Raw genomic sequence first — 144,179 nt, 5'->3', positions numbered from 1 at the left:
ATTACAAGGTAATTATCTTAGAAAAGTAATTGAAAAAGCAACTTCAATAATGCATTGCCAGACTTGTATCTATGTCTTAGTGACAGGCATCACATTACAGTAGAAAGAAAAATAGACAGAGAAAAATAAACCTACAAATGAATTGTGTGGTTCTTTAAGAATAACCTTGAGATAGATATTGCTTTACTTATAAGTTGTCTTATCTGCATCTCCTTTACTTTGTCTTACAAATTAGCATGAGAATACCTACCTGCTTCCTGGGTTGAAACTTTTGATTTTCCAAAAGTAAATTTTCTTCAACCAATTTCTGCCATGAAATCAACCCTTATAGCAGTCTGAACAATTTTTTAAAATGGCAAAGTTGGATATTTTAATTACTTCAAAATACAAAATCTCTAGAAAATGTGTGTTCATTTCAACACCTGGTATATTCAGGATGCTAATATAAACTAAACAATCAGAGTCGGCAGCAAGGAAAATAATTATGCTATGGTAGGTACCTTGTTTTCTTATTTCCCTTCATTTTTAAAGTAGGAATGAACCACTCAGTGTTCTGGAAAAGGGACTAAAAGCAATAATATCATGTTAACAGTATCATTCCAAATATATTTTGACTGCTTTTAAGGAAAATTAATCCCACTTACGATTTAACACTACAAACACAAATACCATGAAGAAAAATACTTCATCAGAATATCCACTAAAAGTAATATTAATTGTTCAGTATGATCATTATTTCACTGGATAGAAATGATAACTGCCTACAGTGGTGCCATTCTTCTACCACATAAAGCACCTGTACAGTGCTTAGTACATTGCGTCACTGAATGAGTAAGTGTTCTTCCTTCACATACTGGTGCATCTGTAGTACTTCCAGTGGCCACTATTCTTCCTTTGCCATCTTTTAGTGCATACAATACAGATGGTCATGATCAGGGTAGAAAAACTGCAAAATAAAGTGTGGTAGCTATCCATGGTATCTAGCTGGATAGGAGGATCTAGGTAAGCAGACTTCTAGACTTGTGGAGGGTTGTTTGGACAACTGAAAATGGAAGATGAAAGAGAAAGAAGTAAAGGAAGAGAAACCATAAGACCACATCAAGGATGAATATTTCTCCAAAGAAGGTCAAGGGCTAGGAGGAGGACATATTTTTCAGAGTCACATTTCCTGGTCTCCTAATATAGTAAATAAGCCACAACACTGATATTCTGAAGCATCTACCATATGCTGACATCTTCTGAACAAAACAGCCAAAATAGGTGTCCTCTGAACTAATCTCAATGTTTTGTGTTACATGACACTACCATCTAGCCACACAGATGAAGTTATGTACATGACCCAAAGGAAGCTGTACTTGAGCAGAGACCAGCAGACTTACAGTAACATGGCAAGAGAGCTTGGTGCATCAGGGATGTTTTGTTTTGGATGATAGTCCCATCTTAGGTATCTTCATGGTTCACACTTGAGATAAAGCTATTATCTGAGGATTGACACTCTGAACACGACGGAAAGGGTTGAGAGAGATAATAGAGTAGGGACAGAAGTTGAAAGACAAATGAAGAGAAAGCTGTAAATAGAATCCTCAAGGCAATGGCAAGCCAGGAAGCTGAGAGCTGAGAGTATTTAACAGCAATAGAAACAGACAGAAACATAGTAGAAAGAAGTAAACACTGAAGGCAGAAGCTGAATCAAGAGAATTATTTACTACTACAACTGCTTTTAGTGCACTCAATGTTTATAGTATCCTAAGTAACTTAAACTGTGAGGACAAATTGCCCAAGTACTAAAATGGATTCTTGTGCTTCCTTACTTTCTGACATGTCTTTTAATAGCCATACTGCCCAGGGAAAGCTGAGATTGCTGCTATTCCTTGCAACATGATGTTATAAACAAACCCATCAAGGCATAGGAGAGTACCCACCCAGTCACTGTTCGTAACCTCCTTACCACTGTACTAGTGATTTCTATCACAGAAGGAAGAACACCACAATTCAAGTCAAGAGACCTAAGAGGTGTATCAATTACACTGTCTTTGGCAGCAGAAAGAAGCTCATGTTGAGTGAGCCATCAAAAGCCTGTATTTCAGAAGCCATTATCACACCATACTTGAAGGCAAGGAGGAGATTACTGGGTATCTTTTCTGACATTCTGAAGCATACAGGGATACCTCCTATTTCATTTCTACCACTAACAAAGTTTCTGACAATAAATCACCTCTTCCTTGTTATTGGTTGGCATTCTCAAATTATAGCATCGTAATTTCCAATGATCCATCCACTTTTCCCACATTATTAATTTATGGCATTTAAAGTTAAGAGGCCACTAATTTATTAATTAAATATCAATTGAGTGCCTACTATACACTAGTCACCATGCTAAGTGCTAGAGAAAGAGTGGTAAATAATGTGCACTTTTTTATCCTTATAATCCATTGGTTCTTGTCTCAATCTGCATCTAAAAGGGCCCGTATCTTCCCTGTCCTTGCTAGTCAATATAGGAGAGGCTTATTCACCATGGTATCCCCAGAATCTGATGTGTGCTTGATATTTATTAATTATTAAAAGAATGAGAAATGTAAAGGAATAAGAAGGCGAACAGAGAGTATGAGACCAAGAGACTTATCTGTTACTATAAAGTAATACAGCTAGTTTTATTGAGTTCATGTTGCTGGTAAACTATTCCTGAAATCAATTTAACATAAGTTTAAGAAATGTATGAAGTATGGCAGTATCTGTCATTTTAAATGTTTATCTTAGTCCAGTGAAATTACTCAAGGAAAATACATACTTGAATGTAGACATAATGGCACATTTGTTACCCAAAAAGTATTAGTACATTATTGTACTCAAATCTTAAGGTTGCATATAAAAACAGAAAAATAGTACTCTACTAACAATTCCAATCAACCACTAAATGACATCATGCAGAACTTGTGCCTGAGATGGAAAAGCTTTCTTTTTTCCTATGGATTTGGGATCAAGCTCATCCCTGTGTACCTTTATGTATGGCCACACCAAAGCATTCAGGCTTTCTCATAATTAGAAACAGGAACATGGTAATGGATTAAATGATGAAATTTTCAGTGCAAATTAAGGGGTTTTTGTCTTTTTAATTTAATTTTATATTTTGATGCATTGTTTGTATAAGGGGGTTTCATTGTGATAATTCCATAGATGCATGCCATGTGTCTGAAAAAGTTCACCACCTGCTTTATAATCCCTTACTCCTCTCCCTTCCTTTCTCTTTTTTCAAAATGTTTGGTAGATTTCATTATACTATTTTTCATATATATATATATGTGTACTTTGATCCTCCTCACCCCACAGTACCCTTTCCTTCCCTGCTCCCCCTTCCGTTGATTCTCCCCACACACACAGTCCCCCTTTTAAAATCATGTCCCATTGTTATTGTCATTATTATACTAGATCTAGATTCCACAAATAAGTGAAAACATATGCTATTTGACTTTTTGAGCTTGGATTATCTTGCTCAACATTATGATCTCAAGTTCCACCATTTTCCTGCCAATGACATAATTTCATTTTTTATGGCTAAATAATTCCATTTTATATAGATATTTCTAAATTCTTTATCCATCCATTGGGCACTTTGGCTGATTCAACAGCTTGGCTATAGTGAATACAATAAACATAGCTCCAAAAAGCACGGGCGTGCAAGTATCTCTCTACTATGTTGATTTACATTCCTTTGAATGTATGCACAAAAGTGGTATGGCAGTGTCATAATGTAGCACTAATTTCCATGGTGGTTGCACTAGTTTACATTCTTACTAACAGTTTATGAGTGTTCCTTATTCCTCACAGCCTCACCACCATTTGTAGTTGCTTGTTTTCTTACCCCATTTTTATTGGGGTAAGATAGAACCTCAGAGTAATTTTGATTTGCATTTCCTTTATAGCCAAAGATGCTGACTAGTTCTTCACGTATTTATTTTTATTTCTTCTTCTGACAACTGTTCAATTTGCCCACTTATTAATTGGAAACTGTTCATTTGCTGTTTAGTTTTTGAGCTCTTTGCATATTCTGCATATTAATCCTTTATCTGTTGAACAGCAAGCAAAAATTTTCTCCCATTCTGCAGATTGTCTCAATTCTGGTAATTGTTTCCTTTGATATGAAGAAACTTTTGAATTTGGTGCAATCTCAATTATCTATTTCTATTCTTATTTCCTAAACATTTGAAGCCCTATTCAAAAAAATAATTGCCTATGCCAATATCTTCCAGTGTTTTCCCACAACACTTTCAAAGTTGCAGATCTTATATTAAGATCTGTGATCCATTTGGAGTTGATTTTTGTGTGGGGTGAGATAGGAGTCTAGTTTCAGTGTTTTGCATGTAAATAACCAGTTTTCCCACCACCATTTGTTGCTGTCTTTCCTCCAATATATGTATTTGGCTCCTTTGTCAAAAATCAGATGCCTGCAGCTGTGTAGGTTTATTTCTGGGTCTTCTATTCTGTTCTATTGGTCTTGTGTCTGTTTTTGTGTCATTATCATGATGTTTGTCCTACTGTAGCTCTGTAGTATGATTTGAGTCTGGTATAGTGATACCTCTAGCATTGTTCTTTCTGCTCAGCATTGCTTTTGCTGTTTGGGGTCTTTTCTGCTTCCATATAAATTTTAGTATTGATTTTTCTATTTCTGCAAAGAATGGCCTTGGAACTTTGATAGCCATTGCATTGAATTTGTAGATTGATTTCAGCTGTACAACCATTTTTATAATACTGATTCTATCAATCCATGAACATAGGAGGTCTTTCCATCTTTTAGTGTTTTCTTCAACTTCTTTCTTGAAGGTTTTATAGTTTTCACTGTAGAGGTCTTTCACCTCCATCATTAAATTCATACCTAAGTATTTTTGAGGTTATTGTGAATGGAATTATTTTCCTGCTTTCTCTTTCTACTGGTTTTTATATGTTGATTTCATATCTTGCTACTTTGCCAAAAAGTGTTTATTAGATCTTGGAGTTTTTTAGTGTAAATCTTTGGGGTCTTTTAAGTATAGGATCACATCATCTGCAAATAGGGATAATTTGACTTCTTTTTTCCCTATTTGAATCACTTTTATTTCTTCTTCCTATCTTACTGCTCTAGATAGGAATTCAAAACTATATATTGAACAAGAGTGGAGAGAGTGAACACCCTTGTCTCATTCCTAACTTTAGAGGAAATGGTTTGAGGTTTTCCCCATTTAGTATGATGTTGTATATAGGATTATAATAGATAGCCTTTATTATATTTAGGTTCATTCTTTCTACTCCAAGTTTCTTCAGAATTTTTATCATGAAAAAACATTGAATTTTGTCAAAGGCTTTTTCTGCATCTATTGAGATGATCATGAGGTTTTAGCCCTTGGTTCTTTTTATATGCTGTATTACATTTATTGATTTACATATGTTGAACCATCCCTACATCCCTGGAATGAAATCACCTCAATCACATTGTACAATCTTTTTAATGTATTGTTGAATTTGGTTTGCAAGTACTTTATTGAGAATTTTTGTGTGTTTATCAAAGAGATTACTCTATAATTCTCTCTCTTTTTAATTGTGTCCTTATCCAGTTTTGGTATGAGTGTAATACTGGCTATATAAAATGAATATGGTAGTATTCCTTTCCATTCCATTTCATGGAATAATTTGAGAAGCATTGACGTTAGTTCTTTTTAAAAAGTCTGGTAGAGTTTAGCAGGTAAATTCATCAAGTCCTGGACTCTTATTTTTTGAGAGACTCTTTACTACTACTTTAATCTCATTACTTGTTATAGATCTGTTTAAGTGGTTCATATCCTCTTGGTTCAGTTATGGTAGGTCAAATGGACCTAGATATTTATCTATTCCTTCTAGATATTCCAGTTTATTAGGATATACATTTTTAAAGTATTCCCTGATGAATCTCTGGATTTCATCAGTATTTGTTGTGCTATTTCCCTTTTCATCTTTAATTGTATAAATTTAGGTCTTTTCCCTCCTTGTTTTGGTCAGTTTAGATAAGGATTTATCAATTTTATTTATCGTTTCAAAGAACTAACTTTTCATTTCATTGATAATTTGTATTGTCTGTTTGGCCTCCATTTCATTGATTTCTGCCCTAATCTCTAGTATTTCTTTCCATCTGCTAATTTTAGGTTTGACTTGTTCTTGTTTTTCTAGGAGCTTGAGGTGCATGATTAGGCTATTTATTTTAGATGTCTCTGTCTTTCTTTTCTTTCTTTTTTTTTTTTTTATGAAGGCCCTCATAGCTATAAATTTTCCTCTTAGTTCTGCCTTTGCTGTATCGGAAAGGTTCAAGTAAGTTGTGTTTTCATTTTAATTATATTCTAATAACTTTTTGATTTCCCCTCTTATTTCTTTAATGGCCCACTACTCATTAAACAATGTGTCATTGAATGTCCATGTATTTTAATGTTTTCTGTAGTGTCTTTTGGTTTTGAATTTTAATTCTATTCCATTATGGTCTGATTGAATATGTGGAGTCATTTCAATTTTCTTTTTTTTATTACTGTTGTGCTGGGTGGGGATACATTGTATATTTATAAAAGTTCTTACAATATATCAAATATATCATGTTTGAATTCACCCCCCTCCACCATTCTCCTTTAATCCCCTCCTCCCCATTTCTGGAATAGTTTCAACAGGTATTATTTTTTTCATTTACATACATGTGTACACAGTATCATTCAACTTTCTTATATTTGCTAAGACTTACTTTATGTCCTAAAATATGATCTATTGTAGAATAAGTTCCATGGTCTGCTGAGAAGAATGTGTGTGGTGCAGTTGATGGATGAAATGTTCTGTAGATATCTGTTAAGTCCATTTGGTTTATAGCATTGATTAATTCTGAAGTTTCTGTTGATTTTTGATATGGATGACCTGTCTATTGGTCATGGTGGGGTATTGAAATCTCCCACTATTATTATGTTGAAGTCTATTATTGTTGTAAATTTAGTAGTGTTTGTTTAGTGAAATAGGGCGTGCCATGTTTACTTTTAGAGTTTCTATATAAAATCTGCCATTATTCTGGTGGATTTGCCTTTATATATGACTTATTGCTTCTTTTTTTTGCAGCTTTCAATATTCTTTCTTTGTTGTATATATTTAGTGTTTTAATTACAATGTGTTTAGAGGTGTTTCTTTTCTAATATTGCCTGTTTAGTGTGTGAAAACCCCCCATACCTAGATAATCCTCTTGTTCACAAGATTGGGGAAATTTTCTACTAATGTTTTGATAAATATGTTTTCTATGCCTTTAGCTTTTATCTCTTCTCCTTTTATACTCATGATTCATAAATTTAGTCTTTTGATGGAGTTCCAGAGGTCTTGCATGTTCAATTTGCATTTTCTCAGTATTTTTTTCTTCATCCATATCAAACTACCTCTCAAGGCCATCTTCTAGCCAGACTCTGTGGCAGGGTGTACCATGACTTCCTAAGTCATGAATGTTCCTTGTTTTCAGGCCCCCTGAGTATCTCAGTCTCAAACAAGAAGCCCTCTCTCAAGATGACACTTTGCTATCATCCTCTGAGGTAAGGAGAGTGACTGAATGTCTTTATTCACCAAGGGTAGCCTTCTACACCAAAGCAGTCACTGTCTTACAAACACATACACTGGGATTAAAGCCTGCAGGATGTGTAGATTTATATCGCAGCTAGAATTGGTGGTGTATTGCCTAGACCATCTATTTTACTCTATTTGTGATAGAGTCTTCAGCTTCCCTTTCCCCTTCTGAGAAGTCAGGAACAAGCTTAAAACTCTTCAGTACCTTCTTTCTGCTGACTTAGTCTCCCTGTGATTATCTGCCTTCCTGCTATCTCTCTCTCAGTTGCCAATGCTCTTCCTCTTTCTCTGCTCAGACTCTAGTTTCTCCTGTTTGGCTAGACTCCTCTCATTTTGGTGTCAAAATAGTGGATGTCTGTAATCTGCCATCTTTCCCCACATCTCCACAAATATAAGTTTGTTCATAAAGTCTCCCCTTGTATAACATCAGGACATGAATGAAATGGCTGTTACTGATGAGTTGGCAGCTTAATTTAGCTCTTCTATTTGAAATCATCAGATTAGGCAAAAAAAATTCAATACATCAATTTGCATTAACAAAAAAAGCAGACATCTCTATGATCATTTCACAAGAAATCATCATATGACCCAAAACACTGGTTAAAATGTATATAAAAATCTCCCCCCAGGCAGAACATCTGAATTAACCCATTCTAATGAAAATATTACTTCCAATATAATTTGTTTTATCATAAAAATAAGCTATGGAAACTATGAAGAGTAAACTAAAAACTGTAATTCTATTACTACACACAATTTCTATATTATTCTGATTAATCAATTTACACATAGTTTTTAAATCTTTAAAACATACAGGTTTATAATTTTATTTAATGAAGTGTGATATCTGTGGTAATTTTCCAAAGGAAATAGAAACAGAACTTTGGTTAGGAAAAGCTCATTGTTTGATTAGGAAAGTCATATTTAAATCAAATTACTTTGATTCACAGCACCATTTCAGGAATAAAATTCATAATAAGCCCAAGAGTTACTTTATTATGTTTTGCTATTATTGTTGCTGTTTTATTTGTGATTAATACATAATAATTACACATATTTGTGGTATACACTATAATATTTCAATATATGTACACAATGTGCAATGATCAAATCAGGGTAATTAGTGTATCCATCACTTCAAATGTTTATCATTTCTTTATGTTGGACACAAAGTCCTCCCCTATGGCTATTTTGAAATGCAAAACCAAATGGCAAATCAGAGCCCCCACATTTTGGTGGAGCAAGAAATTATCCTAAGAAAGTGTTATAACCTGACCTTTCCCCTTTTCTGGAAATATCTTCCCAAAACAACTGCTTGGTTTTCTCATGTTTCACCTTTACACTGAGGTCTTATACACTGTCCCATTCAATTTTTCAGCTTATCCCATGCCTGACACCCCTCACTTTGCATTTCTTTCCTTGCTTTACTTTTTCTTCTTACCACATATAACTATGTAAATATAACTTGTGTGTGTGTGTGTTTAACTTATTTATTGCCTGTATATCCTACCAGAATGTAAGTTTGGGGGTTGTGGTTAAAATAAAAAGAAGTAGTTACCTAGCAAGTAGTGAGATACTCCCTAAACCTATAGGGTCCAGGCTCATCCAAACTTCTCCCAGAATAATGGCAACTCTTTAAAGACTGTAGCAAAGGAAGTCATTCTTGCCCCACCCATTCAAACAAGCACTAAGACTCCCTATTGGCCATTCCATACTAACTATTGGTTTCCAGGTAGCATTTTTTCAGTCTGCAAATTACTCTGTAACCTATAGACTATGTGCTTTACATGGTTGTCAATTATAGAAAGACTCTGATTTGCCACTTGTCCAAAGGTGGAGTAAGCATCCAGGCCAACAGGTTTGTATTCTCTGACAAATACTAATTAAGTTGGGTCAGGAAGCTTCTCCAGATATGAGAGAACCCAACCACCTCCCAAACACATCTTGACAATTATATAGTTGAAGCTTAGTCATGAACAAAAACTAATAATAGCATATATACGTATATGAATTCTTTGTTAAAATGGTTGTCAACACATTAAAAAGAATATACATTAGAAAAATGCCAAGTATCAATCACACACTGGAATTGATGCAAATGTTATGTGTCTAGAGAAGAGTACAGAAATCAATGGATTGTAAGTATTCTATGCTCCTCCATTGTTCACAAAAATCCTTGTGATCAAATAGATTTAGCCAATTATGGGTAGGGTTTTCTCCCCTGAAAAAATACCACTTCTAATTTGTATTGTGCTTATCTGATAAATATGTGGGTGTAATAATCTATAAAAATGTTTAAACTGTTGATTGTGTTTCCCACCAACCACAGAACTTCCACCTCTAATTATCTCAAGGTAATCAAGTGTGAATGAAATCACTAGATTAAATGATCGGGAGAATATATATTTAACTGTGAAGTAAATTTAGCAATGCAAAATCAAATCCCACATAATTAATCTAAGAGTAGAAAATGGAATCATATACCTTGCCCAAGATCACAGAAAAGACCCTGACAAGGCAAAACATATCTAGAAGAAGGAACACAAAAGTTCCAGTTACCTGGGCCAACCATACATTCATAGTCTTTATTCTTACTATAAAAGTTTATGTTTTATGTTCCCAGGCAGTGAGATAAGTCCTAACCTAGAACTGATTCTCTAATGAGTAGCATTGCACAGGTACCTTGCTTCAAACCTATATCTTGTCTCAAAAAAGTGCCATAATTGTCTGCTTAAAGGCACTGAAATAAAATGAAAACACAAATATATTCCAAGTCATGTAGTTGCAAAGGGATGAAATGAAACCACTGCTGCACTAGTATATGGATTAATGTTGCCTTTGCTGTCAAGTCCAAAAAACATTATATCAAATTTGTAGCTAAGGCTGATTCATGTTACAATGTTTACTCTCAGATTTTTGTCTCCAGGAAGCCTGTTCCACAGTTTATGAACCTGGATAGACAAGAGTTATGCATAACCTCAGAAAAGCTAAGGGGTATCACATTCACTGGTATGGATCAGTGATCAAATAGTTAATTATTTTCCTCACAGCAAAGGGGGAAGATTTTTCTATTTGAAGATTTTTATCCTATATACAGTAAATCTAGGGAATGTGCAGTATTGTCCATCACTTAGTTAAAAAAAAAAATTCCAATGAGCCTCTTAAAAGACATTGCAAAAGTTTATTACATTATTTTTAATATTTCCAAAATTCTGTAATGAACAGATACAGTTAAGAATAAATTCAAAATCCAGGGAGTATGGATCATTAAGTGCACATATATAATACCCAGACATCCCTCAAATCATTGGGATTAAAGAGAAAAGGCTATGATTTCTATAGAAAAATGTAAAAATCAAAACACTATCATTTATCTGAAATATAGACTACCAGAATCATAGGCTTCAGGGGTTCTAAGGCAGCATTAATCAGCTGGGGAGACTAAAACCAACTGACCTACCTGTCAGGACCAAAGCAGAAGGTACTGCCAAGGCTTATGGGGGAAAAGGCAGGAGGAAGATATTCTGGGTCTGCTGCATGCCTTAGTAATTGCACTGTCACCCTGCTGGGTTGCAATTGCAGGATGGAACTCAGGGAGACATGAAAGATGTTTGTTGCTCACTCAGGTTCTATGAAGTAGCCAAATAGCTTTCTTTTGAGCCCTATGTCTGGCTCCATACTACCAAGGAATGCCATGCTTTATATCAGTATCTGTGGGTTAAACCTCCTGTGAAAAGAATCCCAGTTTGTAGCTCACAAAGGCTGAACAGACCTGTAAGAAACTCAGGACCCAGCTATAAGCCTAAAAAAAGGTAAAAAATTTAAATATATACAGATAAGCCAGGCCTGGTAGCATATGTCTGCAATCCCAGCACTCTAGAGGTGGAGGCAAGAGGATCATGAGTTCAAGGCCCACCTGGACTATACAGCAAGACCCTGTTTAAATTAATAAATTATATATATAATGTATATATATAAAATATATGTATATATATAATAATTATGTATATGTATGTGTGTGTGTTGCACACACATATATATGCATACATACATGTATTCCTGTGGCTTCTGGCAATTACAGTGCACATAATCCTGTAGCCAAGAGATTTTGCTACCTTCCCACTAGGAGGAGCTATAAGAACACAAGGATCAGGCTTTAAAAATGATAACTCTCTGACTGTCAGACTACAGTTTATGAGAAGTGTATCTTCCAATTTGCTTCAAGTAAACACTGTTCAGCATTATTTTGGAGCTCCACAAACCCATTCCAATTAATTTCAACCAATACCACTTAAGCACCTACTATAAGCAAACCTCATGGCCAGATGCCATGAGGGACACAAAGATAAGTGACACAACCCCTGCTGTTAAGTGGCTCACAAACTAGTGGTAGGACATGGGGGAAGGAAAGACAGGTGAATAAAACATGTTCAGAGTTACCTATATTAGAGCATAGTATTATAAACTACAAAAAACAAATGTGAAAATAAAGTGGTATTATATTGATAGGGAGGATCCATCATACTTGAGTTGTAAAAGAAGCAGGAATTAGGAAATATTCTTGTGGACAGCCTCAGCACTGTGACTGATAGGAAGCATACTGTGCTTACTGCAGTGATCTCAGGAACAGAAATCACTCAGCAGTTTAGGGCCTACTTTGGCTGGGTGGTTTTAAATGCCCAAAACAGGAACAAATGGCTGCCAACTATAGAAAGCTTCCATATGCCAACCACCCAGCTCCGGTGAAGCTAGCCTCCACTGGGAAGCCTATTGTTCCACAATGGAAGAAGGAAAACTATGATTTACATGATAGTTAATCTTATGTATCTACTTGGAGGGTGTTTTTGAGAGGTTTTATGGAGGGTCTCGCAGGGTATCACAGCTATTTGTGTACCCTTGACCAAAGAATGATCTTCCTCTGTCAGGGAAGGTCATGCTATTCAAGGACGGACACACAGGGAGTGATGAGAGAGAAAGGGGGCATGCTAGCTAGCTAGATCAACCAAATCATCCCTGAAGATCAATAGAGTGACAAGTGTTGCAGTCAAATTGCCCTCACAGCCTGCAGAGGGATTTTAGATCAGATTAACATTTAAATCTGCAAGCTATGAGTAATGCAGATTGCCCTCCATACTGTGAGTGGGCCTTACCAGTCAGTTAAAGGCTTCAAAAGAACAAAAACATTGGCCTGCTGGAGCACTTCAGTCAACAGCCTTCAGACTTCATCTGCATCATCAGCTCTCCTGGGTCTCCAGACTTCTGGCCTTCTGACTAGAGCTGAAATATGAGGTCTCCTAGGTCTCAAGCCAGCTGGTTCACACTCCAAATTTTGGAATCACCACCCTCTACAATCATGTAATCCAATTTCTTATAACAAATATCTTTCTACATACATTCACATCCTATTGTTTCTACTTCTGTGACTAATATGATTCTTTGGTGTGTAGCACATAGTTCAGATTTGTGTATAAAAGTTCATATAATAAAATTTACTGACTGCACAGTTTCTTATCATACGTATCTCTTACTAGGACACCAGCTAAACAAAAATATTTCTTTAATTAAGCACACTCATTCTTCCAACTCAGTCAAGTTCATTCCCAAGGATATCAGAGAGGCCAGCAGGTGCAAGCACTTTCACCTACAGTGAGTATTGGGAATCAGACAAACTTGCATTCACATTATAATTCAACTCTGTGTTAGCTGTGTGTATTTAGGCAGGTGTCACTGAGGTTAAATTTCCACATCAGTAATATGAGACTATTAACACCTACACTGCATAAATAAGATATTCTCTATGACGTATTTGGCATTTGGACAAAATTCTCTAAGTTTTAAAATTGCATATACCCCTACATTCTACAATTTACATCCTTTTTATTGAAACAAGCTCTTGCTAAACACTCCAGATATGCCTCAAGCTTGTGATCCTCTCTCTCATCCTCTTGAGTGCTGAAATTACAAGCGTGCACCACAACACCTGGCTATTTACACTTTATTTTATTGCTTCAGCACATTCCTATTTAGTATCCATCTAACTTTTAATGGTTATAATCCAGGGAAAAATAGTTATAAAACTCCCACTATCCCCAAATGTTAATGAAGTTTCCTAATGGTCTTTTTAATCTTTATTTTCCAAGGGTAGAAGAGTGCATCTTGAGCCAAAGTCAACTTAACTACATTGCCCCTCTGTCCTTTTTACTGCCCAGATATTCATCTCCTCCTTTCTATATAACCAAAAGAACACCCCCCAGAAGGTAATATCAGAGATCGTCTCACCTATTTCTCTTGCAATTCTTCAAGAAAGGTGGATAACCAACAACAGGTATTGGCGAGGATGCGGGGAAAAAGGAACCCTCTTACACTGTTGGTGGGAATGTAGACTAGTACAACCACTCTGGAAAAAAATTTGGAGGCTACTTAAAAAGCTGGACATCGATCTACCATTTGATCCAGCAATACCACTCTTGGAGATATACCTAAAAGACTGTTACTCCAGAGGCAACTGCACATCCATGTTTATTGTGGCACTATTCACAATAGCCAAGTTATGGAAACAGCCAAGATGCCCCAGCACTGACAAATGGATTAAGAAAATGTGGTATCTATACACAATGGAATTTTATGCAGCCATGAAGAAGAACAAAATGTTATCATTCGCTGGTAAATGGTAAACATCATTCTGAGTGAGGTTAGCCTGGCTCAAAAAACCAAAAATCGTATGTTCTCCCTCATATGTGGACATTAGATCAAGGGCAAACACAACAAGGGGATTGGACTATGAGCACATGATAAAAGCGAGAGCACACAAAGGAGGGGTGAGGATAGGTAAGACACCTAAAAAACTAGCTAGCATTTGTTGCCCTTAACGCAGAGAAACTAAAGCAGATACCTTAAAGCAACTGAGGCCAATAGGAAAAGGGGAACAGATACTAGAGAAAAGGTGAGATCAAAAAGAATTAACCTAGAAGGTAACACCCACGCACAGGAAATCAATGTGAGTCAATGCCCTGTATAGCTATCCTTATCTCAACCAGCAAAAACCCTTGTTCCTTCCTATTATTGCTTATACTCTCTCTACAACAAAATTAGAAATAAGGGCAAAATAGTTTCTGCTGGGTATTGAGGGGGGGAGAGGGAGGGGGCGGAGTGGGTGGTAAGGGAGGGGGTGGGGGCAGGGGGGAGAAATGAACCAAGCCTTGTATGCACATATGAATAATAAAAGAAAAATGAAAAAAAAAAAAAAAGAAAGGTGGATACCACATATCAGCATATAGATCCTCTTTTTTTGAGACAGAATCTCACTATGTAGCCCAGGCAGGCCTGGAGCTCATGATTCCCCCTGCCTCAGCACTCTGAGTGCTGAGATTACAGAAATGTATCACCATGCCTGGTTTCCTGGATCCTCTATAATAATGAAAATATTTCCTTATGGGAAAGGCCTGCATTTCCTCTTGTTTTGTTCTAAACACACAAAACAAATAGATAAAATAAGTAAATTCGCTAAAGTTAGGTATTTTGAAATTTGCATTCATTTTGTGGACACATAAGAGAATATACATTTTTTTCATGTAGAAAAGAAAACATGGAAGATCTGTAGGTAGTAATGGTGATTGTGGTTATGCCTCTAGAGTCACATAGCCATGTATTCCACTGCCATATTTAAGTTATCATTGACTTCTTCCTACTTTTAAAAAACACTTTATTGAGGTATGGTTGACATATTTAATGTCTACATCTCAATGAGTTTGGAGATATGTATATAACCATGAAACCATCACCATCATCAAAGCTATAAATGTATCCAACATCTCCTAAAGTTTCTTCCTATCTCTTTTATTATTATTGTTATTGTGGGAGGTTTTGTTTGGGGGGATTCTTTGTAGTAAGAGCACTTAACACAAGATCTACATTCTTAGCAAATTTTAAATATACCATATAGTGTTGACAACTACACAGTAGAGCTCCAGAACTTACTTATCTTGCATAACTGAAACTTAACACCTTTTAACCATCCATTAGAGGGTAAGGGTCTGTTCCTTTCATCAGGTACCTAACTCTGTGCTCTGCTTTCTTAGATAATGTTTTTCAATGTATGAAATATAGGTATATACATTAGATTAACCCAGGCTCCGGGGTTCCAACTCGGATCAACTGAAACAGAATCTTAAGGGGTAAGCATGGAGAGCCCACATTTAACAAACTACTCACATGCTTCTAGTGTGCCATAAAGTTAGATAATCACTACTTGAGACCAGAGATGGATTGATCATGAAGCTAACAAAGCTTTAGGGCCCCTAACTTGCCCAGATCCCTTTCCAAGACCCTTTACTTAATTTTTTATTGGTAATTTTTTTCTTTTTCTAAAGAGCTCGCCTCTTAATTGTGTAAGTTTCAGGACTCACAATACCTGGATTTACTCCTAGTCTGACCTGACTTGCAAGGAAAGCCAAACTCAAATCTGCTAAATTATTGCATGACAATGAACCTTATTCTGTCCCTTCTTAGGGTATTTATATTTTAAAAGACAAAAGTCTTTAAGATCTAAAGGAATAAATTCTCCAGTAGAGGAAATGCTGCTACTATGCCAAGCAATGAAGGAGCATAGGCCCTAACTAGCACACTTTACATCAAAGTGTGTTGGCAGCATATCTTTTGCCTTCTTGTGAGGCTAGCCATGGATAGATTCATAGATCCAGAACTTGCATAAGGAAGTTCATTAGCACTGATCAACTTGTACCTGCTAACTCTTTTTCCATCCTGGGAAATACTAAGGAAGCAATGTGAAGACAGGTTTAATGAAAGGATATTCTCAACTGATAAGTTTGCCTGCAGCCAACTATGACTTCCTTAGAAAAGACAAGTGGAAGCCATGTCCAGCAGTATAAATTAACTGGATGAGAGAGTGACCCATGCTCTGAACAGATGTCTCTGCCTACTAAGGCACACTGACATTAATTCAGACAACTGAAACATACCACCTCATAAGATAAACTCTTAATTAAGAGGAATTTTGTCCTTGAAAGGTGAATAGAGGGCCGTTAAGAAGACTGTGACATTTATAAATCCTAGGAAAAAGTGCCTCCAGGCCCATTGGTATGAGTAATGTAAATAGGACTTTTAAACAGTGCAGTTTAATATAAACATAGGATTTTCTTTGTATTGGAAAAATACCATCACTGAGAGAGAACTGAGTACTAAAGAACATTTTAGAATTGAAAATAACATCTTGTGATACTTCAAGGAAAGGAATTAATTTGAATTCAAAAAGTAAATTGTAAGGAAACTCACTGTTTTTAGTTAGACTTTGTTCAAAATTAGATTTCAATTCTTATTCACACTGAAAGAGAGCATGCCAAGGTGACCAGGGTGGCCAAAGGATGTCCTTTGTACTCTGACAACCATCCTTGCATGCTAATATTTGAGGCTTTCTAAAAAACTACAAATTAACCATCTCCATTTTAGTATGTCTTCTTGATGTGCCTTATCACCTCACAGACCTTAACAAATTTAACTACATTGCTTTTGCTCTGCTTATTATAAAGTGTATCACTTTTCCATAGTCAAAAATAACATGACTATACAGTTAACACAACATATGTATTAAATTTTATTTATTTTAAGGCAGCAATCTCCAAACTGTTCTCCATGGAACACTAGTGTCTGTCAATATTACTAGAAAACAGCATACACTTACAAACATTCAGAGTCAGTGATCATTGCAGTTTGGCTACAGGTTAATTTGTTGAAATGTAATGTTCTCTTTGAAATATCAGAAGGGTGGATACAATCTAACTATGGTATGTAGAGGTGGGGCCTCAGAGAGGTGATTAGGATTAATTAAGGTCATCAGACTGGATCCTATGTAATTGACTATTGGTGGCTTTATAAGAGGGGGAGGGGAGAGAGAGAGAGAGAAAGACCAGAGGAGACACAGGCATGTGATCCCTGTCTCTTGCCATGTGATGCCCTGTGTCACCTAGTAATTCCGCCATCAAGAAGGCTATCACCAGATTTGATTCCTTGAACTCATAGAACTGGGAGCTAAATAAATCTCTTTTCTTTGTAAAGTTACTGGCTTCTGATTTTATTATAATAAAGAAAAACAGACTAATACAATTATCAAATAAATTTGAGAAAGAGGACATAATCTAAAAGAGTGACGTTTTGCATTAGCATATGAAATACTACAATAATCATTCAGTAAAGAAATCTACTAAGCTTCACTTAACATGGGCCTTTTTGCTTTCAAGTCCAATTTAGACTCATTTTTCTAAGTTTGTCCCTTGGTATTTGGATGGTTTGGTATTCATCCCTTGCCACAACATATCACAGCTGTGGGAGAAAGATGTTCCTAACTCCTCCTCCTGTCCTATGGAGCTCACCTGAGCCTTCCTCAGCTTCTACACCAGGGGAAAAGGATCATAGTAGTGATCACTCATTTACATAGAGTCCTCCCATGCCTAGCTTCACATATTCACATGACAACTGGATACAGTTGTTTGAACAGCCTGTAGACAGAAAACAGATTGTTTCTCTGTAGGAAGGAAAACCCATAGGAGAGAGTTTAAGAAAAGGGAAGCCATTTAATTTGTATTAGAAAAACTACATAAAAAATTTATGTTTGAGAATTATGGATAGATTAGGCAATGGATTTTATAGTCCAATACATCCGTTATCTTGCTTCCTCTGACAAAACCAAACTAACATTATGTCTTTTGGTTATTAAAGAAAAAAAGGTGGGGGAACCAAACTAACCTTCTAGTTTCTAAACAGAACTGTGAAGTATACTTTAGAAGAAAAACTGGATAGCATTGCATGGTAAGCCAGTTAGCCCATTACCATTTATTACAAACAAACGGCCAAATCTGAATCAATTTCAAAAGTAGATGAAAGATAACAGCATTATACTTGCTCCTATTGTTACTTAGTAATTTTCAAAATTCAGTTCTTGAATATTTGGCTCAACATTTGTTTTTAACCTTCGGATTTTGTACAGGTTGAGTCTCCCTTATCTGAAATGCTGGGGACCAGAAGTGCTTTAGATCACAGATTTCTTAAATTGTGGAATATTTGCATATATAATGAGATATCTTGATGATTAGATGCAAGTCTAAACACAAAAGTCATTTGTTTCATATTCACTTTATACATACAACCTGAAGGTAATGTTATACAATATTCTTAATTCTGTGCATGAAAAAATGTGGAATTTTCCATTTGCATTATGTTTTTGCACAAAAGGTTTCAGACTTTGGAGCATTTTGGATTTTGAATTTTCAGATTAGGGATGTTCAACCAGTCTCTGTGTGTGCTTTTCTAAATGTTTTAACTCCAACTTATCCTTTATGTAATTTTACTTGGCTTTCCAACCCTGCTCTTTTCAACTTATTTTCTCTAGTCCAGGAAATGCCTCACTTCAACTCAAAAGACACAATACCCAGCCCTCACCATTTCCCATTAATCAGTGGCCATCTGGACCAGCCTTCCCATCTCCACCTTCCACAGCAAACTTCAAGGCAAAAACAGGAGAAGGGTGGCCAAAATTTTTATACCACGCTACCATCTTGGTAATAGCCCACCTAAAAATGCAGTCAGATTTGGAGAAGGGAGTCCTTTGAACCACTTTAGGAATAAGTCAACAAAAGTAATATAGTGACAAATGAGTGTTATCGAACTCTGATCTAAGAGATCCCTGTTTGAGTACCATAGATGGTAATCAGTTCAAGGAGTTAATGAGTTCTTACAAAGAGCTTGCTAACCTATTTATAAACTAATCTGCTAATTGAATAATATGTGCTATCATTTTTAATATATGCAGAAGCTTTTATGGTTGTCAGCTTTTTATTTTTCTTATATTTTCCTCTTTTGTTTGTGGTGCTAGAAATCAAACCCAGGTCCTCCTACATGCTGAGCAAGCATTTTACCTCTGAGCTATACCACTAGGCCCTTTTTTTTTTAAACCTTTTTTCTTTAAAGTATTATTTTTACTGTTTTTTTATTTATTCATATGTACATACGTTTGTGTCATTTCTCTCCCCTACCCCCATCCCCTCTCTTTCCTCCCACCCCCTCCCTCTCCCACCCAACCCCCTCGCTTCCAGGCAGAAACTGTTTTGCCCTTATCTCTAATTTTGTTGAAGAGAGAGTATAAACAATAATAAGAAGGGCTAAGCATATTTGCTAGTTGAGATAAGGATAGCTACACAAGGAGATTCCTCGCATTGCTTTCATGTACACATGTATTACATTCTAAGTTGATTCTTCTCGAACTGATGTTTTCTCTGGTTCCTGGTCCCCTTCTCCTATTGGCCTCTGTCACTTTAAAGTTTCTGCATTAGTTCCTTTGCACTGAGAACATCAAATGCTATCATGTTTTTTGGGTTTCTTACCTATCCTCATACCTCCCTTGTGTGCTCTCGCCTTATCTTGTGACCAAAGTCCAATCCCCTTGCTGTATTTGCCCTAGATCTAAAGTCCGCATATGAGGGAGAACATATGATTTTTGGTCTACTGAGCCTGGCTAACCTAGCTCAGGATGATGTTCTCCAATTCCATCCATTTACCTGCAAATGATAAGATTTCATTCTTCTTTATGGCTGAGTAAAATTCCATTGTGTATAAATACCACATTTTCTTGATCCATTCATCAATAGTGGGGCATCTTGATTGTATCCATAACTTGGCTATTGTGAATAGTGCTGCAAAAAACATGGGTGTGCAGTTACCTTTGGAGTAACCTGTGTCACATTCCTTTGGGTATATCCCCAGGAGTGGGATTGCTGGATCATATAGCAGATCTATGTTTAGATTTTTAAGAAGCCTCCAAATTTTTTTCCAGAGTGATTGTACTAGTTTGCATTCCCACCAGCAGTGTATAAGGGTTCCTTTTTCCCACATCCTCGCCAACACCTGTTGGTGGTGGTATTTCTGATGATGGCTATTCTAACAGGAGTGAGGTGGAATCTTAGTGTGGTTTTGATTTACATTTCCTTTATTAGGCCCTTTTTTGAACCTACTTTTTGCTACTGGGAATCAAACCCAGGACCTCACACATGCTAGGCAAGTGTTCTGCACTGAGCTATATCCCCAGCCCTCCTTTTATGGTTACTAATGAAAGGCAAATTTGCAATACTGAATTAAGAGATGCTATATGACATTATAACAGAATGCCAGAAAAGAATAGCTGTTTTCTTAGTGTCAAGGATAGAGGGGGAGTAGTTCTATGAAGTAATTTGATAGATAAAAGAAATCTACATCCTTGAAAATGTTAGGAGCAACTACTTTAATTCACTGAGATAATAAGAAAAGTCAACTATTTAACAATACATTATCTGATAGATTTATAGATAATATGTTATGCAAACTGTGCTAAGATGCACTTCAGTCTTAGTACAAGGGAAAAGATAAGAAGTGAAATATAATTTTGTTTTAAAGAAATTGAAGACATAGAGCTTCTACACAATGTATGGTAAAAAATAGTTGAAAGTCTTCTACAGTTGCATAATCAAAAATTATTTCAAGAAACAAATATATTCAAGTTACTATGACAACCAAAATACTAAGATTGCAATTTAGGCAACCAAAATCAATAGATTTTCTAATTAATACTTTCCAAATATTATTTATCCCTATAAATGTCATTCATATCAAATTACTCAATTTCTGTTCATTTTTTGAGGACTCTATTTTTCTAACAATCTTTTCTGATTATTTCCAAACACTTTCTCATTAATCTAGTCTCTTGTGATTTCTTATACATTTCTTTTTTGGCATGAAACCAACTACAATTGCAGTAACAGACTTTTATATAGAAAGTATTTAACGCCTGATTCTAGATTTCCATTTCAAACTCTGTTCTTTCTTTTATTAGCCTGGCACTCCCTTAACGAAAAACTAAAAGGAAAAGAAAATACCTTGATTCTACAAGGTGAATAAACAAGAAAAACAAAAAATAAAAAATAGAAGTGATAAAAATGCATAAGAATAGGGAAACTGTCAGAAGAATAAATTACAGTAAATGAAAGATCTTTTAACTTTACAAAGTGCACACACACATATTCAATTTAATATGATAAGGGAAGAGATACCAAAAACTGAAAGGACTTTGCATATGAATAAGGATTTTTTTTAAAGACTGCATATAAAGTGTATATATACATTGTGAATACTGTTGTAATTCATACTATGGATGACGGTTAAGCAGTGGAAAAGAATTTCTAAAACATACACTCATTTTACTTAAAAACAAAGTCTAAACATATTTCATCATTATGAACTTCAGACTCACATGAAAATCCTAGCTCATATAAAAGTACTCCTCTAGACGGCAGTCCAGTTATTTTTCTCCTAGCTGTGTGTTTCCTTCCTGCTGAACCTTTTATTGTTAAAGAGAATTAGGGCCAAAAAATAGTTCATGAAGGAAGGAAGCCAACTGGTTTTGTAAGCTACACGGTTAAAATGGTTCTATGAAACATTCTCCCTGGAAGCTTTGTAAGCAACACTTTTCTCCAAAATTTTATGACAGCTGGTACAGCATGAAACCATATGCCATTTTATATCTCCTAAATAAAAATGACTAATTTGACTTATTAGCACTGATTCTCTGGAGACAGAGCTAAGAGAGTTTCTGCAGATTTATCTGGTTCTTATTATATTTTAACAATGCCTGCTTTTACACCAGAAACAATTATGCTAGCCATCTGTTTGCAAATATTTGTGAAGAAAATTACAAACTTTACCTTTATGTACTTTAGATATCTTTCAAAAACAAAGTATTTGGGGTGACTCACATCACAAAACTCATCAGTTATATGACATTACCTATGAGAGAAAGAAGATGATATCCCCAGACTGGATTTGAATAGAACCACTAAATATTAGTGTTAGAATGACTCCCAGAGACTTCTACTGTCCAGCACTCTCATTTTAGGGCTAAAGTCAAAAGGCCCAAAGAAGACAAACAACTTGACCATGGCTACAAAGCTATTTCCTAACAGAGACAAAACTAGAAGCCAAATTTTCTGACAATGTGCCTTGTATTATTTGTATTAACCTCTTCCCCCTACCAACAGTCCCTTTTATCTAGAGTGACTGACCTACAGAGCTATAGCTAATGATGCCCAAAAGTTTAAATTAGAACTGAAAGTTCATTAAGAAACTAAAGAGTCTATCTCATATATCACCTGCATAGCAAGAAAGGGATCTATCTGGAGAGACTGCTCTCAAGATATTCTGAGCATAAAATGGGCTACAAAATACATCTAGTCTATCATGAGAATCTGTTGTTAATTCTGTTTAGCCAAAGACCACCAAGAACATACCTGCAGCCCAACAACTTGGGCCTATTACTTGTTGCATTGAGGGACAAGATACATCAAGGGAACCATGTACATCTCAGAAATAGGGTGTTATAAAGAACCCTACTAAAAGATTTGAGATTAGGCTGTAATTTAGGGGAAGATTTAAGGAAACAAAGGTTCCCTCAAGATTCAAGATTCTACTTCTTATTCAAGTAGAGACAAAAGCCAGGTATAATGATGCATACCTATAATATCAGCACTCAGGAGACTGAGGCAGAAAGATTGAAAGTTTGAGGCCAGCCTAAGCTACATAGTGAGTCAAGACCAGTCTAGAATACATAGTGAGATCTTGTCTCAAAAAAAAAAAGTGGGGCTAATTCTATGATTAGGTATCTCAATGAAACATATCTATGAGGAGGACAGATGGGGTTAAAGCTATAATTGGTAAACAAGCAATTAATTTCAGTTGAGAGAAGGGGAAGTATTTGGAGCGCTGTGGATTGCATAGTGGTCTTGCTTTTGTCTCACTCTATCATGGCCTCAGAATGACTTTGCATAGTGTTGATGTTCTGTGATATTCTCCAACAGGAGAACAAGGCTTATTTGTACATGACAGTCCAGCATGTAGTAACACAAATAAGACCTAATTATGTGTAAGATAAGTTCCTGGATAGCAAGAGTTACTCTTTAAAATTTCTCAGTGTAGATGCAAATGAAGAGCTGTATGATTCTTAGGTGTCAATCTTGCCTCACTCTCAAATGGAATACGTAAGTCATTATGAAGAAAACTTGGAAATCTTCTTTTATGAAATCAAACAACCAGATCAAACTAGCATAAAGCAGAATTTACTATCCACTCATGCCATACTAACTTTAAACTAGAAAGCAAGGTGAATTTGACATCTGAAAAAATTAGATTTAAATCCTGGCACTACTTTTTCATAGCTATGGGATTTGATAGATTTGTGACTTTGACATTCTCAAAACCAGCAAGGATTGAATAAGATAATGTAATTAGTCTTAACAGATACACAATTGGGCCATTAAAAATGTTGTCTTTTATGAATATAGAATTTTTAAACCTGTTGAAATCACCATAAAATTGGGACTAAGGTAGAAAAGAGAAAAATAAGAGGGGATGAGCCAATTCAGTTATTATACATATACACATGGAAATGTCACAATGAAACTCCCTGTATAGCTATCTTAAGCAAAAATGTCTTTTTTTCAAAAATGGAGAATAGGAAATTAAAATGGTTCCTGTCTGGGGTTTGGTACCAGTGGGAGAAGGGCGGATATAAGGAAAGGGTGCAGGAACATGAACATGGAAATATTATGTACTCGTGTAAAATGGAAAAGTGAGACATGTTGAAACTATTCCAGGAATGGGGAGAAGGGAAACAAAGAAGAATGATGGAGGGGGTGAATTCAACTATGATATATTGTAAGAAATTTTGTAAAAGTCACAACAATAATATAATATAAAAGGAAAAAAATTAAAATATTGTCTTTTTCTCAGCTTTTAGTCCTAAGAAATATTTCACTTTACAAGCTTTCCTGGCTGTAACCTAAAAGTATTTACCAAGACAAGTACTTCCTATGCTCCAATCACATATGTCACATCTTGACTTATAAACAGAGTAGTTAGATTAACCTTTTAAGCCATAGTAAAATTTTACCTTTGCTTCAGGTTCACACTGAAAGAATCTTGACTGTCAAAATTAAAAGAACGAGTGGTAGGGAAAAGTTTATCAGGTGAGGTGAATGGCATGAACAAAGGTAAAATTAGAATTAGCAATTATGTGTGGGAAAGTCAAAGAATAAAATGTTTAAACTTATTTAGCTTATTCTAAAGTACTGATTCTAGGAATAAAATGGGTTTTAATAGAATTGTTGTAAATTTTTTTTTGGCGGTACTGGGGCTTGAACTCAGGGCCTCACACTTGCTAGACTTTACTAGGCAAGCATTTTATCACTTCAACCACTCCACCAGCCCTGAGTTTTAATAACATTGATAGATGAAACAGTTGAAACTTATCATTAAAGTCAAGGCTTCAAAATGCCTATGACCTACAAAGCTGTTCTTCCCTAGATATAAATTCATTCTCTAACCTGATAGAATTAGCAATAAAAAAAAGAAGAAATAATCATGGAAGTGGATAACACAGAGCACAGAGTATGTTTCAAGTTCTAAGAATTTTAAAACCTCTTCCACAGAAGTTAAGGAAAAAAACTCCAGCCAAAAAGCAGGAAGGAAATGACATTTCTAACCACAATTACTTAAAACAAGTAGTCACTAACTACTTTAATTGTCTTGGATCATTTGGATACCATGAGGCTCCATGGAAATTTTAAGGTTTCATAAGTATCCTCTAACATTTTCACTTAGTGGAGTCTTATTTACCTTCTTAAAAAGATTGCATTTTCTAATAACTACTATTGGAGAGTCTTCTCTGGTGCTTAACTATTTGTAACCTCAAACTTCAATTGTCCAGCCACACATTCAAGAGGGGCATCCAGACACATAACCCAAATTGTCAGTCTTCAGCAGGAAATTCTATTAACATTACCAGTTCAAATTCCTGAGACACACACATCAATATAACAAGAAAGGCACAGACCTGGAACAGAGTTTGAGAGAAATTCTATTAAATGAGGGCATTGGAGTTGGAGTTGCTCTGCAAGGACCATCCTGGCTCTCACCCTATTTGACTTAATAACTACTTCAATGGGATATAAAGTAAGAGAAGAAACTAATGTCAAGAGCCTCATTAGCTCAGTTGGCTAGAAACAAGTGCTAACCACTATAGAGCACAAGATCACAGATGTGATTGTCTCCTAGGTTAGCTGGTAGCTACATACCTTCCTTATAACTCTACCTAGCACCGTCACAAATCCTTTCTATTGGTCATGGGAAAATATCATGGATGAGTCAGTCTAATAAATCCTCATTGTAAGGAATATGGTAGAAACCTTATTATCCGCTCATTATGTGGCAGTTTACTGAAGTCCTGTTCTTCAGATGAAATAAATAAAATACAAACACAGTAGTTGCCTGACTCATCTCTATGCTGGTATCATGTTGAATGCACTTTTATGGTCATTGATGCCTGGCCAGTTCTGCTCCCACCAATTGAGTCATGTTTACCAAGAGCCAGTTGTGATTATTCATGAAGTTTGTTGATGCTAACTGTACTTTTGATACATAAAATAGCAAATAGGGGGAGAAAAAGGACAGATTTATTTCCACAAAAACTACATGGCAAACCAAGCTCTTGCCTATAATCCTTGCTACTTGGAGGCTGAGATCAGGAAGATGGCAGTTCAAGGCCAGTCTGGGCAAAGAGTTTGTGAGATTCCATCTGAACCAATAGCCGGGTGTGGTGGCCCACACTTGTCATCTTAAGCTATGTGGGAGGCTGAGGTCAGGAGGATCACAGTTCCAAGCCATCCTGGGCAAAAAAGTTTTCTAAACAGAAAAAGGCTGGGCATCATGGTGTGCACCTGTCATTCTAGCAACAGTATTGGAAGTCTAAAATTAGGAGGACAGCATTCCAGGCCCACCTATGCAAAAAGTGAGACCCTATCTGCAAAATAACAGAGTGAAAAGGGCAGAAAGCATAGTTCAATAAGTAGAGCACTTGCTTAGTAAGCGTGAAGCCCTGAGTGCAAACCCCAGTACTGCCAAAAAGCAAAAACAAAATTTAACAACAAAAACTACATTACAACTCAGCAAAGCCAAGTTATAAGAAAGAGAGGGGGAGGGGTGTGAAATTAAATGTAACTGAAACAACTATAAAGGTTTGGTTAGGAGAGGAAGTCATAAACATCCAAAAGGATTATATGTACAAATTTTATAACACGTCCTGTTAAATTGGTGCTGTACTTCAAAGAAACAAAACTGGAAATCATAAAGGAAGCACTGTATGTGGATGTGAGGACAATCTGGCTGCTTCATCTGTCACCCCACTGATCTCCAGAATTAATTCAGTTGATCTGGCTGGCTAAGCAAGTGTTACCTTCCTCTAACATGCTCCATGTGTGTTCTGAAGCTGTACACTTGGTTGAAAGAAGACAACCATCCCCAATAAAGGAGGATCATTCTTCAGTCAAGGGTATATGAGTAGCTGTGCTCCCCTGCTAGAACCTCCACACAAGCTCTCAAGGTACTCTGCTTCAAAGAAACAAAACTAGAAATCATAAAGAATGCACTGTGTTGTGAATTTGGAGAGAAAAACAAGATGCATCACTTACTAAATGTGTTTTACTTTTTATTACCATAAATTAATTGTATGAAGGAATTTATTATATTCACATACCTGCGTATCAGATACTTTTATCAAATTTACCACATCTATACTACTCTTTCTTAACCATCTTCCCCCTTTTAATAGTTTTTAATGGGTTTCATTTTTTACAAATATATATATACATATATATGCATGCATACATACATATGGGAAAGGAAACGGTGATGGAGGGTGAATATGATGAAGTACTTTTTAATGTTTTGTCACATTTTATAAGGATCTGGGTTCTTGAGGTTAGTTAAATTTATTCTATCTGTATAGTGGAAATATTGTATAATCATATGCTAGTATACGTTTCCTTCTGACTCTAAATTCTGTGCATCATTAGTAGTTTAAAAGCAGCCATGATGAGTGTGCTAATCAGTTTTATACCACTGTGACAAAACAAAGGAAGAAAGGTTTATGTTAGCTCATGGTTTCAGAGGTTTCAGTCTGAGGCCAGCTGTTGCTTTGGGACTGAGGAAAGGCAGAAAATCATGGTGATATGGCAGAGAAGGCGTCTACCTCATGGAAGCCAAGAAGTAGAAAGAGAGACAGGAAGGGGCCAAGAACAAGATATACTCTTCAAAAGCATGCCCCCAGTGACCTAGTCCCTTCAACAGGTCCTGCCTTATACCCCATTCAATATGAACTCATCAATGGACTAACCCATTGATGAAGTTAACTTCCACATCATCCAATCACTTCTCAACAGCACCACCATCTGGGAACCAAGCCTTCAATACATGAGCCTTTGGGGGCGCTTCATATTCAAACCATACTAGTGAGAGTATTTATTACTATGGAATTTAAAACAACAATTTGGATCATTTTTTCCAGAGTTGGTTGCTAATCATTTATCAGCACACCACTAAACAAAAGTGAGATCACATAAGTAAGACCATACTAAAAGCAAAATCCTTAATCTTACAGTAAAAGTCTGGCCAATGCACACATGTATTCATGAGTTTTAAATTAAAATATGACAGCTAGGCTGGGCACCATTGCTCAGGTCTATAATCCCAGCTACTTAACAGATGGAGATGGGGAGGATCTTGGTTCAAAGCCAGTCCAGGTAAGACCCCATCCTAACCAATAAGCTGGGTGTGATGGTATGTGCCTGTCTTCACATCCCCTTTACATGGGAGATATAAATAGGAGGATTGCAGTCTAGGCTGGCCCAGGCAAAATACGAGACCCTCTCCAAGAAATAACTAAAGCAAAAAGTACTTACTATTAACAGGGTCTATCACTAGTTCATGGGTCTTAAATTGATTCAATGTTTCACTAAAATAATGCATATGCATTATTAATGTCTTAGAAAAAGAGATAAATAAAATATAAGAAAATTATCATCCACAATTATACAACACAAAGGAAACTATTTTAAATCTTTTGTTTATCCATGCAAATTTTTAAGCCATGTTTGCATAGACACATATTCACACACTTTTTTGAACCAAAATGGTATTATAAGGTGCATATTATTTTGCAACTTTTGTTCATAATAAATCTAAAAATATTTATGGATCATTTACCTTATTTTCTTATTTAAAACTCTATATTTTGTAATTTTTCTAAAAAGTAACAAGCATAAATTTGCTTATCTCCAAAGATAATTCCCAATGACCTATCTATGTGAATGTTAGCTGGCCCTGTGACTCTTTAACCAAAGAATGAAGCAGAATTGACATTAAGTGAGTTACAAACACTAGACTTAAGAAGGCCTAGAAGCTTCTACGTTTGTGCTTCAGGAAGCCCTGAGCCATCAGGTAAGAAATCAAGCTACCTCCATGGAGAAATTAAGTGGAGAGGTCATGTAGACAGAGACAAACCCTAGGATTACATGGAGCAAAGAAAGACCTAGCCTTTCCCAATGTCCTAGCTGAGCACATCTCCGTCATGCCCACCAAGGCATGGGAATGAAGCCATCTTGGACTCGCTTACCTACTCAAGTCCTTAGTGACTACAGCCCCAGCCAACATTAAATGGAGCAAAGGAACCATTTATTAGAGATCAAGTCATCCAAAGAGACAATAAATAATAATATTGCTGTAAAGACACTAACTTTTAACAGTATATTAATCAATAATAAATAAACAAATCAGAACATGTATAATAATGTATAACCAAATCAGAACATTCATATAATGTGGAAAAACAGTATTATTTTTAAAGACATTATACCACATGTACACATTTTTGCAATACATACACACATGCACATGTATAACTTATTTCCAATTTGAATAAATAACTGCTATTGTCCAGTAAATTCTTTATGAAATGCACTTATTTTAACAATTCATATTCAGCCTGAAAGAAAAATTGCTGATATTGTAGATTATTTATTGAATGAATGTAAATCTAAAAACCACACAGAATAATGTAGATATTTCTTCTCACATTAGGAAACTGAGGGGGGAGAAATGAACCAAGCCTTGTATGCACATATGAATAATTAAAAAAAAAAGGAAACTGAGGCTCACAGAGAGTAAGTAACTAGTCCAAGGTTACAAAGTCACATTAGTAGCTGGTAGCTGAGTTAGCACCTGAAACCAAGTCTCTGATTTCCAGGTCAATGCCCTCTTTAAAAAAATGCACTACCTTGTTTTAGACAACAGTGGAACTGAAAATACTTATCTACCAGAAGACAGATGCAGTCTCCACTTGACTAAAAACTACAAGAATCATAAATCTTACAGAATAACCTGGTCTTTAGGGAGTTCTAGCCTGATAGATTTGGGCAGGCCAGAGAAGTTCAGATATGTTGCAAGAGTCTATGGATAAACTCTGAAAATAATATAGCTTGGCGTCGAAGCCACATGGTAGAGAATCTAGTTACTTATCCACCCAGCACTATTCATTTAAATTTATGAGCCAGCCATTCCCATGTGAAAATAGCTGGAGATGGCATGAGGGAAACCAAAATTTGAGAGTGGTAAAAAACAAAAGATAAAAAAATTGAAATAACAAAAATATATATGATGAACTAATCTCTACTCCTTCCTCTCCTGTGAGCCGTGAAACACCAAAGAAACACTTTTAAGGAAAAGGAGTCTGATTCACTGGCAGGTAACCCAGGAACTGTAACATACCAAGACAGCTCTTTAGTCTTACAGCCTCTCCAGATGAACCCAGTAAGGCACTACAGAGCTGGAAGTTACCTAATTTCAACTTTCCCTCTGCTTTTCTTCCCATGGGTAACAACTAATGGTAATGTGTTAAATAAGCAATATCCTTTTATAGGACCCAACTAAAGAAAAAAGCCATTCCAATTTTATCAGTCATTCTGTAATGAAAAAAAAATAGTAATTTTGCCTGGCGAGTCTACGAAGATCAAAATAGGCACTAGTTGGTATAAATCTTTTCCCTTTGTTCTCAAAATGAGATTGTTACCATAAGCATTAACCTATATAACCACAGAAAGGGGCTCAGATCAGCTTTGCAAAGGCAGAACATTTATAGAATGTTTAGAACTGAAAAGAGCTCTGAAATCTGTCAAAGGTGAATACCTACATTGACATACATATGTACACGTTACTAATGTCAAGGTATTGACTCCATCGTGGGTATACTTCCTTGTGGTGGTAACTGCCTAGTGCTGGTTTCCAAGAGAAATTAGGGAAAATAGTACACTCCCTAAAATAGAGATATTCAAGTTAGTTGCCTTAATTTTCTCAGTGTGAGTCTATTAAATTACCCTACAAGACCAAATAAAACCATGCAACCGAAATCTTGTATCCTTATCAGTCAGCTGAAGGGGAAATTTTCAGCATTCTAAGCTTCTTTTGGCAGAGATATGCTAATAACACGGAAAGTGCAAACTGCAGTTTTCCTACCTTTCTTGACCTTTCTATATTTGCAGATTTGAATGGGTTCTCCAGCACAAGGTACTAGAGATGGTACTTATGTTTATCTGTCTTAAGTCAGATGTTTTCCAGACTTCCAGAGCAAAGCTCTTCATAATCTTACTGATTTGTGCACGGGTCACAGCTAACGGTAATGGTATTTCAAGAAAGCTACACCTGGTCTAAGAACACATTTGGGGAATAATGAGGTGACTTATACAGATACTTAAACTCAGAGACATCCTCCAGTTTTTTTCCAGGAAAGACAAACAATTACTTTGATGATGTGTGTTGCCCCTCACCTTCAGAAAAGTGTTCTGTGTATTTTCTTAACAGGTTGTTTATTTCATTTCAATAGAAATCCTTGTGTTTCTTATGTTTCTCTTAGAAAACAAGGTAAGTTATTTAAGAGCCTTCCAAATAACACTTGAAAAATCCACTGATAGTTTGTATATGTCAAATCCTCTCCTATACATAAAAACTAATACACAAAAAATAGGTTTTTCTTCAAGGAAGAAGCCACTTCCAACAACAAAAAGTAATCAAGATTCAAAATATGATGCATGGAATATACTTAAGTGAGATTACAAAAATTTTGAATTCATATGTTTTGTAAATACTGTAAGAGAAACAATTATGGAAAGTTGTACTGTCATACTCTCACCTTCTAGAGGGGCAACTGAAATCAATCAAAGACTTTGTACTCTCTATAGTATTTCTAGTTGACTCAGTTTCTCCTTTCAGAAGAAGAAATGATTCTTTTTAGCCTAGAGCAAGATTTTTTTAGAGTGACTTTTAAAATTTTTTTTTAATTTTTTATTCATTTATTCACATGTGTATACATTGTTTGGGCCATCTCCACCCTGCCCCCCCTCCCACCCTTCCCCCCTCCCCTCCTCAGTTTCAGGCAGGTCCCGTTCTGCCCTTGTGACTGATTTTGTTGAAGAAAAGACATAAGCATAATAAGAAAGACAAAACGTTTTTGCTAGTTGAATTAAGGATAGCTATACAGAAAGATTCCTACTATTGCTCTCATGTACCCATGTGTTATGACCCATGTTGATTCAACTCTAACTGATCTTTACATTGGTTCCTGATCCCCTGCTAGTGATAACCTCTCGTTTTAAGGTTTCTGTATTAGTTCCTCTGGAGTGGGGACATCAAATGCTTTCATGTTTTGGGTTTTCTGCCTATTCCTATATCTCCCTTATGTGCTGTCCCATTTTCTTGTGATCCAAGTCCAACAACATTGCTGCATTTGCCCTAGATCTAAAGTCTGCATATGAGGGAGAAAATATGACTTTTGGTCTACTGAGCCTGGCTGACCTTGCTCAGAATGATGTTCTCCAGTTCCATCCATTTATCTGGAAATGATAAGATTTCATTTTTCTTCATGGCTGAGTAAAATTCCATTGTGTACAAGTACTACATTTTCTTTATCCATTCATCAGTAGTGGGGCATCTTGGTTATTTCCATAATTTGGTTATTGTGAATAGTGCTGCAATAAACATGGGTGCCCAGGTGCCTCTGGACTAACCTGTGTTGCATTCCTTTGGGTATATCTCCAGGAGTGGGATTTCTGGATCATATGGCAGGTCTATGTTTAGATTTTTAAGAAGTCTCCAGACTTTTTTCCAGAGTGGTTACACCAGCTTGCATTCAGGGTTCCTTTTTTCCCACATCCTCTCCAGCACTTGTTGGTGGTGGTGTTTTGGATGATGGCTATTCTAACAGGGGTGAGGTGGAATCTTAGTGTGGTTTTGATTTGCATTTCCTTTATGGCCAGAGATGGTGAGAATTTTTTCATGTGCTTTTTGGACACTTGAATTTCTTCTTTTGGAAAAGTTCTGTTTAGTTCAGTTGCCCATTTCTTTATTGGTTCATTGATTTTAAGAGAGTTTAGTTTCTTAAGTTCCCTGTATATTCTGGTTATCAGTCCCCTGTCTGATGTATAGCTGGCAAATATTTTCTCCCTCTCTGTGGGTGGTCTTTTCAATTTAGAGACCATTTCTTTTGTTCTGCAGAAGCTTTTTAATTTTATGAAGTCTCATTTATTCATCCTTTCTCTTAGTTGCTGGGCTGCTGGGGTTCTATTGAGGAAGTCTTTGCCTATACCTATGTGTTCCAGAGTGTTTCCTGCTCCTTCCTCTAGTAACTTCAGAGTTTCAGGTCTGATATTCAGGTCCTTGATCCATTTTGAGTTGATACTAGTGCAGGGTGATAGACATGGATCTAGTTTCAGTTTCTTGCAGATGGGTAACCACTTTTCCCAGCAACATTTCTTGAAGAGTCTGCCTTTTCTCCATCATATATTTTTGGCACCTTTGTCAAAAATGAGGTAGGTGTAGTTGTGTGGATTAATATCTGGGTCCTCTATTCTGTTCCACTGGTCTTCATGTCTGTTTTTGTGCCAGTACCATGCTGTTTTTATTGCTATTGCTTTGTGATATATTTTGAAGTCAGGTATTGTGATACCTTTAGCATTGCTCTTTTTGCTGAGTATTGCCTTGGCTATTCATGGTCTCTTGTGTTTCCAAATGAACTTTAGGGTAGATTTTTCAATCTCTGTGATGAAAGTCACTGGGATTTTGATGGAAACTGCATTGAACATGTAGAACGCTTTCAGTAGTATACACATTTTTACTATGTTGATTCAACCAATCCATGAGCACAGGAGGTCTTTCCATCTTCTGTAGTCTTCCTCGATCTCTTTCTTCAGGAGTTTGTAATTCTCCTGTAGAGTTAATTCACACCTTTTCTTAAATTTACTTCAAGGTATTTGATTTTTTTTTAGGCTATTGTGAATGGAATTGTTTCCATGTGTTCCTTCTCAGTTTGTTCATTGTTGGTGTATAGAAAAGCTAATGATTTTTGTAGGTTGATTTTGTATCCTGCCACCTTACTGTAGCTGTTAATGGTGTCTAAGAGTTTTGGGTAGAGTATTTTGGGTCTTTAAGGTATAGGATCATATTGTCTGCAAATAAGGATATTTTGACAGTTTCTTTACCTATTTCTTCTTCTTGCTTAATTGCTGTGGCTAGAAATTCCAGTAATATATTGAATAGGAGTGGGGAGAGTGGGCATCCTTGTCTCATTCCTGATTTTAGGGGGAATGGTTTCAGTTTTTCACCGTTAAGTATGATGTTGGCTGTGGTTTGTCATATATAGCCTTTACAATGTTGAGGTACATTCCATCTATTCCCAGTTTTCTTAGAGTTTTTATCATGAAGTGGTGTTGGATCTTGTTGAAGGCTTTTTCTGCATCTATTGAGATGACCAACAGATGCTTCTATTGATGTGTTGTAGTACATTTATAGATTTATGTATGTTGAACCACCCTTACATCCCTGTGATGACGTCAACTTGGTCATGGTGAATGACCTTTCTGATGTGTTGTTGTATTTGGTTTGCCATTATTTTATTGAGGATTTTTGTAATGATGTTCATTAGGGAAATTGTCCTGTAGTTCTCCTATTTGGAGGTGTCTTTGGTTTTGGAATGAGAGTAATATTGGCTTCATAAAATGAGTTAGGCAGTGTTCCTTACCATCTATTTCATGAAACAGTTTAAGGAGGGTTGGTATTAGTTCTTCTTTAAATGTCTGATAGAATTCAGCAGTGAATCTGCCAGGTCTTGGACTTTTCTTTTTTGGGAGACTCTTGATTGCTGCTTCAATTTCTTTTTGTGTTATAGATTTATTCAGGTGATTAATATCCTCTTGGTTCAGTTTTGGGTGGTTGTAAGTTTCTAGAAATCTATTCAGTTCTTTGAGATTTTCAAATTTATTATAGTATAGGTTCTCAAAGTAGTCTCTGATGATTTCCTGGATTTCTGTTGTATTTGTTGTTATCTCTCCTTTTGAATTTCATTTTACTGATTTGGGTTGTTTCTGTCCTCATTTTGGTTAGGTTTGCTAGGGGTTTGTTTTTTGTTGGTGATTTCTAGTTTTAATGCATTGTGCTCAGACAGAATGCATGGAATTATTTCTAGTTTCTTGTATTTGCTGAGGCTTGCTTTGTGCCCTAAGATGTGATCAATTTTGGAGAAGGTTCCATGGGCTGCTGAGAAGAATGTATATTGTGCAGATGTCGGATGAAATATTCTATAGATATCAGCTAGGTCCATTTGATCTATGGTGTTATTTAGTTCTGGGATTTCTTTATAGATTTTTTGTTTGGATGACCTATCTATTGGTGATGGGGGGTATTAAAGTCTCCCACTACCACTGTGTTGGAGTTTGTATATGTTTTTAGGCCCTTCAAAGTATGATTGGTGAAATTGGGTGCATTGACATTGGGTGCATATAGGTTGATAATTGTTATTTCCTTTTGGTGTATTTCCCCTTTTATTAGTATGGAATGTCCTTCTTTATCTCATTTGATCAATGTAAGTTTGAAGTCTACTTTTTCAGAGATAAGTATTGCTACCCCTGCCTGTTTTCGGGGATCATTGGCTTGGTAAATCTTCTTCTAGCCTTTCACTCTCAGCCAGGGCTTATGTCTGTTGATGAGGTGGGAATCCTGTAGACAACAGATTGTTGGATCTTCCTTTTTAATCCAGTTTGCCAATCAGTGTCTCTTGTTGGGTGAATTTAGTACATTGACATTCAGTGATTTTGACATGCTGTGATTTTGATGGGTTTGCCTTTGTATGTTATTTGTTTTTTCTGTCTTCCAACCTTCAATATTCTTTCTCTAGTCTCTGTATTTGTTGTTTTAATAATATGTCATGGGGTAGTTCTATTTTGGTCAGGTCTGTTTGGTGTTCTGGAGGCTTCCTGTACCTGAGTGAGCATACTTTTCTCCAGATTTGGGAAATTTTCTGTTATTATTTCATTGAATATATTATGCATTCCTTTTGCTTGCAACTCTTCTCTTCCTTCAATGCCCATGATTCTCAGGTTCTTTTGATGGAGTGAGTTCTTGCATTTTCTTTTCACAGGTCTTGAGTTGTTTAACTAATAATTCTTCAATTTTTCCTTTAATTGCCATTTCATCTTCAAGTTCTGAGATTCTGTCTTCTGTTTGTTCTATTCTGCTGGAATGGCCTTCCATTTTGTTTTGTAGTTCTGTTTCATTCTTTTTTCTGAGCTTTTCCATATCTTGGGTTACTTCCTCTTTAATATTGTCAATTTTTGACCTCAATTCATTTATCTCTCTATTTGTGGTGGTCTCCATTTCAGTTTGGCATTTATTTAGGGCTTCTATGATTTCATTTATTTGTTTTTGTGTTTTCTCATATTCTTTATTTTTGTCCTCTTGTAATTTCTTGAGTGCCTCCTATACATTTTGGTTGACCATGTCTAGTAACATCTCTATGAAATTCTCATTAATTACTTATAGGATTTCTTCTTTCAGATTGTTCTTTTGGGCTTTATTGGGTTCCTTGGTATAGTTTATCTTTGTTTTGTTGGAGCCTGGGTCTGGGTATCCCTTTTCTTCATTTCACTCTAAATCTTGCAGTACTTTATTTTTTGGGTGGGAATAGTTTCCTTCCCTTTTTCTTCTTCCCATATTTCCACTAGGTAATGTTTATATCCCAAACTGTGTGTAATTTAGTATTAGCTCGGTAGCAATATCAATACTAACCAAACCAAGAGAGAAGGATAAAAAAGAGAGAGAGATGGAAAGATAAAAGGAATAGAGTAGAGAGGAAAAGAGAAAAACGAAATGGTAGAGATGGTGGATGATCAAACAGTAAACCAGGCAGCAAATCCCTTAAAGAAGGGAAAAAAGTAAAATTTAAAAATTTTTTTTAAAAAGTCACCAGTTCTGGAGCAGTAGAATTGCAGTCTTAGTTGTTCTGATGCTAGTTCTTTAACATCCAGACTTGTCTGCATGTGCCTCTTAGGTAAGTTTGGAGCCTTCCTGTGGCAAGTGGACGGTGGGTGGGGTCCCACAGACCTTTGGGTGCAGGACTTTAGCTGAGGTGAGGTAGCAGCCTTTGGAGTGTGGGCTTGGCATGCCTGATGGGTGCAGGCCAGTGGAATGGAGATCTTGCATGTCTATGGATCCCTGGCTTGACAGCCTTGGGGGTGCACAATTGAGCAGAACAGAGATCATGTGTGTGTGGGGTGGGGGGGGGTCCCTGGCTTCTCAGGCCTTATGAGCACAGCCTTGCAGAGTGAATATTGTGCAGGGCTGTGCAGGCTTTGGGGGCGTAGCCAGCAAAGCAGAGATTGTGCAGGGCTGGGGAATGCCACCCAGCAAGATGGAGCTCCTGCAGGGCTGTGCAGATCCTGCAGGTCTGAGGGGTGGGAGTTTGGGGTAGCACAGCCCTGGTGGGGCAAAAGAGCAGGGCCAGAGGATAGGAGATCTCATGGTGTATGGAGCAGCAGCTCTGTAGGCCTATGGGGAGGGGTTTGGCATGCAGCACCTGCTATTCTTTTAGTATATGGTGGGGTGGAGAGACCTCCCAGGAGCTAGGGGTTCAGAGTGCTGATGTTTCAGCTCTCCCTGGTGTTTTACCTCAGTCAAGCAAGTCTCCAGCTTCTCCTCAAAGTCCCTGGATCACGGAGGTCAGAAGGTCTGTGGCTGTGTTTCAGTCACCATCTGGGGTCTCTCTCCTAATATGTTTATTATTGAGTGGAAGAGAAAAATTGAGTGAAGTTACAACTTGTTGCCAGAGATATACCCCTTTTGCACATGAATGAATTCATTTATTAATTGATACAACCAATGCTTTTTAAGTTTCTAGAATGTTCTAGGCATTGTGCCAGGTGCTATAAAGGCAAAGATGATTAAAGTAAGGTCCCTGACCTTTGCAGATCACTTAGGTCTAGTGCTGAACGCAGGCATGTAAAAAAAAGAAAGTGAAATACAAAGGGATGAATGCTAATACAAGTAAATGTGAAGTGATGAGGCAATACTGGAAGGGAAATAACTTATCCTGGATGAGCAAAGGAAGACTTCACAGAATTAGGCTAGTTGAGCTAGGTGTTATAGGATTACTGGGAGTTTACTCAGACAGAGAGAGAGACTTTATAATTTATTCTCTAAAAAGTGGGAAGACATTGAAAATAGGGAAGCAGCATGACTAGATTTGTTTTTTAGAAAGTTAAACTTGAGGACTGAGGATGTAGAGCTCAGTTGTAGAACACTTAGCAAGCAAAAACAGAGAAAGGAAAAGCTTATTTTGACCATCATATGGAGGATGTCTCAGAGAGAAAAGAAACTAAAAGTTGGAATTTCAGTTAGGAGTTTATTATAAGAGTCAAGGAAGGCCAGAAGCAGTGGCTCACACCTTCAGTTCTAGCTACTTGGGAGATCAGAAAGATTGCACTTTAAGGTCAACCTAGACAAGAAGTTAACAAGACCCCTTCTCATCCAATAAGCTGGGTGTGGTGGCACATGCCTGTCATTCCTTTTTATCCCAGTTATAGGGGAAATAGAAGAATCTTAGTCCAGGCTGGCACAGGCATAAACTCAAGATACTATTTGAAAAATAACTAAAGTAAAAAGGGCTGGAAGCTGGCTCAAGTGGTGCCTGCCCAAGAAAACATGTGGCCCAGAGTTCAAGAATTAGTATTGAAAAAAAACAAAAAGAGGATTGACCAAATGGCTCAAAGGTCAAGTGGTAGAGTGCCTGCCTAATAAGCATGAAACCCTGAGTTCAAACCTGAGTACCACCAAAAAAAATTAATCTGCATTATCAAGATTGAAAATCACTCAATCACTGATATGTAGGCTGTACTTAAAAAAACTGGACTGGATGAGATCAACCAAGAAAAGTGAAAACAGAGTAGAACTTCAAGAAACAGTTGTGTGCAGAAGAAGAGTGGGGAAAGCTAAGAAAAAGGCATTAAGTAGACAGAAACTAAAAGAAATAGAAGTGGTACTACAGGCCTGTAATCCCTGCTGAGGCAGGAGGATTGTGAGCCCGAGGGCAGCATAGCAAGACCTTGTCAAGGGAGGAGAGGGAAGGGGAGGGGAAGGAAAGGAAGCAAAGAACAAGGAAGGAAAGAAGACAGGGAAGAAGGGAGGGGAAGGAAAGAGAAACAGAGAGAGAAAGAATGGAGGGAGGGAGGGAGGAAGGAAAGAAGGAAGGAGGGAGGGAAAGGAAGGAAGGAATGAAGAAGGAAGGAAAGAAAGGAAGGAAGGAAGGAAGGAAGGAAGGAAGGAAGATTTTGGAAAGAGATTTAAGAAGGAGGAAGTTGTTGACCATATTTCTTGCAAAAGAAAATTAGAATGAGCATGGAAAGAAAGCCACAGGATTTTGGCAAATGAAGAGTTATGAAGTGATCTTAGAGCAATCTCAATAGAGAGATAGAAGTAGAAGCCAAAAATCCATTAAGCTAGAAGACATAAAGAATATTCTCTATAAATCCTGAAAGGGGAATGAAAACATAAAATATTATGATACTGTCCACTTCCCACAGAAATAATTGCTCCTTCTGCCATAAGCCTCATGGAAGGTTACAAATATGTTCATGCAAGGGAGTGCTGGGAACTTGTTAGAAAGTTAGTGTCTCCCAGACTCACTGGCTTAGGTTCTATTTTATGATGCCTTGCTGCCTTCTGATACTGGTCAGCAACTCTGCAAACCCCATTTCCAGCTGACTAATTTACCACTGGTTGTCTGTCAGCAGATGAGGATAGGGGTCCCTAGAAAGCAAATACAAGGCTTCAGCAGGAAGAGACAAGAGTTACTCCTGACTTCTGCCTCTCTTACATGCCACCTCAGTAACTGTTGTTCATCAAACCCAAGACTTTGGTTCTGGTCAGCTGCTTTCTGTTCCATAACTTCCAATCCTAGCCTTGCTGTGTTCAAGAGATAGTAGCAGAATCCTGCCTGTGCCTGCCCCAAGAATCTGGATTCCATCTCTATAACTACCTCTGTACTGGTTTCCATCTTCAGATCTCCCCATTTTCTTCTTTTTGTTCACATATCCATAAGGGTAGTAGCTATTTTTTGAAATGGGCTATATAGTAGCAGGGAAGGAGTATATGTGGAGGGAAAAGCTCTAGCATTCTATTTTAGATGTTTGTTTATGACAGCTTTAAGATTAATATCATGCTTGCAAAATGCTCCTGGCACTTTTTATCCATCATTTATTCAACCTCAGTGTGTTTGTGTGTCCCATCAGACAGAACCTAAGTGTTATGAGTTGTTTCCCTATAGTGAGATATCATTGTACTAAACAAGTAGATTTGTGTTGATGTTTGTACTGATTTTAATCTGCTAGGTGACCTGAATAAGTCATTTCTTTCTTCTCTCAATGTTACTCTTCGTATTTTTTAAATGGGTCAGCCCATTATACTTTGATGGTCATTCTAAAAATCATTATTGCCAATTGTGGTGGGAGGTAGAGAAAAAGGGGTAAGAACCACAATTGGCAATCAAGGGGTGGGAGGGCTCAATCTTGTGTGGCTTAGTTCTAAGAGTTATGGTTAGTGTCTCATACAAATGGGGACATAGCTGAAATTTTTGGTCACTTTTTGCTTAAAAGGCAGGACAGTGCAGTAGTTAGGAACAATGACTTAGATTTCAAACAGACTTGCTTTATTTTTTTCAGACCTAGTTTTAATGCCTGTATCTACTACCTGTTAGTCTTGGTTGATAGGTAAATCATTTGAGCTTTCGGATTTTCACCTTCATCATTAATATTACTATACTTCTTTTGTAAAATAGAGATCTCAGATTGCTGGATATAATAATAATTTATATAATTTATAAAATAATTTAAAAGAAGACATACTACAGGTACTCAATGAGAATTTTATAGAGATGATACTGGATAGGGTCAACCAAAATGTACAGGAGATACTCAAGAAATTCCAAAACAACAAAAATAGAGAATTTCAAAAAGCAAAAGAAGAAATAAAGGAAACCATAGAAGCACTGTATAAACAACAAAGTGAAAGAGAGAACACGATGAATAAACAGATAAATAAACTCAGGACAAAAGTAGACAACATTAAAGAGGAAACCACCCAGGATATGGAAAACCTCAGAAAAAAGAACAAAACAGAACTGCAAAAGAAAACGGAAGGCCAATACAGCAGAATAGAACAAACAGAAGACAGAATCTCAGAACTCAAAGATGAAATGGTAATTAAAGGAAAAACTGAAGAACTATTAATTAAACAACTCAAGACCTGTGAAAAGAAAATGCAAGAACTCACCGACTCCATCAAAAGACCGAACTTGAGAATCATGGGCATCGAAGAAGGAGAAGAGGTGCAAGCAAAGGGAATGCACAATATATTTAACAAAATAATAACGGAAAATTTCCCAAATCTAGAGAAAGATATTCGCATACAGATGCAAGAGGCCTCCAGGACACCAAACAGACCAGATCAAAATAGAACTACCCCCATGACATATCATCATTAAAACAACAAGTTCAGAAACTAAAGAAAGAATATTCAAGGCTGTAAGAGAGAAAAAACAAGTAACATACAAAGGTAAACCCATCAAAATTACAGCAGACTTCTCAACAGAAACATTAAAAGCAAGAAGAGCGTGGTGTGAGATCTTCCGGGCACTGAATGAAAATAACTTCAACCCCAGGATACTCTACCCAGCAAAACTATCATTCAAAATAGATGGAGCAATAAAAGTCTTCCATGATAAGCAGAAACTAAAACAATATGTGACCACAAAGCCACCACTACAAAGGATTCTTCAAGGAATTCTGCACACAGAAAGTGAAACCCAACTTAACCATGAAAAGACAGGCAGCACCAAACCACAGGAAAAGAAAAAGCAAGACAGTAGAGAGTAACCTCAACTTAGGTACAAACAATCAAACCTTCAAACAACTAAGACAACTAAATGACAGGAATCACCACATACCTGTCAGTATTAACGCTTAATGTTAACGGACTTAATTCACCCATCAAAAGGCATCGCTTGATGAAATGGATTAAAAAGGAAGATCCAACAATTTGTTCCTTACAGGAGACGCATCTCACTGACAGAAATAAGCATAGGCTAAGGATGAAAGACTGGAAGAAGATTTACCAAGCCAATAGCCCCCGAAAACAGGCAGGAGTAGCAATACTGACAAAGTAGACTTCAAACCTACATTGATCAAATGAGATAAAGAAGGACATTCCATACTAATAAAAGGGGAAATAGACCAAAATGAAATAATAATTATCAACTTGTATGCACCCAATGTCAACACAACCAATTTCATCAAACATACCCTGAAAGACCTAAAAGCATATATAAATGCCAACACAGTGGTTGTGGGAGACTTTAACACCCCATTATCATCAATAGATAGGTCATCCAAACAAAATCAATAAAGAAATCCAAGATCTAAAATATGCAATAGATCAAATGGACCTAGTTGATGTCTACAGAACATTTCATCCAACTTCTACACAATATACATTCTTGTCAGCAGCCCATGGAACCTTCCTCAAAATAGATCATATCCTAGGGGACAAAGCAAGTCTCAGCAAATATAAGAAAATAGAAATTATACCGTGCATACTATCAGATCACAATGCAGTAAAACTAGAACTTAACAACAAAAGTAAAGACAAAAAACATGCAAACAGCTGAAAACTAAATAACTCATTACTTAATGAAGAATGGATCATCGATGAAATAAAAGAGGAAATTAAAAAGTTCCTGGAAGTCAATGAAAATGAAAACACAACCTACTGGAACATATGGGACACAGCTAAGGCAGTCCTGAGAGGAAAGTTTATAGGCATGAGTGCATACATTAAAAAGACTGAAAGATCCCAAATCAATGACCTAATGATACATCTCAAACTCCTAGAAAAACAAGAACAAGCAAATCCCAAAACAAATAGAAGGAGAGAAATAATAAAAATAAGAGCTGAAATCAATAAATTGAAACCAAAAAAACCATACAAAGAATTAATGAAACAAAAAGTTGGTTCTTTGAAAAAATAAACAAGATCAATAGACCCCTGGCACACCTGACTAAAATGAGTAGAGAAAAAACCCAAATTAGTAGAATCAGGAATGCAAAAGGGGAGATAACAACAAACACCATGGAACTCCAGGAAATCATCAGAGACTACTTTGAGAACCTATATTCAAATAAATTTGAAAATCTAAAAGAAATGGACAGATTTCTAGATATATATGACCATCCAAAACTGAACCAAGAGGAAATTAATCACATGAATAGATCTATAACACAAAATGAAATTGAAGCAGCAATCAAGAGTCTCCACAAAAAGAAAAGTCCAGGACCTGATGGATTCTCTGCTGAATTCTATCAGACCTTTAAAGAAGAACTGATACCAACCCTCCTTAAACACATTTTATGAAGCCAGTATTACACTTATCCCAAAACCAGGCAAAGACACCTCCAAAAAGGAGAACTATAAGCCAATCTCCTTAATGAACATTGATGCAAAAATCCTCCACAAAATAATGGCAAACTGAATTCAACAACACATCAAAAAGATTATTCACCACGACCAAGTAGGCTTCATCCCAGGGATGCAGGGGTGGTTCAACATACGAAAATCAATAAACGTAATAAACCACATTAACAGAAGCAAAGACTGAAACCACTTGATCATCTCAATAGATGCAGAAAAAGCCTTTGATCAGATCCAACACCATTTCATGATAAAAGCTCTAAGAAAACTAGAATAGAAGGAAAGTACCTCAACATTATAAAAACTATATATGACAAACGTACAGCCAGCATTATACTTAACGGAGAAAAACTGAAACCATTCCTTCTAAAATCAGGGACCAGACAAAGATGCCCACTATCTCCACTCCTATTCAACATAGTACTGGAATTCCTAGCCAGAGCAATTAGGCAAGAAGAAGGAATAAAAGGAATACAAATAGGTAAAGAAACTGTCAAAATATCCCTATTTGCAGACGACATGATCCTATACCTTAAAGACCCAAAACACTCTACTCAGAAGCTTCTAGACATCATCAATAGCTATAGCAAGGTAGCAGGATATAAAATCAACATAGAAAAATCATTCGCATTTCTATACACTAACAATGAGCAAACTGAAAAAGAATGGATGAAAACAATTCCATTTACAATAGCCTCTAAAAAAATCAAATAACTAGGTGTAAACCTAACAAAAGATGTAAAAGACCTCTACAAGGAAAACTATACACTTCTGAAGAAAGAGATTGAGGAAGACTATAGAAAGTGGAGAGATCTCCCATGCTCATGGATTGGTAGAATCAACATAGTAAAAATGTCGATACTCCCAAAAGTAATCTACATGTTTAATGCAATTCCCACCAAAATTCCAATGACATTCATTAAAGAGATTGAAAAATCTACCGTGAAACTTATATGGAAACACAGGAAGTCATGAATAGCCAAGGCAATACTCAGTCAAAAGAACAATATAGGAGGTATCATAATACCTGACTTCAAACTATATTACAAAGCAATAACAATAAAAACAGCATGGTACTGGCACAAAAACAGACATGAAGACCAGTGGAACAGAATAGAGGACCCAGATATGAAGCCACACAACTATGAGCAACTTATCTTTGACAAAGGAGCTAAAAATATACGATGGAGAAATAGCAGCCTCTTCAACAAAAACTGCTGGGAAAACTGGTTAGCAGTCTGCAAAAAACTGAAACTAGATCCATGTAAATCACCCTATACCAAGATTAACTCAAAATGGATCAAGGATCTCAATATCAGACCACAAACTCTAAAGTTGATACAGGAAAGAGTAGGAAATACTCTGGAGTTAGTAGGTATAGGTAAGAACTTTCTCAACAAAACCCCAGCAGCACAGCAACTAAGAGATAGCATAGATAAATGGACCTCATAAAACTAAAAAGCTTCTGTTCATCAAAAGAAATGGTCTCTAAACTGAAGAGAACACCCACAGAGTGGGAGAAAATATTTGCCAGGACTGATAACCAGAATATACAGGGAACTTAAAAAACTAAATTCTCCCAAAACTAATGAACCAATAAAGAAATGGGCAAGTGAACTAAATAGAACTTTCTCAAAAGAAGAAATTCAAATGGCCAAAAAACACATGAAAAAATGCTCGCCATCTCTAGCAACAAAGGAAATGCAAATTAAAACCACACTAAGATTCCACCTCACCCCTGTTAGAATAGCCATCATTAGTAACACAACCAACAAGTGTTGGCGAGGATGTGGGGAAAAGGGAACCCTCTTACGCTGTTGGTGGGAATGTAAACTAGTACAACCACTCTGGAAAAAAATTTGGAGGCTACTTAAAAAGCTAGACATTGATCTACCATTTGATCCAGCAATACCACTCTTGGGGATATACCCAAAAGACTGTGACACAGGTTACTCCAGAGACACCTGCACACCCATGTTTATTGTGGCACTATTCACAATAGCCAAGTTATGGAAACAGCCAAGATGCCCCACCACTGACAAATGGATTAAGAAAATGTGGTATCTATACACAATGGAATTTTATGCAGCCATGAAGAAGAACAAAATGATATCATTCGCTGGTAAATGGATGGAATTGGAGAACATCATTCTAAGTGAGATTAGCCTGGCCCAAAAGACCAAAAATCGTATGTTCTCCCTCATATGTGGACATTAGATCAAGGGTAAACACAACAAGGGGATTGGACTATGAGCACATGATAAAAGCAAGAGCACACAAGGGAGGGGTGAGGATAGGTAAGACACCTAAAAAATTAGCTAGCATTTGTTGCCCTCAACACAGAGAAACTAAAGCAGATACCTTAAAAGCAACTGAGGCCAATAGGAAAAGGGGAACAGGTACTAGAGAAAAGGTTAGTTCAAGAAGAATTAACCTAGAAGGTAACACCCACGCACAGGAAATCAATGTGAGTCAATGCCCTGTATAGCTATCCTTATCTCAACCAGCAAAACCCCTTGTTCCTTCCTATTATTGCTTATACTCTCTCTACAACAAAATTAGAAATAAGGGCAAAATAGTTTCTGCTGGGTATTGAGGGGGGGGAGAGGGAGGGGGCGGAGTGGGTGGTAAGGGAGGGGGTGGTGGCAGGGGGGAGAAATGAACCAAGCCTTGTATGCACATATGAATAATAAAAAAAAAGATAAAAGAAAAATAAAAAGCTACAACTCCATGTGGAAAGATATGTTTCAGTCCGTTGCCTGGGTTAAAAAAGGACATAGAAAAATGTTTTTATTTTTAGACATTCTATATTCTTCTACTAATGGCCAGAACCCTTCTGCTCATTGATAGATTCAGTTGAAAAGAATGAAATGTTCCTAGACTTCATCAAATTGCATATAATAAAAGCACATATTCTGGTGAATACTGAGTTGATCTACCTCTTTTCCTCACAGATGCATTAAGAAAAGAGCATCTTAAGGATTTTTTTGTGGGGGGGGGCGGTTTGAGGGAGCTAAGGTATACTTCACAGATGTCAAGTAAAAAAAACTTAGGATGAGAACATCTGGATCTGTACTGAAATAAACAACTATATTCATAGATACATGAGTGATATTTTTTTCTATTACAAGATTCATTTGCATAGAATACTGTGGCACACAAAACTATTTTACCCCCGAAGATACTGAATTTCTTAGCATTTCTAACCAGTTAGAATGGATAGAATAAATTAAGAGCAAGACCATCTTCTGACAATAGACAACTGTTTAAACTTCCTCTGTTCTAACTCTGCTGTGCTAGCTTATCTCTTGGCCTTAAAATATCATTTTGCAAGTACCATTTGCATACTTATGTCAGTCCCTTCCTACAAAACAGATGAAAATTAAACTTGCAATCCCTGAGTTCAAAAAGTTCAAAGTAGATTTCTAAGGTCAAGAGTACACAATAGTTCATTTCTTTAGGATAAGCATTTGGATTAACAGGTTCTTCACCCATCCCATTCCACCTTCATGTGCAAATCTCTCCCTATAACTGAGTTATCTGTAAACAATGCTGATGATTCCATGTCCTGAAGCTTCTAGGATAGAAATTAAGTTCTTTTGGCAATTACAGTTTTCAGGTAACACAAATTATCATTTAAATGTTGGGTTCATCAAACATAATATGATATATAAAGAAAGGAGTGGGAGGGAAAAGGTGGTAGAGACAAGTATTTGAACCACTTTAAAAAATATATCTCCTTTGAATGATTAATGCAATGTTCCAAGTTTGAAATTTGCCATTTCTTCAATGCTTTGCTCTAAAAACATGTTTACAACCTGTACTCAGAATGAAAAGGTAAATATGAGGAGTATGTGAGACAGCAACAAATCTTTATTTCAAAATTCTTGTGCAGGCTTTTAAGAACCAACCTGAAAGTTAAATGCTAGCTCTTGCATATTCTAAGTGGAATAATAAGTAGGTTTTCGTGTTCTTTGAAAAAGAAAAGAAAGGGGAAAAAAAATCTGTGGTTTTTAGTCATCAAAGAGGAATCCTGTGGTGAGATATTTAACTATAATGGTTTGGGCATGGGCTTATGCTTTTCCTGTTTCTATAATGGCTGACTGAGTAGTGTTTCTTTGTTTTCTAAAGAAAACACAATTATAGTAAAAAAAAAAATTTTCGTGGAAGACACTAATACCTCTCTCTCCATTCAAACACAATTGTCAAAATGTTCTCATGTACATGTCACATATATGCAAACCTCCTAATGTCCCTGTGTGAATCATACCATTTTACAGAACTGAGCTTCAGCAAGACTATGACTTTCTCAAGGTCATGCAGTATATCTATTTAGTGTTATTTGATTACAAGCAAATAAATGTAAGAAAAACAATCTTTTCTATCAAAGTATATGTCACCCTCTTAGATTACTTAAAACTCCTCAGGTCACCATCATAGGTGACTTGCATTGTTGAAAGGGTTCCTGTTTCTTTTTCCAGATTCTTGTACAGCCCCATTGCCTGAGAAAAGTGCCCACCAAATTATGTGCCCTAAGCCATCCCCCAAGCCTTTTAGTCAATGGAGAAAATAGACTGGGAACTTTTGAACTGGACAAATCTCAGGTAAGGGGCAGTTACAACTGTGTCAGGGATATAAGAAGAAGCCACTGTCAACCATTTTGTGCTCACGTGTCCGCTCAGCTAGAGTGAGTACATGCTTGCACCCTTTTGATCAAAAGAAATTGCCCTGTCAAGATTTTCTCTGTCTCTTGTGTGTCTGTTTTTGGCACTGGAGAGTCTTTAATAGCAATATAAACCCAACTCAAATTGGCTTAAGGAATAAACAAATTATGCATTTTCTCTGTAACTAAAACCATGATAGGGTGGGAATGGAGGAAAAAGAGGTGATGAACTGCCTGCACTCATGAAGAAATGCAGAGGTTGAATGATGTCATCCTGTCTCTCTTATCTCGGTCAGTCAGCAACGCTTTTCTCTGCATTGCCTATGTTCTCAAACAGATTGTAGAAAGATGACATCCAACAATGTCAGTCTTACTTCCCATCCTCTGAACAGATAGCATGCTTCATTCTCCTTGTCAACACTCATCAGCCTGGCTTTGGCCATAGAAATCAAATATGTTTGTCTTAGTCTGTTTTCTCCTATAACAGAATACCAAGACTGGATAATACTGGATAATGTGTAAACAGAAATTTCTTTCTTACAGTTCTAGAGCCTTGGAAGTTCAATATCAAGACACTAGCACCTGCAGAGGGCCTTTGTGTTGCAGACGGTATAAAATGGTAAGAGTGAGGAGTGAGTGTATACATGCCTCTTTCTCTTCTTATAAAACCACTAATCCTATCACGAGGACCCACCCTCATAATCTCATCTAACCCTAATTAACTCTCAAAGGCCTCATATCCTAGTACCATCAATAAGTGAATTTGGGGATTAATTTTCTAACACAGAAACTTTAAGAAACAAATTGAAACCATAGCAGTGCTGTTTGGCCAGGCCTAGTTGTGTGCTTTCCTTTGGATCTAAGGGTGGGGAGTTATTAGCACTACCTTAAGATCCATGAATTAATAACAGGAAAGAAATAATTTTCTAAAAGAAAAATCAGTCTGCAACTACTGGAAAAAAAGTGAATAGGTGTTGAACAAGCAAAAAAAAATGTTACACATAGCTACTAAGTAGGAGGGCAAGAATTCAAATCCATGTCTTCTGGGACTTCAAAGTGTTCCTTATCAGGGCTGGCAGAGTAGCTCAAGTGGTAAGAGTGCCTGCCTAGCAAATATGAGAACCTGAGTTCAGGCCCTAGTACCACCAAAAGAAAAAAGTGCAAAGTGTTCCCTATTTATATCAATAACTTCGCAAATATATAGCTTTTCTCAGTACTCCTATAACACACAAATGATTACAAAATGTATTACTACTGAACTAGAAAATCTCTACATTGAATATAAATAATGATAAGGATAATCTCTGACTGAGTTATCTCTTATTAGGAAGAACTTTTACTTATGCTTCCCTAATTACATTGATCCCTCATTCTATTTCTGCGTAAGTCCATGTCAATAGTTGCTTATGCTAAACTCTGAAGGGGATTAAAAAATTCCCAGTGTCCAGATCCTATCGCCAAGTCATTTGAAATTTAGTGGGGGTTAAAAAGTGACAGTGGGAGTTAGGTTGTCTTACAAATGAAATTATAAATTTTTATAAGAGTTCCTAAGTAGGATGGAAAGTAATAGACAACAGAAAATCCAACTTGAGAGGAGGCAGACAAGAAAGTCTTTATAGAGAAGATGGTGGCATTTGAGCTAGGTCTTAAAAAGATGGTAAAATTTTGACATAGGTCAAAGTGGAGATGAAGGAAATAACTGTGAGCAGAGGATGGAGATTAGAAAGAACATAGGATGATCAGTAAGCAGTTTCTAGTCTGCAGCACAGAAGAGCATGTATCATGTATGTGGATGTAGCTGGAAGTAAGCCTGACAGTGTTTGGAAGGAGCCCTAATGTGGATTCCCTTCATTGTTAGGCTGCTGAGTCTACATATTGATTGTGTAGACACTGGGGAACCATTGAGTATTTTTGAACAGTTGAGTGACATAATCGTATCTTTACATTACAACGATTTACATTCCATTTTGTAATACAGAAATGATTACAGAATGGCATTTCTTGACTTCCATTCCATATTCGAGCAAATGCTTACTTTCACTTTTAGTTTTGGAAAATACTACTTGAAAGCAAAGATTCCTAAAATTCTAGCCTCCAAATGCAAGTAAGAGACCTTTTCTCACAATGTTCCTTTTGCTTCCAAATCTTAGCAAATTCTTGAATAATCTTCTGTTGATTTTCTAATTTGATTTCTATAGTGGTCAGTTCTTTCATATTCACCATAAAGTCACTATTCAACCCTAACATATAGAAGAAGCCCACTTCTACTTTAATGCAAAGTCTGCATTTAAATCCAAAGCAAGCATCAAGGCCCAGATAAAGAGTCGCTTCTCTACAAAGCATTCCCATATCAGCCCAATCTACATGTAGGCACATGTGCTTCTTAAAACCTGCAGCACTTACTAACAAAATAACACTCCTTTGGAAATTACCATACACTGTGCATATTATTTAAACAGTCCCTGTGGTAAATTCCTTGAGTATAGTGACCATATCAAACAAACAACCTATGTTAACTGAGCACCTGCTATATATAAGGTGAAATATATTAAATACAATGGGAAATATCAAGAAACAAACGCAATAAGATACTATCATGGTTGTTGTCCTTAAAAATTGTCCTCAATGTTTTACCTCATTGAGTCTACCTAGTAGATTAGTAGTGCTAATTTTGATTGTTTGAAAATTAATGTCAGGCACTTAGGAGGCTGAGGAGGAGGATTGAGAGTCTGAGCCCAGCCTGGGCTACATAACAAGACCCTATCCCAAAAAGCCAAAAGGAAAAGGAAAAGTCAATACCAATACCAACTTCCACAGATTCCTTATCCTTTTGATCACTGCAGTTCAAAGTTTCTCTGTTACTGCATCCACTCTCTTACTCTTTTCTCCAGCATCTGAGAAAAGAAAGCCCTGTTCCTTTAAAATTTCAACCTAGTGGACTGGGGCTGTAGCTAAGTGGTAGAACATGTGCAAGGCCCTGGGTTCCATCTCCAAGACCACCAAAAAAAAAAAACCGCTCTAGTACTTGTGAGTTTTTTTTGTCTGTTTGTTTTTTTGAGACACAGTCTTAATATATATCCCAGGCTGGCCTTGAATTCATGATTCTCCTGCCTCAGCTTCCTTAGTGTTAGGATTACAGATGTGTACCACTACACTCAATCACATCTTTTTCAATATATGCCAGGCTCTTGGCCTTTAAATTATTCCTAATTTTTCAAGCATTGTTCAAACATTTTCAGTTGTTTCCTTTTACCTGTTCCACTACCCCTTCTACTTCTCTTACCATACATCCAAATCCAAACTCCCACAGGTCTCAACTAGTCTGAAAAGACTTTTCTTAAACTTGCTGCATCTTCTACCTCTCATCCTAATTTACACTCCCATTAACTAACAATTTTTCAGCAGCATGGCCTTTATCTAGTGCCTGTTCCTTCCTTGTTTTTGGTGGAAGCTATACTTTCAAATGGTTTCCTACTCCCAAATATATAAGACTTCTTACCAGACCTCATACTCTCCTAAGATCTTTTTTATTTTGTGAAGTCCTCCCTTACATAGACTTTCATGATACATTTCCCACTTCTCTAAATGCCCCCTTTTGCCTTTTAGCTTGTGTTATTTAAAATATATTTTTCAAAATCTTCATGCTAAACCAGCATATATATTATAATGTGGCTCTATTTGGAGACATGTACAGAGATTCTAGAAATAGCATATAGAATTCTATTTTCAGTTCACCTTAATTGGGTAGATTTGAGGGCAGATTTGAATGTGAGAGGAATATACTTTGGAAAATGTTAAGGAAAGAGTATTTGAAGGTAATTGTCTGCTTAAGGTAAGGAAAATAATTGCTGCTGACAGTATACTTACCTCAAAACTTTCCCAGAAGTTGAAGGATTGCCAGTTCATCTTCACTATTAAGTGCCCTTGAGGTAGCCTTGAGCTCCACAGATTAGAATAGAGCAGATAGAAGCAAACACAAAAGAAGAACAAAAGGAACCCCAAATTGTCTTTCCTGTTCAATCTCTTACCTTCCTATATAAGATGGTCTTAGCCAACAGGACGAAGATATTTACCATTTGCTTCCTGTGAGTTTCCCATTTGAAACATATGCACAGATAGAGCAAAGCCTAATACTACCTCTGTTCCCAAATTTACCACAGAGATATATAAAACTAAAATATGAACAAACAGGACAGTAAAAGGCTGTAACACCTAAGCTCAGTTAAGCAACTAGTGGTGATTGAGATGCAGGAATTATAAGTTTCAGTGTGGTTTCTGAAATTACACTAGTGTTTACTGAAGACTAATAGCAATTATGAATATGAACAGTTAGGTGACAAATCACATTAAAGGGGCATATGTTGCTAGTCTTGTTCATAGCCAATATGAGCCAATATTTCATTTGATTACAGTTACATAATTTTCATTAAAACATTTTATTTTCTAATTGTAATTGAATCAGGACTAATAAGCTCATCTAATAATACTAGCAATTAATATCTTTTGGACGTTTCATAGAATGACTAGTAAACAAAATCATTGTTTTTTTTCCTTACATTCTGCTTCCTAATTTTTTCAAAATAACAGTTGTAATGCTGAACTAACCAGGGTTTTCTGAATACTATCTGTCTGTATCTGATAATTTGTATATTTTAAATTCTGGCTTCTCTTTTTCATATATAAGGAAATAATTGATAAAAATTCATACCTACCAAAGAACTTTAAAATGTTTTAATATCTATAAGCTTTAGAGTGTATGGTTAATATCATGTCACTTATGTAACTGTGCATTTAATTTCAGAAAATATTAAAGAAGTCCTTTCAAGCTCAGTCTAAGTCTATCATGAATGATTGAAACCAGAAAATAGAAATGAGTAACTGAAAACTGACCTTTGATACTCCAAGGATGATGGCTTACCTTGTAAGTTGTATAATGTTGAAAGAAAATTACCAATATAGTCAGCATTCATTCGCACTGCTAAGGTAGCAAGGTTCACCAAAGCATAAAACAACAAATGGAAGTCCATTTTATTTTTATTCACGAATTCAACCGAATCACCTTAAGTTCAAATACAGCAAAGAAAGGCTTTAGTTATGGTACAGAGTTGAAAGACTGCACACTTCATGCACAGTCTTTCATTTAAAGCAGGAGTTGATGTATTTTGACCAACTCTCAATGACATACTTAAAATGTACCATGATTTTATGTAATAGAAAATGATAATGCAGAGAAGTAATTAGTTAACCAGGAATTAAAGGAGTGAAAATAGACCATTAACAACTTTATTTTGAGTCTTACTATAGAAGTAAGTTTTGACTCTCTTCATTTATTAAAGTTAAACTTTGTTAGTCATTTTAATATAAGCCAATAAGTATTCCTACTTAAATGTTTGGTATTCATTAATTAAATTTATTAACATATTTTCCCTTCCCACTGCTATATTCTATCCTCTAATTTTAACTGTCACAAACAGTTACAATAAACTCTTGATTGATCTCCATTCCTCTAGTTTCTCTCATGTCCAATCTGGAGTGATTATCACCATCACAATCTTAATAACAATTGCTATCATTGAGTGAGTACAATGATATGCTAGGTATACAGTATGGGGTTTTAATTTAATCCTCCCAACAATACTATACAGTCAGTACTTGACTTCATCCATTTATGTTGTTTAACAGAATACCACAGACTGGGTAATTTATTATGAACAGAAACTTATTCCTTATAGTTCTGCAAACTGGAAAGTCCAAGGTCAAGAGGATAGCATCTAGTGATGGCCTTCTCTGCCTTTAAAACATATCTTGAGTCCTCCATTTCCTTCTATAACCTCTACAAATTTAACACATATCAGGCAGAACAAACTTTTAGAAAATATACTTCATGCCATATCAAACTCTGCTTAAAATTTTCACTAATGGCTTTCCATTACAATTACAAAAATAAAAAAAATTCCTTTCTCTAGTCTAAGAGAATCATAATCAGCTCTCTGCCTCTCTCTAGATCCTAGTCCCACACATGCCTCCACTGTATTCATTTCAGTCCTGCCACACTGGCTTTCTGTCTTTTTCTGGAGCACATCAAGCTCTTTCACACATAAGGGACTTTAAACCTAGTATCCTCTTTGATTGCAAGACTTTGTTCCAGATAGTCACCTGTCTAATCCCATCATTTAATTTGAGGCTCAACTCAAATTTCACCTCATCAGTGAGGTTCTGTGTGACCACTCAATCAATCTAAAGAACTTTTCCTGTCCTTTGCCAGTTATTATTATATTCCCCTAGTTCATTTTCTTCATAGTACTCATCACCATCTGGAAATTTTACTTTTTATGTTATTGTCATTTGTCTCTCCTTCATTCTAAAAATAAGTGCTGTGAGGGTAAGAGGCCTTTCCAATATTCATCACTACTTTGCTCCAGTGACTAGAACAATGCCTGGAATATAAGAATCTAATAAACATTGACAAATCAAATCCAGTTTTTTCTTTCTGACTTCAGAGCATTAGCTCTTAACCACAATAATAAACCATTTCCTAAAGAATAGACTCATTCACCTTACTTTTTTCTTTAAAAACCATCTATAATGCCATTGTCTACAAAATAAAGTCCCAGCTGTTCAGTGTTATTTTCAAGGGCCTTAATATCACCTCTAGCTTGTCTTTCCATCTGACCTCCTCCTGCACCCTACAATATGCCTTATGACTGAAACTACACAGGATCTGAATACTCCTCCTCAGCCTTCCCTCCCTCTTCCGGTACCCCCCCATACCATTTCTACCTATAAAATATTAGAAGCATCCTTCCCAACAAGCTCAAAACATATATTATATCCAAAACTTTCCTAGCCTCCCCAATTCATAATTTATTTTCCCTACAACAGCTCCCCTCATACTTTTTATGTCTTAAAACATTTAGTACAGTGTGCTTCATAGTAAAATTATCCATGTCTGTCTCAACCTCCAGACTGTTAATTTCTATTATCTTATTTTCTTTCACATTGTTTTTGATATAGAGTCAAAAACATGATGTCTACTCAAATGTCTCTCCCATCCCTGTCTCCACTCACATATAATTACATTTTTTGACACAAGGTCTTGTTATGTAGCCCAGGCTGGACTTGAACTTGTAACCTCCTGTCTCAGTCTCCCAAGTGGTGAGATTGCAGGTGTACACCATTCATTTAACTGACTTGAGTATGTAATTTTTCCCCAGCTAGATTTTTAGATAAAGAAGGCTGCTGCTTCTTTCAGGTTATTCTTTGCCCTTTCTGTTGTCAGTACTGCTTCCTCCCATTACTGCTCCTTCACACATAACATGTTGCTGAACATAAAATTAGTACATTCTATATAAACAATGAGTGAAGAATAACTGACTAAATAAGTAAGTGGCTACAAAGAAGAAATCAGTTTAGCCTGAGATGCTAAAAAAAGAAGAAGGAGAAGGAGTAGGAAGAGGAGGAGGAGGAAGGAGAAGGAGAAGGAAGGAGAAGGAGAAAAAAGAGGAGAAGTAGGAAGGAGAAGGAGAGAAGAAGAAGAAGAAGAAGAAGAAGAAGAAGAAGAAGAAGAAGAAGAAGAAGAAGAAGAAGAAGGAGGAGGAGGAGGAGGAGGAGGAGGAGGAGGAGGAGGAGGAGGAGGAGGAGGAGGAGGAGGAGGAGGAGGAGGAGAAGGAGAAGGAGAAGGAGAAGGAGAAGGAGAAGGAGAAGGAGAAGGAGAAGGAGAAGGAGAAGGAGGAGGAGAAGAAGAGAAGAAGGACTTGCTTCTTCCCTTTTCTCTTTCTCTGTTTAGTGGTTCTACTAGTTTTTCCCTTCCTCTGTTTCCAGTGGAACAATGGTCACCCAGAGAAGAGCTCTGGGTTACAGACCAGAGGCAAGAAAAGGGGATCAGAGTCCTCTGGGTCACCATTTCCAGCTGATTTGCAGGGAGACTTAAAAGCAAGAAGACAAAACAGAATCAGACTATTATTTCCTTTCCCCTTTTTCTATATTCCCCAGTTCCCACCTCCACCCCCAACACAAATATGAACAGCTTTGAGAGGAGTAAATGTGCAAATTGATTTTTCTTTAGCATTATTTTTTCAATGCTAGGGAAGGCTTCAAAATGGTTACTTCTCAAAACAAACCATTTGTCAGACAAACAACAAAAAATGATTGTGTTTATGAATTTTACATATATCCTTGGAAAGAAAGATGACTATCAAAATGCTACAAGACTGGTAAATATTTAGTGGTTAATTAAGAGGTTGCAGGGTTCACGTTTATTTTTGTAAAACTACAAAATTTAATCTATACAGGCATTGATATTTAAGACATTTCTTTTTCTCCCAAGATGGTTTATGGCATATTCTAGATGAGTCAGACCAAACGTCTTCTGTGTCTTTCAAGAGTAAACATTTCCCAAACGCACAACTCTGCCTTTGGCCCTGCCTAATAACACAAAAGGCTGCTTGAGCTTTTCTATAAACATAAGAAAGAGGAAGAGAAGGCTGAGGTGGAGGGAGAGAAACACAAGACTCAAAATTTTTAATGAATAAATTAAACATTGAGCTCCTTGAGGAATACTAGAAAGTTTAATTGTTTTTGTGTTTGGTAATTGTATGCTCATTTGTTGCAGAAAGTTCTCCTCTACCACAGGCAAAAACCAAAACAACAAACCCCAAAAACAAAAATCAGGAATTGGAGAAGTGACTAAACCTCATGAGACTACTTAGAACAACCACACACTGACCAAGCTCTAGTTAAGTGAGCCTTGGGCAAGTAGGAAAAATTAAAAAATAAAACATTGCCAAGATGCCTAAGTATTTGCAGTGGAGTCTCCAGGAGGACTCTTTTAAAATTAGTGTATATTAATTGTACAAAGGGGTTTCACTATGGTTTTTCTCAATGCGTATATTATACTTTAGTCAGATTGATCCCCTCAACTGCTTTCTCCTTTCCCATTCTCCCTTCCCCCCTATTTTTCAACAACTTTCAGTGGGTTTCCTTAAGCCATCTTCAAACAGAAACACAATGGATTTTGATATTATTCACCCTCCTCTTTCCCTGTCTCTCCTTCACCTCATCCCTCGCAAACAATTGCAACCATGTTTACATATGTGTGTGTGTGTGTGTGTGTGTGTGTGTGTGTATACTGCATCTTGACTTACATTCCTTTGGATATACACCTAGGAGTGGTGCTGCCAGATCATAAGGTTGTTAGTTTTTGTTTGTTTGTTTTTTGAGAAACCCCCGTATTGATTTCCATAGTAGCTGTACTAATTTATAATCTCCAGGACTTTTCTTGATCCAGACTGTAAGGTGAAGGAAGCAAAAGAATGATAAATAATGAACAACAAAACATATCAATTCTTAGGAGCTAAAGGAAGGAATTTTACTTTGGAATCAAAAATAATCTCTTCACAACTTAGTGTAATTATACTATGAGCCAGCAACAATAGAGAATTTTTTTTTATTGAAACAGCTTTTTAATATACTAACAAGTCCGTGAAAGTAAGAAATGTTAGCGATACCATAAGTAAAGGTAGCATTCAAAATGGTCTTTTAGGTTTTAAAAATAAAATTCTCCTTAATAATGCAAGCACTTCATGCAAGCAGACTGTGATCTATTCTTCTTTTCATACATCTCTAGGTTTATAATAGTCTAACATAACTTACTCCTATAATCTATAGCTGGCAACTAAATGCACAATCTAATACCCTACTCCTTGAGATATGATTATAAATACTACCTTATTTACTTATGATATATTTCTCTGCATGGTAGAAAGTCACTTTTTATATAACCTAGAAAATCATCATTAAAACAAATACATTGAAACTGTGACTCACTAGAAAGTGTTAAGCCCACTGGACTACAGTGAGTCAAGAATGGTGAGCAGATTGAAATTCACCAGTTTCCTTGGAACAATGTATTTGAAGATATGAAGGTTGTACATCTAGTACATTTGATCTGAATTTTAATCAGGAAAGGCACTTGCTGTCAAACTAAGAAAATAGAAGCTAAGAATGTAAGGTTCAGGTATTATCCAAAGCCTAATAGGAGAACCGCACATCAAAATAAGTATTTAGTAGCAAGATTGACTCTTGCTTTCACAACCCCAAATATTCCAAAGTACACTTGGAATTTCTCCTTATAACAATGCCTGTATGTTATTCTATGGTCATTAACATTTGAGAAATAATTGATTTAGGCATTTATTCTGGTTTTTTTCTGGGTTATTCTTTCGATCCTCTAACAAATCTTTCTAACCTTTTTTTGTGAAAGATTACTACTGTGCTAAATTTATGCACTGCCCTATTTCCAAATGATGTAAATGCATAAGGTTTTAGGGGGTTAAAAATAACCCTACACTCTGGAGAGGGACTTTGTGTTCTCTCTAATACCCAGTCTCTATTGTCCACATTTATTTATGTAAAGGCTAAGTCCAAGTCTTTTGGATACATCAATCAAAAAAGTATGTCAAGACATAAAGTGGTAAAGTATTGATACTATTTTTAGTTTTTGATTGACACATAATAATTATACATATTACTGGGGTACAGTGTGATATTTCAATATATGTTCACAATGTGTATACTACAACATCCTAGAGAACAGAGAGTAATTATTTGGACCATGAACACTCAAGAATTTTTTAAAACATTTTAATGATGATGACTATTAGCAAAAATGGAAAAGTACAATTTAATATTTACTCAGTAGACTAGGATAAACTCTTAGTGAATGTTTGTTTATACCACATCACAAAAGCCACTTAACAGTGTAAAATAAAATGCTATGCCTTCTGATTTAGACTGTGTAGTCAATTGCAGAAGGTTCACAGAGTAGTGGTTTACAATAAGCTCCAAAATTTCCATGTCTTTCTGGTGAACTTAATTATCACAGTGTCTTTTAAACCCCACATGGGCAATTTCTATTAATTACAATCTTGCCTACTGCTGAGAGCAAAACGGATCCACCACACACTCCAGAGTGGGTAACCCTTGCCAGCCAAGGTTTCCTTTTAACACAATTAATGATGATGATAATGTTGGTGATAATAATAATAATAATAATTCTTAATGCTTACTCAACACATTCTATTAAGATAATGGAAAATTAAATGGAGTTCATAGAATATCATTTCCGTGTCAATGAAAACACAGGGTAGCATATTCCAAAGGTCCAATTATATTTTGATGGTAATTTGAGATTGTTTACAGAAACTAGGTCCTAAAGACATCCTTGAATTAAAAGGATTCAAAACACCTTTAATGAACAGCTATAAGACAACTATAGACTTATTATTAAGTTATGTCCTCTATTGTATAAGATCTTGTTATTTTTTCCCATAACTCGTATGAAAATAATTCCCAAAGGATATATATGTATCAGATGACTCTACTTTATTAAAGAGGAAATAATCTTATAGTTCTCTACTGAATTTTGCAAAATACACCTCCCTACTTTTTTAAGTAACTGAAGGAAATACACCCCCCCAAAAGCAACTATACCAATTACTAAATTTGCCAGTATATTATTGTACCCTTGCTAACTTCATGAATGAAGATAGTAGCTTTCATTACATGACTACAATAAGATCAATTGTGTTTTGAAGTTCCAATCATAGATGGATCCCAGGTTGAATTAAATTGATTTTTAAAAAGATAATATGAAAATATGATAAATCTATCAGATTTTTTCTATACAGTTATTGTCTTTCCATATCTTTATTTTGTCAAAGGTCCATCCACTTATATCATCATTTTTAAAATGTCATTTGCTAATGAAGCTATAGTTGTTTTTTCTTTCATCCTTATTTTCTTGGAAAAGTAAAATGAAAGAGGGGCTGTATAATCTTACCTTTATGGTCCTTTCTATGAGTCTATGATTATGGCATAGCCATTAAAGAGCAGCTTAACTACCTACATAGATTGGAACAAAATGCAGGCTGAGAGAAAGTACTTCCCATTTCAATGCAAATATTTCTAATACACTGGCACCCAACTATAGAGCTGTTTCTTATGAAGCAAAATTTTTTATAAAGCAATTTTAATTGTATGGACCCTAGAGTTATTTTCTGGAGACCAAAAGGACTAACTATAGGGCAGGATCATTACAGAAGGAGGTGCTCACCAAAACCAGTAAAGGCCTTTTTATATCATCATTATCTCCACCATTCCAAAAAACAGATATTTAAAACTATCATGTTAGTTTGCTAGAGTCCTAGCCACAAAATACCACACACTAGGTGGCATGAACAACAGAAATTATTTGTCATAGTTCTAGAGCCTAGGAAGTACCAGATCAAGGTGCCAGTAAGACAGGTTTCATTCTGCAGTCTCTTGACTTTTTTGACTTGTAGGTGGCTGGCATGTAATTGTATGCTCACATTACCTCCTTGAAAGAGAGATTAAGGGTTAAGAAAGAGAAGGCAGGCTCTTTAGTGTATGTTCTTATTAGGACACTGTCAGTCCATGCAAGATGCTGTAACAAAATATCTTAGACTGGGTAATTTATGAAAGACAGATATTTATTGCTTACAGTCCTTCTGGCTGGGAAGTTCAAGATCAGAGTGCTGGCAGATTTGATGTCTGGTGAAGGCTTGATCCTTAGAGATGGCAGCTTCTATGTATCCTCATGGCAGAAGGACAAGACAGTTCTCTAGGACTGTTTTCATAATGTCATTAATTCCATTCAGGAGAGTGAAGCCCTCATAGCCTAAAAACCCCTAAGGCCTCACCTACTAATACTATTACCTTGGTGATTATGTTTCAACGTATGAATTTTGGGAGAACACGACATTCAGACGTGCACCCTCATGACCTCATGGAACCATAATTATACTTCACAAAGACCTCTTTTCCAAATACCATTGCACTAGGAATTAGGACTTCTGCATATGAAAGGGAGAGAACACAAGCATTCAGTCCACAACAAAAATACCTTTTGCCACCACAAACTTTGTCATCTTTGCTGAATAATGTGGATAAAGGCTATAGATTGTCATACGTTGATTGCAATACAAAGTAAGAGTTGAATTATCCAATATGAATAATTCTCTCCTATTGTGAAAAGAAGTACCACTCTGCTCCCATCTTCTGCGATAGTCTTGCTGTTTGCCTAGACTATTTAAATGTTCCAATTCTTTAATTTACTTTGTTTATTTATGCCTTCACATTATAATCATTTTCATAGTGAAATATTTATTATTGCTTGACAAAGACATCCCTTCATAGAAAGAAAATGCAGTATTAGAGAGGCCTCCATCTTTTATCACCAGATATGAATTACTCTAACTGGATGACAGTATGACTTCCCCAAATTAACCAAAGGTCTGGCCTCAACAGCACATTGTGGAAGTAGCAACCTAAGTTACAAATTTTAATCTCATTCATTATCATGGTGCATCTCTTTTCTCACTTTGAGGAGCTACTAACTATGAGGAAGACTGGAAGCAAAATTCATTCAAAAAACACTCCACAAAGCTCTAATTTTACAAAATAAAATATAATTTTAAGATAGTATCATTGGATGTCTAATTTTCTCAATAATTCTAACTGTAATTCAATACATGATTTGGGATTCTGGTCATCTAAATACATGTATTTCTTATTTCTGTTTAAAAAACTGCTAAACCACTACTGACTGGAATGCTTTGTATTATTTTTGGCTCAGAAATCTTTTTTTCTATATTCTTAAATGGTCAGTTCAATAATTTCTGCCTTCAATGATATCCCAAAACTTCTATAATAAAACAAGATGCCTCTTTCTCTTTTCAGTTACTTTGATCACTGAAGTGGTTTCTGGTACCTCGTTTCACAATTTATATAATATTGTAAATTAATATATATTCAGTGACTACATTTCAAGAATTTCTTCTAAGGAACATTGGATCTACTTTCACATAAGCACATTTCAAATTAATTCATGCCTACTAACTCTGAGATTTGAGTTGAAGTTTCTGGGTTCTGTATTACTTCACAGATATGACAATCATAACCAGTTTCTGAACACAAATGTGGGCAATTTAGAGATCTAAAATTAGTATGAGCAAATCATTTAAATGACTACTGCATAAAAAGAGATTAATCAGGTCACACAAATGCCTGGAGTATCCCAAATCTAAGGTCTCACTTATTTTCTTCTTCACTAGCAGTCTAACCAAAGGTAGTTTTCACAGGTTTCATTTTGTAAACTTATAGAACTTATGCTCTGACACTGATCTGGTAACCATCATGGAATTTAAGCATTTTTATTGCAAAATGTATGAAAGAAATATCTAGCAAAGTCTAACATACAGTAGAGAATTAACAAATATTCTTGATAAATAAGAACATAAAGTGCATGATTAATTTATCTTTCTCATGTGTCATTTTAGTTCAAGCAAAATTGGGGAAATTTTGAAACTTACTATTTAGTTCCAACAATTTTTACAAAATGGAAAACTTGTCAAAACGTTTATCTTTCCTAAAAATATAAGGAAGAAAATCTATACACAACTCCATAAGCACACATGTCATTTATGTGCAATTTCTGTTTTCACTTTGTCTCATACTATATTATAAAATGAAAGTGTTACTGACAAAATTGACTAACTGAATTTTGGATGGCTGTTAGTTTCTGACTTTCTAACAATTCCCCTTCATACACATACTTTGTGTGTGTGTGTGTGTGTGTGTGTGTGTGTGTGTGTGTGTGTGTGGGCTAGGTATACAACCCAGACATCTGCAATTACCAAAAAACATTATAAAATACATTTTGGTATTCTAAACACAGTATCTTGTAGTGGTCATATTTTGGACACTTATTTAATGAATGAATCAAAGAGCTTTCCTCTTCTATATGCCAAGGAAACTTACTAGTGGCAAAAATGGTTATAGCTCATACTCTAGTGTCACATGATAAGCAGATTTCAAATTAATTCATGCCTAATTTGACATAAGATTATGACTGTATTTTAGACAAGAAGTAAATATCTTTCCATAGTTTCCATAAAGAAAGCCAAGATCCAAGGAAGCAGTGGACAAATTGTATTCCAGAAAACTTGTAGTTGAATTAGAAAAGGAAAATTTCAGAATTAGATTTGTCAGATCACCTGGTTAAGTGCCAGGGGTGAGAGGTACACTGACTTTCAATACTAGCTGGGTCAGAGAGACTTCCTAGGTAGCAAATGTTCTCCAAGCCTTGGATGCAATTACCTTATACCTCTACTTTTCAAAAACATGCCATGAGTAACATAACAACATAGTCAGAGAATCTAGGCATAAATGTTATATTATTAATGCATTTGACATTATTATACAAATTAGGTTAAAAAAAAGTAAGCCAAAAAAATTAAATTTTAAAAAATAAGTCAATTTAATATAGGATGCTTACATTAGCACAGCCATATGTAAGCAAGCATGCTACCACAACATTCTACATTTAGCTTTCTGATGTGTATGGTAGACCTAAGATCTCTTATGGGCCTTGTATTCATCAGACTTTAGTGTTGTTGTAAGAAATGCCTGACATAAACAACTTAAAAGAAAAGATTTATTTTGGCTCAGTTTCAGAAGGTTCAGACCATGCTTCCTTCAACTATGTACTTGAGCAGCACATAATGGCTCCAGGAGCCTGTGGTAGAGGAGGTTCTTCACCTAATGACTGACAGGAAACAGAGATGAAGGAATCAGGGACCAGGTAAAACCTTCAAAGACACACCCTCCACCAAGTCCCCACCTCCCAATGTTTCCACCACCTCCCAAAATAGCACTACCAGCTGGGGACAAAGGCTTCTCTAGAAAATCATTTTCAAGGTCTTTCATCTTTATCAAATAGAATTATTTCCACCTCCATAACATGGCTTTCATGGGACGGTACATATTACTCAAATAAGCTTTAGATATTTGGAATCTAGGCTCAAGGGGATTTTTAATCACTCTTTTGTGGGTTTTAATTTCATTCTACCAATTTTGAGTGAATGAAATGCATTTCAGAACAACTCTTGCCCATTCTCTTCCTGTGGTTTTCCTATTTCTCCTTTCCATTTCTTGACCCCTACCTTTCTTTTTATAGCATGGCAGCAATGCAAAGTGAAGAAAGAGAATAGTGAAAGACAATTTCAACCTCAATTTTAACCTTAGGGTTCTGATACAGTTGTTTATAACTGACCAGATTAGCACTAATTCATGCATAAACAATTTGTATCTCAACAAAATGCTATCATGTTCTCCAAGAGATAAACTGTACTATGGAGTTCTCAACTTCTAGAACTCTAGAGGAGAGGTTGCCTTCTTCCCAGATAGGTGCTTAAAACCTCAAAAACACATAGCATACAAACATACCTTGTGTTTAGTTCCTAATATTTTCAAAGTATTTTTGTATCTTTTCTCTCATAGAACTCTTATCATTACCATTTTTCTTATCGTACTAATTATGCCACATTTGTTTGGTTAAATCCTCTCTTGATGGCTAATTTTATGTATTGACTTCACTATGCCAAGAGATTCTCAGATAAATAATCTTTCTGCTTGTGTCTGTGAAGGTTTTCTGAATGAAATTAGCACTTGGATGTTAGTCTCAGTAAAGCAGATTGCATACTCCTTCCCCCATGTAGGTGGGCCTCATTCAATTCATTGAACACCTGAATAGAACAAAAAGTCAGAAAGAATTAACCACTTTTGGCCTCCTGCTTATCTGTTTTATCTGGGACATTGGTTTTTGCCTGCCCTTAGACAAGGATTTACATCATTGACTTCCTTGGCTCTCAGGCCTTCAGATTCACACTATAATTATACCACCAGTTTTCTTAGGTCTCCAGCATATAGGTGGCAGATTGTGGGACTTCTCAACCTCCATAAGTGCATGAGGCAATTTCTCACAAGAAATCTCTGCCCCCTGCACACCCATGTTTATTGCAGCACTGTTCACAATAGCCAAGTTATGGAAACAGCCAAGATGCCCCACCACTGACAAATGGATTGAGAAAATGTGGTATCTATACACAATGGAATTTTATGCAGCCATGAAGAAGAACAAAATGTTATCATTCGCTGGTAAATGGATGGAACTGGAGAACATCATTCTGAGTGAGGTTAGCCTGGCCCAAAAGACCAAAAATCGTATGTTCTCCCTCATATGTGGACATTAGATCAAGGGCAATCACAACAATGGGATTGGACTTTGAGCACATGATAAAAGTGAGAGCACACAAGGGAGGGGTGAGGATAGATAAGACACCTAAAAAATTAGTTAGCATTTGTTGCCCTTAACGCAGAGAAACTAAAGCAGATACCTTAAAAGCAACTGAGGCCAATAGGAAAAGGGGACCAGGAACTAGAGAAAAGGTGAGATCAAAAAGAATTAACCTAGAAGGTAACACACACGCATAGGAAATTAATGTGAGTCAACTCCCTGTATAGCTATCCTTATCTCAACCAGCAAAAACCCTTGTTCCTTCCTATTATGGCTTATACTCTCTCTACAACAAAATTAGAAATAAGGGCAAAATAGTTCCTGCTGAGTATTGAGGGGGTAGGGGGAAGAGGGAGGGAGTGGAGTGGGTGGTGAGGGAGGGGGTGGAGTGGGTGGTAAGGGAGGGGGTGGGGGCAGGGGGGAGAAATGACCCAAGCCTTGTATGCACATATGAATAATAAAAAAAAAAAGTACAAAAAAAAGAAATCTCTGCCCATGTAAATATGTATCCTTTGGTTCAGTTTTTTTGGAGAATCCTAATACACCACGCCTACCACTTGTGGAAACATCTGTCACATAGTACAAGGTGCACTGTGCCCATATATCTAAGAAACGCTTTAACACAAAATTATGAAAATTACAAATAATTTGCAGAAAATATGTGTGCTAAGGAATAAAATTTTAACTATGGAGGCTGAAAGCCTTGTTGAATTTCCATCCCCCACTGCATTTATCTAAACAAACTTATAGCCAATGTCATGGAAACAAAAGAGGAAGACCAACAGACCAACAGTTTGATCATAACTGAGAAGTTTGCCGGGATGTAAGATTTTCACTATTAAAACTGGGAAATTGCCCCCAGCAAACTGAGATGAAGGGCCTCTGGAAACCTTCATTATGATCTCCCTGTGACCTTAAAGGGTAGAAGGAAGGAAAAGCAGGAATGACCAGAATAAGGACAATGTTAAGGACTAGAGCATGACCAATCAGAACATTGCAAGCACAATCAACCAGAATGCTACTTTCTACACACCTAATTAGCATAGAGATTGAGCAATGTCCTGGAGAAAATAAATAAAAATCTCAATGTCGCTTCTCTTAGCAACACACTTGTGACTCCTCCTTTTTCGTGAGATCTTTCATTCTTTCCCTTAATAAACTTTCCTACCTCTATGCTCACCCTTTATCATCTGCAAAGTTCATTCTTTTACTTTGTGAAACAAGAACCCAGAATGCTGACCCTTCCTATGGCTACACACCTAAGCCAGCAAGGTTGAGGGGAGGCTTTCAGTCCTACACAAATCTCTCATAACAAAACCACGATGGTTGGTCACCCGAAGGCCAATGGATAAAGTAGATAGTGCTACTATCAATAAAATCAAACTTCTAGTCTACCTTCTCTTATTATAATATTGTTTTCCACCTGGTGCTTCCATCTTCACAAAGCCAAAATTTTATGTCCTCTAATTTTCTTATTATTATGTTTACTGTTTTGACTAATATGCTAATTTCTTTTAAAATTATTACCATAAAGACTTTCCTTGAACCATTTTATTCTGTGATTATTAAAAATAAATCATATATATATAAATATTCCATGATAATTTCTATTGTACCACTCACTATTCCATTTCTCCTTCTTCACCTCACCATTGGAAGTAGCTTGGATTTTGCTGCCTATTTCATAACACTTGTGAATTATTACATTTATTTTCCACTGCTTTAACAGATCTCATTCTCCTTTCCCTGATTAAAAAAAAAACAGAGACTGAGTGGAGTCAGGTAACTCACATAAGATATAGAAATAGTCACAGGATAAACTTCCTTATCACAGGCTGGCCTTGACTTTCCATATTAAAAATAACTTCCTACTTTCTAGACTATTTATTAAATATATCTAACATTCATGAACACAAAAGAAATGTGACCTAAATGTTATAGATCAAGAAATATACTAAAAATAAAAATATTTTCTCTACTCTGCCTCTGTGTAGCTTAGATAACTTCATGGCTGACTTTTCTAATTATTCTCATGAGACCATAAAATCCATCTCTCTGACAGACTGCCATACAGTTGCTTTCCTTTATTTTTATCTGGGATAAGCTGTTTGTGATTTAAATTTTCATGGTAAACATTATTCAGAAAGCAGATTCCTCATAATATTTCAAAAGAAAACCATATTCAAGAGCCTGAAAGATGAGGAATAAAAAAACAACAGTTTTTTTTTTTTTAACTCAAAGTACCTATGATTGGAGATTGAATTTCAGGGTACCATACCAAACCATTTCTCTTCAAAATTGAAGTTAAAGGTCTCTGTAATTTGTTTTCCTATTTACCATGCAAGAAAAATAAAATGTCAGCAACCCATAATTCACATGGAATTCATAATTCTAGTGGAAGAAATTTCTGGGGAATAAGATTCTTGAAATGGCTGTAGTCTGGCAATTCTAGAGTGCTCTAGTGAGTGATTTCAAAGGAATTTCTCAAATAAAACCTTTCCATTTGGAACAATAGCTCTGCTTTAATCAAATTCACATAATAAAGGAAAAATAAAAGCCAAAAGTTAATTCTGTAAAAATATATGAATACATGCAAGTTTTGATAAAAATTAATGACATCAAATCAAGTTATAAATTCCCAGAGTTTACTGATCAAAATGCCAAAGCCAAAATATACAGAGGCAGCAGTTATGAATGTGAAGAAAAAGATCAGCACAAAGATTACTAAGAGATATGGACTTATAGTTCAGCTTTAAATGCCTACAAGAAAAGTTTTATTTGAATTTGGTTTATCCAACAAAACTCCAAAATAGGAGTTTGCTGAACCCTAACTTAAAAAGAACTGAGAGCCAGTCAAGTACATTTCACTCAAGTTGGTTAAAGCTAATGTTACCTTCATGCATTTATGATACTACCAGGGATGATTAAATCTGCCTATCTATAATATTGCAATATTAAAGAAAACAGTATGAACAATATAGACCTCAAATCCACAGATTAAATGTATAAATTACTAAACTAACTTAAATTCTAAATTTTATTTCTTATACGTATCTGACTCAAGTTTACATAACACTACTATCCAACATTTTGTTGAATATATGCCTGTCCCTAAAAATTCTCAAAATGTGCCACTTTATATACTTTAGGATTCACAATCTATGTACATCTCAAACTGGTGTCCTATTAAACTGTAACTTGAAAAGTACAATAACAAAACATAACTTACCATCATTTATAAGCCAGTGATCACCAGTTACATGGACAGTGTTTGGTAAACTGAATAAAGTAAATAGCTATTTAAACATTTACCTTAACAACACTGGTGTACTTTACAATCAATTTAGTAGTGAATGATATCACAATCACTTGTGAAACATTGTTATCAAATAATTCAAGCCATTAAGTTCTAAAATCCTTAGAAAAAATTACCTTACTAAAATAGATTAATGAGCTATATTGTGTTGTGAGCCTGGACAGCCTCATTCTACATTTAATTTAAGATATCCAAAAAAATCACAGAGCTGAAGAAAAGACATTCAACAAATAAATACATAATATCCATTTGATAATTATAGTAATCTATCATATTGAAATTATAAGATAGTGTCTTTATTAAAGCATAGTTCCTGCTATAATTCAAAGACAATAGCAGACACAATAAAATACCCTTCTTGTTTCACATATATTTCCTGCATCCACTAATAACATACATATTTTTAGGCTACCTATATGCTCGGGGTAGAAGAGAACAAAGTAATGTTATTAAAGTTATAAAATTGTAAGAAAAGATTTGACAATTTTATCATTATGTTGAAAACTATTTCTTGTTTCTTTTTTAAATTATTTTTGTATCTCTTCAACTGTCAATGATGCACACTAACCTATTTACAAATGAAATATGATGAATCTGCTTCACAATATTACACACATAGAGAATGGGTAGGATAGATGAATCAAAATTGGAAAAATGTCAATAGTTATGGAAATTGGGTGATTGTTACATGGAATGAGATTATGTCATTCTCTCTGCTCTGTGTAGGTAAGAATTTCTGTCTTTGTTCATTCCTACTGCTATATCAAAATACCACATATTGGGTAATTTTCAAAGAACAGAAATTTATTTCTAACAGTTCTAGAGACCAGAAAGTACAAGATCAAGAGACTAGTAGATTCGGTATTTGGTGAAGGCTCACACTGTTTTCAAGATGTTGTTGAATTCTCACAAGGGGAAAGGTAGATGAGCAAGAGGGATGATTGCTGTGTGAAGCCTCTTTATAAGGACATTTATCCTATTCACAAGGTCAAAGCCCTCATGATCTGATCACCTCCTAATGGCTCAACCTCTTAATACTATCACATTGGTGATTAAGTTTAAACATAGAGGGACACTTATATTTAAACCATAGCATTGTATAAAAAATTTTTAATTGGTTTTATCACAATTCATCCATTTTCATAAGGCTGAATCTTGTAAATGTGGTTCAGTAATAAATATGAAATTCATGTATAAACACCATGTTGCATGCTTTTCTGAATCCAAACATAAAAGAAAATTGACCTATAAATGATGTTCTGTAAAATGAACAAATTTTTTGTGAAACCTATCCTTGAAAGTGTATAACTGTTGGCTTTATGTCTGAAAAATAGTGGGATTACCTAAGAACCAAATTTAGGCATTTGTTCCCTGATATGAGTCAATCAACTATTTATTTGAGAAATATACTAGGGGCTGTGAAACATAATAAAATAGGCAAAGCATTGCCCCAGATAGCATAAAGTTTGCAGATCAGCAGAGAAGACACACCAACTAGCAATGAATTGAAAGCTAAACTACACAGTTCTGGTAGTAATTACAAAGGAATTTATTAATACGAGTATTTTATAAAGGTCTCCCATAGGAAATTAGAATAGAAATGGTCTTTTAAAAGTGAACAAAATTTGGGCAAGCAGAAGAAAGTATCATATTGTATGTAAAGAGTTCAGTACAAGCAAAATTAAAAGAGTAAGTATGGTAAGGAGTTACAAAAGAGACTCACAACTCAGAAAAAAAAGGGCACATGTTAAGAAATAATAACAACATTAGTAATAATAATGGCAAACACTCTGTGCCAAGCATTATTCTTACTTAATGGGTTTTTAAAAATTTTGTTAGTATATAATAGCTGTACAGGGAGATACATCATGGTATTTATATATGTGCTTACAATATATCTTAGTTAGATTTACCCCCTCCATTGTTCTCCCTCTTCCCTCCCTCTTCTTAGAACAATTACAGTTGGTTTCATTCTTTTATTTTTATATGAATACAAAATACATTTGCCATATTCATCCTCATTCATCTTTTCCTTACGCCTACCCCCTTCCCACTGGTACCCACCCCCAGAAAAGACCTATGTTACCCTCCTGCCCTTTGTCCAAAGGAGTTTTGCCTTGGTAATTCAGGGCTGTATAATCAAATTAACGCTCCCTCTGCCCTCTGTTACTTACTCTCTATCACCATGATCCCAAAAACCTACAGTAGAGTACATTATATTATATTCATATATAAATGGGTTATTTCAATATTTTTCTTTCTCTAATATTTTCTTTACCTCTCTCACCTCCCATAGTTACCTCAGACTAATACAATTTTGTTCTTTTTCTCACTATATATACATGTATGTGTTATTATATAAATACATATGTGATCATACATGTATCTATATATACATTTAATGTATAGTTCTAGCTTTTGTATATAAGGAAAAACATGAAACCTTTGACTTTTTGAGCCTGACTTACTTCACTTACCTTGATGTTCTCCAGTTCCATCCATTTACCTGCAAACAACATAATTTCATTCTTCTTTAAGGCTGAATAAAACTCCATTGTGCCTATTTGACAGTCCTGTAGGGAGATACTAGAGGGAGCCGACGGGTGAATGGAGGAGATGAAGGTGAGGGAATATGGTTGAGGCCTTCATAAACATATATGAAATAGACTGATGAACCCTCTTGTAATTCCTTTAAGTGGGGCAGAGAGGGTTTTATGGAAGGAAGATGGTGGGGGTGATCTAACCAATGTACAATGTAAGGCTAATCAGAATTGTCACAATGAATACTTGCTATACAAGGAATGTATTCTAACAAAAATGGGAAAAAAACTCCATTGTGTATATATGCCATATTTTCTTAATCCATTCATCAGTTGTGGGACATCTAGTCTGTTTCCAAAGCTTGGCTATTGTGAATAGTGCTAAAAAAAAAACATGGGTGTGCAAGGGGCTCAATCATATCATGGAGCACATTTCTTCAGATATATGCCCAGAAGACCAGTGGATTGTATGATAGTTCTATTTTTAGTTTTTTGAAGGATCTTCATATTGCTCTCCATAGTAGTTGCACTAATTTACATTCCTACCAACAGTGTAAAAGTGTTCCTTTTATCCTACATCCTCACCAGCATTTGCTGTTGTTTGTGTTATTGATGATAGCCATTCTTTTTTTTTATTTCCTTTATTCATATGTGCATACAATGATTGGGTCATTACTCCCCTCTTCACCCCGCTCCCTCCCTAATCCCCCACCCCCTCGCTTCCAAGCAGATACTGCTTTGCCCTTACCTCTAATTTTGTTGAAGAAAGAGTATGAACATTAAGTTTTTGCTAGTTGAAGTAAGAACAGCTATATAGGGAGATTCCTAGTTTTGCTTCCATGTACATATGTGTTACTTTCTAAATAATTCTTCTCAAACTAAGCTTTTCCCTAGTTCCTAGTCCCCTTCTCCTATTAACCTCTGTTGCTTTAAAGTTTCTGCATTAGTTCCTTTGCATTGAAGACATCAAATGCTATCTTTTTTTTTTTTTTGGATTACCTACCTATCCTCATACCTCCCTTGTGTGCACTCTCCTTATCATGTAATCAAAGTCCAATCCCCTTGTTGTATTTGCCCTTGATCTAAAGTCTGCATATGAGGGAGAACATATGATTTTTGGTCTTCTGGGCCTGGCTAACCTGGCTCAGGATGATGTTCTCCAGTTCCATCCATTTGCTTGTGAATGATAAGATTTCATTCTTCTTCATGGCTGCATAGAATTCCATTGTGTATAAATACCACATTTTCTTAATCCATTCATCAGTAGTAGGGCATCTTGGCTGTTTCCATAACATGGCTATTGTGAATAGTGCTGCAATAAACATGGGTGTGCAGGTGCCTCTGGAGTAACCTGTGTCACAGTCTTTTGGGTATATCCCCAAGAGTGGTATTGCTGGATCAAATGGTAGATCAATGTTTAGCTTTTTAAGTAGCCTCCAAATTTTTCTCCAAAGTGGTTGTACTAGTTTACATTCCTACCAACAGTGTAAGAGGGTTCCTTTTCCCCCATATTCTCGCCAACACCTGTTGTTGGTGGTGTTGCTAATGATGGCTATTCTAACAGGGGTGAGGTGGAATCTTAGTGTGGTTTTAATTTGCATTTCCTTTATGGATGATAGCCATTCTTACTGGGGTGAGGTAAAATCTCAATATCATTTTGATTTGCATTTTCTTATAGCCGAAGATGTTGAACATATATTTATTTTTATGAATGACATATTACTAGTCATAGCCCAATTTTTCAAATGAGAAAACTGAGGCACAAGAGATTAAATAACTGGACTGAAATAACAGAGTGAATGACAGTAGAGCAAGGTTCTGAATCCCCAGAGTCTAGATCCAGGAAGCTTGTGCTGACTCCTATTCCATACTGCCCAATAATAAATAAGATCTGACATGTAGTTTGGGAGTAGATAATGAAAGTCAGACTGAGGATTTTCCAATGGATGCTAACCATATCATTTCTTGACAGACAAATAACATGGGGAAAAAATTGTGACTGTATCATACATGCATAGAATTTATCTCTGATCCTAAAGTTAACTTCTCTCCCATCTTGACTTCAAACAACCACTACTTTTATGGACATCCAAAATTATTCAGTTGAGAAGTTGAGAGCTAATGTGTGGCCTCTCAAGTCAATGAATCATAAAACTATGGCACTAAGTTTAAGTAACTTGGATGGAAACACATAACTTTGTGTTGGATCAAAGAACTAAAACTCCAAAGACTCTTAGTTTCAATCGTAGATTTTACACTCTTAACGTATGTTCACCTCAGAACTACAATATAATTCTACAGGCTGAAAACGTCAGAGCACTTAACTGGATCTCAGCCATCTGTCTCACACTGAATGATACAGTGTGGTAACTATTACACAATAATACATACATTTTACTGTACTTCAACCAGATAAAAATAAATAGTGCAAATATTTCTAATAATCTTTCCCATTATTGTTCAGCTCAATATATAAATCCTATTGCTTACCTAACACTTAGTGTAAATCCTGAGACTCAGAACAAAGTTACAGAATCTAAAATTCTGATTAATAGTCTCTTCTTACTCTTTTGCTATTATCTCTTACCTGACTAGTTTTTAGGCCTGTTGATTTTTGTCACTTTGATATATATTAGAAATATTATCCTCCCAAATGCCTTCTCCCCTTTCAGTCCCAGAACTAACTCTACTGGAGAACAAAATATTTGCACTGTCATATCAGGAGTACTTTCTTGAACTCAGGTCACCAACCATCTTGGTTTACCCAAGACTTTTCTGTTTTGGGCAATGAAAGTCTTGCAGTCCAGGAAAAAGCCTCAGTTCTGGGCATACTAGGACAGCTGCCCAATCTAATGTCTAAAGTATCAGAGAAAAAATGTGTGTCTGGTTTTGTATAACTATTTGTGTATCTGCACATTTGATTAAACAAAATTGCATGTATCCAGGCGACAAAAAAAAAAACAGAATAAAAAATAAAAATCTCCCCTAGCTTCCTGGAGAGATATTTAATCCTAGCATGGGAACTCCTTCCACTTGGAACAAGAGTGAGCCTTTGCCCTAAACCTTGTTAATCAGTGATGAGAAAAGTAAAAACACTTTCTTATAACTCCTCAAGTTGCCATAATGCTGCTGACATGATGTGTTGGGGAAGTAAGATACCAATTTACCTGAAAATCTAACTAGTTCTTAATTAAAACAAATTGTACACTCAGATTTTTCATATTGTAGTACACTGGTCTGTGACACAGTTTTCAAGAAACTAAACAGTTTAGAAACATTGTCTTTTCTTGTAGCACAAAACCCAGTGTTAGCATTAAAGCAAAATGACTCACATTTAATAGTAAGGTAATCTTTGCTAAAGCCATAATTTTACCCGAAAGCAAAGAAGGAAAAATGAGGAAGCTAATATTTGAGTAAAATATTTTCTTCTCAGATCTAAAGGGAGTGGGCATTATTTCTCAACCCATGTTCTAGTTTCAAAAATACTTGAGAAATGATCTACAAATAAGAATTTTCAGAAAACTCTAAGGGGAACGTTCTTCTCTCCCATAGACACTACTCTTGAGAGATAGTCAAGGATGAGACAAATTTTATGTTTTGAAGACAATTGCCTTTTCTTTAAATAGAAGTTGTTAGGGAGAGTACAAATAAATAGAAAATGTTTCTTACAATTACATCTAATCTTCAAACATGATTTTTCATTATAATCTCCTATGAATTCTCCAAGAGACTTTCAAAAAGTATCTCAGATGACTCTAATGAAAAAAAATCATACTAGTTAGAACTAAATTTTAAATCTGAATTAGTAATTTATTTTATTTGCTCACTGTAATAAAGAGAAATGACAAGAATAGTATATCTATAAAGAAAATCAGGATGAGGAAGTACATTTTATTATTACAGAATTTTATTATAGAGCAAACATATTTGAGATTAAAAACTTAAATTATACACCACACTTTTGTAAATGTAAAACAGAAGGTAGAGACAGAAAGGCTGGTTACATTCAGATTTATATGTCTAAGTGTAGATTTTATGTGTAATATTGCTGAAGTTTTGTATTAAGACCTTAATCTTGAAAGGGTAGCAATTTTAAGACTATAGAACATCAACTTCCACACATTTTCTTGGCAAAATTTCACTATAGATGAAATGAGAAGAGCAGTTGAAAAAAACCAAACAGGCAAACAGACAGAAAAGCTAGGAAATAGAAAATAACTGGATGAAAAGTTACTTTTTTGATATGTTCTTATTTTCCTGTATTTGACAATGAAAGACACTACCAATAGAACCTAATATTCAGCTCCTATACCTTAAACTGACGAATTCTGTGTACAAGGAGACTAGTGTTTGCTGCTATTACTGGTATGGCAGTACTCTTCCCTAGGGCATTCTGTCCTACAGTCCTGCATGGGCACCAACATCAAGAAAGTAACTCTCTGTGCTAGCAATAATGAGATAAAGCACAAACTGCTGGATATGTGTCCTGGCTTTGTTGTTCTCAGTAGGTTATATTATTGAGGGTATTTTTGTTTGTTCATTTAGTTTGGTTTGGTTTGGTTTGGTTTGGTTTGGTTTGGTTTTTCCCAATGCAATTGTTTTAAAACTGAGTTGAAAGTTAAGGACCTGAAATTTAAGTCTTGGCTCTTAGCCTAACTGACTATATAATCTTAAGCAAGCTGTTTCACCTCTCAAGACTATGAACTAGAGCAGTCACTAGCTGACCTCTGTGAGCACTGTTATTAGATGACCTCTGTGAGCATTGTTCAGTGACTTTAAGTCAAAGTCAAAAGGAAAGGTAATTGTGTGAACAATGTTATCTAAGATCAAATCATCCCAACTGTTCTTAGGTTAACTGAGACACAATATAGAGAAATAATCATCAATGCAGCTTCAGAAGCAGTCTGCTTGGATTCAAATGCTTCCTCATTACTTACAAGAATAGAAACAGGTTTCTTATATGTGCTCCTTTTCTTCACCTATGTAATGGGAATGACAAGAGCACCTCACTTACCCCAGCCATGTGCTGTGGCTCATGTCTGTCATTCCAGCTATGTGGGAGACTAAAATCAGGAGGATCTCAATTGCAGGCCAGGCTGGTCAGAAAAAAAAAAGTTTACAAGAGCCTATCTCAACACAAAAAAAGCTGGGCATGGTGGTATGTACCTGCCATCTAGCTAAGGCAAGAACGGAAAATAGAAGAATCACTGTCCAGGCCAGCCTAGGCAAAAAGCAAGACCCTGTCTCCAAAATAAGCAAAGCAAAAAGGACTGGAGGCGTGGTTCGAGTGTAGGGGTAGACTGGGGGGAAGAATACCTATGTCACAGGGTTACTATGAGGATTAGCTGAAATAATTTGCATACAACCATAAGGGCACTGCTCATTTATTCCTAATATATGCAGGAAAAAATTAATGAATTCATTCAGCTACATCCTTTTCAGTAGGAAATTAGTTCAAGGGCATAAATGGAGGAATGAGACCTAAATGAAAGAAAACTTCCCAGTTCAAAATGATACTCTTACACTACACACATGCCCCACATTTACTTTTTTTCCATCACAGTGATTCTGTAACTCTAACTTCAGAATAGCCTTGATGGCTTATTAAAACACAGTATGCCAATTCCCAGTCCCAGAGTTTCTGAATCAGTAGGTCTGGGATAGGATTGAAAATGGGCATTTCTAAAAAGTCTCCAGTTTGATATAAATGTCCCTAGCTTAGAGATCATTCTTTGAAAACCACTGCATTGAATTATATCTCCTTGATTTTTCATGATCAGAGAACTATTAGGACCTGCATAAATTGGGTACCTGAGGACACAATCTCTTATCCCTTGAATTCAACAGAACAGCTTGTTAGCCTATCTATGACTACCAAGTATATGACCACACTTTGAGACAGCATGCTGTGTCCCAGTCACAATGGCCTTTTTTCTACTCTTAAATTAAACTAAAGAGCCTACCTCAGGGTCTTTGTAATTCTTGTAATTTACACTTGAAAATTTACTTTCCTATATCTTCTATATGGTGGCCTCAGCTCCTCTTTTAATTCATTTTTGTATATATATATATAAATCTATTATATATTTAATATTTATCTATACATTTAATAGAGATATTACATCTTGTTACTATACAATTTCATTATCGAGCAAACATATTGGAGATTGAAAGTTTAAATTATTTATATAAAGAACCACCTCATTTTCCTTAGTCATTCTTCAATGTACCACATTGTTTCAGCTTCTTCTCTCAATTATCCAATCTGTAAACATACCATTTATTCGTGAAAGTATTTACCTGCTTATCTTCTTTCCCAATAGCATGTAAGCCCCATGAATTTAGAGAATTTTGTTTACTAACTGTATCCCAAATACCTAAATATAGGAAGCACTCAGTAAGTATTTATTGAGTGAAGGAGAAAGAGGCATTCACATCAGACCCAGTATTACTACTCTTTCCGGAGCAAAAGGTTTTCTAATTATCATGTCTACCAAACTAATAGAGTTCCATGTTTCCCTCCAGAAATAATATTTTAGTCCTCCTTAATCATAGTTGTGTGAAGACTCTAAAAGGAAACTCAAGAAAAGAATGTTCCATAAGCACAGTGCAGAAACTTCTCAGAGTGACCTAAAACAAAAAATATTCAGGCTTTTGCTAGTTACACTATTGCTTGTTAAGCCAAGAACAGAAGGTTGCAATGAGTAGAGCAAGTTCCATCCACTAAAGAAAACAAAGCTAGTTCTCCATGTGAACTGTTCTTCAATAGGAATGGTGCTGGCAGATTTTGGTAACAGGTATTCAGTCTACAAGCCATATTAAAGAAGAAAAGAACTAGTCCCGCTAAGTGAATCTGAGGAATGTGTCTCATGAGTACACACAGTTGAGAAACACTGAACACTCCAACTTCCTCTAAGAGATGCACAAAACACATGGGAGGAAAACAAAGGTCTGGCAAGGTCCTACATCAAAGAACCTTCACATTTGTTTAATCCATGTTTCCCAATTTTTGATCCATCCATGTCAGCAAAGCACTGGGAAAAGCAAGTTGGTAGTACATACAACATTGACTTGTTTTGTTTACAATAAATGACAAACAGCTAGAGGAATAGCTCAATAGTTGACAAGTCCATTAACACTATATAGGGACAGAGACCTTCACTGGATGAACAATAGGGGGTTCATTTTTTTTTAAAGATATTTGTCATTATTCAGGTTTCTAGAACAATCTTCTAGCTCCTTAGCTCAAAAGATTACTTACTGACTGAATGTGGTTCAATTTCTTCATACCTAGTTTGAAGCTCTTTAATCAAAACCATGGGAGAGTTAGGCATGGTGGTGACTATCTGTAATCCTAGCTACTCAGAAGGCAGAGGTAGGAGAATCATGGTCTAAAGTCAGTCCTGGAAAAAGTTAGCAAGACCCTATCTGAAAACTCAAACTAAAAGCAAAAGGACATGGGGTAGGGGTAGAGGGCATGACTCAAGGGGTAGAATGCTTGCCTAAAAAGTTAGAGGAACTGAGTTCAATCCCCAGTACCACCAAACAAACAAAAAATGTAAGAAAAAGAGTGGTTTTCAAAATCTCAGAAAATTTGGGATAGCTTTAAGAGGGACATGCATGGATCAGTAAAGAAGGAAGGCAATACTACACTAGGCAGCCAAATAAGCTATGTCATCACATCTGAGTTATTGTCAGATCACCCACAAATCAGATCATTTGGCATTTGGCTTCTCTCTCTCTCTCTCTCTCTCTCTCTCTCTCTCTCTCTCTCTCTCTCTTTCTCTCTCTCTCCCTCTCTCCCCTACTGTCTCTCCCCAAAAGAGGGGCTTCTAATGAACTCACAAATGACAAATTTCAAGGAGATTTTTCTTTAGAGAAGAACATGGTTTTTCTACAAAGAATGCCAAAAGAATTAATTTTCTGTCACTCACGTTTATTTCTCAAGTGGCTGTTAGCTCTTGCTGGTATACAGCTTGGTATAACAATACTACAGGATACATTTACTTTATTTTTTTCCCAAAGGGAAGTCAGCCTTCAAAACAGTGACATCCTGGACATTTTCCAGAAAGAGAGATTGCAAAAATCACACCTGTGGCATTATCAGACATCAGTTTCCCTGTAGTGGTTGCCTGCCAACTGAACTCACCAAATAAACAAGAAGGGGAGCTCTCATGACTTTATGTATGTAGCCAGGACATTTGCTTTTAAACTATGAATCAAGAAATGCTAATAATACCCTTTATCAGTGAGAGATAGCAAAACCCTCAGACAATTGTGAACATTATTTTGAGTATTTTTGGCACTTGAGGCTTCAGTTCTGGGAGTTATACAAATTCTGCTTGAAGCTAAAGAGACTCTTATCTCAGGTCTGCCAGTGTGGCTGTATTGATGTATCTAAAGCTTTGTCTCATGCAGAGTCACATATTCCACAGGCTAAATTGATGGCATGGCCATTCCTTCAAATATCTGAGAAGACAACTATCCTGCTGTGCTATGCCAACTTCAAATATTGATTTAGAGACCAATCTCTGTTCCTTACTATTGTTTTCCATTAATGAACTTAATGTTATTTCCATACACAACAAACATTACATCAACACCATTGCTTCCTTGGTTTATAGAAAGAAAGGTTGCTAGGATGCTAGTTCCCTTAGCCAAGAACAGTGTGGACATTTAAATACAATAAAAAAAGACAGGTTGAGAGATCCAGGGATGGGTGATAGGGTTCATTCCCACTGTTCAACAAAGAATTAGTGGTAATTGGTGAGTGTAAGAAAGGCTGTTATACTAGCATGGTACTATAAGTTATGATCCTGAAATTTAGGAGTTATTATGAGGGAAAATAACATGAGGGGAAATAATAATCAGGGAAATAACATAAAACTATAATAAATAGAAAAGTAAGACTGTGAAACACAGGACTTTTAAAGTTGGTCTCAAAATATAGGTAAGATTTCTGCCTCCAAATACAGGTAGAAATGAAAGATTGGATGGTCTAGGTAGAGAGTATTGTAAAGCAAAAGCAATGGTGGTAGAAAAGGACATCTAGGAGCATGGGGGGTATAAAATTGTGTGTATGTGTGTGTGTATGTGTGACATAAATACAAGCAAGGGAGTTGTTAGTGACAAGTAAAGCAAGAATGATGAATTGGAACCAAATCACAGAGGGCCTTGAATGTCAGACTAAAGATATTCAATAAACAGTGGGGAGATACTGAAGGTTTTTGAGGAAGAGAGTGGTACTAACCACTTTTAATGAATTTGAAGGTATATCTAGTAGTAATATGCAGGGTGATCAGAGTTTAATGAAACACTAAGACAGAGAGACCACGTAGTCAGTTGTTAAAAAGGGAATTCAGTATGGAAAAAGAAAAAAAATTGAAATGTAATCCCACAGCAATTAAAACAGAACCTGAATATCCACATGAACATGTCACTATCACCTCTTCCTTTTTAGCACCATTGATGTAAATGACTTATGAAGACCTGAAGCAAAACATGATGCATTGCCAGGCTATTCTTTAAAATACAAAAGTGATCAATCACATGTAAAAAAAAAAGCAGTTTTATTTCATACATTTTGCTGCCTGGATCATTAATAAAGAACTAAAATATATGGTCATATAAAGAGCTAAAATCAACCATCCTTACTAGATTATGTAAAAGACACATGTGGTATCTTCCAAACATAAAAAATAGGAAATTTTTTTGAAGACTTCATAGCTAGCATGCTTCTGTGACCCAGGTCATGAATAAAAACAGAAAAAAATACTCCTAAGTACTGCTGTCCCACTTTATTTGATGGAGAAATTTTAAACTATAAAGCTTGCTCTTGAGTCAAAAAAAAAAAAAGAAAAAGAAAGGCAGGAAATGTATTCCCATTGTTATACAGCAAAGCAGCTACACAATGCCTAAGGAAAAAAGAGAATTACTTTAATATAAAAGTCCAGGATTCTGGATTCTGGCAAGCTTTGGGTTATTCATACTGTTTGGCTCTGAGGGTCATAGAGTGAACCATATGTCAATAGCAGCATGCTGAGTGCCACTTTTTCAAGCCTAAACAAAAATCTCTAAAATAATTACTTAGAAGTGGTCTTTGTCCCTTTTTACTTTTGCTCCTCAGTTGATGTCAGTTTTTCTTTACCTGATTGATAAATATGAAGTGTATGATGAGTCTAGTCAAAAAAATGTATTTCAGAATGTAGTTCTTATAAGTGATCACTTAAAACGCCACATGGTATATAAAAATTAAGAAGAAAAGGAGGAAAATAGCATCATTTTAAACTTCAGGCACATTCATGTGTTTACTTAACAGCATCCACTTTAAGAATGAAGCACTTTCATTGTCTTTTGCTTTCCTGTTATGGTTTTCAGCTCAATAAATTCAGACTTCCTGATTTTTTCATGCTAGGAATTCTGCTGCACTCATTCATCAGATCTATTTTTGGCATCGGAATCCTGTTCTCTATCTCTAAGAGCATATTATCAAATTCTTCAAATTGACTCAGAGTGTCTGCTGACCCTCTCAGATAGTGTGGACACTTCAGTAAGATACAACCATTTCAATAACTATACCATAGGAAAACAAACAAGTTGTGTTCTTATTTTCTGCCTGGAGGTTAGAGTTGCTATGTTACTGTGTACATATTTTCTTCTGTGAATGTTTAACTATATTTTTAGTAGTCTTTAGAGTTTTTGTCCCCAATTATCCAGTCACTGCTGGCTAATTCTTTTCATTCTTTATATATGGGTATATTTATATGTATAGATATAGATATAGATATAGATATAGATATAGATATAGATATAGATAGATAGTCTTTCTATGTAGCCAAGGCTGCTTTTTAAATAAAAAGAAGTCAAGTAAAGGAATAAGAGCTACTGGCCCTGTGACAGCAGGACTTACCATTTCTGTTGGACTTTCCAGTAGTAGAAATGAACTGTGCTCAGTGGTTCCATGTGCCTCTGCACATATATCCAAATGTTAAAACAAGAGGTCACTTACCAAACAGAAATAGTTACATTTTTTTTTCATTTAAATTTCTTCAACAATCATTTGTGGAGCACCTACTGTATACAACAGACTGATACACATGCTGTAGAAAGGATTCAATGAGGAATGAAACATGGCCCCTTCCCTCAAGATGTTTGTAATTTTTCGGGGCATGGAGGAGGTGGTGGTATAAACTAAATATGCAAATCACTATAACACAAGGCACAATATGATACAGGCAATAGAACAAATGTTCCAGAGGGTAAAATTCATAAATGGTAATTAGAACAGGGAAGTATTCAGAAAGAAGTAGCAGTTGAGTTCTTGATAGAAAGCATCTCAACAGGCAGAGATAAGACATAAAATGATCTGGGAAGAGGTAATGGCATGCACTAAGGCATGTAGCAAGAAAACTCATGGCAGATTTGGAGAAAGACAGGTGAGCCAGCCTGGTGGGCTACAGGATATACATCCTTTGGTAGTGGCCAACAAAACTGTAAAATTTCGATGAGGCTACATTATGGAGTACTTCAGCTGGACTGAGAAGTTCATGGTTTATTTAATGATAATATGGAAGTGATGGAAGACTCTGTACTTACTTATGCATCTGTTCATTTCTATCTTTCCATATTTCAAAAAGAATTTGAGGGAACCAACAAAAATAAATACAATAAGTAACAAGATAAAAGCATGTAAAGATGTAAAGAAAAGAAAATGAGAGGGAAAAAATAATATTAAAATTGTCAAATGACACCAAGAGTGGGTAGTACACAAAATTGCATAAAGAAGACCCTGCTCAATTAACAGTGGGACACAGAGTCAATGTTGGATTTCTAATTTGCCAAAGAAAAGACTAAGATGTACTATGTGGACTGTTGTATCAGCTTTCCATTGCTAGAACAAATATCTGAGATAAATCAACTTACAGAGGGAAAAGATTTGGATCGTGGTTTTGGTGGTTCCATTCCATTATTAAGTAGCTCCATTGGTCTAGGCCTGCAGTTGCACAACATAGTAAGAGCCCATGTGGAAGCAAAACCATTTTCCTCATGATGGGGATGCAAAAGATTGAGGAAGAAGAGACTGGGGTTCCATAATCTACTTCAAGGACATGCCCCAATGATGTAAGACCTCCTACTACGCCCACCTCTTGAAGGTTCTACTACCACCCAATAATACCAAGCTGAGGACCAAATGTTTAACACATGGGTCTTTGGGGGTCACTCCAGATCCAAAGTATATTAACTGTGGTGGTTAAATTTTGTTGTCAACTTGACTGGATTAAGAAATATCTTAAAACCCAATAAACAATTACTTTTGATGTTTCTGTTAGGGTGTTTCCAGAGGAAGCCAGCATGTGAATCTAAGTGAACTAAGTGGGGAAGACCTGCTTCAGTGTGGATGGATACCATCCAATTTCTTGAGAAAACAAATGCAGAAAGCCAATAGTTATCTCCCCGTGAGACCTGGTGCATGCTCATCTACTGCCTTAGACATCAGAAGTCCTTTTGACTCTTATAGCAGCAGCCCCATTCCCTGGATTCTCAAGAATTTGATTTTGTACTGAGAATTACACAATCAGATTCCCTGGATCTGAGACCTTCAGACTCGGACTGAACCACACTACTAGCATCCCAAGGTCTCTAGCCTGCAGACAACCTGTTATAGGACTTCTCAGCCACCATAATCTGTGAGCTAATTTCCTAATAAGTTCCTTCCCATATATCTATATACATATCTTGTTGTTTTTGTCTCTTTGGAGAACCCTGATTAATGCATGGACTAATGAGATAATAAAAATTGCATTTTTCCAAGGAAGGGACATGAAGGAGGGAGTACAGGATAGATAGGGTAGGAGGAGGCAAACTGTTCAAAAAGTTATTCCAATAGAAAGGACCTCAATGGGAGAGGGGGAGGGTGACAAGAGATTTTCTTAGTAGAGGAAATGAACCAATTTGGGGTTATAATACATATACACATGGAAATGTCACAAAGAAACTACCTGTGTAGCTATTATAAACAAACAAAACTGTCATTCTTTTTCTTTTACAAAAAGAACAGGAGGCTGGAATGGTCCTGTCTGGGGGTGGGAGGAAGGGTGTTGGAGGGTGAATATGGTGGAAATACTGTGTACTCGAGTATGCAAATGGACAAAAGGATACCTGTTGAAACTTCCAGGAAGGTGGGGAGGAGAGGATAAAGGAAAATGATGAAGGGGGTGAATTGAACTATGATATATTTGATACGTTGTAAGAACTTTTGTGGATGTCACAATGTATCCTCGCTCAGCACAATAATAAAAAAATTAAAAATGAAAAAAAGAGATTTTCTTATGGCATTTGGTTTCCTTTGATAGAAGTCTGGCAAAAGGGATAAACTATTGCTCTAGTATCACTATGGCCCCAAACATGTTGCAAATGACAAAACTTGAAGATATATAAAACTCATTTAGTTCTATTTTCTGCCTACCAGAGGTGGTTTCCTTAAGGTGCATATGTTGCACAATTAATTTCTTTCAAGAGATTCTTCCCAGAGTGTCCCCTGGCAGTTGGCAGGTTAAAGTCCTCTGTGCCATTTGTGTGCAACAATGACATCTTTAAATATTACACCATGTGGTACCTTTCAGAGTAGACTACCTTTTTGCAGTCTGAACACTAAAAAGCCATTTAAGAATAAATTTTCACTTAATAACTGGCTTTGCTCAAAATAAATAAAGAATATGCTTTTTCCCCACTTTTTTGTGTTCACTTTCAATATAATGATATGTGATGTTAGCAGCAGGGAAAAGAGAGATCTTGCAAAGGCAACTGCAGCTCTAAAATCAAAAAAGGGAGTCAAAGTGGTAGTGATACAGATTCATTTCATTTTAGAATGCCTGACCCAGGCAGTAAGATCTATTTAAATGACAGCAGCTATATCCCATGGTGAGAGTAAGTTACTCCCTGCTGGGGCTAAATTATTCAGAAGCAGGGTAAGTAGAGAGGGAGAGTAATTATCTCCACCAATGGGGCACATTAACCTTTCTAACCAAGGTATCACCCTGGGTGTGTGCTTGTGCCCACACACACAAATGTATGCACATGCATGCAGACACATATATATATATATAAAATATACATATATATATACATATATGTATATATACATTGAAGTTTACTCCATATTTTCAGCTACACTTTTATCATAACATACTACAAAAAGTAACCTCTCTTATGTCACCTTTACCTTCTTCTTGAATTACTCTATCATTCCATTCTTCTTTCCTTTTTTTTTCCATTTGCCCTTCTGTTGGAATTAAAGACTCTCCAGTGCCAAAAACAGACACACAAGAGACAGAAAATCTTGACAAGGCAATTTCTTTTGATCAAAAGGATGCAAGCATGTACTTACTCCAGCTGAGCAGGCATGTAAGGGCAAAATGGCCAACGGTGGCTCCTCCTTACATCCCTTACACAGTTGTACCTGCCCCTAACTAAAAGGCTTGGGGAATGGGTTAGGGCATATAGTTTGATGGGCAATGGAGTCATACAGGAATCTGGAAGAAGAAGCAAGGACCCTTTATACATGCAAGTCACCTAAGATGGCAACCTAAGGAGTTTTTAAGTAATTTAAGAGGGTAACAAATATTTTGATAGAAAAAAACATTTTTCTTACACTTCTGCTGAATAGCCTGCAAAAAGAATAGCTATCAAACAACTCTAATAGAAAAGGTTAGTTCAAGAAGAATGAACTTAGAAAGTAACACATATGCACATGGAAGCAATACTAGGAACCTCCCTATATAGCTATCCTTACCTCAACTAGCAAAAACCCCTGGTTCTCCTTATTAATGTTCATACTCTCTCTTCAACAAAATTAGAGGTAAGGGCAAAACAGTTCCTGCTTGGAAGCGAGGGGGTGGGGGTGTGAGGGAGGGGGTGGGGGGAAAGGGAGGGGGCAGGGAGAAGGGGGGAGTAATGACCCAATCATTGTATGCACATATGAATAAAGGAAATAATAAATAAATAAATAAATAAAAATTTTTAAAAAACAACTCTAATATCCCTACAACTCTTTATTTCTGGTTAGTCACAGTTAAAATGCTTTCATTTTACTTTTAACTATGTAATCTGAGAAAGACAATGAGACAGAAAGAGATCATGACAAAGAGAAGCTTATGTTAAGTTATCATGTACAATCCTACAACAGAGATTCTCAAACTTCAGCATAATCAGAATCAGCTGGGAGAGCCTATTACAACATAGATTGCTAGACCCATCCCCAGAGTTTCTAACCAGGTTTGGGCGGGACCCAAAAATGTACATTTCTAACAAGATTCCAGATGTTGATGCTGATGCTTTTGGGATCACACTTTAATAACAAGTACACTAGTACATTACTGATAAAGGTAAAGCAATTTGGGGGTTTCTTCCTAACCCTATTGCTATGGTTTGGATATGAAGTGTCCCCCCAAAGGCTAATGAGTTGAAGGCTTAGTCCTGGGCTGATAGATCCAATAATTGAGAAGTGATTGAATCATGAGGGCTATCTATAACATAATCAATGAGCTAATCGATTGATGGATTCATAATATGATGGCATTACTGGGAGGTGGTAGAAAGAAGAGGTGAGGCTTCATTGGAGGAAGTAGGTCACATGGATTATGCTCTGGAAAGAGATACCTTGTCCCCAGCCTCTATCTCTCTCTGCTTCCTAGTCACCATGAAGTGAGCAACTTTGCCACACCTTCTGCCACAATTTTCTCTATTACCAAAGCTCAGAAACAACAAAGCCAGCCAACCATGGGCTGAAATCTCTGAAACTATGAGCCAAAATAAAACCTTCCTGTTTTAAAATTCTCTTAATTTTTTTTTGTTTGGTTTGGTTTGGTTTTCTGTCACAGCAATTAAAAACTAACTACACACCCATAAACCTATCTCCCCCAAAGAGGTCATTACTATTGATTGTAAAAGTCTTTTCCTCCCTTTTTCAAAAAACCCTAATTTTATCACATGCATATGTATCCCTGAACTATAATATATATATAAGTCATGGTGCATTCATACAGCAATGAAAGGAAAGAACTACAGCTATGCATAAACACATAATAAATCTCAGAAACATAATTCCAGGTTAAAAAACAATGTTACTAAGGACTTCATGTAGCATATTATCTTTTTTTTTTTTAATTTTGAAGTGCTTTTCATTCCCAGTCCTGGTCAATGAATTTTCCAGAACAGCCATTACATGGTTCACAAGTAATGTATTGAATATGTACTACAACTTCCTTCCAAGGATTTATAAGCATATCACACTTTCTTATTTAATATAAAGTTGTGAGGTTAGTAGGAAAAGATTTTTCTAATATCTTTTAACAAATGAGAAAAGTGAGGGACAGAAAGAAATTATCAAAGGGTAAATGTTGTTAGAAAGCTTACAGCTGCTTGGAGACATTTATTGAAGGCAATTAATTTTAAGTACACAAGCTGTGAGACAACACAATACAATACAAAAATGTTCTGCCTAGGAATTAAGAGTGGTGGATTTAGTCCTGACTCTACCATGGACCAGTCAATTCATTTCTCTGAGACTGTTTATTCATCAACAAAACTGCACTAATGGAATTTTTTTGAGGGGGTGTTTTTTTTGTTTGAGGTGCTTGGGTTTGAACTCAAGGCCTATACCTTGAGCCACTCCACCAGCCTTTCTTTTGTGATGGGTTTTTTTTTTTTTTTTTTTTTTTGAGATAGGGTCTCTTGATCTATTTGCTGGGTCTGGCTTCTAACCAAGATCCTCCTGATCTCTTCCTCCTGAGTAGCTAGGATTACAGGCATGAGCCACCAGCACCCAGCTGGGGGTTGTTACTGTTCTAGTTTTCTGTTTGTTTGTAATGTTATACTGGGGATGAAACCTGGATGTTGATGGTTTCAAAGGAGTCCTAGGCATTCCTCAGAGATACATCAAAAACTCCAATGGGCAATGAGAAGTTGGGACAGGTCGGGGAGCAAGAGACACCTAACATTTGAGGGTCAGTCAGGATTTGTCTCTACCTCTTCTAGCTGAGCCATTGGACTTTTATTTGATTTACATAAATCAGACTTTGGCAAAAGAGTTCATTTGAAGAAATGATTCTGCTGATTGAAAAAGCAAACTTTGAAGCCACAGAACTAAGAGATTTGGAAGGGCCCTTCTAGCTCTCTTGACTCTTTCTCTTCCAAACCTTTTCCACTTTTCTCAAAGAAACCCAAATCCTACCATCAAACTCTTTTATCTCAGTCTTGCCTTTCTCTTTAAGAATGAATTGAAATATCAACTCCCTCAACTTCCTTTCTCAATACTCATAAAATCTATTTATTACTATACCTACCTTCGAGGCCTCAGGATAAACCAGGGTGAGGGATTAGCAAGAAGAGCTGAGATGGAAGAGTGATCCAGCAGGGTAAACACCAAGTGCAAAGGTGAGAGGAGAGGATGGAACATCAAGCAGAAGCTGGCTCACAATGATGGGAGAAGAGAGAAAACAAAGCAGAAGTGTCTTCTCAGCTTCAGTTTCCAGACAAATCCTTCTACCATGTTCTTGACCCCCATCCTCTATATAGTGCCAAAGACCTTGCCTATTTGACATTTTGTTTGTCTCTTTCTTTCATCTCAGTCTTCTCTATCTCACTTTCAAGATGTTTTCTCAAGGACTACTTCTATGTTCAAGAATCCCTCCTCTTAAAAATAAGCAAGGCAAAAATCCTCCCTAAGCCTGAATACTCCTCTGTTTGCCAACTCTTCTCCCTTCCCTTTATAAGTAAGCTCCTTGAAAGAATAATCTGGAATTGCAGTTTCTAAAATTTTTTTGATTTTATCACTTCTCAAATGTGATCTGACAGAATCTCCCACCAAGTCTCATTTTACTTTATTTAACCCTCATTTTTTTGAGGTTACCTCAGCACTCTTTGCAGCTCGCTCCTACCTCTACTATAGGTGAAGATGTCCTGTGAAAGCCCCTTGTGGGTATGCCTCAGCACTCAGGAAACCTATACACACACACTTTGTCACCTGTACCACTATATTCTAACCAGTGTTCCTAGTTTGCCATAATCATTTTCTCAAGCCCAGATTTTCTCTCTGCTGTACCCCTTCAGGTGAATCTTTTTAGTCCAGGTTGTCTGAGTCTCTTACTACTTCAGTTTCATCCTTTGCTCTCCATTCATGTTCTGCAGCTTGTGGAACATATCACCACAAGCCCACACATTCACTGAAGGCACCCAAGTACACTGCATGCTGCCTTCTAGTTTGCTCAGAGAGGGTGAAGAAAGTAGATCCAAGATGCTTGTTTCTTCTTATGCTGCAAGTTATCCCTAAGTGATTTCATCCTCTCATAATATCAGTTGCTACCTATGTGCTAATATTTTGCATTCTTATCTCCTGAGATTCAGACCTATGTATTCTATCTGCCAGCAAGATATTGCTCTTTGATATCCAATAGCTACCTCAAACCCATGTGTAAACTAAAGTCATCATCTCCCCTCTAACACTTGATCCTTCTTTTGATTTCTCTTTATCAGTGAATGACACTGTCTTCTGGACCACTGTCCATATTGATGCCAAAGTAGTTTTCATAATAAACCAAAGTGAAACAATTGTAGGTACATAGCTGACTTAGAGTTAATATCATAGAAAAAACCCTATGTCTCTTGTGGATGTTGTTCATCCTCATGAATCCTCATAATCAAGATAGGAATTAAAGCTAATCAGTAATGTCATTAAATTCTTTTCACTTACTTTGTGTAATAATAAAGCAATTAAGTAGCTACCTTTTAATACCTTTTACTCCAAGAAATAGAGCCATGTAGTTACCAAAATTTCTTACTGGAAAACTCCCACGATCTTTGAATATTGAGATATAATCAATGTTACAAATTAGTGATTACCTGGTTAAAATAATAAAAAGACACTGAATGCCCTTCTTTTCAGGGTAGGTATCTATAAATTTCTCCAAACTTAAGCCTTGGACAACTACCAAAATAAGATCTGAGAACCTCCTATATGGTAACATCCTGGACCAATACCACAGTTCCTTTCCCCTACCCCCTCAACTACCATTGACTATTTTATTTAAAAGTATTTATTGAGGTGGGAATGTAGTTTGACGGTCGTGACCTCGTCTCCTAGTATGTGTAAGGACCTGGGTTCAATCCCCTGGGCAGGAAAGATTCAGGCATGGGAAAATATACCTGTGCCTTTTTTTTTCTGTTTCTCTCACAGAATTCATCCTCCACTTCTCTGTCTACTCTGTTCTGCATGAGACTGGCCTCTAAGAAATGGTTCATCAGATCTCCTAGTTTCCATTTGGTAGAATGTCTCCTAACAATACTACAGGAGGTAATTTTCAGAGACTGGCATAAAGAAACAGAGAAGAGTTGTAGTTTTTTCCCTTGCTCCTCCTGGCTTCCAATGACATGTCTCTCTCTGTCAGCAGTTGAGTCCCTCCAAGACTACATCTTTTTTTTTTCCAGACAAGCCCTCCTTCCCAGCTCTAGCTTTCACTTGGCTTTAGTAAGTTTCTCTCTTCTTGCCCTTTCAGATCTAGTTTCAATATACCTTGTTTATTCCTTTAACTGTGCCCAAACTGCTCTAAGTAATCCTTTTCAAGATGTTTTTATTCGAACTCTACAACAATTCCTGATAAGACCTTGAACTGTACAGTCTCAGAACTTACAGACTGCACATCCTATACTATTGTGGCAGCATAGTAGGGGGAAGAAAGAGAGACAACATCAAACACACACACTATAGAATACTTCAGGGTATGATGTACTATGAAGAAAAAGCAAAGCAGGATAAGAGCAATTGGGCTGGGTAATTGGAGATAGAATGTGTAAATCACTACAGCAGAGAACTGTACTTAAAGAGGTAATGTTTTAACATAGATCTGGATAAAATGATGGGATTAACCATGGGTGTCTAGAGCATTGAGAGCAGTGCAAAAACCCTGAGGTAGAAAACCTCCTGATAGGTTGGAAGAGCAGCTAGAAGGTCAGTGTTATGGTTTAAATATGAAATGTCCCCCACAAGCTCATGTGCTGAGTGTTTGATCTCCCACTGGTGGCACTATTTACAGAGGTGGTAGAAACTTTAGGAGGTGGGCCCTAGCTAGAAGAAGTAGGACACTTGGGGAATGTCTTTCAAGGTTGTACTTCGTCCTCAATCCCTCCCTCTCTCTGCTTCTGTTCTCTATGTTGCCAGTAGCCTCTACCACATGATGTTCTCTGCCTCACCACAGGTCCAAAATCAATGGAGCCAAGAGCTCTGGACTAAAACCTCTCCAAAACCATGTGTCAAAATAAATACTTTCTCCCTTAGGTTGTTTCCTCAGATATTTTGTCACACCGATGAAAAGTCTGACTAACACAGTATGGCTGCTTGACCATATTTCCTTCATTTATATTCATTTCTTTTAAAACATTCATTGACCATATATTATGCTTCAAGCACTGTTCTGGAGAATGAAGATGCCTACATAGTCTCTGTTTAATGGAGGTAGCAGAGACAGTAAAGAAATCCATTTGCATCACAAGTCAAACTCAAGATCTACTCATTCATTGATTTGAATACTTAATATAGTCATGGGCTACTAAAATGTTTAAAGGCAGTTACCAAAATGAAAATAGAAATAAATATTTAATGCTATTTTAAAATAAAATTGCTACTTTATGGTAGAAAAGTATACAATATTGTTAATCAAGTTTGAGAAGGATAAGAAGAAATGGGATGATGCCTCTTTGAGATATAAATTTTTTTATTTTATGATAAAGTATAAAAACAATAAAGTCCCAAAAGAAAAATTCTAAAGTTATATATGTCTCACTTTTATATAACTGTATCCACAGAATATAGAAAAAGAGAAAAGGGGAAAATGGTAGGGATAGTGTCGAGTATTGGAAGAATCCCTTCACCAAATATTAGCATCGGCCATGGATGCCTCCTTTTCCTGATTTCATTGAGAAAAGATAACTAAGGGGGGAGAAATGAACCAAGCTTTGTATGCACATATGAATAATAAAAGAAAAATGAAAAAAAAAAAGAAAAGATAGCTATTTGTCTTGAATGAAGTGGACACAGATGCACATGAAGGTAACAGATTCATCATGTTATTCACTCAGGCAAACATTTACTCTACCTGATTCGTACAGATCACTCTGCACAGACTATGGGGAATATGAAAGATGAGTAAGCTACAGTCTTAGTCCTTAATGTGCTTACACTTGAGTTGTAGAGATAGTACAAATATACAGAAAGAGTTGACAAATAAAAGGGAAAAAATCAGTTCTAAAAAGGCACAATCTAAGTTGTTGAGTTCCAAAGAAATTTTTGGTCAGATACCCTCCACTTTTTAAGGACATTCCATTAGTCTTGTACTTCAAAAAAGATCAATATATGCATAGAGACAGGGGTTATAGTCCATATCATTCTCCTTAACCAATCCAAGTCAAAGTCACGAGGTTATTTTTAGCTTTACTTTGAGTGGCTAGGATCCAGAACAGTGAAGTTACCAAAATATACTTTCAGAAATGTTTAATCTGTCAATATTACTGCATTTATTCTGAAGACCTTTTTTTCTACACATTATTCAAGCACTGATTTAAAAGGTTGAAAATATGCAGTGTCCCACAAAGTCTAAATTCAGTCTGACCAATATCTATAGCAATAGTGAAGGATAGTTAATACTCTTTTTTTTATATTGTTGTGCTGGGTGGGGGTACATTGTGACATTTACAAATGTTCTTACAATGTATTGAATATATCATACTTGAATTCACCCCCTCTACCATTCTCCTTTATCCCCTCCCTCCCCTCATTCCTGTAATAATTTCAACAGGTTTCATCTTTTCATTTACATATATGTGTACACAGTGTTTGTACTATATTTACCCTCCCATGCCCCTTCCCCACTTCCTCTCCCTTCCCAGTGGTACCAACTCCCACCCCACCCCCGCAGGACCTGTTCTGCCCTCCTGTTCTCCGATTTTGTAAAAGAAAAAAATTACATTTTTGTTTGTTTAAGATAGCTACACAGGGAGTTTCCTTGTGATATTTATGTATTATATACTCTTTTTTTAAAAAAAGAGTTTCCAATTAGTCCACCTAATTGAGTACTGCAGGATGATGCATATAAGGTTATTAAACACTTTCACAATGCACACACAGCTCTACATGAGCACATCCACCCACAGCCTGGCATTTCCTATATCATAGCTATGTGTTTTGTTTTTCATCCTGTGTAGTTATTTCCTATAAGAAATTCCCTTCTGGTTGTATTTCATTTAATCTAAATATCCAACTAAGTGGAAGTTTCCACAGACCACAAAATAAATAGAGAAAAAAGATGAGAGACTGCGTAGTGGAAAAGCTAGCCAGCGATGAGATTCAAAATATGTTATGGGGTGTGAATTATCTATACATAGATAATCAGAAGCTGACTATATCTTCCAAAATTCTTTTCCTTCCTGGGCTTACATAGCAGCTGTGTATTTCCTTATCTTCTCTACCCTAATCACAAAGAACCACTTGCATCAGCAGACACCATCACTAATTGTCTAAAAAGCCCAAATCTAGCTTTACCATAACCTCTTAGGTTAGAGATTGATTATTTACTAAATTTTGGACATGGTTCTTTTGAGTTACAATATTTCTAAGACTTAAAGCCTTTGTTGCTGCACTTTCAAAGTTGTTTTAAAATGAATTCTAATCTCCATGTGTCAGTCCACCAGTTCCAGCCTATGATTTACATAATTAAAAAATACTAAGGTGTACAAATCACAGAGCTCCTATATGATGCCTCTATCAAGGAAAAATAGCAAAAAGAATTTCTATACTTTTTATTAGGTGCTAAGTAGATAGTTGTCAAGTGTCCTTTGCCAATGTAGGGGCTACCCAAAAATGTGTATAAATATATTATTCTAATCATTCCCTTTAAGCACCTACAGTGTAAAAGCGGTTTTCCATATACTATAGAAGACGCAGAACATGAAAGCCCCTTTTCTTCACAAGCTTATTATGTAGAATGAGATCTAGGCAAAAGAAAAGAATAAAAATAAGACTGAAAATACGTTCAAAGTTGTATATAAAATCCCACAAAGTACAAATAAAAGAAGAAAACAACTGAGATATAGATAATTAGGGAAAGCTCCTTGAAGTAGATGACTGTTGAATTAGTCTTTTCCTTACTTGAGAAAATCTGGCCCAACAGTCCTTGAAGAAGTAACCTTTCAGCTAGATGAGATTTGGGAACTGGATGAAAACAACGGAACATGTTCTTTTATAAGAAAAAGATGGCAGAAGAGATCCATCATCTCTGCAGGGGAAAGAAAAACTATATTTCATCTTGAGGCACCTCCCTCTTCTTCAGAATATGATTCATATCGTCCACCACCAAATAGTCTGTTCTGTCTTGCATTGTTCTACCAAATGATGGAGTGAGATGATAAAGCATTTCATCAGAGGATGCAAAACAGTGACAAGTTAGATTTTATGTTGAGGTTAGTGGGATACAAATGTGATTGCTCAGGGTACCCTTTTTAGGAAAAGAAATATGATGATCCTTTATATTTCTTGTAGGAGGCAGCAGTTTTGAACACATAAGTCTTAGCCAGCCCTAGTCAAAAGAAACAGGGTCCCATTTTAAAAAAAAGAGTTTCTTGCCCAGCTCTTCTGGGGTCTATTAACCAAGAAGATTCATCTCTGACTTCAGCACACTGTTCTACATTGAAGGTCTTTGAAAACTGATTCTACCTGATATTTTTGACTTTTCACAGAAGAAAAACAATCATGTAACTGATTCAAGCAACCGTCTAATAATTAGAGCTGACTTGATAGTCACTATAAGGTAGGATTATGTCCAAAGAAAATAGTTACCTTTCTGAGAAACTACGACAATCTGCATTTACTTGAAATCAGAAACATAACTCTGTTGTCCTTGGTATTACAGCATAATTTTTCTTTGCTCTATCTTTATCCATAGCCTGATTTTCCAAATTTAGAGAGAAGCTTAGAATCTGAGCCAAAATATTGTTTTTGGATTGCCAGAAGCTGCCTGCTAATTTTTCCCATGTTCTTATAAATTCAATTAAAAGCTGAAGCTTAGATCAAATTAAAGTGACTTGCTTCGTTATCAAACATCCAGCCATCCAGCTGTTCACAATATTAACATTAATACATTTCATGTACCATAGTATTTTCTAATGTTCTCTGTAGGTTCCCTCATATCTGTAGCCAATTAATTACTTGTTATGTATGTGCTTATGGCAGCCTGGCTTCCTGTTTCCACTATTTCTTCCGCTCTCACAGAGCCCCACAACACTTAAATCCTGACATTCATGAATCATAACTAAATACAATATCCTTTCCTTTTCTTTCCCTCTGGAAACAATTTTCATACTAGAAGGGAGAAAATTATAACATCTCTAGAAAATTTAAATAGAATTATCCATTATCAAACATTATAATTGTAATCTATCTATTAATATATGGCTACCATGGCAGATATTCGGCATTATGACAAAAAGAGAAGCACCAATGTGAATGAAGGAGATGGCAATACATGCTGTTTTCTTTAGTTGAAGATTTTAAAGAAGTCAATATGATTGCACCAGTATTTGTTTTTATTTTCAGAAAGAAAAAAATAAGTACTTTGATAACTAAATATGTAAGAATACTTCGTAGCAAGGACTGTTCCATTCAGTCAGTAACCAGTAATCATTATTAATGCATATTAAAGGTCTAATGGTGAGACACACCCTGTAGGTAAGAAAATCAAGAAAGAATGAAATTATTACCAACCAGGAAAATGCAATGAGCTGAAAAAACTGTCTCTTAGAAACCAGATACAATTTCAACTGCTTCCCTTCTTTGTAATTATCCCTTCCTGAACTGCTGAATTTCTGTAGCTTTCTGGATTACTCGAATCCTTATGAACTTGCCTGGGAAATTTATGCTATCTTAACTGTTTCACACTAGCAAATACAGTCCCAAATGAACAACTACACACCCACACGTATCTTACCAGCCTCAATCATTACTCGGTTAGCTGTCTAAATATTATGCCCATTCCAAACCACTCAACAAAGGACAATTAACCTGGGAGGGAAAATAAAGAAATGGACATTTCAGGCAAGGGTAATAGCTTGAAGCACAAAATACCATGCTAAATAAAGAGAATTACAATCATTGCTAGAAGAGGAAGTGCATGCAACAAAAGTTTCATCAAAAAAGGGTGTTTGCTTTCTATTGTGTGCTACATGATCAAAAGTACAAGTTTATGGCAACAGTGAGTCAACAAGTCCATGGTTGCCACATGAGTTTTAAAGGTGACTATCATATGACTTAAATAAACATAAAATTTTACTCATACCTAATTGCCCTTTCATCAATAAACTTCCACAATGTCCCAGTTTCAATGATACATCAGTGTTATTACACTTAAGAGGCCAAAATTAAATTAGCTATATTTATATTTTATCATTTATTTTGTTTATTTATTTTAAAAATTACTAACATAAATTAATTGTACAAAGGGGTTTCATTGTGATATTTCCATATGTACATATAATTACTCTGATCAAATTAACCCTCTCTATTACTCTTTTTTTTTCCTTTATTGTTGTGATGGGTGAGGATACATTGTGGCATTTACACAGGTTCTTACAGTGTATCAAATATACATGAATTCACCTCGTCTACCATTCTCCTTCATTCTCCTTCATTCTCCTTCCCCCAATCCTGGAGTAGTTTCAACAGGTAGCATTTTTGCATTTACTTACATGTGAGGCTCCTGGCAGTCAGTGTGTGCGTTTGCGTGTTTTGTTGTACACATTTTATTGCACCATATTCATCTTCCTACCTCCTTTCTCCAACACCCCCCCTCCTGCAGATAAGAGCCCTCCCCCCAGGCAGTCTTGTTCTCTGATTTTGTAGGAGAAAAAAAGAGAAAAGATTAAAAAAAAAACATAACATTTTAGCTTGAGATAAAGGTAGCTACACAGGGAGTTTCTTCATGATATTTCCATGTATATATGTATTATAATCCCAATTGGTTTATCTCCTCTAATTTTCTTCATTCTACCTTAGTCCCTTTCTTATGGTCAGTTTAATATTTCTATATTCATTCTTGTATAGTGACCTATTCAGGTTCTTAGTTTCTCTAACCTACTCGTGCATGACCTCCCTTTAGTGTGAACAGTGTTTCATAATATTGCTACATTTGCATTAGGTCTATATTCCACAAATGAGAGAGAACATGTGGCTTTTGGCCTTCTGATCCTGGTGAACTTCACTTAAAATGATGTTCTCCAGTTCCATACATTTCCCTGAGAATGACAAAATTTCATTCTTCGTTGTGGCCAAATAAAATTCCATTTTGTATAAATACTGCATTTTCTTAATCCATTCATCAGTAGTGGGGCATCTTGGCTGTTTTCATAGCTTAGCTATTGTGAATAGTTTTGCAATAAACATGGGCGTACAGATGCTTTTGTTGTAAGTTGACTCACAATCCTTTGGGTATATCCCTAGGACTGGTATTGCTGGAACATATAGCAAATCTATTTTTTAGTTTTTTAAAGAAGACTCCATACTGTTTTCCATAGTGTGTGTACTACTTACATTCCCACCAGCAGTGTACCCTCACCATTTGTTGTTGGTGGTGGTCTTGATGGTAGCTATTCTAACAGGAGTAAGGTGCAATATAAATGTGGTTTTGATTCGCATTTCCTTTATGGCCAGGGACAGTGAGCATTTTTTCATGTGTTTTTTAGCCATTTGAATTTCTTCCTTTGAAAAGGCTTTGTTCAGTTCATTTGCCCTTTTCCTCATTGGGTCATTGATTTTTTGGGAGTTTAGTTTTTTGAGTTCCCTGTATACTCTGATTATCAACCCCTCGTCAGGTATATACCTGGCAAAGATTTTCTCCCATTCTGTGAGTGGCCTCTTTAGTTTAGAGACCATTTATTCTGTTATGCAGAAGCTTTTTAATTTCATGTAGTCCCATTTGTCGATCCTTTCTCTTAGTTGCTGATCCACTTGTGCTCTACTGAGGAAGTCATTGCCTATACCTGTTACTTCCAGTGTGTTCCCTGCTCTTTCCTGTACTAACTTCAGAGTTTCAGGTCTTATAACTAAGTTGATATTTGGATCTAGCTTCAGTTGTCTGCAGACAGCTATCCAGTTTCCCCAGCAACATTTGTTGAAAAGGCTGTCTTTTCTCCATCATATGTGTTTGGTGCCTTCATCAAAAATAAGATAGGCATAGCTGCATGGATTTATATCTGGATCTTCTACTCTGTTCCACTGGCCTTCATATCTGTTTTTGTGCCAGTATCATGCTGTTTTTGCTATGGCTCTACAGTACAATTTAAAGACAGGTATTGTCATACCTCCAGCATTGCTCTTTTTGCTCAGTATTGCCTTGGCTATTTGCCATCTTTTGTGCTTCCAGATGATCTTTAAGGTTGATTTTTCAATCCCTGTGATGAATGTCCTTGGGATTTTGATGGGAATTGCTTGAACATGTAGACTGCTTTTGGTAGTATAGACATTTTTACTATGTGGATTCTACCAATCTATGAGCATGGGAGAGCTTTCCATCTTCTGGAGTCTTTGATTTCTTTCTTCGGTGGTTTGTGGTTTTCCTTGTAAAGGTCATTCATGTCCTTTGCTAAGTTTATTCCTAGGTATTTGATTATTTTTGAGGCTATTGTAAATGGAATTGTTTTCCTATATTCTTTATCAGTCTGTTCATTATTGGTATATAGAAAGGCTACTGATTTTTGTATGTTGATTTTGTGTATTGCTACTTTACTAAAGCTGTTTATGGTGTCTAGGAGTTTTTTGGTGAAGTTTTTGTGGGTCTTTTAGATATAAGATCATGTCATCTGTGAATAGGGATGGTTTGACTTCTTCCTCACCTTTTTGTATTTCTTTTATTTCTTCTTCCTGCCTATTGCTCTGGCTAAGAATCCCAAGACTATGTTGAATAAGAGTGGAGAGAGTGGACATCCCTGTCTCATTCTTGACTTTAGGGGAAATGGTTTCAGTTTTTCCCCATTAAGCATGATGTTGGCTATAGGTTTATCATATATAGCCTTTACAATATTGAGTTACATACCTCTTATTCCCAGTTTCATCAGAGCTTTTATCATGAAAGGGTGTTGAATTTTATGAAAGGTTTTTTCTGCATCTATCAAGATGATAAAGTGGTTTTTGTCTTTGCTTCTGTTAATATGTTGCATTACATTTAATGATTTAATTGTAATTTAATGTATGTTGAAACATCCCTGAGATGAAGCTGACTTGATGATGGTGTATTATCTTTCTGATATGTTGTTGGATGCAGTTTGCCATTATTTTATTGAGTATCTATTGCTTTTTTTTATGCCCCCTCTTTCCTCTCTCCTTTTTAACAGTTTTTAGCAGGTTTCATTATGCTGTTTTCATGGATATATGTGATATACTTCAATTACATTCAGCCCCATCACCTTCTCCTTTCTCTTTCCCTCTTCTCACTGCTTTCTCATCCAAACAGTTGTGCTTTTGGAATCATATCATAGTATTATTATTGTTTTAGGTCTCAATTCCTCAAATGAGAGAAAATATATGATATTTTATCATTTATTAATGACCACTTTGAGTATGATATTTCTCAATAGACACCAATATCAGAAAGTTCATGTGATTCTTACTAATGATTCCCAAAACTCAAGTCAGACCTGCTGGATCAGAAGATAGTCCAGCAGTCTTCATTTTGACAAATATCTTTTTAAAATTTTTCTTATTCATTTATTCACATGTGCATACATTGTTTAGGTCATTTCTCCCCCTGCCCCCCACTTCCACCCCCTTTCCTCCATCCCCCCTCACTTCCAGGCAGAACCTGTGCCCTTATCTCTAATTTTGTTGAAGAGAAGACATAAGCAATAATAAGAAAGACAAAGCATTTTTGTTAGTTGAGATAAGGTTAGCTATACACAGAGATTCTTAGCATTTCTTCCATGCACAAGTTGATTCATTTCTAGTTGACCTTTTCACTAGTTCCTGATCCCCTTCCCATATTGACCTCTGTTGCTTTAAGGTTTCTATATCAGTTCCTCTGCAATGGGGACATCAAACACTTTCATGTTTTGGGTTTCCTACCTATCCCCATACCTCCCATATGTGCTCTCCCCTTAGCATGTGAACCAAGTCCTACAACATTGCTGTATTTGCCTGAGATCTAAAGTCCACATATTAAGGAGAGCCTACGATTTTTGGTTTTCTGAGCCTGGCTAACTTCACTAAGAATGATGTTCTCCAGCTCCATCCATTTACTTGAGAATAATAAAATTTCATTCTTCTTCATGGCTGCATAGAATTCCATTGTGTATAAATACCACATTTTCTTAATCCATTCATCAGTAGTGGGGCATATTGGCTGTTTCCATAACTTGGCTTTTGTGAAAAGTGCTGTAATAAACATGGGTGTGCAGGTGCCTCTGGAGTAACCTGTGTCACATTCCTTTGGGTATATCCCCAGGAGTGAGATTGCTGGATCATATGGCAGATCTATGTTTAGATTTTTAAGAAGCCTCCAAATTTTTTTCCAGAGTGGTTGCACTAGCTTTCATTCCAACCAGAAGCGTACAAGGGTTCCTGCTTCCCCATATCCTCGTGAACACCTGTTGTTGGTGGTGTTTTTGATGATGGCTATTCTAACAAGGCTGAGGTGGAATCTTAATGTGGTTTTGATTTGCAATTCCTTCATGGCTAGAGATGGTGGGCATTTTTTCATGCACTTTTTGGCCATTTGAATTTCTTCTCTTGAGAAAGTTCTGTTTAGTTCAGTTGCCCATTTCTTTATTGGTTCATTGATTTTGGGAGAGTTTAGTTTTTTAAGTTCCCTATATATTCTGGTTATCAGTCCTTTGTCTAATGTACAGCTGGCAAATATTTTCTCCCACTCTGTGGATGGTCTCTTCAGTTTAGAGACCATTTCTTTTGTTGTACAGAAGCTTTTTAATTTTATTAAGTCCCATTTGTCCATACTTTCTCTTAGTTGCTGAGCTGCTGGAGTTCTGTTGAGGAAGTCCTTGCCTATGCCTATTGCTTCCAGAGTATTCCCTGCTCTTTCTTATACTAACTTCAGAGTTTCGGATCTGATATTAAGGTCCTTTATCCATTTTGAATTGATAGCAGTACTGGGTGATAAACATGGATCTAGTTTCATTTTTTTGCAGGCAGATAACCACTTTTCACAGCAACATTTGTTGAAGAGGCTGTTGTTTCTCCATCATATATTTTTGGTGCCTTTGTCAAAAATAAGGTGGACATAGCTATGTGGATTCATATCTGGGTCCTCTATTCTGTTCCACTGGTCTTCATGTCTGATTTTGTGCCAGTACCATGCTGTTTTTATTGTTACGGCTTTGTAATGTAGTTTGAAGTAGGGTATTGTGGTACCTCTAGAATTGCTCTTTTTGCTGAGTATTGCCTTGGCTATTTGTGGTCTCTTATGTTTCCAAATGAACCTTAGGGTAGATTTTTCAATCTCTGTGATGAATGTCATTGGGATTTTTCATGGGAATTGCATTAAACATGTAGATTGCTTTTGGTAGAATAGCCATTTTTACTATTTTGATTCTACCAATCCATGAGCACAGGAGATCTCTCCACCTTCTGTAGTCTTCTTCAAATTCTTTCTTCATGGGTTTGTAGTTCTTTTTGTAGAGGTCATTCACATCATTTTTTAAGTTTACTCCTAGGTATTTCTAATCCATCACCTTAACCACGCAGCCACAACTATGAAAATAACTCCTAGGTATTTGATTTTTTTTTCAGGCTATTGTAAATGGAATTGTTTCCATATATTCTTCCTCAGATTGTTTGGTGTATAGAAATGCTATTGATTTTTTTAAATTTTATTTTATTCATATGTACATACAATGTTTGGGTCATTTCTTCCCCCTTTCTCCACCCCCTCCCTTACTCCCCCACGCCCTCTTCTCCCCCTACCCCTTCGCTACCCAGCAGAAACTATTTTGCCCTAATCTCTAATTTTGTTGAAGAGAGAGTATAAGCAATAATAGGAAGGAACAAGGGTTTTTGCTGGTTGAGATAAGGATAGCTATACAGGGAGTTGACTCACATTGATTTCCTGTGCAGGTGTGTTACCTTCTAAGTTAGTTATTCTTGAACTAATCTTTTCTCTAGTTCCTGGTTCCCTTCTCCTATTGGCCTCAGTTGCTGTAAAGTATCTGCTTTAGTTTCTCTGCATTGAGGGCAACAAATGCTATCTAGTTTTTTGGGTGTCTTACCTATCCTCATATCTCCTTAGTGTGCTCTTGCTTTATCACGTGATCAAAGTCCAATCCCCTTGTTGTGTTTGCCCTTAATCTAATGTCCACATATGAGGGAGAACATATGATTTTTGGTCTTTTGGGCTAGGTTAACATAACTCGGAATGATGTTCTCCAATTCCATCCATTTACCAGCGAATAATAACATTTTGTTCTTCTTCATGGCTGCACAAAATTCCATTGTGTATAAAAACCACATTTTCTTAATCCATTCGTCAATAGTGGAGCATCTTGATTGTTTCCATAACTTGGCTATTGTGAATAGTGCTGCAATAAACATGGGTGTGCAGGTGACTCTGGAGTAACCTCTGTCACATTCTTTTGGGTATATCTACAAGAGTGGTATTGCTGGATCATATGGTAGATCAATGTTTAGCTTTTTAAGTACCCTCCAGGTTTTTTTCCACAGTGGTTGTACTAGTTTACATAGCACCAATAGTGTAAGAGGGTTCCTTTTTCCCCACATCCTCGTCAACACCTGTTGGCAGTGGTGTTGCTAATGATGGCTATTCTAACAGGGGTGAGGTGGAATCTTAGTGTGGTTTTAATTTGCATTTCCTTTATTGCTAGAGATGGTGAGCATTTTTTCATGTGTTTTTTGGCCATTTGAATTTCTTCTTTTGAGAAAGTTCTGTTTAGTTCACTTGTCCATTTCTTTATTGCTTCATTAGTTTTGGGAGAATTTAGTTTTTTAAGTTCCCTATATATTCTGGTTATCAGTCCTTTGTCTCATGTGTAGCTGGCAAATATTTTCTCCCACTCTGTGGGTGGTCTCTTCAGTTTAGAGACCATTTCTTTTGTTGAGCAGAAACTTTTTACTTTTATAAGGTCCCATTTATCTATGCTGCCTCTTAGTTGCTGTGCTGCTGTGGTTCCATTGAGAAAGTTCTTCCCTATACCTATTAATTCCAGAGTATTTCCTACTCTTTCCTGTATCAACTTTACAGTTTGGGGTCTGATATTAAGATCCTTGATCCATTTTGAGTTAATATTGGTATAGGGTGATATACATGGATCTAGTTTCAGTTTTTTGGAGACAGCTAACCAGTTTTCCCAGAAGTTTTTGATGAAGAGGCTGTCTTTTCTCCATCGTATATTTTTAGCACCTTTGTCAAAGACAAATTGGTTTTAGTTGGGTGGCTTCTTATCTGGATCCTCTATTCTGTTCCACTGGTCTTCATCTCTGTTTTTGTGCCAGTACCATGCTGTTTTTATTGTTATTGCTTTGTAATATAGTTTGAATTCAGGTATGGTGATACCTTCTGCATTGTTCTTTTGACTGAGTATTGCCTTGGCTATTCATGGCCTCTTGTGTTTCCATATAAACTTAACGGTAGATTTTTTAATCTCTTTAATGAATGTCATTGGAATTTTGATGGGAATTACATTAAACATGTAGATTACTTTTGGGAGTGTAGACATTTTTACTATGTTGATTCTACCAATCCATGAGCATGGGAGATCTCTCCACTTTCTATAGTCTTCCTCAATCTCTTTCTTCAGAAGTTTATAGTTTTCCTTATAGAGGTCGTTCACATCCTTTGTTAGGTTTATACCTAAGGTATTTGATTTTTTTTGAGGCTATTGTAAATGGAATTGTTTTCATATATTCTTTCTCAGTTTGTTCATTATTAGTATATAGAAATGCTAATGATTTTTCTATGTTGATTTTATATCCTGCTACCTTGCTATAGCTATTGATGGTGTCTAGTAGCTTTTGAGTAGAGTTTTTTGGGTCTTTAAGTTATAGGATCATGTCATCTGCAAACAGGGATATTTTGACAGTTTCTTTACCTATTTGTATTCTTTTTATTCCTTCTTCTTCCCTAATTGGTCTGGCTAGGAATTCCAGTACTATGTTGAATAGGAGTGGAGATAGTGGGCATCCTTGTCTGGTTCATGATTTTAGAGGGAATGGTTTCAGTTTTTCACTGTCAAGTATAATGCTGGCTGTAGGTTTGTCATATATACCTTTTATAATGTTGACATACTTTCCTTCTGCTCCTAGTTTTCATAGAGCTTTTATCATGAAATGGTGTTGGATCTTATCAAATGCTTTTTCTGCATCTATTCAGATGATCAAGTGGTTTTTGTCTTTGCTTCTGTTAATGTGGTTTATTACGTTTATTGATTTTCGTATGTTGTGCCACCCCTGCATTCCTGGGATGAAGCCTTCTTGGTCATGGTAAATGATCTTTTTGATGTGTTCTTGAATTAGGTTTGTGTTATTTTATTGAGGATTTTTGCATCAATGTTCATTAAGGAGATTGGCCTATAGTTCTCCTTTTTGGAGGTGTTTTTGCCTGGTTTTGGGCTAAGTGTAATACTGGCTTCATAAAATGTGTTAGGCAGTGTTCCTTCCCTTTTTATTTCATGGAACAGTTTAAGGAGGGTTGGTATCAGTTCTTCTTTAAAGGTCTGATAGAATTCAGCAGAGAATCCATCAGGTCCTGGACTTTTCTTTTTGGGGAGACTCTATTGCTGCTTCAATTTCATTTTGTGTTATATTAGATCTATTCAGGTGATTAATATCCTCTTGGTTCAGTTTTGGATGATCATATGCATCTAGAAAACTTTACATTTCTTTAAGATTTTCAAATTTGTATGAATATAGATTCTCGAAGTAGTCTCTGATGATTTCCTGAACTTCCATGGTGTTTTTTGTTATCTCCCCTTTTTCATTCCTGATTCTACTAATTTGGGTTTTTTCTCACCTCATTTTAGTCAGACTTGCCAGGGGTCTGTCGATCTTGTTTATTTTTTCAAAGAACCAACTTTTTGTTTCATTAATTCTTTGTATGGTTCTTTTGGTTTCTATTTCATTGATTTCACCTCTTATTTTTATTATTTCTCTCCTTCTATTTGTTTTGGGATTTGCTTGTTCTTGTTTTCTAGGAGTTTGAGATGTATCATTAGGTCATTGATTTGGGATTTTTCAGTCTTTTTAATATATGCACTCATGGCTATAAACTTTCCTCTCAGGACTGCCTTTGCTGTGTCCACATAGGTTCCAGTAGATTGTGTTTTCATTTTCATTGACTTCCAGGAACTTTTTAATTTCCTCTTTTATTTCATCAATGACTAATTGTTCTTTAAGCAATGAGTTATTCAGTTTCCAGCTGTTTGCATGTTTTTTGTCTTTACTTTTGTTGTTGAGTTCTAGTTTTATTGCATTGTGATCAGATAGAATTCATGGTATAATTTCTATTTTCTTATATTTGCTGAGGCTTTCTTTATGCCCTAGGATATGATCTATTTTGGAGAAGGTTCCATGGGTTGCTGAGAAGAATGTATATTGTGTAGTAGTTGGATGGAATGTTCTGTAGATATATCTAGGTCCATTTGATACAGTGTATATTTTAGATCCAGGATTTTCTTATTCATTTTTTTGTTTGGATGACCTATCTATTGATGATAATGGGGTGTTAAAGTCTCCTATGACCACTGTGTTGGAGTAAATATATTCTTTTATGTAGTTCAGGGTACGTTTGATGAAATTGGGTGCATTGACATTGGGTGCATATAGGTTGATAATTGTTATTTCCTTTTGTTCTATTTCCCCTTTTATTAGTGTGGAATGTCCTTCTTTATTTCGTTTGATCAATGTAGGTTTGAAGTCCACTTTGTCAGAGATAAGTATTGCTGCTCCTGCCTGTTTTGGGGGGCCATTGGCTTGGTAAATGTTCTTCCAGCCTTTCATCCTAAGCCTATGCTTATTTCTGTCATAGAGATGGGTCTCCTGTAAGCAACAAATTGTTGGATCTTCCTTTTTAACCCAGTTCTTCAAATGATGCCTTTTGATGGGGGAATTAAGTCCATTAACATTAAGTGTTAGTACTGATAGGTATGTGGTGATTCCTGTCATGTAGTTGTCTTAGTTGTTTGAATGCTTGATTGTGTGTAGCTAAATTGGTATTATTCTCTACTTTTTTGCTTTTTCTTTTCCTGTAGTTTGGTGCTTCCTGCCCTTTCATGGTTATGTTGGGTTTCACTTTCTGTATGCAGAATCCCTTGAAGAATCTATTGTAGTGGTGGCTTTATGGTCACATATTGTTTTAGTTTCTGCTCACCATGGAAGACTTTTATTGCTCCATCTATTTTGAATGATAGTTTTGCTGGGTAGAGTATCCTAGGGTTGAAGTTATTTTCATTCAGTGCCCAGAAGATCTCACCCCAAGCTCTTCTTCTTTTAATGTTTCTGTTGAGAAGTCTGCTGTGATTTTGATAGGTTTACCTTTGTATGTTATTTGTTTTTTCTCTCTTACAGCCTTCAATATTCTTTCTCGGGTCTCTGTATTTGTTGTTTTAATGATAATATGCCATGAGGTAGTTCTATTTTGATCTGGTCTGTTTGGTTTTCTGGAGACCTCTTGCATCTGTATGGAAATATCTTTCTCTAGATTTGGGAAATTTTCTGTTATTATTTTCTTGAATATATTATTTATTCCCTTTGCTTGCACCTTGTCTCCTTCTTCGATGTCCATGATTCTCAGGTTTTGTCTTTTGATGGAGTCAGTGAGTTCTAGCATTTTCTTTTCACAGGTCTTGAGTTGTTTAACTAATAGTTCTTTGGTTTTTCCTTTAATTACCACTTCATCTTCGAGTTCTGTGAGTCTGTCTTCTGTTTGTTCTATTCTGCTGGATTGGCCTTCCTTTATGTTTTGCAATTCTGTTTCATTCTTTTTTCTGAGGTTTTCCATATCCTGAGTCATTTACTCTTTAATGTTGTCTATTTTCACCCTGAGTTCATTTATCTCTTTATTAATCATGTTCTTTGTTTCACTTTGGTGTTTATACAATGCTTCTATGGTTTCTTTTATTTCTTCGTGTGCTTTTTCAAATTCTCTATTTTTGTTGTCTTGGGATTTCTTGAGTGTCTCCTGTACATTTTGGTTGACCATATCCAGTATCATCTCCATAAAATTCTCATTGATTACCTGTAGTATTACTACTTTTAGATTATTCTTTTGGGCTTCATTGGGTTCTTTGGCATAGTTTATCTTTGTTTTGTTGGAGTCTGGATCTGAGTATCTGTTTTCTTCATTTCCCTCTGGTTCCTGTACTAATTTTTTGCTATAAGGAAACTGGTTTCCCTGTTTTTCTGTCTTCCCATCATTGCCCTTGGTGTTGTTATTGTCCCTGTACTGTGTGCAGTTAAGTATTTTCTAGCTTGTAATAATAACAATGGTGATATTTAGAATGGAAGGGTGAGAGGAGAGAGAAAGCAAAGAAGTTAAAGAAAGATGGAAAAACAAATAAACAAACAAGTAAACAAACAAACAAACAAAAAAGTTTCAAAGATATAAACAGGGAGAGATAGTGTACTAATCAACTGTAAGCTGAACAGGCATTAGAGAGACAGAGAGAGGATTGAGAAGAAAAAAATAATAAAATAAAATAAAAAAGTGAAATTAAAAAAAATTAAAAGTCTCCAAGTTCAATTGCAATAAAGTTTCAGTCTTAATAATTTTGGTGCTAGTCCCTCAGCCTCCAGTCCTGGAGTTGGTGTCTCAGAAGTAGTTCTGTTGTTGTCTCATCAAAGGGGAAAAAAACAAAAACAAAAGCAAAAAGAACAGCATAAAGTGTCCCAAGTTCAAATGCAATACAGTTTCAGTAAGTTTTTCAGCATGCAGGTGCAGTTCGGTTGTCTCATCTAAGGAAGAGAGAAAAAAAAAGTTTGAAGACAGTTCTGTGAATGGCTATCTGAGGCTGTGGCTCACCTGCCAGCTGCTGTCAGCCTGCTTTTGTTGGAGGCTTTGTTTATGCAGATTTCAGGAGTGAGCTTAACACTCACCTATCCCTTCAGGCTTTGTTTACTTAGAGTTCTTCTGGGTGCGACCACCACTGCTACAAGCTTTCCCCTTTCCAAGCACACTGGGGGAGGTGACACTGCAGCAGCTTTCTCAGGCTGGCATGTTTATTTACAGTTCACATGAAAACCTTCCCCCCTCTCCTGTGGAGATTTCCTCCCACCCCCACTTTTACAAGCTTTCCTGCTCCTGGTTGCTGGGCGTGTGCCACTGCTCCTGCCTTCTCCAGCCGGCTTGTTTATTTACAGTTCCCTGAGGGATTGCCCCTCCCCCACTTCAGCACTCAGAGCACCCCTCCCTCTCTGCTACCTGTCTTTTTTGTTGTTAATCCTTATTATTCAGTTTTTTTTTCTTTTTTCCCCTGGGTAGGGGTCGGCCTGTCCAGGGGGCTATGCTGATCTGGCCCAGGGTTGTCTGTGGGAGTACCATGTGCCCTTAGCTCACCTTGTGGTCTGTGTCTTCCCAAGCAGTCTAGGCACTGCCATCCTTCAGTGGCACGGGAGCCCTCCTGGTTTTTCCATTTAACATGAAGTGGGAATGCTACACGTGGGCTGGGGGTGTAGAGGAGTCAAAGTTTTATCTCTTCTTGGTGGTTTTTCCTGTAATGTGTCCTCCAGCATCTCCCCAAGATTTTACTTTAGGAAGCATGCTTTCTGCTTCCTCCCTCTAGCCACCATCTTGGAATCTCTGCACCAACATTATTAACAAGTGCCAACATAGCTCTGAAAATAGTGCCAGAGAATTGCTCATGTTTCAGAATTTGTAAAGGAGCCCAGAGCACCAGCTCATCTCACAAACTCCCACTGATGGGAGTTGATTTTGTATCTTGCCACCTTGCTGTAGCTGTTTATGGTGTCTAGAAATTTTGGGTAGAGTTTTTTGGGTCTTTCAGGTGTAGGATCATATTGTCTGCAAATAGGGATATTTTGACAGTTTCTTTGCCTATTTGTATTCCATTTATTTCTTCTTCTTGCCTAATTGCTCTGGCTAGGAATTCCAGCACCATGTTGAATAAGAGTGGGGAGAGTGGACACCCTTATCTCATTCCTGATTTTAGGGAAATGGTTTCAGTTTTTCACCATTAAATATGATGTTTGCTATAGGTTTGTCATATATAGCCTTTACAATTGTTGAAGTACTTTCCTTCTATTCCTAGTTTTCTTAGAGTTTTTATCATGAAGTGGTGTTGGATCTTGTCAAAAGCTTTTTCTGCATCTATTGAGATGATCAAGTTTTTTTTTTTTACAAATATCTTTAACTCTGATTCTGATATACAACAAAGTGTAGCTATTTCACCAGCATAGCACCTGTCTGGTAATTGACATAAGAGTAACCTCTGACAGAGCCTTAGTATATACTGGCTCATGTCTGACTGAATGCTCTGTCAGTGTTTACCAAGGCATATTCCTTAGAACCCTACCCACTAGGGAGAATATTCCTGGGGTCAACTATATCTGTGGTAGCAGCAAATTATATAGTCCTCTTAGAGAGTCACAGTGAAAATTAATGTATAAAATGTCCTGAAAAGTCCTGCATTAAAGGAAAAACTTGTTTAACCCACCATTTTCCAAATTTATTTGGCTATAAAACCTTTTATTCTCATGAACTTATTATCATACTATGGAATGTGTACATTAATATGAGTATATTTGGAAAATAGTGTCTTAATGCTTCACTGTTAAATATGGCATTGGCAATTATTTGTCAGATTATCAAATTATTTTTCTAGTTTATTAAGATTTTTTTAAAGAAAATCAGGTGTATATGCAACAGAACAATAGACTGCAGTGAAAGCTGTATACACTGATGAAAGCAAGCCAAAATATGCTGAGATTCCATGTGGGGTTGTTGGGTCTAGAGACCTAAAGCAGATGAGTGAGTATCCCATCCCCCCATGGAAAGCACTACGATTCCTGCATCCTGAGGAGTTATAGATCTGCATTCCTGCTTCCTAAGAAGGAGTTATAAGCCTTCACTCCTGCATCCTGAGTGAAGGAGCTGTAAATCTGTATTTCTACATCCTAAAAAGGAGATATAGGGTCTGATAGATCTGCCACAGGGCTGATGAGCAAAAGGCTCTCAAGATTGTTTCCCCTCCCCCAACAAGGGGCAAACAAACTAGTTCATCTAAGAAAGCCCACAAATCCATTGGCCAATGAAAAGAGCTCACCTAACTCTTACCCAAACCCAGAGATTAAACGTCCATAAAAGCCCCAGCCTTCACCTGAGCAGTGAGCTACTGGTTTCCAGGCTCCACTTCACTGCTGTAGCTATAGCCTTTCCTTTCTTTCTAATAAATCTTACTTCATATACCAGCTTGGGCTCACAAGTCAATCAGCTGCTCACGAGCCAGTTCTCTGGCCTGTGAAGGCAAGGACCCTTGACACTGGCCCACAACACTTCAAATAGGCACATAACAGGGTTTTCTTTTTAAGTAAGTTGCTCAATTTATTAATGTCATTATTTACGTTCTAAACTCCTAAATATTTTTAGAATAAGAAATCCACCATTGAAGCTTACTCGACAATGTGTGAATCATAAAAACAGTAAAATACAGCTCTATTCACCTGTCAGATTGTTTTCAAAAGCTTTTTTCATAATTAATTTTGAAATAATTTGGAGAGAGATTCCAAGATGGCGGCTAGAGGTAGGAAGCAGAAAGCGAGCCTCCTATAGTGAAATCTTGGAGAGACGCTGGAGACACACTTTGCAGGCATAATCACCGAGAAAAGGCATAACTTTGACTCCTCCACATCTCCAGCCGGTGCAGAGAATCTCCACTTCACGTTAAACGGAGAACCGAGGAGGCCCCCGGGGCCGCCAGTGGCCGGCGCCCATACGGCTTGGGAAGACGCGGACCAGGTGAGCTTTGCGGTACCGCGGTTCCCCCACAGACAAGCCTGGGCCAGAGCAGCATAGCCCCCTGGACAGACTGACCTCCACCCGGGAAAAAAAGAGAAACTGAGTACTAAGCAATAAGAACAGTTAAGACACGCTGGAAAGAGGGTGGGGCGCCCTGAGCGCTGAAGATTGGGGGAAGGGAATCCTTCCCGGGACTGTAAAGAAACGAGCCGGGCAGGCCGGAGAGGCTCTGGCGGGAGCGGGGCGCGCCAGCAACCAGGAGCAGGGACGCTTGTGAGAGGAGGGAAGACCCACTTCCCACGTGAACTGTAAATAAACACGCAGGCCTGACAACGCGGGGCAGTGTCGCCTTTCCCAGTGCTTGGAAAGGGAAAAGCCTGTAGCAGAGGCCCCCCTCCCCCGCACAGGAGAACTCTGAGCAAACAAAGCCTGTGGGACCAGGTGAGTGCTAAGCTCACCCCAGAGATCTGCATAAATAACGCCGCCAGCTACAGGCTGAGAGCAGCAGGCAGGCAAGCCACAGTTGCAGATACCACTCTCAGAACTGCCTCCAGACACTTTTTTTTCTTTTTCTCCCTACCTTTGATGAGAGAACAACTGAATTACACCTGCAAGCCGAAAAACTTACTGAAACTATTGCATTTGAACTGGGGACACTTGGTGGGGCTTTTTTTTTATTTTTTCTTCTGTGTGTGTGTGAGTGTAGTTTTGTTCTACTTTATGCATCCCCTTTGATGAGACAACTACAGAACAACATCTGAGGCACCAACTCCAGGACTGGAGATTAAGACGGACATCCAAATTATTAAGACTGAAATTGCATTGCATATAAACTTGGAAGTTTTTTGGTTTTTTTTTTTTTTTTAATTTCCTATTTTCCATTTTATTTTAATTCATTTTTATAAATAGATATTACTTTCATATACTTATTTTTTATTTTTTTTATCTTTGATTTTCAATCCTCTCTCTGTCTCTCTATTGTCTGTTCAGCTTACTGTCGATTAGTACACTAACACTCCCTGTTTATACCTTTGAAACTCTCTTGTCTGATACCTTGTTCTGCTTTCTCCCTCTTGTCTGTATATTTGTTTTCCCCTTTTCTTTAACTTCTTGCTTTCCATCTCAGCTCACTCTTCCGTTCTCAATATTACCATTGTTATTATTACACGCTAGAAAATACTTAATTACACACAGTACAGAGACAGTAACAACACCAAGGACAATGACAGGAAGACAGAAAAAACAAGGAAACCAGTTTCCCCACAGCAAAAAATTAGTACAGGAACCAGAGGGGAATGAAGAGAACAGAAACTCAGAGCCAGACTCCAACAAAATGAAGATAAACTATGCCAAAGGACCCAATGAAGCCTACAAGAATAATTTAAAAGAAGACACACTACAAGTACTCAATGAGAATTTTATAGAGATGATACTGGATAGGGTCAACCAAAATGTACAGGAGACACTCAAGAAATTCCAAGACAATAAAAATAGAGAATTTGAAAAAGCAAAAGAAGAAATAAAGGAAACCATAGAAGCACTGTATAAACACCAAAGTGAAAGAGAGAACACAATGAATAAATGGATAAATGAACTCAGGACAAAAATAGACAACAATAAAGAAGAAAACAGCCAGGATATGGAAAACCTCAGAAAAAAGAACGAAACAGAACTGCAAAACAAAACGGAAAGCCAATCCAGCAGAATAGAACAAACAGAAGACAGAATCTCAGAACTTGAAGATGAAATGGTAATTAAAGGAAAAACCAAAGAACTATTAATTAAACAACTCAAGACCTGTGAAAAGAAAATGCAAGAACTCACCGACTCCATCAAAAGACCAAACTTGAGAATCATGGGCATCGAAGAAGGAGAAGAGGTGCAAGCGAAGGGAATGCGTAATATATTCAACAAAATAATAATGGAAAATTTCCCAAATCTAGAGAAAGATATTCCCATACAAATGCAAGAGGCCTCCAGGACACCAAACAGACCAGATCAAAATAGAACTACTCCACGACATATCATCATTAAAACAACAAGTTCAGAAACTAAGGAAAGAATATTGAAGTCTGCAAGAGAGAAAAAACAAGTAACATACAAAGGTAAACCCATCAAAATCACAGCAGACTTCTCAACAGAAACATTAAAAGCAAGAAGAGCGTGGGGTGAGATCTTCCGGGCACTGAATGAAAATAACTTCAACCCCAGGATACTCTACCCAGCAAAGCTATCATTCAAAATAGATGGAGCAATAAAAGTCTTCCATGATAAGCAGAAACTAAAACAATATGTGACCACAAAGCCACCATTACAAAAGATTCTGCAAGGGATCCTGCACACAGAAAGTGACACCCAACTTAACCATGAAAAGGCAGGCAGCACCAAACCACAGGATAAGAAAAAGCAAGACAGTAGAGAGTAACATCAAGTTAGGTACACACAATCAAACCTTCAAACAACTAAGATAACTAAATGGCAGGAATCACCACATACCTATCAGTACTAACACTTAATGTCAATGGACTTAATTCACCCATCAAAAGACACCGTTTGACAAAATGGATTAAAAAAGAAGATCCAACAATTTGTTGCTTACAGGAGACTCATCTCACCGACAGAAATAAGCATATGCTTAGGATGAAAGGCTGGAAGAAGATTTACCAAGCTAATGGCCCCCGAAAGCAAGCAGGAGTAGCAATACTTATCTCTGACAAAGTAGACTTCAAACCTACATTGATCAAACGAGACAAAGAAGGACATTCCATACTAATAAAAGGGGAAATAGACCAAAAGGAAATAATAATCATCAATCTGTACGCACCCAATGTCAACGCACCCAATTTCATCAAACATATCCTAAAAGACCTAAAAGCATATATAAACGCCAACACAGTGGTTGTGGGAGACTTTAACACTCCATTATCATCAATAGATAGGTCATCCAAACAAAAACTCAATAAAGAAATCCAAGATCTAAAATATGCAATAGATCGAGTGGACCTAGTAGATGTCTATAGAACATTTCATCCAACCTCTACACAATATACATTCTTCTCAGCAGCCCATGGAACCTTCTCCAAAATAGATCATATCCTAGGGCACAAAGCAAGCCTCAGCAAATATAAGAAAATAGAAATAATACCGTGCATACTATCTGACCACAATGCAGTAAAAGTAGAACTCAACAACAAAAGTAAAGACAAAAAACATGCAAACAGCTGGAAACTAAATAACTCATTACTTAATGAAGAATGGATCATCAATGCAATAAAAGAGGAAATTAAAAAGTTCCTAGAAGTCAATGAAAATGAAAACACAACCTACCGGAACCTATGGGACACAGCTAAGGCAGTCTTGAGAGGAAAGTTTATAGCCATGAGTGCATATATTAAAAAGATTGAAAGATCCCAAATCAATGACCTAATGATACATCTCAAACTCCTAGAAAAACAAGAACAAGCAAATCCCAAAACAAATAGAAGGAGAGAAATAATAAAAATAAGAGCTGAAATCAACGAAATAGAAACCAAAAAAACCATACAAAGAATTAATGAAACAAAAAGTTGGTTCTTTGAAAAAATAAACAAGATCGATAGACCCCTGGCAAACCTGACTAAAATGAGGAGAGAAAAAACCCAAATTAGTAGAATCAGGAATGCAAAAGGGGAGATAACAACAAACACCATGGAAGTCCAGGAAATCATCAGAGACTACTTTGAGAACCTATATTCAAATAAATTTGAAAATCTAAAAGAAATGGACAGATTTCTAGATACATATGATCATCCAAAACTGAACCAAGAGGAAATTAATCACCTGAATAGACCTATAACACAAAATGAAATTGAAGCAGCAATCAAGAGTCTCCCCAAAAAGAAAAGTCCAGGACCTGATGGATTCTCTGCTGAATTCTATCAGACCTTTAAAGAAGAACTGATACCAACCCTCCTTAAACTGTTCCATGAAATAGAAAGGGAAGGAAAACTGCCAAACACATTTTATGAAGCCACTATTACACTTATCCCAAAACCAGGCAAAGACACCTCCAAAAAGGAGAACTATAGGCCAATCTCCTTAATGAACATTGATGCAAAAATCCTCAACAAAATAATGGCAAACCGAATTCAGCAACACATCAAAAAGATTATCCACCACGACCAGGTAGGCTTCATCCCAGGGATGCAGGGGTGGTTCAACATACGAAAATCAATAAACGTAATAAACCACATTAACAGAAGCAAAGACAAAAACCACTTGATCATCTCAATAGACGCAGAAAAAGCCTTTGATAAGATCCAACATCATTTCATGATAAAAGCTCTAAGAAAACTAGGAATAGAAGGAAAGTTCCTCAACATTATAAAAGCTATATATGACAAACCTACAGCCAGCATTATACTTAACGGAGAAAAATTAAAACCGTTCCCTCTAAAATCAGGAACCAGACAAGGATGCCCACTATCTCCACTCCTATTCAACATAGTACTGGAATTCCTAGCCAGAGCAATTAGGCAAGAAGAAGGAATAAAAGGAATACAAATAGGTAAAGAAACTGTCAAAATATCCCTATTTGCAGACGACATGATCCTATACCTTAAAGACCCAAAAAACTCTACTCAGAAGCTTCTAGACATCATCAATAGCTATAGCAAAGTAGCAGGATATAAAATCAACATAGAAAAATCATTAGCATTTCTATACACTAACAATGAGCAAACGGAAAAAGAATGTATGAAAACAATTCCATTTACAATAGCCTCAAAAAAAATCAAATACCTAGGTGTAAACCTAACAAAAGATGTGAAAGACCTCTACAAGGAAAACTATACACTTCTGAAGAAAGAGATTGAGGAAGACTATAGAAAGTGGAGAGATCTCCCATGCTCATGGATTGGTAGAATCAACATAGTAAAAATGTCGATACTCCCCAAAGTAATCTACATGTTTAATGCAATTCCCATCAAAATTCCAATGACATTCATTAAAGAGATTGAAAAATCTACTGTGAAATTTATATGGAAACACAAGAGGCCACGAATAGCCAAGGCAATACTCAGTCAAAAGAACAATGCAGGAGGTATCACAATACCTGACTTCAAACTATATTACAAAGCAATAACAATAAAAACAGCATGGTACTGGCACAAAAACAGACATGAAGACCAGTGGAACAGAATAGAGGATCCAGATATGAAGCCACACAACTATGAGCAACTTATCTTTGACAAAGGAGCTAAAAATATACGATGGAGAAATAGCAGCCTCTTCAACAAAAACTGCTGGGAAAACTGGTTAGCAGTCTGCAAAAAACTGAAACTAGATCCATGTATATCACCCTATACCAAGATTAACTCAAAATGGATCAAGGATCTTAATATCAGACCCCAAACTCTTAAGTTGATACAAGAAAGAGTAGGAAATACTCTGGAGTTAGTAGGTATAGGTAAAAACTTTCTCAATGAAACCCCAGCAGCACAGCAACTAAGAGATAGCATAGATAAATGGGACCTCATAAAACTAAAAAGCTTCTGTTCATCAAAAGAAATGGTCTCTAAACTGAAGAGAACACCCACAGAGTGGGAGAAAATATTTGCCAATTATACATCAGACAAAGGACTGATAACCAGAATATACAGGGAATTTAAAAAACTAAATTCTCCCAAAACTAATGAACCAATAAAGAAATGGGCATGTGAACTAAACAGAACTTTCTCAAAAGAAGAAATTCAAATGGCCAGAAAACACATGAAAAAATGCTCACCATCTCTAGCAATAAAGGAAATGCAAATTAAAACCACACTAAGATTCCACCTCACCCCTGTTAGAATAGCCATCATCAGCAACACCACCAACAACAGGTGTTGGCGAGGATGTGGGGAAAAAGGAACCCTTTTACACTGTTGGTGGGAATGTAGACTAGTACAACCACTCTGGAAAAAAATTTGGAGGCTACTTAAAAAGATGGACATCGATCTACCATTTGATCCAGCAATACCACTCTTGGGGATATACCCAAAAGACTGTTACTCCAGAGGCACCTGCACATCCATGTTTATTGCGGCACTATTCACAATAGCCAAGTTATGGAAACAGCCAAGATGCCCCACCACTGACAAATGGATTAAGAAAATGTGGTATCTATACACAATGGAATTTTATGCAGCCATGAAGAAGAACGAAATGTTATCATTCGCTGGTAAATGGATGGAATTGGAGAACATCATTCTGAGTGAGGTTAGCCTGGCTCAAAAGACCAAAAATCGTATGTTCTCCCTCATATGTGGACATTAGATCAAGGGCAAACACAACAAGGGGATTGGACTATGAGCACATGATAAAAGCGAGAGCACACAAGGGAGGGGTGAGGATAGGTAAGACACCTAAAAAACTAGCTAGCATTTGTTGCCCTTAATGCAGAGAAACTAAAGCAGATACCTTAAAGCAACTGAGGCCAATAGGAAAAGGGGACCAGGAACTAGAGAAAAGGTTAGATCAAAAAGAATTAACCTAGAAGGTAACACCCACACACAGGAAATCAATGTGAGTCAATGCCCTGTATAGCTATCCTTATCTCAACCAGCAAAACCCCTTGTTCCTTCCTATTATTGCTTATACTCTCTCTACAACAAAATTAGAGATAAGGGCAAAATAGTTTCTGCTGGGTATTGAGGGGGGGAGCGGGAGGGGGTGGAGTGGGTGGTAAGGGAGGGGGTGGGGGCAGGGGGGAGAAATGAACCAAGCCTTGTATGCACATATGAATAATAAAAGAAAAATGAAAAAAAAAATAATAATTTGGAGACACTAGAAGATCAAATGTGGCTTTTGAGGCAACTATTAAAAGTTATAGTTCAGGCTGGGTATGTAACTTAGTGGTAGAGGGCTTGCCTAGCATGCACCAAGCCCTGCGTTCAATCCTCAGCACAAGAAAACAAGCTATAGTTCAGATTCTGTTTTCAATGATTTCCTCATTAGCTTAGTTAGCATCTCTCTTGTTACACATATGACAAACTCTTCATTATCTGACGTCAAATTCACTCCAGTGTGGAATTATTTGTGGGATTTTGAGCATATGTTCACCTTACACCAAACTGCTTAGAACCCTGAAGTACTTGGGAACACACTAAGAACATCTGATTTGTCTGTTCCATGTTATCCAAGCAGCTTTCCCTCCTCCTATTTACAAATTATACCCAAGAGAACAATGTTCATCTTTATAAAGATAACATCTCCAGAAGATACAATTTACTATATTTATGTACCAACTCACTTGACCCTACTCAACACTCTTATCTATTTCTTCATCTTCCCTAACACAGTGCGAATCCCTAACTTCTCTAGAGGTTTAAATAAAATTAAGCCCACTTAGGAAAGTACAAACTTGGAATCTTTTTAAAGCTAGGAATTACTGTGATACAAGCAGTAACAATTTAAGGTAGAAATCAGTTACTTTTAAAACAGTATCAAATATTATAGAATGTCCTGTTGTGAAAAGCTGTTTAGCACAAAATTAGCAATCAAGGCTTTTTGCCAGCCTCCTTAGCAGCTGTTGAAACATGTTTGGAATCTTAGCATGAGAAAAGCTGCAGCAACTATAAACTACAGTGGTTCATCTGAAATGCATTTAGGGTTATGCAAAACATCTGCAAAGGAAAGAAAGCTCTAGGGGGGGTAAAAGGGCAAGTTAGTAAAGTTTCTCAGAATTATCTCAGGGCCTGTCAGGGAAGGTTTAAAAAAAGGTTTCCTTAGCAGCTGCCAGACATAGAATTGGAGCTACCAAGAGTTAAAGGAATCAAACAAAGGGTGGAAGGACCCACGGGAATTTCTGTCTCAGTCTTAGAATGAGGAAATGCATGAGGGCATAGTCACAAACCTTCTACATAGAGGAATATATGAAGAAATGGGATGGGTTGGATGATATATGATTCAGCACAGTCTATTCACAAACATGAAGAATTTTTCACAGTATGCAAAGTACTCATTACAGTGATTTCCAAAGAATAGCTTCTTAGCAGCAACTTTAGATGGAATAAAACTGAATTAAGCAACATTAATAAATCAGAAGCTTGATCTGAAAGACTAGAAAATGCATTTTTAAAGGAAAACAAAATATGAGTGCAAAATCAAAGAAGATAGTAGGGAGAATTCTGAGTAATGAATATTGTTAAGGATTGACATGCATTTGAGTCAAGTTCACAATAAATTCAGGAAAGTAAATTCAGGAATTGAAGAAGACAACAACTATTCTCAATGGGTTATTTTTCTTTAATTTATATTGGCCAAGTGATATATCTTCTCTTGCTCCTCTTTTTTGTAATCTTCTAAGTCATTTATGAGCCAAATATATGAAAAATGGAAATTTCTTGAGATTCATGTAGAAAACTTTCACAATAAAATGTACGTCTATGTTGATTATCTTTCCATCAAGTGTTTAGTAGTAACCTTAGACATCCTGGAGAAATAAGGTGTAGAATATTCAATGGATTTAGTCTATGAGGAGTTGTAAATTTAAGACTGCACTAGGTAGCTGGCACTGTCTTCTAATGTATTATAAGACAGCTTATAACTGCTATGCATTTTAAAGATTGTTTTGATGTCAAAAAAATCCAGGTAACTGGACACTAGAGAGTTTGCTTAAGGCCACACTCCCTGAAGTTAGCAAAATATAGAAATATTTCTAACTTCCAGTCTAGTCCATATTACTTTCTACATTTACTTGTTGAATAAATCTAGACTACTAACTAAATAAATATATTAAATAATAATCTTAATTTTTAATTAGAGTGGTAACCATATGTGAACAGTATGATACTTTGCCAAAAGTAGAGCAAGGTCAAAACCTTTGTTATATATATTCCTACTACCTGTGTAGAGAGAGCCTTTCTCCAAGAAGTTCATCCTGAATCAATATACTAGTTTTCCTTAACATTAGGTGTCCCACACTCCAACCTCCTCCATAGCCAGGTCAATCTATTACCAACACCTAAACTTTTCGTAGTCAATGTTATCTCTTTATCTTTGCATGCAAGTTCTACCTATTTCCAATATTTTCATAGCACCTTCCCAGTCCATTCCCAAATGCTTCAATTCCTTTATAACACAGCTCAATTTTCATGTACTTTATCAAGATGTCTGACTAGTCTAAGCCTATACTTATCTTTCCACAACTTTGAATTCCTCCAATACTTATGAACAGCTTACACAACAAAATTATAATCTTGTTCATATGGAGGAAATTATGTGAAAAAATAAGGCTTTGTTCTTACAAATAGATACCTTGAGGTGAGGGCTCAAACACTGCATTTGACCTCCTATGATATCTACCACTATAGTGCTATCATTCATCCTAAAGGACTTACTGGGTACCACTTTATGCTCTTAGCACCATACAAGTGCATTATGGGTATAGAAGACATGAGCAAAAAAAAATCCATAAATGTTTCTCGTACAAATGAATAAATACAGTAATGTATTATGTTTAGTCACATTATTCACCCTTTTTGGATTTGGCTATCTTTCCCCTTGGTTCTAGAATTTCTGTGGAAGGGCCTCCTTTCCAAGCATCCTGTTTTCAATACATTTTCTAATGCAAACAGAAATTTGCAACCCTTACCATTAAAGTAGCACCATATAAGTTCAATAATTATTGGAACCTCAAATGCATGGGTGACACCTTAGCCCAATAATAAACCTTAATCTTCAGAGCAATAAGAATACCAGGGGCTCTAGACTGAGGGTCAGGAACCTGGTTTTTATCATTAGTTTATTGTGTGTTATTAGCCAGGTTACTTGGCCACTTTAGACTTGCCCCCTCAATCCTTGCTTCTCAAAATGTGGTTCATGGACCAGCAATATGGGCATCACCTAGGAGTTTGTTAGAAATGCAGAATCTCAGGCCATATCCTACAGCTACTAAATTAGAATACAGTTTTAATAAGATCCTCCAGTTAATCTGTATACACATTAAACTTTCAGAAACACTACTCTAGATTGAGAATTTTAAGATGAGATTATATCTTTTCACCATTGTTTCCCCTAATACCTATTAATGAACCTAGTACATAGTAATCATTCAATAATTTTTGAAAGAATGAATGAAAATATAAAATAAATAGCTAAGATTGGTTATTTTTCTGGTACTTTCCAAACTTAATGCTCTATAATTATAGGCCAAGCTTAAATTGGTTAATTTCAACATAGGCAAAATGGAACTTAAAACTAAATATTGCTTGGCAGCTAATGTCTCTGGACTATATTTCCACTTCCTCAGTGAGAAAATATATGCCAACTCAAAGCACAGCATTTTTAATTAAATTAGTTAAAAACACTGGAGATTAAAGTGTGAGTGTGTGTGTGTATTTTCCTCTACAATCAATATTTGTATGTATTCACTGAGATCCAGGATTTTGGCATTAAAAACGTTCAATATGTTTTTACAAGTAAAAAAAAAGTTATCCTGGCCAGCTGTTTTTATAGCTCTTGTCTACTAGCTGGCTTTAAATAATAACAAGAGAAAGGGAATGTATACCATTATTTACAGAGACTGTCAAACCTTGTGCACTGAATTTCTTGCCCCACTTCCACTACTTGTCTCTAGCTTTCAGAGAGTTTAAATTATCTCATACCCACTCCTGGGCTTCTGAATGTCCAAACTCACTTGGCTTTCACTTTTTTCTAAATATACATTGCATAAGTTCATATCTTCCCTAACAAGGCTCAGTTATTTCAGTAATATCCTAAGTAAGAATGAAAATGTAGAAATATCCATATTGTAATAACATCTACTAATATGATTCTGCTATTGCAGTTTGAAATTATAGGGGCTGTCATCCAATTGCCAGTAAGGCTAAACTGGAGATATCTGAATCTGGGAACACTGGATATCAATTTGCAGACATCCAAATGCATTAAGACTTCCACTTATTTCTGAAAAGTTCTGATAAATGATCTACTCTCATTGCTAACTAGCAATGAATTGATTACCTACACAAATGAATATAAATATGCTACTTGTATAATTTCCATGACTAATTATGGTGCTTTTCTGAAAATCTCCAACAAATTCTCAGCCTTTGACTTTCTTTCTTTCTTTCTTTCTTTCTTTCTTTCTTTCTTTCTTTCTTTCTTTCTTTCTTTCTTTCTTTCTTCTCTCTCTCTCTCTCCTTCTCTCTCTCTCTCTCTCTCTGTCTCTCTCTCTCCTCTTCTCCATTTTTTTTTCAGACAACATCTCATTATATAACCCAGGCTGACCTGGAATTCATAATACTCCTGCCTCAGCTTCCCAAGTGCTTGGACTACAGAGGTGTACCACCATGCCCAGTCGAGCCTTTGACTTTCTGAAAGTTCTTATCATGTCTAAGTGAACTGCCCCTTATGTACATCTGTGGGAACACCTGGTATCTTGAGCATTGGTAACTGTAAAAGCACAGACAAAAAAAATTTTTAATATTTCATTTATGTTCTATGCCAGAACACTGCTACTACTTCAGAGTATATGGCTAAAAGTCAGGATTTGGCAAGAAGGTAATATTTCTGAAGGATGGAGCTTTATGTTTCTGTTTCTTTTGTTTGTCAAAAAAGTGGAATTATAAGATTAACCATATAATTCTTTCTCTACTACTGTTCTAAGTGGTCTTAACATTTATAGTATAAATTCCTAAACCATTTATCTATAATGCTAGTATAAATATTCTCATAACTGTCCTTTCTAAAAGAATGGTGAGGAATTAAAAACTGGTATAGTATGCCAATAAATCTATCATGGTTGAAAATAATGATATTTGTTTATTACAGCTCAGATTTAAGCAGAATCTGTTGTAGAATGTACAGCAACTTAGAGTTAAAACCTTGCTAAAGGGAAGACGTGACCCAGATTGTCACAATTGAATTTTAAACCTGGCTAAAAAACAAACCATCTAACTAAGTCTACACATAGCATTATTCACACATGTTTAATCTGTTAATGTCTTAGTTCAACTGCTTTAACAAAATACTAAGACTGGATTCAAACAGCATACATTTATTTCTCATAGTTCTGGAGGCTGGGAAGTCCCAGATCAGGGTGCTAGCGTGGTCACTTCTGCTGAGATCACATATCTTGGTTTGCAAACAGTCATTTTCTTGCTATGGTATTACATAGCAAAGAGGAGAGAGAGAGAAACAGAGAGAGAGAGAGAGAGAGAGAGAGAGAGAGAGAGAGAGGTGGAAAAAGGGAGGAAGGAGGGAGGAGGATGGAAAGGGAGGGAAGAGAGAGAGGGAAAGAGAGCATCTCCTTCTCATTTTATAAGAGCATTAATTTCATTCACTCTCATGACCTAATTACCACCTAAAGGCCCCACCTTCAAATACTATTACATTGAAGTTAGGATTTCACTATATGAATTTGGGGAAAGGGGAAAGTAATATTCAATGTATTGCCATTGAATATAACCAGAATGCTTAAGAATCTGACTTCCGTCTTGCAACACTTGAAAAATTTCACACACACACACACACACACAAATACAGCAGCACTGAAAACCCAGCCATTGCCCAGGAAACATTATTAGGTGACCTGAGTTATTCAGGTACAGTTTTCCTGAAAAGAGAGTAATTTCATGTGGTAGTTTCAATGTCTATGGCATCCTCTTTCCCAGAAATCAAACTCTAGAACTGACCAATAGCCAGCAAACTTTAAAATACCTGGAATTCTCTAAAATCTAATTGATTCTGTATGAATACAACCATACAAAAAAGAATATTTTCATTTCTTAGGACTAACCCCATGTACTGGATAGTTTGAAACTGGAAGGTTTGAACAGAATCTTTTCCTTCACAGTTCTGGAAACAAGAAGTTGAGGTGCTGGCAGGGCTGTTCTCTCTTCAAAGTCTCTAGGGATAGATCCTTCCTTCCCACTTTTTTGTGACTTTTAGTAGCCAGACTCTCCTTGACTTGTGTCAACATCACTTCAATCTGTACCTCTCTCTTCTCATGCCTATCTTTCCTCTGTCTAAGTTACCCTCTTCCTATAAGGACAACAGTCACATTGGACTAGGGTCCACTCCCATCCAGTATGACCTTACCTGAACTTGATTACATCAACAAATACCTTATTTCCAAGTAAGGTCAAATTCATAAGTACCCAGGTTGAGGACTTCAACACATCTTCTTGGGAGACATAATTCAACACAAAACACTGAGGAAAATGATGTGTGGATGTTCCTTTGGGTTCTATTTTTCCTTAACTTTTCAATTCAAATGTTGAACAAGAAATCCCATCACATTCTATATCATTAATTTTACTATATTATTTCTAAAACACTGAAACACAATAAATAATATTTTGTGAATAAATGTGAAACACAATAAATGCAAACACAGAAATTCAATTTGCTTTGCTAATTTTTATATCACTTTTTAAGTTTCTTCCAAATCCTATACTGGATAAATACATATCTCAGAACTAGAATCAAGTGCATAGTCATCAAAGACCAAAACCACAGATGTCAAAGCCTCCATGTGGTCAATGCCTTTAAGCAGACAGTCTGCTACAATTTGTACCAACTGACATTTCCAGGTGGTGTACAAGAGAAGCCCCAGGGAGTCTGTATTGCTTCAATGTAGCCATGGGGTAACATATATCACAGAAATCAACTTAAAAAAAAAATCATCCTCTAAGTGATCTACGTGCTTCTTAATTGACTTACTTCTTTCCCTTAAATTTGTCCTAGTAAAAAGTGAGTACATAACTCACACAATTTCTATTGTTTTATGAAATTATAATATTTATACAGATGCTGACATTGGATAAATTCACTGTCTATACTGTGGAACAACAATCAGTCACACTGGCAAGATTATGTAGGGTGTCTTAAGAAAATTGCAATGCTAGAACAAGCTCTGTGATAGGCCAGTGGTACACTCTTGTAAAAGAACATGATGAATCAATTTGACACCACTAGAACAATGGCTTCTAGAAGCGCTTGGGGAATATTTTGCTGCTAGCTCTGATTAACTTAAATGCAAAATAAAATGAACAGATGGCTATGACATTTGTTATCTCATAGGGAAGAATGGTATATTGAGTCCCGTACAATTAAGTCTTTCTGGGCCTTTTAACTCTCAAATCTCAGTTCAGTGCTACTACAAGCTCTGAGATTAATCATGCTCCAAGGCAGGAGGAAGCTAGAAAGTTAATCCTAAACCAAATAGTAGCTGATTTCCTCAAAATTGAGCTTACTAGCTGGTGTCTCTATGTTGAGCTACATTGTTTGTGTGTGTGTGTGTGTGTGAGAGAGAGAGAGAGAGAGAGAGAGAGAATCTAATATGTACCTTAATACCTAATACCTATAGCTAAATGTTGGTCTTCTGCTTCCTTATCCAAGTCTCTGCCTTCATTTTTATACCATCTCTCCAATTTTAGGATTATGATTGATCACTGAATCCTGACAGAAACTCAGGTCCATCCTAATAACCCAGTTTCTATTACTGGCTTCCCAATGCCCTCTGAAGGTTCATGTGATGACAATAGCTGTCCTGATCTCTACAAATAATGTTATGAGAATCAAAAGTATTTTAAGGTTGCAAAGCTCTGTACAAATATAGGGACCATGTTTTAATAAAGGGCAGGAATTTCTGAACATTTATACAGGGGTCTTTTTGTCCCTCCATATTCATCGAATATTGAAGAGTTACCATGAGGTAATGAATTGTGTACACAACAAAAACTGCGACAGAATAAATGAAGTTCATAGTCTTGCAACATACTTCTGAAATTAGAAAAGCACGGTTGAAGCTCTACCACTTATCTATCACTAATACAAAAGCTTTACTTACTTGGTTAGTCACCTTTTCATTACGATAACAAAATACCAGGCAGGCTATCTTAGAAAGAAGAGTTTGCTCATAATTATGAGATGCTTGAAAATCCAAACACTATGGCACAAGTTCTGGTATGGGTCTCCACTGATTTTATTATATCATAATCAGAACATGATGTATCTCTGTGTCTGTGTGGTCTCTCTTCCCCACCTTAAAAAACTATCAAGATTCAATCATGGCAGTTGTACTTTAATGACCTAACCTAACCAGTTTCCAAAGTCACCACCACTAAATAGCATAGTTTAATTAAGTTTTGCCTCTCTTAATATCACTGATATATGAAACTCCTACATGAGTTTGGGGGACAAACCATAATTCAGACCATAGTACTTTTTCATCTATAAAATTGAGAAAATAAAATTTCCTTATAAGTTATTTGCCATATTAATTGAGATAATAATGAATATAAAGGAACTAACAGATTCAGTAAAGTAAATGCATGCGGTAAATACTCAATAAATTCGCATTATCATTATCATTGACAATATTATTCTTATTATTAAGAACCTAGATATTATTCAAGACACTGTGAGCACTCTTATGCTTTCCCAAACCACGATTACACTCTATGTTATCACCCTCAACCATCACAGATAAGCCTTTCAGAAACTACAGAAAGGCAAAACCTAAAAAGTGATGATGGCAAGAAAACCGGCTCAAACATTCAAGAATACATGTGGTTTTCATTTTCCTGAAACGGAAGCCAAAGTCCAAGTTTATAACGTCAGGCAAAACTGAATAACACAACCCAACTTTGGATTCTACATTAGTGGACCCAGGTGGTTAGTCATAAACCGCAGCAAATCTGATCAGACAATCTCAGGTCAGCATTTGACCCTTCACATCCAAAGTAGGTTTAAATAAGGAAACAGCAGAATTTAAGCCTGGAGATGAAGAGAAGAACAGATGGAATGGTTCACACAGAAGCATAGCTGAGACACAAAAGTTTCCTGTCTGATGGACGGCTCTCTGTCCTGTCCTTAAGTATCCTTGTGAGTATGAGTGCTTAGGGTCTAGCAGCAGCATACAGTAATGGTGAATAAGTCTCTGTTCTCCAGGTACTGGTTCAACATAAGAGCTTATTTTGTTGTTGCTGTTGAACTTTTTATTCATTTATTCATGTGTGCATACATTGTTTGGGCCATTTCTCCCCCCTTCCCCCCATTCTTAATCCCCAGGAAGTCACATGTGCATATAAGTCTGAAAACTTAACCTGTAGATATCTAGTTAGTGTATTGATGAGGCTTTGATATTGGCTTTGGTCTTGCCAACTATACTCACTATTCATTTTATTTTTTTTATATATTTGAGGTATATATCATAATATTTTGATATATTTGTTTTGAAATACATATACACAGTGAACTTATTATAACTCAACAAATGAACATACTCATTGTCTCATAAACTTATCTTCCTTTGTACAGATATTATTTTCTGTTTATATTAGAGTAGGTTAGGGAAAAGAAAATGCTGGTAAGGAAAAGAGAGACCTTGATGAGAATAATGAATAACATATAGTGTTTGTCTTGTGCTATTCTAAATGCTTTTCATGGACTGAAGGTGTGGCTCAAGCAGTAGAGTGCTGCTTTGCAAGTGTAAAGCCCTAAATTCAAAGCCCAGTCCTAACAATTAAAAAAAAAGACAAAACAAATGCTTTTCAAGAGATTGTCTCATTTAACAACCCTCAGAATCCCTACAAGATAGATATTATTATTATTATTATTATTATTATTATTTGCCAGGTGCTAATATGAGGCACAGTGAGGCTACGTGGTGAATCTAGGATTAAAAACTCATCAGTCAAGATCCAATTTCTCTAGTTCTAATTCTGAGCATCTAGTAGTGCCTCAATAAATATTTCTGAATAAATGAATAAATGCATGTTGAATATTAGAAAATGTTGCAATTGTATGTCTATGCCCTGATTCTCTTAGATTGCAAGAATACTGCTATACAAAAGTGCTTTCTATGGCTCTTTAATATTTCTTCCTGCATAGTTAGTGCTAACAGATAATAGGAACTGATGATGGAAATAAGAATTAGATTCAATACCTAATAGAGGGTTCATGTTTATCATGTCTACAACAGCACTCTTTATTTTATTCCCTAAATTTGCTCCACCTTCAGCCTTTCTGGCCTCAATTAATCCTTGTTGATTATCTTCAAAATATTTACAGAATCTGACCATTTCTCACTATTACTACGGAAACCACCTTGGTCCAAGTCCCTGCTAATGACTTTGTGAAATATTGAAAGAACTATCTCCTTGCTTCTGCTTTGGCCTCATTTTTAGCAACCAACAATATCCCATTAGCAATCTAAGTCAGGTCATGTCATTATCCTGTTCACTTCACTGGCTCCTATCTCACTCAGAGAAAGAAAAAGATCTTACAATGGCCCAAAGAGTCCCCCTTGCACATCCATATCTTATGTTCTTGACCACATCTATGTTTCTGTCTTTCCCATGCTCCATGCACCCCAGCCACACTGGCCTCTGTGCTGTGCCTCTAACTCACATGGAATGTTCCCCACAAAAAGACTGCTTCTCTACCTGCAATTTTTATTCCCATACCTGTATGGCTCACCCCTGACATCCTTCAAGTCTCTCCTTGTATGTCACCTTAGTGAGGTACATCCTGACCACCCTGATTAAAATCACACTCTTCCCCAGCACTCTAGATTTCTTTATCCTGTTTTACTTAATTTTTCTAAATCCCTTATCTTTAGAACATATAACACAATATAATAATGTGCTATGTTAACTGCCTGTCTCTATTTACTACAATGTTAACTCCACAACAGCAGCTCTTTTTCATCTGTTTTGTATACTGATGCATCCCATGAACCTAGAATGTTACTTACTACAGAGTTACCACTCAATTCATATATGTTTGTTAATATGGGAGATTCTCATACAAAATATTAATGAACAGGCCCCAATCTATGTGGTTGTACTTAAAGCAGTATTTCAAGCTAACTCAGGCCCATGATAAGCTGTTCACATAGATAAATACCACCACTAAGCCCTCACCAATACTCCCAAGTTTCTTAGATGCTAGTGCAGGTATATTCAAACTGTACTGGTGTTTTATTTACATACAACAAGCCTTAGGATATAAGCAAAGCAAATCCACCATCTAGAATAAAATGTAAACCAGCACATAAGAATGTCAAAATAAAACAGTACTTCTAAGGGTCTTCCCTGAAAATGAGCACATGAAACTAGACTGTTTCAAATGTTAACAATAAAGCTGATAAACATATGAAAACCAACACATTTAACATTTATGCAAAACCTATAAAAACATTTCAACTTGAGATTTTGTGTTTACTTTTTTCTTCATTTGTTAAAAACTAAATCATAATCAAGTGATGTGATATGTCCTATAAAACATTTCTGTCTGAAATTCAAAATACTATTTTTTATTATAAAATAGTATGTGTGCATGGTAGAAAATTAGAAAATAAAAGTAAGCAAAAACTTTTAAACTAAGCCTTCACATCACCACCACCAAAGATCCCTTATTTAACTCAGTGGTGAATATACCTCCAAACTTTCTTTAGGAATGTATGTATATATATGTATACACATATACATATATATGTGTGTATATATATATATAATAGATGAGTTTATATGTATATGTTATATATAATACATCAGCATATATTAATTGTGATTATTTGCATTCTTGAGTATAATCTACTTTGACCAAATTCAGTCCCTCTATTATTTCTTACCCTCCCTTACCCCTTTTGAAGACAATTTCAATGGATTTCCTTGTTCTATTTTCATACATGCATTTGAAGTATTTTAATCATGATCACCCCCTTCACCCTCTCCTTCCACCCTCTACCTTCCCACTACTTCTCACCTCCAAAGAGTCTCCCCCATTTTATTCTTGTGTAATTTTTTTTTAGGCCTAGTTTCTGCATACGAGAGAGAACATGCAATATTTGTCTTATCAGTCTGGCTTATTTCCCTTAATGTGATGATTTCCAGTTCCATACATTTTCCTGCAAATGTAATTCCAATCTTCTTTATGGCTGAATAATAGTCCATGTGTTTATATACCACATTTTCTTTATCCATTCATTAGTTGATGGAAACCTGGGCTGATTCTATGGTTTGGCTGTTGTGAATAGTGCTGTGATAAACATGGGTATGCAGTTATTTTTATTGTATGCTGACTTACATTCCTTCAGATATATACCCAGAAGTGGTAGAACAGGATCATATGGCTGTTCTAGTTTTAGTTTTTTGAAGAACTCCATACTGATCTCTGTAGTGGCTGCACTAATTTACATTCTCATCAACAGTGTACAAGGGTTGCTTTTCTCCCTACAGCCTCACCAGCATTTGTTGCTTGTTTTCTTGATGATTTCCATTTTGACTGGAGCAAGATGTAATCTGTTTCATTTTTGATTTGCATTTCCTTCATGGCTAAGGCTGTTGAATATTTCTTCATGTATTTATTGACCATTTGCATTTCTTTTTTTGAGAACTGTCTGTTTAATTCATGTGCCCATTTATTAACTGAATTATTTCTTATTTTAGTATCTAATGTTTTGAACACTTTATATATTCTGGATATTAATCCTTTGATGAATAACTGGCAAAATTATTCTCCTATTCTGTAGGACTATAAAGAATGTACCTGAACATAAACATAATAAAGACTATCCACAATAAACCTAAAGCCAACATCATACTAAACATGGGAAATCTGCTGTCCCAAAGGTCTTGCATGTTCTATTCGTACTTCTTTAGGTTTTCTTTCTCTGTCTTCATCTGCACATTCTAATGAATCTACCTTCAACTCCTGATATTCTGTCTTCAATTTGATCCAGTCTACTGGAGAGACTTATGATTTTTTTATTTGACTTATTGAGCTTTTCATTTCCAGAATTTCAATTTGATATTTTTTCAGAATTTCTGTATTTTTATTGAATTCCTCTTTCATGTCCTGAGTTGTCTTCTTTATTTCATTCAGCTCTTTATTTGAGTTTTCTTGGAATTCATTCAGATGTTTATTCATATCCTCTTTAATTTCATTGACCATTCTTATTATCATTTTTTAAATTCTTTGAGAATTCATTCACTTCATTGTCATGACTGTTTATTACTGTAGAATTGTTGTGTTTTGGATGACTTAAGATGCATTGTTTTTTTATGTCTCTTATGTTACACTGTGAGGCCAAGTCATTGGTTGGAATTTTTAACCATTTATAGTCTTTTAGTTGAAATATTCTCAATGATCAGGAAGCACAATGTAGTGAATGAGTTGAGGTGCTGTTTCTCACCACTGGACTTAGGGTATGACTCAGTAGCCAAGCATTTACCCATAAGCCCAGAGCACTAAGTCTGATCCCCAACACTGCTCAGCTTGAGGAAAATATCTAGGGCGCTTGTAGAAGAGTCAGTTGCCCACTTCTGGGTTGCTTTCATTATAGAATCTTCCCTTCTTTGAATAGTGGGAGTTGCTTCTGGCTTCCAAGAGCCTTATAGTCTATAGGCCAAAGAGGTTTCTACTTGCTTCACAAGCACCCAGTTTGAACTCCCCAGTTTGCAGCAAGGGTTCTTGTCTAGGGGAAACCCATAAATGTCAGAGTGGGAAACAAACAGAGCACTGAATTCCTCACTGGGAGAACTGAGGAACTTATGTGCTCTGCCTGCTGATCTTAATGCTTATAAACCTTGTCTAGGTTTATAAACCTCATCCACATGTGGATGAGGAAGCTATGGATATCTCATGATTCAGAGTCTGGACTTGGGGCCCTCATTCTCACCTGGCAACAAACATGTGCCAGGATGCAATGCTTTCAGGCCCTGTCCAGCAGTTCACGTCCTGTGGGGGAAGAGGGTGCTGTGGAAGTCAAATGATTCAGATGGTTCAGGTTTGAGGGTTATCAGACCCACCTGGCTGCAAACACACACAGGTATGCAGTTCTCAGAGGTAGGCCTCAGTGCTTTCAGACCCTGCCCATCAGTTCACTTCCCTGTGAGGGGGCAGAAGCTGTGAATAGTACATTATTCAGAAGGTCTGGGCTCATGACCCTCAGACTCACTTAACAGCCAACACACACATAGGCAGGAGGCCAGACCTGGAAGATGAATACAGGCTCAGTGCTTTGTTTCTGCTCAGACCCTTAGGGGATGGAATTTGCTCCTCACCAGGGAGTGTGGGCCTCCAACCACCGTGTCCTTTGCTGCCAGAGCTCCCAGATACAAGAACTTCTCTGTGGGACCATGTCAGACCCTCTCCCTCTCCACAATCGCCTCTCAGTGTCTCCCACCCAGACACTATGGCAGAGTGTCCTAAGACTCCATAAGCCATAATTGTTCCTTGTTTTCAAGCTCCCAGAGTAGTTCAATCTCAAATAGGCCTTTCTCAAGGTGGAATCTTGCTATAGCTTTCAAGAGATGAGAGGAGTGACAGAATGTCTTACTTCACCAAGTCTAGCCTTCCATACTGGAGGAGTCACTATTTCACCAAATCCCCCTCTGCATTTGTCTTGTGAGAGGTATGGGTTTATCCTGCAGCTAGAATTGTCAGCCATTTGCCAGAGCTGTCCACCTTACCTTGTGATTACATCATTAGCTTCCCTCTCCCCTTCCTGGGGACCTGACGCTGGGCTTGGAACTATTTGCTGCTTTTCTCTTTTGCCTGTTTCTCCATGTTTTTCTGTTGTCCTGCTACTTGTTTTGTGATTCCTGATGGTCTTCATCTCCTCCTCTCTTTTTGTCCTCAGAATATACTCTCTTCTACATTACCTGACTTTACCTTCACAGAGTCAAAATGGTAGGTGCATCTAATCTGCCATCTTGGCCAACCTCTTATTTCTTAATGGTGTTAGGGACTGATGCCAGGGCTTCACGCACACTAGGCAAGCACTCTACTACTCAGCCATATCCCCAACCCTGATTTTACATATTTTTGACCAAAATAAGATACTGTTTAACACCCACTTTTCTTTTTTTTTTTTTCCTTTTAATTTGATTATTTATTTTCTATGTTAGATATCCAAACCAATACCATTCATGGGTTTAAGACAGCGGTTAGTTTTCACTTACTATGTCTGTTAAATGTTAGCATAAGCTAAGTTTCTAGGTATGGTAACATAAATAAGGCATTTTAAAGCCTGGAGTGTGGGCCGGAGGAATGGCTCAAGCAGTAGAGCACCTGCCTAGCAAGTGGAAAGCCCTGAGTTCAAACCCCAATGCCGCCAAAAAAAAAAGTTTTAGCCTGGAGTGCCCTCCATTCTAAGACCCAGACATGAAGAAGTGACTGCTGGGCTGTTTTGGTTTTGAATGACAGTGTTCCTCCCAAAATCCATGTTGAAACCTAAAGGCACTGTATCAATATGGAGACGAGGCCTTTGGGAGGTGATGAGGACACAAAGACTGTTCTCGTGATCGCTGTGGCTGGAGCTCAGTGGCAGAGCACATGAAGGCTCTGGGGTTGATCCCCAGCACCACACAAAACAAGGAATGAAATAAAAGGCTCAAGACAAAGGGAGAGCTCTTGTGCCCTCTGCCTTCCACCAGGTGAGGACAAAGTAGCCATGTGCCATCTAGAAGCAGAGGGAAGCCTTTGCCTGGCACCAGTGCTGGCGTCTTCATCTTGAACTTCTCAGCCTTCACAAGTATAAGGAACAAATTTCTGTTCTTTTTTTACAGAAGAGTAATTTTCATTTGCTAAGATATCACACCTGCTGAGAGCGTCAGTAGAGGGTCACGTGGAGTGGAGTCTGTCCTTGGAGCCTGCAGCCAAGGCACTAACTTCCTTGCCACAGACACAGAAAGTAGAGCGGTCGTCGTGAGTGGCTGGGTCGAGGGCTGGGGGCTACTGGGGTTTTTGGGATGAGGGAGATGATGTTTAAAGTATGCAGAGTTTCAGTTTTACAAGTGTTAACACCCGCTTTTCTTAAGTCAATGATATTTCCATTTAAGTAAGTTTTCATCTTATCTAATACTTGAATCACATTGAAATTGCCCCTATAGATAGTTTTCTGAAAAGAGTATTCAGTTTTGGACAATGCCACAAAAAATTATTTAAATCTAATTGTAGCCTAATTTCTTTAGTTGTATTATTCGTACTTTTTTTTTTTAGGTTCTGAGGCTCAAATCCAGGGCCTTGTGCATACTATGCAAGTCATCTATCCCTGCGATACATCACTGGATCCTAGCTACTTGGAAGGCAAAGGTTGGAAGGATCATAGTTCCAGACCAGCCTACACAAAAATTTCACAAGGCCCCATCTCAACAGAAAAAAAAAGCGCTGAGAACCAGTAGCCCACACCTGTAATCATAGCTACTAAGGAAGCAGAGATCAGGAGGATCATGGTTCAAAGCCAGCCCAGGTAAATAGTTTGCAAGACCCTATCTGGAAAAAAAAATCACAAAACAAAGGGCTGGTGGAGTGGCTCAAAGTGTAACCCCTGAGTTCAATCCCCAGTACTGCAAGAAAAAGAAAAGAGGAAAAAAAAGCTGCATGTAATGGCTTTCACCTATCATCTCACCTATAGCAGGAAGTGAAAAAATAGGAGGATAGCAGGAAGTGTGGCTCAAGCAGTAGAGTCCCTGCTTAAAAAGTGAGGAGGTCCAAGATCAACCCCCTGTACTACAAAATAAACAAATAAATAAATAAATAACAAAACCAAGCCCTCTTATCTGAATATATTTTTCTTACATTTGTTTGAATATAATTTAAATTCTGTTCTATGTAAATTCAGCAGCTCATTGAATAAAACTGTAGCGTATCCACTAAAAACTGCAATATATGCCACAAGAAAATAAGAGAAATTTTGTTTAATTATAAGAAGAAGTTTAGATCATTGTAACTATTCAAAAAATACACAGTATCAGAACTGAGTATGTAGCTCAGTGTTAGAGCACTTGCCTAGCTTGCTAAGGTTTCTAAGGTTTTCTTTTCGCTTTTCCCTGTTTGTTTTTTGGGGGGTTTGTTTTGTTTTTTGAGACAGGGTCTTGTTATGTAGCCTTGGCTGTCCTCAAACTCAGGATCCTCCCACCTCATCCTCCTGAGTAGTGGGATTATGGTCCAGCACTTTTTCTAAATATTTATTAGCATGGTGATTACTCATCTGAAACTGAATTTTTTTAACTTCCATTTCTCTCTTTTACTATGTGATAAACTGGTCATGCTCTGTTGCATTGTGTTGAGCTTTTTTTCAGACAAAAAAAGCAAAACTTATCTCTGTTATCCTTAGTGGTAATACAGGATTATTTGATAATATGATGAAGACACTAAAATTGATAGAAAATATTAATTGCTTGTATTCAGCAACTCTTTTTCTTCAACAGTCTTTAAAGTTAAATTTGTTTTGCCCTTAAAAACAATGGAAGGATTACCACTATGATTTTCTGAATGAATACTCTTTATACATATAATATGCAAGCATACATCATTTATAAAATTAACAAATGCATTCATCTTTGCAAACTCCACCATGTCCTTGTGTGTTTGAAATTTGGGTACTATATGTAGAAAAATGAAGATCCTCAAGTTTAGTTCTGCATAATGTTTTTTAAAATTCTGGTGTATTATCTTTTGGGAGGAGGTATGGGACTAGAGTTTGAACTCAGGGCTTCATGCCTTCAAAGCAGGAACTCTAGTACTTGAGCCACACCTCCAGTCCATTTTGCTCTGGTTACTTTGGATATGGGGTCTCATTGAACTATTTGCCTGGGCTTGCCCCAAACCGTAATCTTCCCTATCTCAACCTCCCAAGAAGCTAGAATTATCATCATGAGCCACCAATGCCAAGCAGGTATTAACAACTTTATTAACACATAGAGAGTTACCTCCAAAGATAAAACTAGTATGTGGTCAAAAGCATTATTTAGTTGAAAAGAGTACACAGTTTCTCATAAAACTAAAAATGTGACTATCGTAAAACCCAGTAATTCTACTCTTGGCCATTTATCCGACAGAACTGAAAATTTATGTTCACTCAAAAAACCTACATTTGATTATTTGTGGCTTTATTCTTAATAACCTTAAAGTGGAAACAATCCAAATGTTCTCTAGTGTGTGATTGGATAAACAGACTTTGGTACATCCATATCATGGAAAACTATTCAGCAATAAAGGGAAAGAAACTATTGATACACAAAATAACCTGTATGACTCTCCAGAGATTTGTACTGAATGAAAAAAAAAACCCAATACCAAAAAAGTTATGAACTGCATGATTTCTTTTGTACAATGACAAAATTACATTGATGGAAAATAGATTACTAGAGTTTAGAAACACAGTGGGAGTGAGGTGGTAGGAATGGTTAGAAATACCAGAAATCCACATTATGATCTGTTTTGTATTTTGTCTGTGCTGATGGATATAAGAATCTACCCATGAGATACAATTTTGTAGAAATAAGTATGGATACACAAATGAATAGAAGTGAAATTGGGAAAAATAAACTGAGATTAGTAGATTGTATCATGACAATTATGACTATGATACTGTACCATAGTTTTTTAAGTCATTATCATTGGGGGAAACTGAGGGAAAGGCACAGGAGATTTATCTACATTACTTCTTACAAATTCATGTGAATCTACAAGTATCTCAAAATATTCATGCATAAACATTACAGCAAAATGTTTCACAACTGAATAACATCAGCATTATTTTATTATTATTGTTGTTGTACTGGGGATAAACTGTGATATTTACCAAAGTTCTCACAATATATCATAGTTGAACATCAGCATTATTTTTTGCCTCATGAGTTTGCTTCAAACAAGCTTTTTGGAATTGCATTCTTATAAACAAGTATATTTGTTCCAACTTCAAAGGATGTATGAAAATAGTATGAATTTTGTTAAAATGACAATAATAAAGCTACCCTTGCTTTTACTTTTTGTCTTCTTTATGAATATTAGGAAAAAGAAAGTTATATAACTATATATTCCATGTAATACAGTTATTCAACTTACTCTTTTTATGTAAATATTGCTCAAATAATCAGAGCTGGACTCACTTATGGTCTATGGACCAAGAACAAAACAGGGTACAGGTAATTGGTCACAATTAATATTAAATAAGGCAAAAATAAAGTAAGTCCTCTCCTTGGAAGATTCTTCAAGAAGAAAGAATGAGGAGAAAATATTCTGAGAAAAGAAAAGTTCAGGTAAAGATATCAGAAGTATAATTGACTAAAGTCCCCTATCTTCTAGATGTTTCTGTGAGAGCAGTAGAATGAAGAAAGAAATTCTGCAAGAAAAAAATAAGTCAATTCAAATACAAATGACATTCCAGAAAAAAAAAATAAGAGAAAGTTGTGACAAATGACAATGAGATGTAATCTCATCCCAGTTAGAATGGTATTTATCAAAACAAAAAATAACAAATGCTGACAAGGATGTGGACAAAAAGGAACACTCACACAGATGGGAGTATATAGTACAACCACTATGTAGAACAATATTGAGGTGCCTCAAAAAACTAAAACTAGGAGTACTATATCATCTACCCATCCTAGTCCTGGGCATATATCCAAAGGAAATGAAATCATCATACCAAAGATATACCTGCATTCCCATGTTTATTGCAGTGCTATTCACAAAAGCTAACATAGGTTCCCATCAATGGAAGAGTGGATAAAGAAAATGTGGTATATAGACACAAGGGAATTTTATTCAGTCATATAAGAAGAATTAAATCCTGTCATCTGCAGCACAATGAATGAAAGTGGAAAATGTATTAAATGAAATAAGCCAGACATAGAAAGACTAGTACTGCATGACAAATTCTCCATATATTCTCTCATATGTGGAACTTAAAAAGAAAAGGTCAACCTGAATGTAGTGAAATAGTGATTACTAGAGGTTTGAAAGGAAGGAAGAAAAAATGAAAGAAGAAAGGAAGGAAGGGCAGATAAAGGGAGACTGGACTTGATTAGTGCACACTGTACACATATATGGAAATATAACACTGGACCCCATTAATATGTACACTTAATATATGTTAACCAGAAATAAAATTAAAAATAAAAGCAAATATTGATTGCTTAAAGCAGAATTGAGTTAATCTCCCTTCCCTTGGTGTGTCTGCTGTAATGAAGTTACAAGGATAGAACGTTCCGAAAGAACTAAAGACCAGAAAGTGAGGTCAAAATGTTGAAGAGAGTTGGCCCAGTTGCCCCACTTGGTGATTTCTGTGAAGAGGGGAGTAAGGACAAAATTTTCTAGAAGTAAATGACCAAGGAAAGGAGAACACTCAAAAAATGATTGGATGAGGAAGACTGAATAAGACCCTTCTCTTCAGTAATTCCTCGAGAATGGGCAAATTGGAGAGAAAATATCTCAAAAGGTAAAGATCTGAGAGCAAGTTCAAATACAAATGGTTGAAGGATAACTGAACTAAGCTTTCTTCCCTGGGAGTTTTTGATTTGGAAGTATATGAAAGCCAAACCCTAAAAGAATCAAGTGTAGGAAGTAGGGTCAGAATATGATTGGCTGAAGAACTGAATTAAATTACCTCTGTTTGGTGGTGGTATTCTAAAAGGATGACTTTGTGTAGGAAGGAGGTAGATAGGAGCACAACTTTCTGAAAAATTAAAAATCAGAGATCAGGTCTGAATATGATTAATTGAAAGAGAATTGAACTAAGTTCCCACCCATATCTGTTAGGGGATGAGAGGTTAGGACAGAAATTTCTGGAAGAAGTAAATGTCTTCTGAGGGAGGATCAAGTAAGTCTCCATCCCTGGGGTTTTTAATAGAGTAAGTAGATGAGAACTGAGCATTATGGCACATGTGAAGATTTTGGGAGCAAGTCAGAGCATGATAAATTGAAGGAGAACTGAGCTAAAACCCCTACCTTAGGATCTGACATAGTGATGTCATGTATAAAGAAAGAATTTCATGGAAGAAGTAAAGGAGGTATCAGAATGTGACTGGTGGAAGAAATACTGAATTACGCTATCTCTCGTGGGGTTTCTTTTAGGGTTTGTATTGCAGTGGGGAGGTAATTAAAGAGAACTTTCTACAAAAAATGAAGTTCAGGGAATGGGCTCAAAAAATTAATAGATGTGGAAAAACTGAAAACTACTTAACCGTAATGGTTTGTTATGATGAGTGGACGAGCATCAAACATTCTGGGCAAAAATAATGATCTCAAAGCATGTCACAACATGATTGGCTTAAAGAAACCTTAACCAAGCTCCCAACCTATGATTTTTATTTTTATTTATTTATTTATTTGTTTGTTTGTTTGTTTATTTTTGCTGCAGTGCAACTATGAGAACAAAACTTTCTAGAACAGGTAAAAGTAAGGTGATTGACTCAGAATATGGTTTGATGCAGAAGAATTGAATAAACACCTGTGGGTGTTTCTGTGAGGATAGGTTTAAAGACAGCATGTTCTGGGGAAAATTAAAGTCTTGAAGTAAATCTGAACATGTTGAGATGAAGGAGAACTGAACTAAGTTCCCTTCTCTAAAGTTTTCTAACATAATGACAGTAGGAGCACAAAACTTCCTGGAAGAAGAAAATGTCCAGAGTTTGATCAGAACATGATTGGCTAAAGGAGAAGGCAAGTTCTCTTCCTTGGTTGATTTGTTTTGTTTTGTTTTGTTTGGGTTTTTGTGCATCTGTGAGATGGGGGTATAAAGACAGAACTTCTTGAAGAAGTAAAGTCATGGGTAAGGTCAGTACATGATTCGATAAGGAAGAACTAAGTCTATTCTTTTGGAGGTTTCTCTGACGGTTAGGGGATGAGAACAAATCTTTCTGGAAAAGTTATATACTGGAAGACAGAGCTAATCAGCGGTTGTTACTTCATGGAAACAGACTTATATATGACAATGAGCTTATAAGTAGTTACTGGTAGATCGGAGGACTAAAGCTCAATACAAAGCATAGGCTCTTGAAGAACACCAAAATTAATTCTATTGGTTTTTTTATACCAAGCAAGATAGTCTTGGGATCTGATTCATACAAATATATATCCAAAGGGTGACAAGGAAAAAGTGTCACCTTTAAAGTTTAAATTCTTGAATCCTAGAAGAATTACACAGTAACCTGAACCATATTACAGACTTAACTGAAGGAGAGGGAAAAATAAAAATTAATTCCAGTGATATTAAATCCTGGATGAATTGGTCTTGGGATATCATCCAAATAAGTGAACAACTCCCTAAAGGAAGAAAGGAAAAAATTAATTCACTAGCAAAGTTACATCTAACAACATTTGTTTCACAACTAGATATCAGTTTTGTCTAATCTATATAAATAAAGGCTGACCTGAAGCAAGAAGAGGGCAAATGCCACAACCAAAATCAATTCTAGTGATATTGGATCCTTAACAAATTAGTCATGGAGTCTGATCCACATGAGTAAATCCTTAGCTGAGGGAGGAGAGGAAAACCATCATCAAATTAATCCCAGAGATATTAGATTCCATATGAATTAGTCCTGTGATCTAGTCTATATAAGTAAACATGCCTCTGAAGGAGAATAGGGAAGTCATCCCCAATATTAAATTCAAAGATGTTTGTTTGTAGACCAGGAATTTGTGTTGTCCAATCAATATAAGTAAGTGCATCTTTGAAGGAATACAGGGAAAAACACACGTTTATTGAAAAGACTATGTGGACATGGCTGGCACTGATTTTTTTGTTGTTGTTGTTGTTCCAAAATGCAATTTTGGTGAAGAAAAATGTGTAGGAGTGTTAGAAAGTCTCCCAGTGTGATGAAAGTACCAGGGTAGGATAGAGAAAAGCTATCATAGGCACATTTGGTACAAGTCTTGTCTCAGAGTGGGCAGGAAGATCCAGAATAGTGGCTGACAAACCAGTTATTGTGGGTTATAGTGGAAAAGAAAGTGGGCAGGATACTCCATGTATGGTGGTTAGCAAACAAGAAATTTGTCATTAGATGGAAAAGTTCAAATATAATAGAAAGCAAATCTACTGTCATTGCAGAAAGTAAAGTGCTCTGAAGAGCACTATGGCTTTATCAGCCAGGGAATCCAGATCATGGACAAGCAACCAGAAATTTCATTTTGCAAAGGAATGAAGGCAGCTAGAAGAGGACAGGAAATTCCCTATAGTCAGAAATCATGGAACAGGTTTTGAAATGGAGAGAAATGATGAACAGTGGCCAGCTAACTAAGATCAGTAATACAAAAAGAGGGATTTTAAAGATGACTGCTGGACTTTTGATGTATGGTAGAAGTGTTAATGAATTCCAGAACCTCTGAACCCCAGGTGAAAAGAGCAACAGAAGGCTCAGAAGGTGAATTGGAAGCTGAAGAGTCTGAAGATGGAAAAGACATCAATATTGAAAGGTGAATTTCTTCCTATGATTTGTGTGTGTGCATGTGTGTGTAGTACTGGAGATCAAATACAGGGCCTTGTACATGCTAGATAAGCCTTCCACCACTGAGCTACAACCCCAGCCCAATGATCTTAGTGAATGTTTGGAGAGAATTAGGAATTGTGTTTTGTCTTTCTGAACTACATGTTCCCATGAGATAACAGTTGCAATGCACTAAAGAAGAGATACCAGAGTGGGATCAGTCATTTTCATTAGGTTTTTCTCATGATGGTAAGAAGTTGAGGTTTGAAATATCAATGCAAACTAACAGTAAGCATTTTCAATCCAAAGAATGTTTTTCCCTACTAAGATATATTTTTGTATTCCGTTTTTTTCTATAAATTTCAGCATATTTTGAAGGTAAATATTATTATTATTTTCCAAGGTGCCTTAAGCCCAAGGTGAAAATCTGGCCCTGAAATATATCCAAATGTGAATTCTGGTTAAACATAGTTCTTAGATGAACATTTCATTACAGTAAATTAATGCTTTTCCAGCTCTTTAGAGAGCAATCTCTGTGTGTGTCTACATACCTCTGCCAGAAAATAACTCAGGAACAGCAGATTCTTGGAACAATGATTTTTATGTTTAGGTAAAGTTTATATTTTAAAATATTTTTTAAAGTGCCACTTAATCTTATTCTTGGAGAATTTTTCAACTATACTTAAGTTTTTCTGAAGAGCATTAGGCTTTATTTTCTAACTCCAAAAAGAGATAGTGATACTAAAAGTCAATTTAGAGATACAGAGGTTGAAGCAAATTGAGAAATCACTCTCATCCTTTGAAGGAACAGGTCCAAAGTTTTAAGTGGTTTGCTTATAAGGAAGTAGTAAAATAAGTTAACAGAGCTGGGACTAACCCAAATCTCGATTCCAGATCAGTTCTCTTCCTATTATCCCTGTGGATTGGATTTAACAACTAAAATGCTACAAACTTAAACTTTAGTAAGATATCTGGAATTTTATATGGGCAGCGTCATTACTTTTGTTGTATCGCATGTGTGATAACTGGTAGTATAAGTAACCATAAAGTTTAAAAGTTAAAATTTAGCAAGAAATTATAAATTTTCTGGGTAGACCAGAAAATTTAGGCACTGGTCTAAACTGACAGTATTTGGCAAAATCTTTGGCCTCTTGTTTTCCTAAAGAGTTCTCTGTTGCTTACTTTCATGAACACATGCTTTGGAAAGATAATAACACAATGTCTCAGATTTGATTCAAAATGATATAGTAACAAAGGGTATTTGATATGTGAACAGATAAAACAAGACTGGTCGTGGGTTGATAATAATTATCAACTGTATGATGAGTATATGGAGGTTCATTGTAATACTATAGCTACTTCTGTATATGCCAAAAATTTTTCATTAGCAAAGGTTTACATATACATTTATTTACTTATGAGACAAACCTGATGCATAATAGGAGCTAACTAGTCATAAAGTAATGAAGCTAAGGATTAGTGACAAATATGGTAGAGTTTACTTTCTTCTAATTTAGTATATGTAAACATAATTGAACTTGGTTTTGGTGATTTAACTTACATGAGATTGAAGAAATGATGATAAAGCCAACCATAGTGGTGCACATATGTAATCCCAACACTCAGGATGATCTCAAGATCAAGATCAGCCTGGGCTGCATAGCAAAATCTTGTTTCAAAAAACAAAAAGAGGATGTGGGGAAAGGGTGTAGGAGCATGAATATGATGCAAATACTGTGTACACATGTATGTAAATCGAAAAATGAGACCAGTTGAAACTATTCCAGGAATGGGAGGAGGAAAATAAAGAATGATGGAGGGATGATTTCAAGTATGATACATTTGATATATTGTAAGAACTCTTGCAAATGTTATAATGTACCCCCAGCACAATAATTTAAAAAAATTAAAAAACCCAAAAGAAAGAAAAGATAAGAAATAGTGATAAATATAAAGGTACTTTTCTGATCTGAGTTAAAGAAAGAGAAAACTGCTATGTGAAAATGCCAGTTTTTACCAGGTACTGCTCAATCTTTGAGTATAAAATTTACTATAGTTTCTATTCACAACTTTGGTTACCAGGAAATCACATTTATAAAATAATGGAAGTGATGAGACTTGTAGTGGACAAAAGCAGAGAAATGTATTTTATGATTTATTTTTTCCTGCACTACACTGAATAATGCTGGAGTTGTTTATTTCCTAAGCAATTAGGCAACTCTGACCCTGCCCTCTCCATCCCTGCTTTAAAATTGCTTGCATTCAGACTGGTTGTTAAGGCCTTGCTGCTGTAAAATGAAAAGATAACCAACATGAAACAACAGTATTGTTTCTCTGTTTTTAATGTTTTTATTATAAAATATAACAGATATAGAAAAGCTAATAAAGCAAATATATAGCTTAAGCAATTACTGTGAGGCAAACATCCTAGTAAACCACCACCAAGGTCAAAAAATTAGAATTTTGCCAGCTACCTCATGAACTATTCTAATCACAACTCTAGCTCCTCAAAAGTAATCTCTATTCTGACCTTTATGGTTGTGTGGGTTTTTTTTGTTGCTGTTGTTGGATTTTTTTTTACTGTGGTTTGAACTAAGGGCTTTGAATTTGAAAGGCTGGCACTCTCCCACATGAGACACACTTCCAACCGTTTTTGCTATGGTTATTTTGGAGAGAGGGTCTTGATTTTTGCCCACACTGGCCTATTTTAAACTTCATCACTGGGTTGACAGGCACACACCATCCCCCCAGCTTTTTCTCTTGAGATGGGATCTTCTAAACTTTTGGGCATCCTGGAACCATAATCCTCCTGATCTCAGCCTTCCAAGTAGCTAGGATTATAGATATCAGCCAACAGTGCCCAGCTGCTCTGATCATTCTTAATTCTCTTTTATTCTAGAGTTCTCCCTCCACCCTTTTTCCTTGCAATTTGTTTGTTGCAAAAACTATAT

Source organism: Castor canadensis, chromosome X (genome assembly GCF_047511655.1).
Source record: "Castor canadensis chromosome X, mCasCan1.hap1v2, whole genome shotgun sequence".
Taxonomy (NCBI): domain Eukaryota; kingdom Metazoa; phylum Chordata; class Mammalia; order Rodentia; family Castoridae; genus Castor; species Castor canadensis.
This window is presented reverse-complemented; position numbering follows the sequence as displayed.